General features: G+C 39.8%; 4 protein-coding genes across 4 annotated transcripts; 3 read left to right on the plus strand and 1 right to left on the minus strand.

Moving 5' to 3' along the window:
- The first annotated feature begins 15292 nt into the window (after positions 1 to 15292).
- LOC124258091 lies at positions 15293 to 19351 on the plus strand. Its single transcript, XM_046692159.1, has 3 exons — positions 15293 to 15568; positions 18265 to 18414; positions 18987 to 19351. Exons 1-3 carry the CDS (start codon positions 15319 to 15321, stop codon positions 19187 to 19189), a joined length of 603 nt encoding a protein of 200 aa, XP_046548115.1. The 5' UTR covers positions 15293 to 15318; the 3' UTR covers positions 19190 to 19351.
- Positions 19352 to 28518: 9167 nt separating this feature from the next.
- LOC124258070 (probable glutamate receptor) lies at positions 28519 to 38679 on the minus strand. The gene is made up of 11 exons (XM_046692144.1): positions 38673 to 38679; positions 37789 to 37968; positions 37357 to 37547; positions 36641 to 36796; positions 35416 to 35568; positions 34810 to 34901; positions 34376 to 34463; positions 33380 to 33689; positions 31754 to 31971; positions 30560 to 30819; positions 28519 to 28819 (listed from the first exon to the last, which is right to left on the minus strand). The coding sequence occupies exons 1-11, from the start codon at positions 38677 to 38679 to the stop codon at positions 28591 to 28593; spliced, it is 1884 nt and encodes a 627-aa protein (XP_046548100.1). The 3' UTR covers positions 28519 to 28590.
- Positions 38680 to 66023: 27344 nt separating this feature from the next.
- On the plus strand, positions 66024 to 68205 carry LOC124258078. Its single transcript, XM_046692150.1, has 2 exons — positions 66024 to 66641; positions 67461 to 68205. The coding sequence occupies exons 1-2, from the start codon at positions 66048 to 66050 to the stop codon at positions 67509 to 67511; spliced, it is 645 nt and encodes a 214-aa protein (XP_046548106.1). The 5' UTR covers positions 66024 to 66047; the 3' UTR covers positions 67512 to 68205.
- An 81-nt stretch (positions 68206 to 68286) lies between these two features.
- Positions 68287 to 112183, plus strand: LOC124258071 (glutamate receptor ionotropic, kainate 5-like). Its single transcript, XM_046692145.1, has 14 exons — positions 68287 to 68617; positions 95797 to 95892; positions 96963 to 97147; positions 98708 to 98842; positions 101215 to 101388; positions 103814 to 103833; positions 104872 to 104959; positions 106141 to 106323; positions 107406 to 107540; positions 108098 to 108139; positions 108721 to 108808; positions 109114 to 109328; positions 110334 to 110593; positions 111970 to 112183. The coding sequence occupies exons 1-14, from the start codon at positions 68287 to 68289 to the stop codon at positions 112181 to 112183; spliced, it is 2166 nt and encodes a 721-aa protein (XP_046548101.1).
- The last annotated feature ends 3837 nt before the right edge of the window (positions 112184 to 116020 follow it).

Raw genomic sequence — 116020 nt, forward strand, 5'->3', positions numbered from 1 at the left:
ATATAATATAGTGCCTTGTGTCTCATATGGCCGGATGTTATATTTTATTGAATGGTTTAAAGTTTATGTATGTTTTATATATAACATGTGACACAAAAATAAAAATATTTTCTTCTTCTTCTTCTTCTTCCTATACATATTCCTCGGAAGTAAATTCCGAAGGTATCAGACGATAGGTTGGCCGGTCATATTGAGATTTTACTGCCACTTCGGTGATTTCGAAAATGCATAAACACTGGCATTAACATTGAAGCTTTGTTTGACAGTTAACGTATTTTTGTCCTGACGTGATAAAGTTACCTTGTTCCTACTCGAACGTTTGCCACAGTGAAGGACGACTCTCTCACAAATGTATAGTCAAGATCATTGATACACAATATAAACTCACTCCCGAGCCACACTGGAATAAAGGTAATATGATCTCTAGAGGCTTCAGCTATGCGCCCTTATCGGCCTATTTGTGTCAGTTAATACCTTAGTCTGTCGTACAGACCCTGAAGCAAATATATCCAAGAAAGCCCACACAAGTCTAGAAAATGTGGCAAGTGTAGATTTCCTCAGCTTCAGGCTGAACATGAAGAAAGTCCCAGGGCTCCTTTTCATTATATATATTTTTTTTTACTATGAACTTTTTTCAGTTTATATGTTCATTTCAGAGACTAGTTGTTAGTCTATTAATACCTCTGCACCGCATTTTTACAGTATCACTTCAACCAATACTCAGTTATTGTCTTGGTACAATAGAAATGTAAAATAAAGATCCGACTGAACAAAGTAAGACAAACTCCAAGTAACACAGTGACAGAAATCTAAAGACTTTAATAATAAGTCACATTTGACAATCAACCATCGATCATCAGGTGTTTGCAAACATGATCACCTTGTCACAAAGTAAGATTATTACTAACCATATTGAAACACACGAGTTATCTGGGGAGTTCCTGCGGACATGATTGCAACTGAGCCATGTGTTAATAGAATCTTAACAGTGATGTATAACGCGTAACGGTATCCTCATGTAATTAAAGGATGTACATAATATATACGTGCATAGTAAGCTTAGATATCATTTATACCTTACATTTTTTATTGTGTTAGAGGTGAAGTTGTCTCATGTAACCCAAGAAAAGTAATGCTAATCAAGACATAGTATGCTTAGATATTATTTATATTTAACAATAAGAATTCTGTTAGAGATGCAATTATTACCAACATATAACCACAGATAGGTAATGTTGATATTGACACGTTCCAGTCTGCAGCGATTGGTTCTAATGCAGGGCCACACAGTCATCTCATGTCATCCTTGTGTGAAGTCAACAACCTGCGTAAGATTTGTATTAACTGTTTTAATTCGTTATGGAATAAAGCATTTCGAAGTGGAAGCCGACACGCTGTATATATGTTACAGGGAATGTGTGAAACCAGGGATTTCACGTAATCCCTGAAAGATTCAGTGAATTCGCGAAATCACTGTGATCACCAGGGATTTCATGTATTCCCTAAAATTTCCAGGGATTTCATGAAATTACTGATTTTATTGGTGTTCCATTACACACATTCCCTATTAGCATATCAGTGAATTTGTGAAATTAATGTTTGTAGCTTAAAACTTTGGAGTTCTTTGGAGCTGAAAACTTGGACTATTTACTGATGACACTAAGTCAAGCTAAGAGAGGGAAATTACCGGGTTTCGATAATATTCCAGTTGATGTTTTGACAAATGACATCTGTATAGATTATCTTCATAAACTGTTTTCTACATGGTCATGTACCCTCCAACTGGGCCCAGGGGATCATTACCCCTACCCCTAAGTCTCGAGCTGACAACCTGAGAGACCCAATGTCTTATCGCAGCATCACACTAGTGCATCTTATTGTTATGATTAATTATTTAATCAATATTCCTTTTGTAGTTTCAAAAGTTACAGACGTTGTTTTTAGCGATTTCGTTTATAAATGGAAACAGGACCTTTTACAAGTTGGTAGTTTAACTGGTAGGGGAGGTAATAAGTTACACACGTACTGTACTTTAAAGGTGTTTTTTTGCAGTGATTTTGATGTTAATTGTAATGTCTCGCTCTATGAGAAAAGCAATAGCTTTGTTTTAGATGTGCGGTAGCGCCGCTTAGAATCGAAACTGTAAAGATTTTATTGAAGATGAGTGTCTTGTTTTATTGCATTGTCATTTGTATGCTGATGAGCGATTGCAACTTTTATCTAAATGTACAAGTCTTTTAGATGTTTTTTTGAAAATCTGGGTATGTTGAAAAGTTAGTTTTCTTCTAGCTTGTCCAGGGGTATCGTTTTTATCTGCCAAAACCTGCCTATTGTATATATCTTCTTAATGTAACTTGTACCCTTATTATTGCAATTTTTAATATTCATATATTATACTCTGTATATTGTGGCACACGTGTCTCTCATAATTCCGTACGGAATGGCTCAACATTTTACTGTGATATAAGATATTTATGTCATTATAATGAAAGTTGATTGTATTAAGAGCGGTAAACCACAGTGACATCTCCGCTGACCTTATCATGCGACATAGTGGAAAGCACTTGTTCAACAACGACTGTTTTGAGAAGGCCCCAAAGACATTCGTTTTTTCTAAAGCCTACAATTGACTTTTTCCCTAACGCTTATTCTGTAAATAGTTTTCATGCGCCATGAACATTCATCAGTGGGTGGACATTGGCGCTTTACAAATATCCACTGTTATTACTTGTGACCTCAAGGCCTGTGCCGTTAATTACGGCTAAGTCTAATAATCTGAGGGTGATCTGAAGGAACAACAGACTCCACAAAGCGCGAGCTGTGTCCCTTTGTTGTCAGAATGCGATAACGATGGGTTCGGATCAAAGATCCACCTTGATTAACATGCATATGGTCAAAGTTAGTCAACTGTGCCGAGCTCATGGTTTTCAAAGATAAACGTCTTGGATCTGTACCAGCTCTTTACTGCAACAGTAAGCTAATACGTAATTAGCATGTAGTTATCCTATTGTAACCACTAAAACGAAGGTGAACGAAGTAACTTTTTCGATAATCCTTGATCGCAAGTATTCCAACTGCAAGAAGTCCCATTGCAATGTTGCAATGTTGCGATAAGCAGCATTCAGTCTCAGTAACAATTCGAGACCCGTGACGATCCGGGATAGAATAGGTCTTCAGCAACCCATGCTTGCTACAAAAGGCGACTATGCTTGTCGTAAGAGGCGACTAACGGGATCGGACGGTCAGGCTCGCTGACTTGGTTGACACATGGCATTGGTTCCCACTTGCGCAGATTGATGCTCATGTTGTTGATGACTGGATTGTCTGGTCCAGACTCGATTATTTACAGACCGCCGCCATATAGCTGGGGTATTGCTGAGTGCGGCGTAAAACTAAACTCACTCACTCACTCGAATAATTCGACAAACCTATGACACGATACTGACTGACGTTTGACCATTTTTAGTCATTGTCACCGTAGAAGACACAATGTGTTCTTGCATTCTGCTTATAATTTCCTTTCCATGATATTGTCGCAGTCTTTTATAGTGAGTGAGTGGGTGAGTTGGGGTTTACACCGCTTTTAGCAATATTCCAGCAATATCACGACACCAGAAATGGTCTTCACAGATTGTGCCCATGTGGGGAATCGAACCCGGGTCTTCAGCGTGACGAGTGAACGCCTTGACCACTAGGCTACCCCACCACCCCGCAGTCATTTATAAAAAATTCTATACACAGCTACAAAAGTTTAAAACGGTTGCTTTTGTGAATTACACCAACGACCACGAATCAAACATCGTTCAATAAAACATATTGTATTTGTATTGAATGTGTCATGAATAAACTATCAACAGTCATACCATCTCACATGCGTTACTTTTTACTTGTACTAAGTGAGATTTTACACTATCGGCCTATGTGACATACACTTTAATACAGGGGAGATTATCATGTCGTTAGTGGGTTTTTTCATATAATCTTTAAATAAACATGAAGATACAAATGCACCTTTGCTAGTCCCAACACCACAAAGGCAAAGGAAAGGCTTTCACGGAAAATACTGCAAGGAAACGTAACAAATATATGAAGTTGCAATGCATGGCCATTCAGGACAACTTCTTACAGATATACCGTTGTTTCAGTGTAGAGCCGGGCTACCTGTAGACACTATATTTAGGATATAAATACACCGTTGTTTCAGTGTAGAGCTTGGCTACCTGTAGACACTATATCTAGTATATATATAAATATACCGTTGTTTCAGTGTAGAGCTTGGCTACCTGTAGACACTATATTTAGGATATAAATACTCCGTTGTTTCAGTGTAGAGCTTGGCTACCTGTAGACACTATATTTAGGATATAAATATACCGTTGTTTCAGTGTAGAGCTTGGCTACCTGTAGACACTATATCTAGCATATAAATATACCGTTGTTTCAGTGTAGAGCTTGGCTACCTGTAGACACTATATCTAGCATATAAATACACCGTTGTTTCAGTGTAGAGCTAGGCTACCTGTAGACACTATATCTAGCATATAAATATACCGTTGTTTCAGTGTAGAGCTAGGCTACCTGTAGACACTTTATCTAGCATATAAATATACCGTTGTTTCAGTGTAGAGCTTGGCTACCTGTAGACACTATATCTAGCATATAAATATACCGTTGTTTCAGTGTAGAGCTTGGCTACCTGTAGACACTATATCTAGCATATAAATATACCGTTGTTTCAGTGTAGAGCTAGGCTACCTGTAGACACTATATCTAGCATATAAATATACCGTTGTTTCAGTGTAGAGCTTGGCTACCTGTAGACACTATATCTAGCATATAAATATACCGTTGTTTCAGTGTAGAGCCAGGCTACCTGTAGACACTATATCTAGCATATAAATATACCGTTGTTTCAGTGTAGAGCTTGGCTACCTGTAGACACTATATCTAGCATATAAATATACCGTTGTTTCAGTGTAGAGCCGGGCTACCTGTAGACACTATATCTAGCATATAAATATACCGTTGTTTCAGTGTAGAGCCGGGCTACCTGTAGACACTATACTTAGGATATAAATATACCGTTGTTTCAGTGTAGAGCTTGGCTACCTGTAGACACTATATCTAGCATATAAATATACCGTTGTTTCAGTGTGGAGCCGGGCTACCTGTAGACACTATATCTAGCATATAAATATACCGTTGTTTCAGTGTAGAGCCGGGCTACCTGTAGACACTATATCTAGCATATAAATATACCGTTGTTTCAGTGAAGAGCCGGGCTACCTGTAGAGACTATATCTAGCATATAAATATACCGTTGTTTCAGTGTTGAGCTTGGCTACCTGTAGACACTATATCTAGCATATAAATATACCGTTGTTTCAGTGTAGAGCCGGGCTACCTGTAGACACTATATTTAGGATATAAATACACCGTTGTTTCAGTGTAGAGCCGGGCTACCTGTAGACACTATATTTAGGATATAAATATACCGTTGTTTCAGTGTAGAGCCGGGCTACCTGTAGACACTATATCTAGCATATAAATACACCGTTGTTTCAGTGTAGAGCCAGGTTACCTGTAGACACTATATCTAGCATATAAATACGCCGTTGTTTCAGTGTAGAGCCAGGCTACCTGTAGACACTATATCTAGCATATAAATATACCGTTGTTTCAGTGTAGAGCCGGGCTACCTGTAGACACTATATCTAGCATATAAATACACCGTTGTTTCAGTGTAGAGCTTGGCTACCTGTAGACACTATATCTAGCATATAAATATACCGTTGTTTCAGTGTAGAGCCGGGCTACCTGTAGACACTATATCTAGCATATAAATACACCGTTGTTTCAGTGTAGAGCCAGGCTACCTGTAGACACTATATCTAGCATATAAATATACCGTTGTTTCAGTGTAGAGCCAGGCTACCTGTAGACACTATATTTAGGATATAAATATACCGTTGTTTCAGTGTAAAGCCAGGCTACCTGTAGACACTATATCTAGCATAAAGATATACCGTTGTTTCAGTGTAAAGCCGGGCTACCTGTAGACACTTTATCTAGCATATAAATATACCGTTGTTTCAGTGTAGAGCTTGGCTACCTGTAGACACTATATTTAGCATATAAATATACCGTTGTTTCAGTGTAGAGCCGGGCTACCTGTAGACACTATATCTAGCATATAAATACACCGTTGTTTCAGTGTAGAGCTTGGCTACCTGTAGACACTATATCTAGCATATAAATATACCGTTGTTTCAGTGTAGAGCTTGGCTACCTGTAGACACTATATCTAGCATATAAATACACCGTTGTTTCAGTGTAGAGCCAGGCTACCTGTAGACACTATATCTAGCATATAAATACACCGTTGTTTCAGTGTAGAGCCAGGCTACCTGTAGACACTATATCTAGCATATAAATACACCGTTGTTTCAGTGTAGAGCCGGGCTACCTGTAGACGCTTTATCTAGGATATAAATATACCGTTGTTTCAGTGTAGAGCTTGGCTACCTGTAGACACTATATATTTAGCATATAAATACACCGTTGTTTCAGTGTAGAGCTTGGCTACCTGTAGACATGTATATAGTTAGCCTATAAATACACCGCTGTTTCAGTGTAGAGCTTGGCTACCTGTAGACAATACATTTACCATTTAAAGTTACCTGTTACCTATGTTTAGGACTCTCACATTTTACGTACATGTCGATCGCCTGTAGATATCAGGAGGTAGGAGATGCATACACAGTGGCATCACGGTACGGCTAGATTATCGGAAGTTATTTTATTTAGGAATATTTTTCTTTATCTTCCCTGGTCACATTGCGGCCACCACATACACCAAGGCGATTAGTTTCACGGGATTTCCGAGTCAGCGTACTCAAACAGCTTCGACGTTGCTCATCACATCAATCACTGGTTTGTCTACTTCAGATTCGATTAATTTCCCAGAACTGTTATACTGGTGCAAAAGAACACACTCTCAATATGAAAAAGATGTTGTTTCGGTTAGCCGAGAACAATACTGATTCACCTTAAAAACCATAGATTCTAGATGTGAAACTATTTATGACATCTGTCGGTATTCGGGTGACATTTATAATGTAGTAATCACTGATCACTTGAAACCCTACTAAACGTGCTTTTGGTGAAATGAGTAAGTGGATATGTGGACAAAGTCAGCGATATCCCCTTCAAGGGTAAACACACTTGAGTGAGTGAGTGAGTCAATGAGTTTAGTTTTACGTCACTTTCAGCAATATTCCAGCAACATCACGGCAGGGGACACCAGAAATCGGCTTCATACATTGTACCCATGTGAGGAATCGAACCCGGGTCTTCGGCGTGAAGAGCGAACGCTTTAACCACTAGGCTACCCCACCGCCCCGGTAAACACTAGAAAATAACTTTGAACTTAAGTTGCCATAGAAACTTGACACATATTTGTTTGACAAATACAAAACTATCAAAGGACCGTACCAGTTTACTATTACTAGACCTAACTGCGTCTCTACGTTCTTGCAGGATTTTGTTCCGAAACTAGCACATCTGCCAAATCCAGGGTTGTTGCCATAGAAACTCTCGAAAATACATTTTTCAAAAATCCTAAACTATCAAAACCTCACCAGTTCACCACTAGCGTACCAGGATCGCTGAAGTTATTGCATCGTCACGGACAGCTCCTGTAACGTCATCCTGCACGGACGGACACACGCAAGCACGGTCGGAATCCATTACCTCACACAACTTATGCTTCGTAGGGAATTACCACAAATAGCAAAAACGGTAACAAGCAGCCCACTCCATTCCATCTAAGGTCGACTGTCCACTTATTTCATCTATATGCAGGCGGGTCTGTAAATAAGCAAGTTCATCCAGTTAATTAAGTGGATTGACATTTTCGCAGCAAGTCGACTTGCACAGTTGAACTGTGATAACATTTGTACACTCATGGTCCGCCAGACTGACCACCCCACCATCGCCAGTCTTACGATACGCCTGGATCAGATCTTACCCAGATCTTCACCTGCAAAGCGTCAGGTATGTCTAATCACTGGATATTGTATTTACACTTGTCAAATTGTCCAATCCGATGTACCCGCCTCAGCTAGAAGTCCCGTGAAACAGTCACATTTGCTTCTAGATTCACATAGCCAATCAAACATCGCTGTGTCGTAGCTGATTTTACACTATCGGTCGAGGTGACATACACTTTAATACAGGGAGATTATCATGTCGTTAGTGGTTTTTTTCATATAATCTTTAAATAAACATGAAGATACAAATGCACCTTTGCTAGTCCCAACACCACAAAGGCAAAGGAAAGGCTTTCACGGAAAATACTGCAAGGAAACGTGAAACAAATATATGAAGTTGCAATGCATGGCCATTCAGGACAACTTCTTACAGATATACCGTTGTTGTTTCAGTGTAGAGCCGGGCTACCTGTAGACACTATATTCTAGGATATAAATACACCGTTGTTTCAGTGTAGAGCTTTGGCTACCTGTAGACACTATATCTACCGTTGTTTAGGTGTGGGGCTTAGGGCTACCTGTATATATAAATATACCGTTGTTTCAGTGTAGAGCTTGGCTACCTGTAGACACTATATTTAGGATATAAATACACCGTTGTTTCAGTGTAGAGCTTGGCTACCTGTAGACACTATATCTAGGATATAAATATACCGTTGTTTCAGTGTAGAGGCTTGGCTACCTGTAGACACTATATCTAGCATATAAATATACCGTTGTTTCAGTGTAGAGCTTGGCTACCTGTAGACACTATATCTAGCATATAAATATACCGTTGTTTCAGTGTAGAGCTAGGCTACCTGTAGACACTATATCTAGCATATAAATATACCGTTGTTTCAGTGTAGAGCCGGGCTACCTGTAGACACTATATCTAGCATATAAATATACCGTTGTTTCAGTGTAGAGCTGTAGACACTATCTAGCATAGAAATATAGGCTACCTGTAGACACTATATCTAGCATATAAATATACCGTTGTTTCAGTGTAGAGCTTGGCTACCTGTAGACACTATATCTAGCATATAAATATACCGTTGTTTCAGTGTAGAGCTAGGCTACCTGTAGACACTATATCTAGCATATAAATATACCGTTGTTTCAGTGTAGAGCTTGGCTACCTGTAGACACTATATCTAGCATATAAATATACCGTTGTTTCAGTGTAGAGCCGGGCTACCTGTAGACACTATATCTAGCATATAAATATACCGTTGTTTCAGTGTAGAGCTTGGCTACCTGTAGACACTATATCTAGCATATAAATATACCGTTGTTTCAGTGTAGAGCCGGGCTACCTGTAGACACTATATCTAGCATATAAATATACCGTTGTTTCAGTGTAGAGCTATATCTGGCTACCTGTAGACACTATACTTAGGATATATAAATATACCGTTGTTTCAGTGTAGAGCTTGGCTACCTGTAGACACTATATCTAGCATATAAATATACCGTTGTTTCAGTGTAGAGCCGGGCTACCTGTAGACACTATATCTAGCATATAAATATACCGTTGTTTCAGTGTAGAGCCGGGCTACCTGTAGACACTATATCTAGCATATAAATATACCGTTGTTTCAGTGTAGAGCCGGGCTACCTGTAGACACTATATCTAGCATATAAATATACCGTTGTTTCAGTGTAGAGCTTGGCTACCTGTAGACACTATATCTAGCATATAAATATACCGTTGTTTCAGTGTAGAGCCTTGGCTACCTGTAGACACTATATTTAGCATATAAATACACCGCTGTTTCAGTGTAGAGCCGGGCTACCTGTAGACACTATATTTAGGATATAAATATACCGTTGTTTCAGTGTAGAGCCAGGGCTACCTGTAGACACTATATCTAGCATATAAATACACCGTTGTTTCAGTGTAGAGCCAGGCTACCTGTAGACACTATATCTAGCATATAAATATACCGTTGTTTCAGTGTAGAGCCAGGCTACCTGTAGACACTATATCTAGCATATAAATATACCGTTGTTTCAGTGTAGAGCCGGGCTACCTGTAGACACTATATCTAGCATATAAATACACCGTTGTTTCAGTGTAGAGCTTGGCTACCTGTAGACACTATATCTAGCATATAAATATACCGTTGTTTCAGTGTAGAGCCGGGCTACCTGTAGACACTATATCTAGCATATAAATACACCGTTGTTTCAGTGTAGAGCCAGGCTACCTGTAGACACTATATCTAGCATATAAATATACCGTTGTTTCAGTGTAGAGCCAGGCTACCTGTAGACACTATATTTAGGATATAAATATACCGTTGTTTCAGTGTAAAGCCAGGCTACCTGTAGACACTATATCTAGCATAAAGATATACCGTTGTTTCAGTGTAAAGCCGGGCTACCTGTAGACACTTTATCTAGCATATAAATATACCGTTGTTTCAGTGTAGAGCTTGGCTACCTGTAGACACTATATCTAGCATATAAATATACCGTTGTTTCAGTGTAGAGCCGGGCTACCTGTAGACACTATATCTAGCATATAAATACACCGTTGTTTCAGTGTAGAGCTTGGCTACCTGTAGACACTATATCTAGCATATAAATACACCGTTGTTTCAGTGTAGCGCTTGGCTACCTGTAGACACTATATCTAGCATATAAATACACCGTTGTTTCAGTGTAGAGCTAGGCTACCTGTAGACACTATATCTAGCATATAAATACACCGTTGTTTCAGTGTAGAGCCAGGCTACCTGTAGACACTATATCTAGCATATAAATACACCGTTGTTTCAGTGTAGAGCCGGGCTACCTGTAGACGCTTTATTTAGGATATAAATACACCGTTGTTTCAGTGTAGAGCTTGGCTACCTGTACATGTATATATTTAGCATATAGATACACCGTTGTTTCAGTGTAGAGCTTGGCTACCTGTACATATGTATATAGTTAGCCTATAAATACACCGCTGTTTCAGTGTAGAGCTTGGCTACCTGTAGACAATACATTTACCATTTAAACTCAAAGCAGAGCTAGGTTGCTCGTGGTTTATACATCTAGGGGATAATTATACCGTCGGATCAATGAGGAGCTGGGTTACCTGTTACCTATGTTTAGGACTCTCACATTTTACGTACATGTCGATCGCCTGTAGATATCAGAGGTAGGAGATGCATACACAGTGGCATCACGGTACGGCTAGATTATCGGAAGTTATTTTTATTTAGGAATATTTTTTCTTTATCTTCCCTGGTCACATTGCGGCCACCACATACACCAAGGCGATTAGTTTCACGGGATTTCCGAGTCAGCGTACTCAAACAGCTTCGACGTTGCTCATCACATCAATCACTGGTTTGTCTACTTCAGATTCGATTAATTTCCCAGAACTGTTATACTGGTGCAAAAGAACACACTCTCAATATGAAAAAGATGTTGTTTCGGTTAGCCGAGAACAATACTGATTCACCTTAAAAACCATAGATTCTAGATGTGAAACTATTTATGACATCTGTCGGTATTCGGGTGACATTTATAATGTAGTAATCACTGATCACTTGAAACCCTACTAAACGTGCTTTTGGTGAAATGAGTAAGTGGATATGTGGACAAAGTCAGCGATATCCCCTTCAAGGGTAAACACTTGAGTGAGTGAGTGAGTCAATGAGTTTAGTTTTACGTCACTTTCAGCAATATTCCAGCAACATCACGGCAGGGGACACCAGAAATCGGCTTCATACATTGTACCCATGTGAGGAATCGAACCCGGGTCTTCGGCGTGAAGAGCGAACGCTTTAACCACTAGGCTACCCCACCGCCCCGGTAAACACTAGAAAATAACTTTTGAACTTGTTGCCATAGAAACTTGACACATATTTGTTTGACAAATACAAAACTATCAAAGGACCGTACCAGTTTACTACTAGACCTAACTGCGTTCTACGTTCTTGAGATTTTGTTCCGGAAACTAGCACATCTGCCAAATCCAGGGTTGTTGCCATAGAAACTCGAAAATACATTTTTTCAAAAATCCTAAACTATCAAACCTCACCAGTTCACCACTATGTACCAGGATCGCTGAAGACAGATTGTATTTCACGATGTATTCCTGTAACGTCATCCTGCACGGACGGACACACGCAAACACGGACGGAATCCATTACCTCTCACAACTTATGCTGTAGGGAATTACCAAATATACAAAAACGGTAACAAGCAGCCCACTCATTCCATCTAAATGACTGTCCACTTATTTCATCTATATGCAGGCGGTCTGTAAATAAGTGTCTATCCAGTTAATTAAGTGATTGACATTGCAAGCGTCGACCTACACAGTTGAACTGTGATAACATTTGTTAACCAAGTCAGCGATTCTGACCACCTGACCACGTTAGTCTTACGACAAGCATGGGTCAGATCTTACCCAGATCTTCACCTGCAAAGCGTCAGGTATGTCTAATCACTGATATTGTATTTACACTTGTCAAATTGTCCAATCCCTTCCTCTGATGTACCCGCCTCAGCTAGAAGTCCAGTGAAACAGTCACATTTGTTTCAGATTCACATACAATCAAACATCGCTGTGTCGAAGTTGAGGGGACGCACATAAATACTTCGAGTTTAACCAAATTCGACACAACCGTCAAATTAGCAACAAGGAATACGCTGGGACAAAACTTTTACTTCGATACAATCGTAGTTCGACACAACCGTAGTTCGACACATCGAATTCGACACAACAGTGTTTGACTGATTATACATATTGAGGGGCAACAAATACAATGCACAATATTCTATAACAAGAAAGATTACGTCAACATTCCAATAATCAATTTTCAAATTTATTTCGTGCAATATTGTACCGGCTCCAGCATTTGGTGTCTCACTTTCACGGCTTTGGAGGTACAGTCGAGCTTGCTCTTTCTTGGTAGATTTCAAAAAGCGTCACACGACTCCTTAAAAAAGACATCTAATGCCTCAGTATAGTTTTCAAAAGGCTTTATGGGTAGGACATTTCCTTGTTTAATTGGACCATATGCTTCCGTGTTTGTATCAGGTGAAGAATTACCTTTTATTAGCATGTATGTGTGAATGGTGCCACCGATTGCGAGGCTAATTCATCTTTTCGCGAAAATACTAGGTATCATCTCTATTTGAACGGCACCCATACACACTGTTAATCATATCATAGAAACCGTAAAATGGATTTGATATTTCTTATCATTGGTCACAGTTTTGTCGCTTCTTTTCTCGGTAAGCTTGTGTATTGCAACAACCGACCAAACGCAATAAAGAAAGTTAAAGTCAGCTGTTGTACAAAACATAGTAACTCAATAATGTGATATTTACAAATAATACCAGATTGCTTTATTTTTGCATATGTACAAAATCAGCATTATGGAGTTGCTCTTACTCTGTTCCCTTGATGACTCTGGAATGAAGGATGGAAAGATAAATAACAACACACCATAATTCAACGTAAAAGGGCAAAATGAATGTATTATATCAGCGATGTTGTAGTATATTGGACGTGATGGCTCCATCAAGTAGTTACAAATATCCACTGTTATTACTTGTGACCTCAAGGCCTGTGCCGTTAATTACGGCTAAGTCTAATAATCTGAGGGTGATCTGAAGGAACAACAGACTCCACAAAGCGCGAGCTGTGTCCCTTTGTTGTCAGAATGCGATAACGATGGGTTCGGATCAAAGATCCACCTTGATTAACATGCATATGGTCAAAGTTAGTCAACTGTGCCGAGCTCATGGTTTTCAAAGATAAACGTCTTGGATCTGTACCAGCTCTTTACTGCAACAGTAAGCTAATACGTAATTAGCATGTAGTTATCCTATTGTAACCACTAAAACGAAGGTGAACGAAGCAACTTTTACGATAATCCTTGATCGCAAGTATTCCAACTGCAATAAGCCATAAGCAGCTTTCAGTCTTCGTAACTTCGAATAATTCGACAAACATATGACACAATACTGACTGACGTTTGACCTGTTTTAGTCATTGTCACCGTAGAAGACACAATGTCTTCTTGAATTCTGCTTATAATTTCCTTTTCATGATATTGTCGCAGTCTTTTATATTGAGTGAGTGAGTGAGTTGTTGTTTACACCGCTTTTAGCAATATTCCAGCAATATCACGACACCAGAAATGGTCTTCACACATTGTGCCCATGTGGGGAATCGAACCCGGGTCTTCAGCGTGACGAGTGAACGCCTTGACCAATAGGCTACCCCACCACCCCGCAATCATTTATAAAAAAAATTCTATACACAGCTACAAAAGTTTAAAACGGTTGCTTTTGTGAATTACACCAACGACCACGAATCAAACACCGTTCAATAAAACATATTGTATTTGTATTGAATGTGTCATGAATAAACTATCAACAGTCATACCATCTCACATGCGTTACTTTTTACTTGTATTAAGTGAGATTTTACACTATCGGCCTAGGTGACATACACTTTAATACAGGGGAGATTATCATGTCGTTAGTGGGTTTTTTTCATATAATCTTTAAATAAACATGAAGATACAAATGCACCTTTGCTAGTCCCAACACCACAAAGGCAAAGGAAAGGCTTTCAAGGAAAATACTGCAAGGAAACGTAACAAATATATGAAGTTGCAATGCATGGCCATTCAGGACAACTTCACACTTTGTAATACTGTTCGGATTATCGGGGTTACACTTAATAAACTATAACCCTCGTAGAAGTCTCTTTCACACATGAAGCGATCAGAGAGCAGAGGTGGTTTGGCAGATAACAATGCACGTTATGTCTCTTTTTAAAACTTCCGACTTGTTTATAAGTTTCACTCAGTAACCCTCAGGATTCATTTAGAGCTTTTTTGGCCATAGTTACCTAAATAGTATACGTGTTCCTGCGTGTTTGGACAACAGATTGCAGTAAACATCGTTGTCCTAGACAACAGACTGAAGGTTACCAGACCCTCTCTTCGATCAACAGAAACTTGTATCAGATCAAACAAGTCAATCAGGACAGTCGGCGTGAAAAACTGTTCAAATTTATCACCCACAAATTAATGTTCTGTCTATATCAAAGTTAATGTTGGGGCTGGAGATATGTAAAGACACCACACCCGTGGAGAACCCGAACAACGGGTTCCTTCTCAAGTGGGTACATTTGGCCCACAAGCAACCTTAAAATCGATGTGAACTTTAGTTGTGGCAACCGCTAACACGTATATAAAGAAAACATTAAAATGTATCAACACATTCACGCTGTTTCACTACGTGCATACGTACATATAGCAGTATGGGATTGAAGGACAGTTTCATGAAGAGTTCGATCCTCACTAAAGTCTGCCTGGTTCTTCTGGTGTTGGCTCAGATCTGTAGCTGGATTGCTTTCACTGTTCCTGAGTGGGGGAGGAAATACACTAATCCATTGTTGAGTACTGATGGTGGATACACAGGACTTGGTCTGTGGAGGATTTGTACTCGGGCTGCCTCCAATCTCTACTCAGGCCCTTCGGGCTGTTCTCCTTTAGATGGGACTCTGTTAGGTTAGTGTCACATTATTTCATTGTCACGTCATTATAATTGGGTAAGTTGGGATTAACTCACATTCAATCAGTCCTCATTCTGTTAGTACTCAGTGTGAGTGAGATGAGTTTAACGCCGCTTGGAACAACATTCCGGGTTTACCAGGGCGTTTCAAGAGACATCTACTAGGGTTATTGTGGGAGGAAGGCCTAAAGTGTTGCGCGTCTCAGTTACTGAAACCAAATGATGCTGGCAAACAGGGTTCGATGCGGACAAACCTGACAACATACCCTGGACGAACTGGGATGAGTCACACGCCACACGCACGACTTGGTTTTCTGCTGTTTCCAAGCGATTCTTAGATGACTCAGCCACCCTTGGTTTCATTGTGACAGACTGGCGGAAGCCATAACTATTCAGAGTATCAGCTTCTACAGCTTATGCTGGATATGGAGGCAATACGCTCACGCTTTTGGGAGATAGACATAGAGGAAAAAGTATTGATGTAACTTTTATTTAAAACAATGATGCTGCATTTTGTGACTGTAATCGTTAAAACTGTGTGTAACTATGGAAATGTTTTGTAGTATAGGTTTTCTTATATATTACATAACGCTCATTTGACATTTTTAATATTTTACACCAATATTTAATAGCCCTTTTGATGGTATAAATATACAATGGATATCTTCCACATTCGCCTCGCAAAACATGCGCTGAAACAGAGGATTTAATTCCTAGAAATCGTTTACAAGCTGCTACATGTACAACTTCTATTTCGTTAACAACATTCAGTCCCCATATTTCTGCATCGTATAATAAAGTTGGGCAAACTTTGGTGTTGAAAATCTTAAAGAAAAAGTCAAAAGTAATGGCTTAAACATTTACAGTGATCTAAATATATAAAAAAACTTGTTTGGCCTGCAGACATACATTTTCTATGTGCTTGGTTCATACTAATGACCTACTGAATAAAATACCTAGATATTTGTACTAGGAAACACATTCTATTTGTACACCATTATAGAACCATATTTCATACTTCGATAGTCTTCCACCATTTTTTTTGAAAACTATTACCTTTGTTTTTTCCATATTTACCGTCAAACAATTCATTCTCAGAACATAATATCTTTAGGACATCTAGTCTTTTCTGTGGACCAAACACTGTATCAGAGATAAACACAACATCATCAGCAAATAAAAGAAGAAATAACTGTACAAGTTCAGGAAGAAGCTGAATTCCTGGTACGCAACATGCTTCGATTTCATAAGCTAGTTCATTGATAAGAATGGAAAAAAGAAGAGGGCTTAGGATACACCCTTGTCGCAAACCCAATGGACAATAAGAACATGTTGATAAATTATTATTACATTTGACACACGCTTTAACACTTGAATAGAGGGCTTGGATTGATTTTAGCATTTTACTGCTTACTCCTCTTAGCCGTAAAATATTCCACAGTTTTGCCTTATTCACAAAGTCAAAGGCTTTGGAAAGTCTATGAAACATGCATACAATTTACCTCTCTTTTTTAGAGATAGCGTTCAATAACGGACTGTAGGATAAAAATGTTATCAATAGCACTGTAACCTTTGCGAAACCCCGCTTGCGATTCAACGATTTTTTCATAACAAGAGCACCAGAATGTTAGTCTATTACTTAGAATGTGTATGTACAGCTTGCTGAAAATACTTGTAATTGATATACCTCTGTAATTATTAACTACACTAGTGCCCCCTTTCGTGTGTACAGGTACAATAAGACCCATACACCAGGATTCTGGAAAATATGCTCGATCAAACAGAACATTGAATAGCAACTGAATATAGGGAACTAAAATATCCTGTGAGGACTTAAAATATTCTGCTATGATATGATCAGGCCCAGCACTCTTAGATGATTTTAGTTCAGTAATCGCTGCATAGATCTAATCTCTTGTAAAAGGAGCGTCAAGTATACTAGGGCTGTCTTGATCTATCTTCTCTTCAATATCATGATCATAAGAATGTAATTCGACATCAAATGCATATGTATCTGTATACTGAAATATGTTTTTGAAATGTGTATACCACGAGTCCATCGTTATGTTGGGAATAGAAGTTTAAGATGAAGAAAGCCTGCACAAGGTGTCCCAGATCAATTTTGAGTTATTCAGATTTGCAAGTAATTTATCTTTTGCAGATCTGTATTATTTTCCTTTTCTAGATTTTAAAGTACAGTTATACATGTTTCTGGCAAGTACATACTTTCGTAGCAATGCTACATCGTTAAAATGTCTAAAACACCCCAAAAGTCTGTCTTTCTCATGTCTTAGAAATGTGCACTCTTTGTCAAACCAAGGCAGTTAATTTCGTCAATTCATGCCATGTTTGCGTTTCGTGCACTGTGCAGCTTGGCATATTGCATCTGTAAGAAATGCTGCTGCGTTATTAATATCTGAAAGAAAGTTGTCACAATGCTTTCAAGCAATCTAGATATACCAGCTGAAAGTAAATTCTCCCTGAATTGACAGACCTTGCCCACGTCCCACTTAAATTTAAACTTCACACCCTCGCCACGTGCATCCTGTGTTACGTTACCATCTTCGCGTGAGTGCGGCGTAAAACTAAACTCACTCACTCACTTTCTGGGGTTGCAAATATTACATATATACGTATATCTGATTACAGATACACCTTCATTAAAGTGTCACTATTGTCTCCTCTCTTGCAGATTGGTACACAGCTGTGCAGGCTCTCTCCATTTTTGGCTTCGTCGGCATCAACATTGCCTTCATCATCGTCGTGTTGCAAGTGTTCACGTCCAAGTGTGATGACGTTACCGACATCGGGTTCTGGAACGCTATACAGAGTATTGTCACAGGTGCCGTAACTGATTCCCTGTGTTAATTATTGAAAACTGTATCGATTCCATATTATTGCATGCTTAAATACAAATACTCATATCAGACTCAGGTGTTCACTGTGGCCTGTTCACCCTTTAACATTCAATGCCTTTTCACCGGATCAATGTTTTATATTTTATATCTAATATATTATTATTCAGCTAACGTGTTCAACTCATTTTGCATTCAGTGATTGTAGGTAAAAAACAATTCATGGACATCGCACATCATGTGAATGGTCTTTTCAGACCATAATATCTTAAATTTTTTTCTTTATTACAAAATGTAAGTTAATAGTTGTCTCTATTGCTTGCAAAAGACCGATTCTAATCCGGATCATCACAGGTGTATTGTACAAATGTATGTATATAACCATTCATCCAGTAACGTGCTTAACGTGTTTTTCTTGTGTCAAAAATCAGGTAATATCAGTAGAACATATTTCCGCGTACATGTATTAATCATGCAAGATAAAACATACAGGCTGACAATACGCTCTTACTTATATATAAATGTTATTATTTTATTTTTGTTTTGTTTTGTTTTTCAGCTATATGTTACCTTCTAGCGGTGATCGTGTTTGGAGCTGAGTTTGACAACGGGTATTTCCGTCAACCGATTACCCGAACGGTCAAGATCGGAGAGCTGGGGTTCAGCTTCGGCCTGGCTATCGTGGCTCTGTTACTGGAGGGTGTGGCTGGGGTACTGATGCTGGTGGAGAGCAAGAAGGGGAAAGGAACATCGCCGGTGTAGAGCTGAAGTCGCATATGTCGTATTTATGTTACAGATAATGCTATTTATCTTCATGAGGTTACAAATGGTATACCAGATGTTTAGGTGGCATATCCCGCACACATTGAAGGATCTGTGTTATTCAAGATTTCAGTAAAGCTTAATAAAATAGATATTTTGGAATTTCGCTTCTAAAATGGTCTTTGGTGAATTTGTTAAAGGGGTAGACATCTGTTACATCTGAATAGCATGGGAGTGAGGTTGTGAGTTGGGTTTAATGCTGCTATGACAAATGTTCATAGGATTCCCAGTCTCGATATAGCCAAAGCTATCGTTGCGCTAAGACTGTCGTAGAAACAACAAAAGTATAGGAGGCACGACAGTCGTAGCGCTACGATAGCTTTGGTGAAACAATGCCTATGATATCGATACTGGTTACCTTAAAGAAGGGGGTAAGCCATCCTTGATAATCTCCAGTGTCTATTAGGATGGGGCCTTAACCGATGCAACTTAAAATTACCAGGTTCCGCCGTCTTCGTCGTCGTAGTAGTAGTAGTATGTTGTCATGTTTTTGATCACTGGATTGTCTGGTCCAGACTCGATTATTTAAAGATCGCCGCCATTATATAACTGGAATATTTCTGAGTACGGCGTAAAAGATGTAGTAGAATTAGTAGTAGTAGCGGTAGAAGTAGTGGCGGTGGTGACGAATCACTACAGAGATCAACACGACCATGTTATACATCACTAAAGTGATCAACATGGCAATGTGTTTCGTTGCTGGCTTATGACTGGTGATATCAATGTCACAACGTGTTCCATCGCTGGCTTATCACTAGTGATATCAATGTGACAATGTATTTCGTTGCATGCCTTTCTCTACAGAGATCAACATGACCATGTTATACATCAGTAAAGTGATCAACATGGCAATGTGTTTCGTTGCTGGCTTATGACTGGTGATATCAATGTCACAACGTGTTCCATCGCTGGCTTATCACTAGTGATATCAATGTGACAATGTATTTCGTTGCATGCCTTTCTCTCCAGAGATCAACATACGAGAATGTCCCAACTCTGTCTTATCCCCAAGGATATAAACACTGAATTTTGTAATTCCATCGCCGACTTAATGCATTACCTGTACTGAGGGAACAAAGACAATTGCCTAGTGCTAGAAGTCAAACGAAATGCTTCCGTAATGCTCAGACAACAATGTGCCTCTCCAAACTTGATATGGCAGAAATGGCTTAAACCCAGTTTCCAATTCAGGCACAATATAGTCTTTAACTTGCTGGGCGGTGGGGTAGCCTAGTGGTTAAAGCGTTCGCTCGTCACACCGAAGACCCGGGTTTTATTCCCCACGTGGGTACAATATGTTATCCCATTCCTGGTGTACCCTGCCATAATATTGCTGGAATATTGCTAAATGCGGCGTAAAAGTAAACTCACTCACTCTTTAACTTGTAACTAGCAACTGGTAAATACACGACTGTGAAAGCACAATTAGCATACGAGTAGCTGCCTTCGTCGTCACATTCTACCACCCCGACCTTGGTCCTGCCAACCTTGCGTGTTTACGAAGGTTCAGCCCGACAGATAAGCACATAAAAAGGTTATCGGCTTCGTTACATGAACGACAAGACATCCTCAATATAACTAACAAAAAACTAAAATAAATCACGCAATATAACGTCCCTCCCCTCTCTCCCCGAATATATTAAGGCAGAAAGGATTAAAATACGTTTAAAGTGCAGCATATCTTTATCCCCTGTCTAATCAATTCCTCAACGAGAAAATATGACTGTTTGATACAACACACATGCTAATATTTACCCATAGCTACAGTGCTACACCATGGATTTGGATCAACAGGTGTAGAAGCTTGCTCAGTGGGAATGGCATTGCAGCCTAACGCCTTTCTCAGCCCTATCAATAAAGAGGGTTCTCGGTCATTGTGTTCCTCCGGGTCAGTTGTAACCAACAACACTAGGCCTTGGATACTATAAGCACAATAAGCAGTGTCAACCTCAACACACCGAGGCCGTCAGAATACCACTTGAAACCTTGGTCCTCAATAAAATTATATTTTACGAGTGTAAAACAGACTGAGTAAGTGAACTCCACCTTAAGGTCTTGCGGGGATGTATTGCCTGAATTATTGCTACTAGAAGAATGCCGCTAGTTATTTTCATTTTTAATGCAAAACCTAATCATCGTGGACCAATAACAAACATTCTGTGGGTTATCAAATAAAATTCTACCATGACTTGAGTAAATACTGGATTTTGATTGGTTAATCAAAGTCATTTAGAGGTATATAATCACGTTATATACCTTTGATTTTCCAACACAGTATGTGTTATTTTAAAATCTTAATAATGCGGTTGGAGATAAACGCACTGTGTTGGAAAATCAGAGGTTTTAAATCAAATTTAGAGCTATCATAATTTCGTTATATACCTCTGTTTATCACCTAAATAACCATATTTTTTCTTGATTAATATTTTATATACTCTATACTCCATCCATGCTCTCTTCAAATACAGAAACGCATAGGATATACCGAGAATGCTTATTTTGTTTGTACATGTTTCGTTTTAGTCCACAACTTCATTATTTTTACTGAACCATGTTGGTCCTATATTCGTTAACTAGTGCACTGCACAAACGCAACTTTTGTGACTTTAGACAGCAACTTTTATAAGACACAAAAATGTCATGGGCATGAAATTAAAAGCAGAAGGCACCTGCGCGTTGTTGTGACCCTCTTCCACTGTGACTATGACCTTTAAGAATCAAATGTCAGTAAACGTATTGAAATACATTTGTCCTGTTGTTAGTAGAGGTGGATTGTCGAGAAGTAATACTACTTTCTTTGAATATCCGTTCTGAAGTAATAGAGCATGATTCTCTCATGATGCTATAATGTATAATTATATTATGTGTACATTTATATGATCAATATGGGGGTCGGTGGGGTAGCCTGGTGGTTAAAGCGTTCGCTGGTCACGCCGGAGCGCCGGTTCGATTCCTAACATGGGTACATTGCGTGAAGCCCGTTTCTGGTGTCCCCCCGTGATGTTGCTAGAATATTGCTAAAAGCAGCGTAAAACCCGACTCACTCAGTATGATCGGGTCGGTGGGATAGCCTATATGTTCAAGCGTTGGCTCGTCACTATTTAACCCGGGTTCGAATCCCCAATGGGCACAAACGCAATAAATCGGTGTCCCCCGCGTGATGTTCTGGGCTAAAAGCGGCGTAAAACCAAACTCAGTCAGTCAGTCGGTCACCGATCAATAGCAAATTTAATTGTTAAACGAACGCAATAAATCATTGCTTCCGGAAGAGACTCCCGTCTGTACTGATCAAAGAAACATTGTTAGATTATGAATTGTTGTTATACCTAGGCATAATACCACTGCTTAAACCACTAGGAAAGTTATGTCCACTGTTCTTGGAAGTGTTTTATTAGCATAACTCAATAACTGCCCTAGGGCAATTATTTCTATTTAAAAACAATAAAATTGTACTCATTTTGATCATCTTCATCATGCCTAATACATTACACGCGTATCAAATAAGTATGCCCTCGTGGTGTAAGCCGTTTAATCACCCTCACTGCGGTAGTTATTTAAGTAACTACCTTGTAAGGGTGATTAACCTATACAAAAACAATCGGTAAATTAGGCATTGCTTCAGACCGCGGAAATACTATCCCGTGGGAAGTAACTGAAAATGGTGTCGTGTCTACAGATAAATTGACTGTACTTAACACATGGAAACGTGACTATTGTTCTCTGTTTGAGACTGACATTTCTTCCTGTTTTGACGAGGCTCACTTACAGCGAGTTCGGGATGAAATGGACAACGGTCACGGGGCGAGTGATCGGACGTTTGATACCAGTGACCTAGATAAACCGATAACATTGGCGGAGGTTGAGTACGCGGTTGCCCGTTCTAAACGTGGTAAGGCTGTCGGTCCAGACTGTATACCTGCTGAAGCTCTAAAAAGTAAAACATGTATTGATCTTTTATTTAGACTGTTTACATTTTGTTTTGAAAACAATAAGTGCCCGGATATTTGGCGTACTAGTTTTATAAATCCTATCAAGAAGCCCGAGGGTGACCCACGTGATCCATTGGGTTATCGCGGTATTTCACTGCTTTCAGTCCCATGTAAAATATACTCAGATATCCTTAATACTAGACTTACAAAGTGGTTAGAATTACATGATATATTGGTTGAGGAACAAAATGGCTTCCGATCCAAGCGTAGTACTCAAGAACATATTTACAGTCTATATTCAGTAATCAACAACAGAAAGCTAACTGGGAAACCTACTTTTGTGTGCTTCATCGATGCAATGAAAGCGTTTGATAAGGTAGATAGAAATTGTCTATGGTTTAAACTGTTAAAACTTGGAATCAAAGGGAAATTCCTTTATGCTGTTCAATCTATGTACAATAACTCTAACGCCCGTGTACGTATAAACAACTGTTTCACTGATTTATTTAATGTAAATTCCGGTGTTAGGCAGGGTTGTGTAATGTCACCGACATTGTTTTCTATTTACATTAATGACCTAGCAGAAGAAATCAACACTCTCAATTGTGGTGTAAACATTGACGGAGTTATGTTGAGTACACTACTGTACGCTGATGATATTGCTTTGATAGCAGGAGACGAGTTGTCCCTACAGCGGATGTTAGATTGCGTTGATAATTGGTGTAAACGTTGGCGTTTAACTATTAATAAGAAGAAAACTAATGTCGTTCATTACCGACCCTGTTGTTTCAATAGATCACAAGTTGTATTCAAAATTGGCGATGTTACTATTGACTATAGTTTGGTTGCAGGAAAACATTGATATGAACTTTACAGCTAAAGAAATCGCTAAATCTGCCAGTCGAGCACTTGGTGTTATCATGTGTAAATTCAGATCTTGTGGTGGTTTGGCTTATAATGTCTTTAATACATTATACAATAACCTTGTCCAGCCGATCTTATCCTATGGGTCAGCCATATGGGGTACAAAACAATTCAGTTGTATAAATGCAGTACAAAACAAAGCCTGTAGATTCTTCCTGGGCGTTGGCAGTAAGATTCCAAATCTAGCGGTCCGGGGAGAGATGGGTTGGACAACTTCTGGACAAGTTCTGGAGTAAGCTGTGTTCTACTGAGCAGTCGAGAATACCTAGTGCTGTGTGCAGATGGTCTAATACTTTTCCAAAATCCCGGAATAAAATTCTTGTAAATATTCTTAACAAATTGGATCTCCCCGTGGTTGACCTATATAATATGTCTAAAATGGAATTTTATTACGCCTCACTGTGGATACGATCATTAGATTGTCATGATCAGGACTGGAATAAAGAACTTTGGAACGACCGAGGGAAACCTAACGGGAATAAACTCCGTACTTACAGAAAGTTTAAGAAACTATTAACAGCTGAACCATATGTCACTGAACTTCTGCCTAGATCTCATCGCAGTACTCTTAGCAAGTTACGATGTGGCACCTTACCTCTTGAAATAGAGGTCGGTAGATTTACACGCCCTAAAACACCTTTAGACGATAAAATTTGTAAATGTTGTGATGGCAATACGATTGAGGACGAAGTTCACTTTTTGGTCAGCTGTCCACTATATTCGGATTTACGATATGATTTGTGGGAAAATGTACAAAATATTCACCCTTTTTTTTCTCTCTTGCCACCTTCCGACCAGGCTAAATATATGCTAGGTAATGTTAAATTAATAAAACCCTTAGCTGCATTAGTTACTCAAATGTTTAATAGACGTAAACGCACTTTGTAGTCATGTAATTAAATATACCACACTCCACTGTTGCTTAGAGAATTGTGATATTCTATTCTGTTTTAGGTAGAATGTAGTGGCTTGTCTCACAGGCCAGATGTTATATTAAGGGTCTTAAGGTACAACATGTTAAACACAAATTATAACACTCTTTCTTCTCGGTAACCATTTGTAAACGTAGTTTGTAGTCATGTAATTAAATATCCATTGCTGCTTACAAAGCTGTGATATTTTATTTACTACTATCTGTTTTAGATATAATATAGTGCCTTGTGTCTCATATGGCCGGATGTTATATTTTATTGAATGTTTTAAAGTTTATGTTTGTTTTATATATAACATGTGACACAAAAATAAAAATTCTTCTTCTTATTTATAATAATTCCGAAGGTATCAGACGATAGGTTGGCCGGTCATATTGAGATTTTACTGCCACTTCGGTGATTTCGAAAATGCATAAACACTGGCATTAACATTGAAGCTTTGTTTGACTGTTAACGTATTTTTTTCCTGACGTGATATAGTTACCTTGTTCCTACTCGAACGTTTGCCACAGTGAAGGACGACTCTCTCACAAATGTATAGTCAAGATCATTGATACACAATATAAACTCACTCCCGAGCAACACTGGAATAAAGGTAATATGATCTCTAGAGGCTTCAGCTATGCGCCCTTATCGGCCTATTTGTGTCAGTTAATACCTCTGCAGCGCATTTTTACAGTATCACTTCAACCAATACTCACTTATTGGTCTTGGTACGATAGAAATGTAAAATAAAGATCCGACTGAACAAAGTAAACACAAACTCCAAGTAACACAGTGACAGAAATCTAAGGACTTGACATCGATCATCAGGTGTTTGCAAACATGATCACCTTGTCACAAAGTAAGATTATTACTAACCATATTGAAACACGCGAGTTATCTGGGGAGTTCCTGCGGACATGATTGCAACTGAGCCATGTGTTAATAGAATCTAAACAGTGATGTATAACGCGTAACGGTATCCTCATGTAATTAAAGGATGTACATAATATATACGTGCATAGTAAGCTGAGATTTCATTAATATCATTTATACCTTACATTTTTTATTGTGTTAGAGGTGAAGTTGTCTCATGTAACCCAAGAAAAGTAATGCTGATCAAGACATAGTATGCTTAGATATTATTTATATTTAACAATAAGAATTCTGTTAGAGATGCAGTTATTACCAACATATAACCACAGATAGGTAATGTTGATATTGACACGTTCCAGTCTGCAGCGATTGGTTCTAATGCAGGGCCACACAGTCAACTCACGTCATCCTTGTGTGAAGTCAACAACTTTGTTTAAAATTTGTTTTAAATGTTTTAATTCGTGGATGGAATAAAGCATTTCGAAGTGGAAGCATTAAGCTGACCGGACGCCGACACGCTGTATATATAGACTCAGAACACAATGCTGGTTCAGTGGACAAACAGACAGGAAGACAGGAAGACAGACTGACAGATTTCTCAGTTAGATAAAAAAAATACTTTATTTTAACATCAAACAAACCATCAACGATTCTTACAGGTTTAACATTCGGTTCGAACCAACCGTCAGCAGATACTCAACGCCTCTGCTATACAGGGTCATAAATCAGCGGGACATCCTTACCGCTTATGGAATACATGGACTGGGACCGGTTTCAAAAAACATCCTCAGCTCAGATCACTAATGACAGAATATAGCCCCTAAGTTACTGTATGAGTATGAGGAATCGAAATATTTGGACATTACGCTATTTGTTTTCGAAGAGACTGACAATGATCATTTGAAAATACCATTGGACGGCATTTAGGAATATTCCGTACATAGGAAAATGCCATTCGATGGCATTTAGGAATATTCCGTACATAGGAAAATGCCATTGGATGACATTAAAGAATATTCCGTACATAGGAACATGCCATGAGATTGCATTTAGGAATATTCCTTACATAGGAAAATGCCATTGGATGGCATTTAAAAGTGATACACATAAAATGGAAGATTTATTGATGTCAGCTTCTTTATTATAAGGAACACGAAGTTTCGGTGTATATTCTTACTGCATCATGTGCATGGGAGCTAGAAAACAGAGAGCTTAGTTATGCACGTGTGGTAAGGACAAAGAAAAACTAAGTCAAAGACAGACACTTAAACAAAGGAAGCAGGTAGTTAACTGGTGCAGATTGGTTATAGCAATGGGCAATTGGTAATGATGGGAGTTAATCTGTACTGATAGGTAACAAGCACAGAATGGTTATGGATAAAAGGAAGACAAGGGGAAATAAGCACTGATTTATGTTATTGATGGATGTAAGGAAGTTAGCTGAATGGATAGTAGCACAGTTAATTAAATCATTAAGTTTATCCGCTTAACAGAGATGTTCACTGTTACGGTTCACTGTTGTGATCCTTTAATACCAGTTGTTGTTGTTATGGGTGGACAGGACTTAGAAGCTTCCAAAGTGACGGTATGTTATTGGCTGGGGCAGATGTTTTCGGGAATAACGGATCATTGGTAAAGTTGTTATATCAACAAGGCTCACTTTGTACCAACAGGAAACTAGATAGGCAGGAACAGTACCAATGTTTCAGGCATGACCACCGTATAAGTGTGTATGTGTCATCTGGATCATGGACAACACGAAAAAAACAACCATGACGAATCGGCTGGTTAACTTGTTAGATTGCTGCATGTCTTCACATAAATCATTTTAACAATGACGTAATGGCCTTCGTTAATTCCAGTGACCAATGTGAACATACAGAATATTCCTCTTGAACTAATGTCAGTGTGGAAGTGGTATTGTCCAAACCATACTTTCTGATATACACCATACAGGCTAAAGACATCAATGACTTTGTGAAAGATCTGTAAAAGCTTTCTTCTATTATGACCTGGGGTACAGATTTGAAAACCCATTCATCAAGAATTGAATGTTTGTGTTCTTGTTTCACGTTGCAAAACGGTTTCTCCTAAGTGAGTTTATTACTCCCAAAGATAGCATAGATGAGTCAACTGTTTGGTTCTTAACGTAAATCATCTAACACGCAATATTCCCCATTTACAAACAAATGTTACGAGTTCAAATATAAATGGTACGTTATGCCTATGTATTGATAGCATTTTAAATCTTAACAACCTTTTAGAAATCTGCATCCTTATTTCAGCATTGTTTACATCCGTCGAAATAAAACTGTAAAATATAGCCCATTCTATTCATTCTATTATGACCATTTTATATTGATGCAGTCAATGAAGCTTATCACCTTTGTCCAATTTACAATGATCTACGTAATTATGTTCTTCCTGGATACAGCATTGTAGCTCCCAACAGCACGAAATTTAAACAATTGTTATAAATTCTCTCTCGGGTGGCGGTGGTCAGGCTCGCTGACTTTGTTGACACATGTCATCGGTTCCCAATAGCTCAGATCGATGCTCATGCTGTTGATCACTGATTGTCTGGTGCAGACTCGATTATTTACAGACCGCCGCCATATAGCTGGAATATTTCTGAATGCGGCGTAAAATTAAACTCACTCACTCACTCTCTCTCCAGAATCCACTACATGAATCAGTTTCACGCTTTGAGTATATTCCATGAACACTTCAGTCGTGAATACATGAATTCTAGAATTAGCACCAACCAGCTCACTCCCACTCCAGAGCCGACAATGTACAGTGGTAGGTAAAAGTCAAACATAGAAAACGTCTTCCTTCTCACAGAGAGCTGGCACTGCTGAGGGGTATCTAGTCCCCATTGCGTCTTCAAGCGACCAAGGAGACCCTGAGATGTCATCTCACTGAGACTGAAAATATATCGTTCATTCAGATACGGTTTGCCTCAATATTTCTATGTATCAATTTTCTTGTAAAATGTAAGCATATTACAGTACAACCAGAAATTATTGAGAATTTAAAGATTGTAATTTTTTATATTTTTTTCACTCATTACTCACGTATTAAATGTGAATATTAGCAGAACATAACTCCAGATTCAAAGCAGGTGAACAGTTAGTATTTTGTCAAGTCACCATGGGCAGCAATGCAGGCTTCAATGCGGCGGGGCATACTACTGATCAAAGAAGTTAGAAAGTCGTGGTCCATGCTGTCCCAATATCGGACCACCTCTTCTTTCATTTCAGCAATATTTGTCAGATTTTTCTTATTGACACTTTCCTTCCTAAGTACCCAAACATTTTCTATTGGATTTAGATCAGGGCTATAGCTTGGCCAATCTAATAATGTCATATTTTGGGTCCGAAACCAGGCCTGTGAATGCTTTGAACGATGTTTTGAGTCGTTGTCCTGCTGGAAAATCCAAAATTTCCATAGAACACATGAGCAGATGGAAGTAAATGTCCCTCGAGAATATCTGTGTACCGCTCACTGTTCATATTCCCTTCACATACATAGAGGGGCGTTGCCCCTAACACAGATATGCCACCCAACACGTTAAATTTCGGACTGTACTTTGGGCGCTGATACAAAGGTTTTTCAGTTTGTTTGGTCAATTTCAGTGTATTAGGAAACAGCCACACAGAACTTTCATCTGAGAAAATCACATTGTCCCAGTTACAATTTCTATCCTGTAAGCACCAGTTCCACCTTCGCTCCTTTTGTTCAGGTTTCATGATCGGTGATGGAATTCCTCGACTTTTCTGCCAACCCATTGCATGCAGCTCAGTTCTAATTGTCTCCTTACAGACAGCCACAATTCCTCTATCAATCATATCCAGTCTTAAGTTTTCTAAACTCCTTCATTTGTTTTTAGAAACAAGAATACCAAGCCGCCTCCTGTCACGGACAGTCAATTTTCTGGGCCTACCTGCGCCTCCCTGGTGCTCAAATCAGTCAATGCCATATCCATTTGCAATATTTTTCAAAACACGATAAACAGTGGACAAAGGGATGCCTGTTCACTTTAGCTGATCTGATGTCCTTGTTATAATACTCTAAAATCAACCTCCTCTTCTCTAAATCATCCATACTGAGGATCACTGAAAATGTCGTCTGCTAGCAAGTAAACAAAGGGGGATAACTTTTCACAAACTAATGAAAAAGGATTAACGGAATGAAACCAAGCACTTGATAGCTGGTCAAGGTTGTTTATACTAGAATTCCAATTAAACATATTCCTAAAATTCTTACTAATTTCTGGTCATACTATAGTTACAATGGGAAAATGGGAGAATCCCATGCTAAGATATCAGTTTTGAGAGAGAGAGAGAGAGAGAGAGAGAGAGAGAGAGAGAGAGTAGATCATAAGGGAGAGAGAGAGAGAGAGAGAGAGAGTATGATCATTACAGGTAAACATCGTTGTGTTGAACTTACTGTTGTCAAGAAGTAACAGAGCTTGGTCCCTTCTTTATTCTTTCTCTTTTCATTTATTTTGGAAACACCTTGAGTATTCAAGTTCATTCAACCTTAACACAACGGTGTTAGACTGCATTTGTAATATATCACTATACAGAGAACTATAGTATTTAAAAATATTCTTCTTAAGATTTATTTCGGAGCCTAAATAGATTCTTGGTCCGTTACCTTACCTATAATCTACTAGTGGTTTCAAGTTGGATCCTTCCACAAAGCCAATATGATAGGTGATGGGATATATTTCCCGACCTAAAAAGGTCAGATTGCACCCAGCATCAGAAGGGCGATCAGATCGACCAGCGAGAAATGCATACTTCTCTCTCATGACCTTGGAAATATGCACATCATTCTTTGAACTCAAGACATCCTGGTCAGATTGATTAAAGATCTTAACTTTGCTCCAAAACGATTGAAGGATGGGATCGGACGTCGACTGTGAAAGAAAATTTTCCATATAAGAAATGTATAAAATACAGGACATATTCGAATGAAAAAATGTAACTATACTCAATCCCTAAAGAAAAGCACATCCTAAAGCATGAGCTTCTGCGCCTGACAACCCACGTATTTTATTTGCCGACACGATGCTGTAGTGGTTTCCAAGTGTCCGCTAGTAACTGCTGCTGACGATGTAAGGAACTGGCGCAAGTGAAAACGGCGACAACTCTGTCCTGAGATAACGATTTTGTAAGTGGACGTTCGCTTCTTGGGAGATCCTGAATGCTATTTTCCTGTACATTACATGCCACAAGATGATGGTATGTAATGTAATGAACCAGTACCTCTCGCGTTGCAACAGTACCAGCTTCAATTGTCACCAATTCCCGGTGACGACCGTTTATGTAAAGTCTGATTGTGCAAGGTGCATTCCACGTCATTCAAAGAGCTGCCGTTCATGTTTGTTTTTATGTGTACATTTAACCCTCAATAGTCCGTGTAATACTTTTCGAACGTGCATGTAACATGTAGGACTTTATTACGCCCGTAAAAACAACAAAACAGGCCAAAGCATGTGAACAACTGGTCTCCATTATCCAACGACATTATTACAATGTGCGAAAATTGGTAAGTTATGGCACCAGATGTTCGCAAAACACTTCTGGCAGTTATGACATGTTGATTTGAACAATCTCTGGTAAGTGTTCGAATCCAAAATGAATCTTTCTAGCCATAGGTTTCTTTTTCATTGTCTAAATGTGTTTTTAATTGTCCAAATACATGACCTTTTTTATATTGAGATCGACATTTCGTTTCTTTTGAAACTTATGGTAAGGAGCTATTTCATCTGGTTAAAATACAAAAATACATACTAGGTATGTAGATGAATATTGCCTTTTCATGGAATTCCATATCACATTGTTACTTACACTAAGTTGCATGACGGTAGTTGACCCCCCAAGAACTCCAAACGTATATTCCGTGTTCTGCAGTAGTTCAGCTAGTGTGCTGAAGGGTCTGGTGGCCTTGCTTGAAGTGAGCATGGATACTATATTACCACAGTAGACGGCCATGATGACAATGGAGAACATCCACCAACTGGATGTCAAAATTCGACCTGAGATACTCTGTGGAAGACTGGATGCTCCTGGTAATGTAAAGGTAAAACAACTCAAAGAGAGATGCTTGTGTCGTACACATACACTACTGCCTAAATGTTCATTCCCCTTTCACGCGTGTGCAACGCGTGACGCAACCCGTGTGAGTCGCGTTGGTCACTCATGTGGAACCCGTTGGCCACGCGTGTGACACCCGTAACACACGCATTTCGGAGTGAACAAACTTTTGACCAAAGGAGAACCCATGTTAACCTAAACTTGAAGGTCGTAAAAGAGAGATCAATTTTAAATTATCCCATGAAGTCTTTTTAGATTTGATCTTTTCAGGAAAATAAGAGTGATGTGATCAATCATATATATGTGACCTTTGTTTCTACATGTTTTGACATTGTATATAACGTCATTGTCAGAGAATAATCAGATATAGATTCCACTCGGCGTAAAAGGCACATTAATGGATCACCTGGCCATGACACCAGGTGTTCGTAAAAAAGTAACTAAAGCATGTCCTACGGTGGGCACCCGCAACACATAATTTGTCTCCATTGCACCACAATTCGGTGTTGCTTATATCAACGTTTTAAAAATACATTGTACTTATTACACTATATAATCAGATTCCTATTGCATTTCATCGCATTTAAGTCTAAGTTTTCGGAGACATTGGACATTGCAGGTAGGGATATAGGTCCCAGCGATATATTTTTGCCGTAATTATATTTATCAACAGGTACCGTGACAAAGCAAGAACATTGGTGAGTTTAGTATGAAACAACAAGAAAAAAAACAAGAAGATAACATTATCAGAGGTGGAGTTTGGCTGTATCACCATTACAACGTAATATTTCGAAAGTTCAAATTCAGAAACAAAAACAATAATGTGCAGTTTTTCTTTGAAATAATAAATTAACTGACCCAGGAACTAAAATAAACTCAGTGGTTGTGTGACCAGGACATTTTATTAAACTTATCTCTGAAATGCCCTTTCATACATTCACATTTTTAGCATAATTTTTCTTTCTAAACGTATGTGAACAACAAATGGAGGCGTATGCAGTTTGTGAAACACCTAAACAAAACTTGCCATCCCCAAACGTTTGTTTTGAGCTGAGAATTGTTCTGTTAAAGTTTGACTGACTGACTGAGTTTAGTTTTACGCCGCTTTTAGCAATATTCCAGCAATATCACGGCGGGGGACACCAGAAATGGGCTTCACACATTGTGCCCATGTGGGGAATCGAACCCGGGTCTTCGGCGTGACGAGCCTACGCTTTAACCACTAGGCCACCCCACCGCCCTTGTTAAAGTTTGACACTCACAATAGTGTGTAGGAACTAATATATGACATAGGTTCATCTTTCATCTTAGTTTATCCCTGGAAGCATTAAGCCTAATGGGACACATCCCGCAGTGTTAGATACTGGCTACACGTCCTACCTTGTCTTAGTATCGCACCCCCGGTGAAAATGACACACATGACACATGACGAGAGAGAGGAATCAGCATTGGTGCCTCTAACCAAAGTCTTCTCCATCAGCAAGAGCAGCATCGCCACGACGACAACGGACACCAACAAGCACACGATGACAAGAGGTTGCAGCGGAAAGGATATTGATGTTAAATGAGAAGACTGCTCGAGGAAGTACAGGATGTCTGTGTATTCATAGTAGATCGCCGGCTGGCCAAAGTCGGCAACCTCTTCTCGGAAATAGTCAGAGATTATTGGAGCTACAATCATATCAACTTCCTGAAAGTTAAGAAAGAAAAAATTGAACAGAAAAAGAATTCATAATGTGCATCCTCATGCAAAATTCATCAGATAAAAGTTTCATAATACACAAACGTTTTCCGGATCCAGATTCATGAGATGAAATGCTCAAAATATTCTACATAAGCATTTCTAAATTTACCAGATGAAGTATTCATAATAATCCACATAATAATTCTAGATCCAAATTGATCATTTAAAATATTCATAATATGCACCCTCGTTCCAGATCCAAATTAACCATATGAAATATTCATAATAATCCACATAATACATTTTAATTCTCGGTGTCCGTTGTCGTCACCAGATCCAAATTAACCAGACTAATATTCACAATAATTCACAACATAATTCCTGATCCTAATTGATCAAACGAAATATTCAAAACATGCACTTTCATTATAGCTACAAATTAACCAGATGACATAATTATTCCAAGAATACACGGAGTGGGTGATTTCGTTTCATCCACAATAGCAGTTCCTTTGGGGTTTGTCTGAAGAAGAATGTGTCCAGGGTCAACTGCAACGTGGCGCCGGAAAACAGCACGCTCACATGAATTGCAAATTTGTTTGTAAACGATTCGATTTTAGTTGCTGAACATGTCTACGGTACTACGGTACCACGGCACATTCACAGACGGAAAATACATAGACAGACAATACCTTCCTCTGAAGCTGGCCAACAAGTCCGGTCCAGGTAGTGCCGACGTTATTGCCCCACTCTCCGTCGGCTGGCTCTATAAACGTGTACCTGTAAGGGTGATGTAAATAACTGTAGGGAGATATAATACACCCACATGTACATATTGGTTCATTAAAACTATGTGGGTGATCTTGTCTTGGTCTTGATATGTTCAGTGTGAAGTTTTCGAACGTCATTGTTTTGAGGAACACTGCGTTCCGGAGTATATTCTTACTCTTTCATCGCCGTGTTCCTCAAAATAACGAAGTTGACATCCATAAATTCTTACCTTAATGTACAGTGTGGCTCAGGACCCTGGTAAAGTGTTCTACAGACACAGCATGTTATGACCCCGCGCTCTATACACAAGACGGAGATCATGGTATTGTGAGACAATGGTATATAGACTACTTACGTGAAGTTGAGAAGTCTTGACACCTCCTTCAACACATCGATGCAGTAGCCACGATAGCTTCCATCAGGCACTCTCTCAACGAACGTGTACCACTGCTACCAAAAATGTCATCGTGAACATAACCGCAACTTCTTGATATATACTTTTCAAAAGAATAGAGGTAGGCCGCTTTTAGCAATATTTCATCAACATCTAACACATCTGTCACCAAAATTGATTTCCAGAATGCAGCCATATAAAGAATCAAACCACGGTTTCGACGTGAAGAGAACCCCAGCACAAATACACACACAAGCATGATCATGAAGGAGCATTTTATTTCATATTTTTACAATTGGGTTTGTTCTCTGCAGAAACAGAATTTACTGAACTACTTCGCAATAAACTTGTTTCTCACTTCAGAGTAGAGTGACATACGTGTACATAACAAAATGTTCAATTCGTTTTCAAAAGGAAAATAGCTTTTAGGCTTGCATGACATGCTTTAATTATGAATTGTATGTTCACATCTGCAAGTCTGAATTAAGAGTATGATGTTCTAAAATGTCGAGGAAGATCCCCTATGCTGATAAGATTTCCAGTGTAACAATGACAACGGATACTCACTGGCATGGTTCCCAAAAGAAGCTTTCTTCCATTGAAACCATTTTTTCTGTTTGGAAACAAAACGTGCTCCTGTGACAGAACCGATCCCTCACTTAAGTCCACGTTCTCCCATCTGCGTCCCATTGCGCTGTACATTAGGGTATAAGCAGCGTTCTGTAAGACAATACCACAACAATCATATTTTACGGTTAACACTTCGATGGGACTCGCGGATTGATGGGTCAGTTTAACATCCGCTTGCCAGTGGTCACACTTCGTGAGAATTTCGAAACAGAATAAGACTCCAGAATTCAAAGCTTGACGTAAACCCTAGAAGAAGTAGTAATAGATAGTGTTAAGAGAAAACGCATTGATATACTCAACCAAATCAAAATCTTGACACATATTATTGTGAAACCATCAAAGAAAGTATTTTGTATATTTTTATTAAAATAGATGTGTAGCGTAATGCTCTCATCAAGGAAAGAATAACATATTGCATTTTCCATTTTACTAGGAAAATTAATGGACTTCCATGACCCTTTATGACGAAATGTTTTACGTCGGTCACCACGAGTATGTTCAAAAAGCCTACATGTCATTGCCGTGAAGAATATAACGCTGAAAAGAATTATGGCACTCAAAACTGTTACCAATAATATTGGTGTCAAGTTTTTAACTTGCTGAGTATATTTTGGTTTCTAATTCTAATATAATGAGTTTGTTTTGTTGTTTTGAAGCCCTTTTGAACTTCTTCAAATTGTCGGATCAAATAAAAGGACAGTGTTTAGTCAGATATTAATTAACTAAATATTAGGGCATTTTAAAAATTACTCAAGTGGATTGCAATTAACACAGTACTGTTAAAAGAATAATGATGCCACTTTGGGACATTAACATAAACCGATATTTCAATTATTAGTTTAAGTTTTTTTAAATTTCTAATTTTTCCCTCGTTATATGTGTGTGTGTGTGTGTGTGTCTGTCTGTCTGTCTGTCTGTGTGTCTGTCTGTGTCTGTGTCTGTGTGTGTGTCTGTGTGGTTGTTTCAATCAAAATTAAAAGTTCTTTCTCGTTGCTTGTTGTTTTGTTGTTCGTTTGTTTTTTGGTTTTTGTTTTTTTGGGGGGTCTTTTTTTCATTATTTCAAAATTTCTTTCATAAACTCAAAATTCCTATTTTTCTCCATATTCTGCTCCATTAGGTTTTCGAAAACTCTCACATATACAAATCGAAACACATGAAGCACCTGCGACTGTTCTGAACATGGCGCCTCTACCAGCAACACATTGGCCAGCGTTGTGGTATTCAGTCTGTGTCGGGCAGATACACCAGTTACCATCACCCACATGGAGAAGTGCTGTAGGTAGCCTGGACGACTTTCATGAGGAGACAGGGACGTCACCTATAATACAGATACACCTAGATACACTGTCTTAGCAAATATTGATCATTATTCAGTAAGTGTGTTCGAGGTACTGTCCAAAGAACTGACCTTTAACGAATGCCCCAGAACTGGATATGGAGTTTTTCATTATGATCCCTAATACATGAAAGTGATAAAATGTTTATATAATCATATACATACATAATATGCATATATTTACATGTATAATCTATTTATCCCGAAAGTAATAAATGAACACGGATCATTACACCAGGTGAACCCCAAGGATCATTACAAAGTATTAACACAATGGAGGAATACAATGGATCATTACAAAAGATGAACAAAATGGTGGAATACATCGAATATATACAAGACATTTAGAGGTCTCTGGGTGTTGAAAATAGTCAATTATATTTCTCTGTTTGGGGACTTCGACTCCGTCAGCAATGTTCACTATAGTGTATTTCTGTTCAATAGGTAGTCGTTAAAGTTGTAGAGGTGAAACGTGTATTGATTTATAGATCTACCTCTCTATAACCTCAGTCTAGTGTGTATATGACAGGTGAGTTAATTACCATAGCCAATACACGCGAAATACATGTTTCCCCACAGAACAGGATTATTCGTCTCATGGGATCCGTGTATGCAGCGTCTGTAGAGAGCAGCTTAGTGATGTTCCGGTACCAATGTGAGATGTTCAGGAGTTGGTAGGATATGGACTGTGTCCGGATAGACAGCTGGTCAATCAAACTGTCCAAGCCGGACTCTAGGACATGTCAATAATACAATATTACAATAATCAAAACATTCCTTTCAGATTTGATTTGCTATTGGGGATCGATGGATCGATATAACAGCTACGATTTTGAATGTAATTTACATTAAATGAACCTGGGTACCTGACTCACAATGGCATTGTCCCCGAAACTCATTGTCCATATGTTTTCATTTTGATGGTATTTGAAATGGGTTTGCTGATACTTCCAATATGTCCTTTCTGTACCCACCTGTTGTATTATCGTACAGTATAAACAGTCGCCTCCAATGTAAAACAGATTGAACTTTGCCAAGAGCATTGACTTTGCAGTCCTCTGTGGTGGCATTGTGAAGGACATCATCATCGCAGCTCGAACATATCGTTGTCAAGCACCTGTTTACGGGAACGGACCATCCTTCTTGAGAAGCTCCTGAATAACATAAAGCTCGATCGAATGATGGTTGTGAAATGATATACGTATTCCATTTCATTTTATTTTGGAGGACCTTGGGTCCATTTGCAGATTTGAGTATATATGTTTTTGTAAATCATCATCAGGTATTCTAGGAATCTGAGAACATAGTTCAATTCTTTACATTTCAGACAAGACACATCTGAAGGTGATGTATTTTCTAAATTCTTTTTGGGGGGTCTTTTTTCACTTTTTTTTCTCTTCCTATTTCATAAAAGCAAAACTGAATGGCAGACCTATAATTAAGAATACTTTGGGCAGTACCCCATGGTTCTCACTAAAAAACAAAGTGTAAGGATAGGAAGAGGAAATCCATTGCACGAACATTATCCTTGTATTGATAATTAGAAACAGTTATGAAAGGATAAATAATTATTGGAAAAGAAGAAAAGGAAAGTTGTGTTATATTCATACATACTGTTCCATTTTCATATCAACATTATTATATTTACACAAAGCCATATAGCCGATCGGTTGTAACATCATTCCTTATGTTATATCAATTTTAAAAAATATGTTAACGAATGTAATAAACATCCTGTTCTATCGTTTAGTTCAGTTTCGTAAATAACACCATTAACCCCAACCCCACACCCACACCCACCTCTCACCCCACCCCCACCCACCTCTCACCCCACCCACACCCCCACACCCACACCCACCTCTCATCCCCACACCCACCTCTCACCCCCACCCACACCCACACCCACACCCACCTCTTACCCCAACACCCACCCTCCACCGCTTTACATACATGAAAAACAACATTTTAAAACTAATGTAATAATATAACATCTTGGTCTCACCTTAGGCAAGTGAGTTTGTTCAAAATTGTCTCTGTTCACCCAGCAGGAAAATGGGTACCCTGTGAAAAGTAGTCATATGACTATAACCTTCTAGCGCCTAACAGGCAGCTTGGGTTATCCGGGGTAATAATGTGCTGTGCCTTGATTGTTAGAGCTATGATCATACCTAGTGTGGAGTTTGGCGCTATATAAATGGACACATTATTATTATTATTATTATATATAGGGTGGTAAAGTTTCATGAAGAAAATAGTGAACGGCAGCAAGTGCTACAGTTGGAATCTAAGTACCATGGAAAGCACAGAAATGTCGAAGTGCAAAGACAAATCACCCGGGTCTCTCCAAAGATGTCTTTAAACAAGACCAATATCTTTTCATAACCTTAAGAAATATATTCTAAAAGCTGAGTAGACTGTACGATTCCGAATATACTGTCACTTCAAGTCACTCTGTTTTGACAAAGTATTATCTTTCAAGATTACAGCTTTTCGACTACTTCACTTGTGTAAAGTGCTGAGTTTCTTCTCGTTAGGGTAATTTCAACTGTTTCACAGTGTGTCTTTATTATGACATTAATCATTTTATTGTTTATCCTCACAGCCGTGTCTGCCATTATATCAATTAGTCCTAAGTAGTGTTATTGTTTCTTTATCTGTCCATTGTTGTCTCTTTGTCCATTGATGACTACTCAACATAACAGTTAAGACCCATCCCAATATTCAATATTTAGGTATTATATGGATCATAACTATTAAATACAAAATTGTGGTGGTCCTTAACTTTTTTTGTTGAGTGCCTGACAGGCTATACTATGTTCCGACTGCACCTATAAGTATGATAACCTTCCATCATAGTAATGTTATAATTACTGCTTGAATTATTTCTTAATGTCATATGATTATTTTATAACCAACTAAAGAAGTTTGGAGTGAAAACATTTCTTCAAGGTATAATTCTGAGCTAGTTCCCCTGTCGACATACACGTGCTGAGAAAATTATTCATCATTGCCAATTATATGCTTCTGTTTTATACCGGATGATTGCTTAAAGGTGAGCTTACGCAGCCCCTCTCCAATTCCTTGACTCAACGCCAGTGGACATGACATACAGTGTGTATGTGAAGGGCTTATGGGATGTAACTGTTGTCTTCCATTGGCAAGAGCATGTGTATTTACCTTCAGCTTAAACATGTTTGCTTGTAGAATGCTGTGTTAATGAGAATATGGAACCAATATCATCTGTCTACAACTCTTTTTTTCAACCGTATAAGGTTAGTCAATATTAGAAATAGCGATTACATTACTGTTTTGTTTGAATATGTATTATTCGCTCAAATGTTGGGTTGAGAATACAGTATTCCAAACATGAACACAACAAATCAATAACACTGTTACGTAATTAGAGACACCCGGTGTCATAGCTTTTACCCTTTGGAAGAAAGCCAAGATCACTAGTTGTGTCCTTGTCACCTTGGTTTCTGTCTTTCACAGCTGATAACCAACGACTGTGGACATCAAATACCTCACAAGAGTGTGGGGCATACTTCTATATTTGTGATGCATATTCCAAGCAACTGGTAAGCCAAACATCATGGGGAGGTAAAAATGAAGGGCAAAAAAAAGTATACATAGAAAGTATATAGAGTTTGTTTTGTGTTGTGTAGACATGTTTTAAAGCTGATTAGGTCTAGTTACCATTTTTGATACCTGTATCAGTTTGTACCAGTAATCCATGACTGGGTACTTTGGTGTAAAACCAACGTATTGATTCATTGAATACGGGTAAGAAATGAATTTGCAGCCACATCCTACCATGTTGGAATATAGTAAATTTGTGCCAAAAATAGAATTACTCATTTTATTTCTAACAGGCTGGAATCAAGTTATATTCAAAACATGTAGAAATATTCTTTGAGTGCTGACTATGCACCAGTGCAGTTCATGTTTAGGATATAATATCGCTAATTTTAGATATTAAAATTGTTTTTGTGCTCCTCGATTTAAGCAACTCTACTTAACTTCCATCTACGTATTCATATCAGCACATGAAGGTAATGAGCTGGTATTTATCCTTATTGAGAATCATTTCTAGATATCAAACGACGACGTTTGTAGTGAACACGTTTTCAATGGATATTTTTCATTTCAAGTATAAACGTAATCAATACCCCCATGTATGATTCATCCTCAGGATGATAACCATTATTATACTGATTTCTTCCATGGAATCAGAGGCCACCCAGGCATTAGTCAAATTGATAGGAATGCCGTATGCAGATATTGGATTTATGTGTTCCTGGATTTTTTTAAAATGTCGCATTGATGTTCGGCAAACAAGAAAACATAGAAGTAAATATAAGCCCCAATTACTCGTGATTCATATGGAATTTCACGCTGTCATCAATAGTAGTAAAATATTCACAGGCATTAGCACATACCTGGGTGCAGTACTGGTCACAGACGAATACCTCAGTAAGGACATACATTGTATGAATGGAATTGGTAATTGGAAGTATGGTCCGTTATTCCTGCAACAATGTTCGGTGATGGAACACGTTAAGTGTTCTTAAATGAGTTCTGAAAGCTTCTGAAATGAAACCATGTGACTCCCTTCGTTTGCTTATTTGCAAAGCGTAAGAAGCGACCAACGAGATCGGGTGGTCAGGCTCGCTGACTTGGTTGACACATGTCATCGGTTCCCAATTGCGCATATCGATGCTCATGCTGTTTGTCTGGTCCTGACTCGATTATTTACAGACCGCCGTCATATAGTTGGAATATTGCTAAATGCGGCGTAAAACTAAACTCACTCATTCACTCACTATTTGCAAAGACACGAACAGGTATTGGGCGATTTTTACATCCAGAAAAGACAGTCATGAATTAATTCCTGTCGCAACAGCATATCGTATTAGGATTGTATATATGTTTTATCATTCTTCTTCAGTTCTTGTTGTCGCTTAAAGTGATGCCACGAGTACTAAGCTATGCATAAGTACTACTCTTGATGATCATATAACATAGAAATGTGTATAGTTAGTGTACAGTCTCAGAACTAGAAATGCCTAAATTGGACATAACGTAGATGAGTACTACTCTTGATGATCATATAACAAAGAAATGTGTATAGTTAGTGTACAGTTTAAGAACTAGAAATGCCTAAATTGGACATAACGTAGATAAGTACTACTCTTGATGATCATATAACATAGAAATGTGTATAGTTAGTGTATAGTTTAAGAACTAGAAATGCCTAAATTGGACATAACGTAGATAAGTACTACTCTTGATGATCATATAACATAGAAATGTGTATAGTTAGTGTATAGTTTAAGAACTAGAAATGCCTAAATTGGACATAACGTAGATAAGTACTACTCTTGATGATCATATAACATAGAAATGTGTATAGTTAGTGTATAGTTTAAGAACTAGAAATGCCTAAATTGGACATAACGTAGATAAGTACTACTCTTGATGATCATATAACATAGAAATGTGTATAGTTAGTGTATAGTTTAAGAACTAGAAATGCCTAAATTGGACATAACGTAGATAAGTACTACTCTTGATGATCATATAACATAGAAATGTGTAAAGTTAGTGTATAGTTTAAGAACTAGAAATGCCTAAATTGGACATAACGTAGATAAGTACTATTCTTGATGATCATATAACATATATTAGTTGCCTAAATTAGACATAACGTAGATAAGTACTACAAGTGATGATCGTTAAGAGTGTTAATTATCAAATTATTATGTACGTCTCCAAACAACGCTTCATCTCTGCAAATTGAAATATCAATCGTCAGTCAGTTGCAACATCCACGACAATGCAATTGCAGCACACTTACTGAACATATCACAAGTTTGAAGTATGATATGTAATGATGTATTCAGAGTTAAAAATACTACAATGTTATTACCAACTAATTCATCATAATATGCTTTCAAAACAAAAACAGTCAATAAAGATCAAATCAAAAACAGTCAACAGTTCTGTGATATGAGTTGTGTTACGTTGTGATCACAACACACTATCCTTCACTGAAAAATGCGGAACCGGTATGCCATGTCTTATCTGATTTATCATATCTTTCGGGAAAATGAGTGGTGCCCTGCAAGGATTTCATAATTGCGAAAACCGAGAAGAACCTTTTAATGTACAAAGGAAAGTATCTATAGTTACTACTGGGGTAAGATGTCAGTAAATTCCGATTTGATTGACCTCGAATGTGTCTGGGTGCATAACGTTATCTTTGACACATTATTTGTTTAAACACATATTGCCTTAGAAAGATACGCAAAGCGATTATGATTCACTGGTGGAGTGTATTGCAAAACATATGCCATATATCAAATATGAAAATGCCTCAGAACCAGGGTTTAATGTTGATTATGGTTATTGGTCATCGTAGTACTACCCAACAGATCATATCGACCCTTGGTTTCTGCAACCAAGCTTGAATGTTTTGCAGCAACAAGAATTTATAAATGTTTGATAGCACTATAAACAACATGTTACTCTAATTGCCATTGACATTTATATGTTTCAATCAAATACGTCAACGCACCTGTTAAATATTTATTATCGCAACAAGATTGGATTCCCTTATTATAAATTGACTTACTTGCTCTTAAACACACGGTCTTTTGTAGGCCTACCTTATTCGGAACCAATATTCAATTAATGTCCACGTCCGGACAGAACTATTTGTTCTTGAACCCGCATCGCGAGATTTGAAGACGTGTAATAAACGACGACTTATTGTGGAATGTTGTGAGATTTATCATTAAACATTTTCAAATATATGTTTATTCCTCCCTGGCTTAGAAGCTAAAATGTACATAGTTATATACATGTATATATTTGTATTTGGAAAAACCTTTAATCAGAAACAGGAGACACATTATTTTTAACCCTGTAGATCCCATAATCCACGTCAGAACGTTCTCTAAGCATACAACAGATTGATAAAATCGTATAGGGCCCTACAAAGCTGTAAGAACCTGGTAACATGCATTAATAAAGTAGATTCATCATAGACCATGGCCATAGATTTAAATGGAGAAGGATATGATGATGTGTTCGAGATCATTGCACTTACATAAAACATGAATGCACAAGTGAGTGAGTGTGTGTGCGCGCGTGTGTGCCTGCTTGCACTAGTCCACTAGTCCCAGTTTTATATTGCAACCCCCTGATATGCTAAGCAACAGTGTCTCACAGATACCTACTCAGAAGAAACGTGGTAGGCAGGGTATCAACAAGTACCACCCTTTAACGTCGTTGGTGGAAAGACGTTGACGCGAGCACCTGGCTGACTCTCTCCATTTAGCAATATTCCAGAGATATCGCGGGAGGTGACACCAGAAATAGGCTTCATACATTGTACCCATGTAGGGAATCGAACCCAGGCCTTCGGCGTGGCGAGCAAACGCTTTAACCACTAGGCTATCCCAGCGTACCCATCTTGTTGGAACGTAAATATGAACCGTCAAAACTACAAGAATAGATCACTGAAAAGCATAGTTTCCATGAAATGTGCTTGTTTCCTGACGCTGCAAATCGGATGCGGATCCGGTCCATTTACCAGACAATCGGGCGATGGGCCAGAAAATCCAGAGATACGATATTGTTTGTACCGATCTTTTTGTACTGAAAACGATAATATGTTGATTTGGAACTACATTATTTGTTTACAAGACGTACTTTCTGCTTACATACGTTGTGAGAGTCGATTTATAGGAGATTCGTATTTCTACAAATAAGCGCCCTGGGGCTTAAGTTTCAACGGACTTCCAGACCCGGCGCTTATTTGAGTCACTCCTTAATAAATATATTTCGGATCAAGGGAGAATACATTTATAAAGTACGTACCAAGCGATTATAAGAGGAAATACGATATATCCATTGAAACACAGTGAGGGACGTTTTATTGTCTCCGCATAACTGATGCATGCTACGGAGCTTATTATGAAAAACGGGGAGTTTCAGTCACGACACGATTCAAATAATAATCAACGTCACCGCTAGAGAATAACGTCTTTAGCTTCCTCGTGGTCTGGTAGAATGACAGTTTTAACTGAAGTCATGTCTGTTTGATATCTAAAGACATTTTTAAAAAGGTCCGTATCGGTACCCTGCCTGGCACTAAGCATTAAGGTATAAAGCAGTTCTTGGACTGGACTGGAGTCAGTATACTGTTTGATGGGGTCATCCAAGTTAAACAGTATCTGAATGGGCTATCAGTCCAGTAAAGGCAGCACCACACACATTGGTTCATGCACGTATTCACAGCAGTGAAATATTCTTGCACGCAATATTAAACCCCATTACCTAACCTGTAATGATGCCATAAATAACATAAAGCATTTATATCGCCTGACTGGGCACACACAATATCCTTGATAGTCAACGACTGGTCATTAGTACTGGCGATACCGGATATTAAGCAGAACATCCTCAATCCGACACAAGGCCTCGTCTCATCAGGATGTACTGATTTGAATATAACGACACTCAGTTGTGAACTACGTTATGTGTCGAATGTTTGGGTTTATTGCCCATGTCATGTTTGCCAGTGTCCAAGTTAGCCGAGATGAAACTATTTCGGGTTCAGAAAAACGATATTATTTATACCCGATAATCTGAGTAATTGGAGCAAAACTCTGGATTAGCGATGTTTTGCCCTAAAACTAGGCTAGAAGTATTTAGCACTCAACAAATATGGTGTATAACATCTCTGGATTAGCGTATGTTTTTCGCCCGGGTCTTAGGCGTGACGAGCCAACGCTTTAGCAAGTATTGTACCCCACCGCCCCCTGAAACAAGTAGGAACACATGAAAGGCAATGACCACTCATTACTGACAACAAAAGTTAAATCTATTGTTTTCAAATGAATTAGAAAGCCATTTGAGACTCCACTTAAAGTTAACTGATAAATAGTCAGAAGCAAGCATATTTTTAAAACCTTATGAAATAGCTACATGACGTACATGTCAATCTGGATTTGACAATGTGTTGTTTTGTTTACTACATCGAACTACACCTCTTTGGTTTATTAATGTTTACGCCTAGAGCTGATGTTCCATATTACGTTCTAAACTGACATAACTTGTTTTAATGTTTCAATTCACAAATACTCAGTCACACGCCTTTCCGAGAGTGTTAACAACTCCGCCCTAATTCAGGATACGTTTTCATCGGAGTATATCTTAATTTCTACAGTTTTACTAAAAATATTCTTCAAAATATGTTTATATATCTGACCTGAAACTGCACAACACACGACCAGAAACAGTTTCCATGACAACATACCGGGGGCTCGAATCAGCCCTGTATCAGAGAACGTAAATGTAGCTCCTGTAACTGGGTACAGGTCCGTTTCTCTTATATAGCAAATACGTACTGGAGGTTCAGAGAGAGAGAGAGATATCGATCTAACGAAAATTGATGACTGTAGAGGGAGTTGAGCCTTCAGAGCAGAATGAAAGGCTTGCAATTAATATCAAATATGAATCAAAACATCGGCTTAATAATAGCAACGAACAGTTACAAATCTTGATGAGGTTATAATGAAACACATTCTAACTATCAGGGAGATCATTACGACTTTAGTTGCAAGGTCCTTGATTGCACACACTGACCGTTAAACACGACGAAACTGCACAAGGTGGTTGAACACACACGTGCTCAACGAGTTGATCAAGGAGTCGAAAAACACGTGCAATCATTTATGTGTGCGTTGGCTGGAATGTAATGAACTGGTTATTCATATTTCTAAGTGTCATTTCTAGATATTAAACTAGACTCCTATGGATATTCTCATATGAAGTACCTCTATACTTACATATAAGATTCATCATTGGGATGATAACCATGGTTTTCTTACAAGGAATCAGTGGCCACTTTGGCATTTGTCAAACAGATAAATATGCAGATATTTGTAAGAAAAATGGTCGTATTGATTTTCGGGAAATAAGAAAATATAGAAGTTAAAATAAGGACGATCTACGCAAGATTCATATGAAATTTCACGTGGTCATCAGTGGTGGTAAAATATCCACAGGCACGGCCCAGTACCGGTCACAGAAGAATGCCTCAGTGAGGCCATTATATGAATGGTATTGGCAATTGGAGCTATCATCCGTCATTCTTGCAACAATGCTTGGTGATAGAACACGTTCACGTTCGACGTTATTTATACATCCAGAAAAGACATTCATCATGTTAATTAACTACAGTCATAACTTAACATCGTTTTAGGATTGTGTATATTGTGATTTTTTTGTGTGCGGAAGAAACGTTCTTTTTCATTTCTTGTTTTCGTCACTGTCGTATTGTTGATGATCATATAACATTTATGTTAGAGTATAGTATAGGGACTGCCTAAATTGGACATATATAATACTTGCATTCTATATTTCCTTCCGAATGAAATAACTACACAATATTTAATGCATTAAGAGTGTTAATTATGCTAATTCGTATCTACCATTCCATCACCACTTTATCTTTGAATCGCCATCGCACCAAACCTGTGTGTTTGCCAGCTGCAATAGTTTGCTAACATAGTGTTTACGTCGATATTTCACCAACGTTCGCCCACTCACAAATGTTTGATAGCACAATAAACGCCATGGTACTCGACTTGACATTGTGTTTGTATTCTGTTCAAAATGGATTTGACATTTATATTGTTTTAAGCAAATACGTCATACAATAGGAACGCGTGTTTGGAAGGGACATGTTAAATATTTATATAACTTAATTGCTCTTAAACACACGGTCTTATGTAGGCCTACAGTATCCTGAATCTATATTCAAATAAAGTCAACTTGGAACTGACAGAACTATTTGTTTCAACATATGCCAGAAACACGTGATGGGTTCAATTGTACTATTTTCGACCAAGCCGAATAACAGTGATTTAGATGTCCAAAAGAAAGGTTGAAATAAAATTCTGCTTTGAGATAAGATAAGATAAGATGAAACTTTATCATCCCGGAGGAATATCTTTTTGCATCAAAAACGGCCTCAAAATGAAAATATACAAATTTCACAAATATATACACAATAATTACATGCACAAAATGAATGCTGATGATAATAGAATGCTGCTGACAATTAACCACATAGGTAAAGAGGCTAAGTTAGTAGGTATCGCATGCATGGTGACTATTCCAAAACATTTGTTGCATTAATAACACGAATACTGGATGGTATGAAGGACTGTCGAGCTCTGTTTGTTTTAAGGGAAGGTAATCGAAAGCGGCGTCCAGATGGAAGTAGTTGAAAATGGTGAGATAAAATATGGGTACTATCAAATCTAATTTTACTTGCCTTTTTGACAATCTGGCGCTCATATATAAAGGGAATATACTCGAAAGACACTCTAGTAATCTTGCTGGCAGTATTAACAATTTTGAAAAGTTTGTTTTTGTTGCGAGCAGACAGACCCCCATACCAACGTAAAAAATTGTTGGTCAGCACACTTTGTATAAAGGTTTGATAAAAAACGGTCATAATGGCTTTGTCAATAGAAAAGTTTCTTAAGCAGCGAAGAAAATAAAGTCGCTGTTGGCCTCTTTTGTAAATGTGATCGATGTGTTTTGAAAACGAAAGTTTTGAGTCTAAAATAACACCGAGATATTTGTAATGGTCCACCCTTTCATTTTCTGCATTATCAATTATAAGAGGATGTAAAGGTTCCTTATTTCTCCGAAAATCGACCACCATTTCCTTAGTTTTCTTTACATTCAGAAAAAGAAAATTGTCTTTACACCAAGATAGAAATTTTCCAATCCCTTGACGATAATTATGTTCAGAATCAGAAATTAGGCCAGTAACAGCGGCGTCATCTGCGAATTTCACAGTAAACACGTCATTTAATGCCAAGTAACAGTCATTTGTATACAAAATGAAGAGTAAGGGTGAAAGAACACAGCCCTGTGGAGCTCCATTGATAGCGATTGACACTGACATACTGAGTTCTATGTGCCATGAACTCTTTAACCCATTTGATAATGTTGCTATTAACGCCTAGATTAAACAGTTTAATCATCAAAAGGTGTGGTTGGATGGTGTTGAAGGCAGAAGAAAAGTTACAAGTCTCCAGTTGAGAGTAAATATTTTGCAGGAGGGTTAATGTTGCGTCCTCCGTCCCACGCCCTGGTCTATATGCAAACTGTAAAGGATTTAGCAAATGACTTACATTATCAAGTAACAATTTTTTGATAATCCGTTCTAAAGACTTCATGGCTATCGATGTCAAAGCAACTTGACGATAGTCATTATTTACGACGGGATTATTCATTTTCGGAACAGAATGATATTGGAAGTTTTCCATAGAGTGGGGATTATAGCTGAACTAATTGACCATTGAAACATCTTCTGAAATATGACACATAGTTGCTCTCCACATTCTTTCAAAACAATACCAGGTAAGTTATCAGGGCCGCAAGATTTGCCTACTTTGAGTTGTTTAAATGACAACAGAACATCACTTCTTGATATTACTAAGTCATCAGATGAGGGTAAACCATTTAAAGTCACCATTTTGCAACTATTAAAACAAAAACAACTGTTGTAGAGTGTGTAAAATTGTAAAAGAATCATATTATGATTTCAGTCTATTCAAACAGTCTTTCTGCTGATTTGAATTAATCAAAACAAGTACAACATGTCTTTGATATTGTTAAAAAGTCTTTAGGAACACCTAAAGTAATCTTTGTCAACTTTTTTGCTTGTATTAACACGGTAAAACTGGACAAAGTTTTACCAATATTTATGACAGTATATATTATTGAAAACTGGACATGTACAGATTAACTGACCACGGTTCACAATCTTCAAACTGCCAAGGGTCACATTGATAACGAACATCCGAAACCAGTATCTGGTCCGGGTCTGCAGATAGCAATAAGCTAATCAAATGCACTGTGAACTTCACCCATCAACACCGATGTCTTCAATACGTTTATGAAAATTATCATATAATCCGGTCAAGATAGCGTAGCCTAAGTGCGCTGTTGGCACCGTATCGTCAGTCGAGTTAGGCAATAGGATTTAGATATAGCAACTGAAGTTCACAACAACAACTTTATCGTCAGTGTATCAGTAAATGGGATTATCTATGATAACTGGAATAGGTATAAAACAGGGACAACACACAGTCACAAATCGTTCAGTGACTGCTGTGTAATAAACTCCTTGTTTATTTACTCAGGTGTTGTGTTGTGTTGTGTGTGGGTTGGTATGGGCAGACCTCTTGCCAAGCGAGCTGATTCCCCAAACTCGCGTTTTAATAGGTGGCGGAGAATCAAAAATCGACCTATGGCTACATACCAACCCACAAACTACAACACTAGGAGCCGGACACCGACCTCCGACCCCCGCCGACGAATACAGCGGCCTTGGCGAACCACTGGAGGACTTTACAACCATAGCTTCGGGCCCAAACACAGACAGCGTTAATCCTTCAGTCACTATCAACGAGGACAGGATTGCGTCGGGCCCAAACACTGACGGGTCATCCTTCAGCCGTGCGACAAGACACACAGTCTCCCAATATGGCATACGTGAGTGATCTGGTGCCAAAATTCAACGGTACAGGCAACGCCCGACAATGGCTGAAGAAAATGGATTGTTTTCGACAGTATCAATCACTCACAGATTCTGTCTTCTTGAACCTCCTGCCATTGTACTTAGACGGACCCGCTGCTACCTGGCTGGACTCTCTTCATCCAGCCCCAACAACCGCAGCCCAATTCGAAGCCGTCTTCACTCGTAGGTTCAACGACGTTTCCTCACAGACGGCCTTCCTGTCCGCCCGCCAAAACGACACCGAGTCCGGGTCTGCCTTCATTGAACGTGTGCACGAGATGACAGCTGGCCTCCAGATTCCTGAGACCCTCCTTGTTCAAGTCATTATCAATGGATTGCAGCCTCCTTTGAAGGGATTAGTCATTCCCCATGATCCACAATCACTAGAGACATTATCACATCAGGTAAGACTGGCTGAAGCTGCTCTTCAAGCCAACCAGGATGCCACCCCATGTATATCATCTGTGACATATCCTGTGGTTGACAACGATCAACTGGCCACCATCGCTGCCCTGTTGACAACACAACAGCAGCAACTTGACAAGTTGACTGCTCAGATGGCCCACGATCCCCAGAGGCAGAATGTCAACACATATGTCAACCGTGATCAGTCTCACCAGCCCAGAGTCAACACACGTCGTTCTGCCCAGCCTCTGCAGCAACAACAACGGCAGCAACAACAACGGCAACAACAACAACAACAACAGAGGAACAACTACAGACAAACCTCAGGTAATTGCCGGGGTTGTGGTAACGACTGCAGGTCTAGAGTTTCATGTCCATCCTCCAATCATCAATGTAGCTATTGCAGTGGGTTACATCATTTATCTAGGGTATGTCGCCTACGATTGAATCAGCAATATGGCTTTGCGCCTGTTGGTAGGCCCTGGCCTATGAGCAGGCACACCTTAAGAGCCCCTAGGGGTAGAAAAACGTCCAAATCTTCTCTCAGTAGGCATACCAGTACCCGGATTCTCCACCACCTATTAAAACGCGAGTTTTGGGGAATCAGCTCGCTTGGCAAGAGGTCTGCCCATACCAACCCACACACAACACAACACCTGAGTAAATAAACAAGGAGTTTATTACACAGCAGTCACTGAACGATTTGTGACTGTGTGTTGTCCCTGTTTTATACCTATTCCAGTTATCATAGATAATCCCATTTACTGATACACTGACGATAAAGTTGTTGTTGTGAACTTCAGTTGCTATATCTAAATCCTATTGCCTAACTCGACTGACGATACGGTGCCAACTGCGCACTTAGGCTACGCTATCTTGACCGGATTATATGATAATTTTCATAGTATTGAAGACATCGGTGTTGATGGGTGAAGTTCACAGTGCATTTGATTAGCTTATTGCTATCTGCAGACCCGGACCAGATACTGGTTTCGGATATTCGTTATCAATGTGACCCTTGGCAGCTTGAAGATTGTGAACCGTGGTCAGTTAATCTGTACATGTCCAGTTTTCAATAATATATACTGTCATAAATATTGGTAAAACTTTGTCCAGTTTTACCGTGTTAATACTTGCAAAGTAACATTCTTCCACGTACTGTTTTCACATAACAATAGCAATTGCCAAAACGTAGCAATATTCAAGCAGTATTTGCAACAATTTTACGTGTAGAATTATTCTATAGGGTATAAAGAGAGCCTATAATGCATGATATGATACAAAAGTACGAGACATTTGCCACGATCAACAGTTGAAGAGAATGAAAGAGCCATTGGGATGTTGCAGATGGGGTCGACATACAATGCTGTTGCCAACGCCCTCGGATCACGACTATAAGACTCAGCGCTACAGACAGACTAGGGTCACCGTAGATAGACCAAGAAGTGGACGTCCACGCATCACAATGCAGCAGAAAGGTTCATCCTCACTTGAGTAGATTTTAAGAAATTCATTAAGGAAGGAGGGCAACGTTTCTTTTGGCGTTTAGTGTATTTGTATTTGGAAAACCCTTTAATCAGAAACAGGAAACACTGTTTGGCCTCTGTATAACCCTCGTCAGACTGTTCTTTTAACATAACATACATGTACGTCATATCTGGAATTACACTTAATCCATAAAGTACAGATTCTAGTGCTTTTGTTAGGTTTGGTCACATTTGGGATTCAAACCCTGAATGCAAATGTGGCCACCTTCTAAATGGCATTGTGTATTCATAGTACTCTAAACAGCGTCAGGTGATGTACCAGAAGGTCCCTTTTTAATTAAAATGATATTTTCATTTTGAAATTCCGTCCGTTGTTTACAAGTCGAAAATTCTTCTGCTTATATATATGGTGAGAGTCGATATTTAGGAGATACATCCATTTTGCAACACAGTGAGGGAAGTTTTATTGTTTCCCCATAACTGGTGCATGCTACGGAGCTTATGATGTGTGAGTGAGTGATTGAGTTTTGTTTTACGCCGCATTCAGCAGTATTCCAGCTATGTGTCGGCGGTCTGTAAATAATCGAGTCTGGACCAGACAATCCAGTGATCAACAGCATGAGCATCGATCTGCGCAATTGGGAACCGATGACATGTGTCAACCAAGTCAGCGAGCCTGACCACCCGATCCCGTTAGGTATCTTACGACAAGCATGGGTTACTAAAGATCAATATTCTAACCCAGATCTTCACGGGTGGAGCTTATGATGAAAAACGGTGAGTTTTAGTCTGCCGGTAACAAAGCATCGACTTGAAGAATAACTTCTTTAGCTTACACCCAGACGAATACCATTGAGTGTACCAGACAAAATAGAGGTGTCTACTACACGACTGGATTACTAGAAACAAATGACGACACCAGGTGTTCACTAAAGAGTCAGCGTCTCCTGCTCCATCAGCAAGACCCGCCTCTCACAGGTTTCAGGATAAGGAATTGTTTGTTGCCTACGGCTACACAGCAGTACTGCTGCCACTGTGGCTTGTAAACAAACCAGACAATCAAGCAATGACACAGTAGGAAGTCGAGGCTTAGTAAAGGGACGCCATTGTACATAATAATTACATTTCATATGAATGTTTGGACAGCGATATTGACCGAACAAGATATTGACCACTATTCACAACCATTCAAACCTTTGTGTCCCATGGCATCCATGTATCCATGGCATCTTCAGATGGTGTCATCACAAGAGATCAATATTTCAATGACAAAACAGCCGACGACCTTTAGAAAACATGCCAATTCTCATTTAATATTGTGATTTTTAAAAGAAATAGAATTAATCCATATTTTTTTATGTATACAGTTAAATATTTTATAAAGCGGTAGTATATAATTAATATTAACATTGATTGTCAGGCGCCATGGCCTTAATGGGGGTTGAAGTACTGTAAAATATTGTCCCCCTGAAAGGGTATGTAAGCCCACATTATTCAAAGCATAGTTATATATACATGTTCTACAGTTTTTTTTATCGCTAAAGGTATGGTTCAAAATCCAGCTAGAGCCCATGCAGGTAGCAAAAGCACTGAACCTAACTATGACTCTCTTCAGGTAACCAAATGCCTCGTCATCTAATTAAAGACGCGCATGAAAGGATTAACGGATTCCTACTGTCCCTATCTATTATCTAGCTTCTAGTTACTATCATGCATGGTCTCTAGTATAGTGATCTACCTTCAGTTGTTGGCAATCTATAGCCCGTTTTTATATTGTATTGCTGTTTAGAGTGCTATATGTTTATGGTTACATACTAGTTTAAAAAGAAATTCTATGATGTCTAGTTAATTTACTGTCTTTCGTTGACAGGTTTTATTTTATCTAAATTTGACTGTACTTACAGACATTTTGGGTAGTCACGATACGGCTGAAATATTGCCGATGTGACTTTAAAGGCACAATGTCACGCTCTTACGACAATATTTTGGCCTGTATTTTATACATTGGGGGCATATGCTCTTACTTTAGCTTCCTATTGATGCAATAGAAGAGTTATTATGCCTTACGACTTGCCTGAAATCGATAATTGAAATAAGCGAACAGCTTCCAAACAGATAATACTTGCCATATATAAAACGGCAACAATTGCTCCGTACATCGAAAACTGTCGCACGCGGTGTTGTCGGTGTTTGCCGAACTGGTTTCAATCACAAGTTGTGCGTTGGATATTCGTAAAGAGCGCTCTAAGGGACATAACTCTATGGGGTTATGAAATTATGTTCGGCCGGTAAAGGGCGCGAGAGTCGATTTAATCCAACGTTGCATTAATTCATTCGAACTTTATAATTTAATATTGTATTCTATATACGTACTTTTTTGGAATGAATTATATGGTGGCTTCCTTGAGTGTTGATAGTAAGTATTTTCGAGAGAAATGCATTATGTATTTTTAGAGAAATGTGGTGTGAAATTGTGCCTTTAAATGTTAACTCACTCACTCCGATGTGTGACTGTGAGTCAATCAAAGCAGATTTATTGTCCTCTACTGATGTTTGAATATCACTCATCATTCTCCTGCTTTATGCAATAAAGGGCAATTCCTTTGTCAGTATTAATTGTCATTAAGTGCATCACGTGTTTAGTTTTGCAGCTCTGACAAACACGCCTCATAGATTTATATGCGTTATGAAAACAAACCTGCTTTGCAAATGCTAACTCATCTCGTAGCCAGCTGTACATTGTACGTTCTGTTTGTCTTTTGATTGTTTATATACATGATTCAATATGTCCAATGATAATTGGCCCTTGAAATCTTTGCTTGTCGACAGAGGATCGGGTAGTGACTGCCTTTGATACTTGGTTATACAGTATAACACGTGTTTAGCTCCTGAACATAAACATAGATATGTTCCTTGAAGAATAATTATGACATGATCAGGATATTTGGGTCAAAAGACATGTGCGCCCCTTGAGATTCATTGTCGGCAATAGAAAACTGGGGAGACGCTTCTATGGTGGTTTTCAGTTTTTAAGTAACAGGGGTTGGGAGTGATAAGGGACAATCATTGTATCAGGTATACCTTCATTGACAGTTTCCGTTTCCAGTATGTTAGGACACAGTTTGTCCTAAAGCCCCATCACATATACGAACACAACTCGGAAAACTTTGAAAACTCGGAGGGATACGAAACTCCTTATCTCATCCACGTGTACAAGGGAGATTGATCTTACAAGTGACAATTTCCTAGTCTTAAATGACTTAGATTGGACAAATTTATGTTTATACTGTACCAAACTTTGTTGTAAGTCCTGGTGGCAAGTGCAGGCGAAGCTGCTTTGCATTTCTATATTTCAATAAATGTGTCTGTGTGTGTGTGCGCGCGCGTTGGTGGGTAGGTGTTTCACATTTAACTTGATGCCCAACGTGCACTTTATGTTAACATTCTAAAATATTAAACATGTTTAAATTACTACGGTAATAAATAGTGACATGCATTTTGACGTAACAATGTTCAGATCGTATCAACATTAAAATTCTAAATGTGAAACATTTCATATGTTACATTTCCATGTTTGAATTATTGGGAATGTTGTGTTTACGTTGTGACAATAGTTCACCACAGTTCACTTCATGTGTTTGGACCCTAAACGTGCCGAGGCTGAACATACTAAATGTGTATTCCGAATGGGATGTTTAGTTCTAAACTATAAGTGTTTAAATTCTATTCTCCTTGTCACACAGTTCTATTGCCTGATGATGGACATCACAGAACATGACGTCAATTTTACTACGATGTCATGGATGTCCTTTCATCGTGTTCTTTGTTCTTGTTTCCTTGAGATTAGCTATTTTTCTTAGCCACTTGGTACCCGTTAATGGTAACCACACATACCTTAAGGTCAACCGTTACGATTTGGGTAGCTGATACACTAAATACGGTGGTGGTGATGTCGTGGCAAGACCTACCTCAGAGAGTCATATTAAGTGGACAGAGCGTCTACACAGACAGCGGAAGTCCGGTGGTTGGATACCCAGGCCATGTCACACCAAACGAAGTTAACAGAGTGTACTTGTTGATACCCTGCCTGACGTGCAGCATGAAGGGACAAAACATGGACCACCTCTATGGAAAGTGGAAGGTTGATGGTTCGATTCTGTCTGTTTGATAGCAAAGGACATTGAAATATGTACTTTTTGTCACCCTGCCTGGCGTCAAACAGTAGGGGATAAAGCAGTTCTTGGACTGGACTGTTAGGAGTCAGTATACTGTCTGATTGCACCATCCATGTTAAATAGTATCTGAGTGGCTATCATTAGGAAAACAGGTTCAGACTGGTTCAGGCAGCCACGCACATTGGTTCATGCACGTATTCACAGCAGTGAAACATTCTTGCACGCAATATTAAACACCATTACCTAACCTGTAATGATGTCATAAATAACATAAAGCATTTATATCGCCTGACTGGGCACACACAACATCCTTGATAGTCAACGATTGGTCATTAGTACTGGCGATACCGGATATTAAGCAGAACATCCTCAATCCGGCACAAGGCCTCGTCTCATCAGGATGTACTGATTTGAATATAACGACACTCAGTTGTGAACCACGTTGTGTGTCGAATGTTTGGGTTTATTGCCCATGTCATGTTTGTCAGTGTCCTAGTTAGCCGAGATGAAACTATTTCGGGTTCAGAAAAAACGATACTTATACCCGATAATCTGAGTAATTGGAGCAAAACTCTCCTTTTTTAAGTCTTTTCTCAACAATATGGTGTATAACATCTCTAGATTAGCGATGTTTTTGCCCTAAACCTAGGCTAGAAGTATTGTACCACTGAAACAAGTAGGAACACATGAAAGGCAATGACCATTAATGTCATGTCATGAATAATTTATATTTGCAAGTGGAACATTTCCAAGTAAGCCGAGATGAAACTGAATTCGGGTACATTAATATGATAATTATAAAATCTAATATAATTATAATCTAAAACTCTCTTTGAATCCTGTCTTAATCATATGACGTATAAAATGTCCAGCTAATCTGTAATCACGAAAAGTCACAGAAGCTGTTTTAATTCACAAATCCTCAGTCACACGCCGTTCTGAGGCTGTTAAAACTCCCTTCTCACCACGAATTCCGGGTGCGTTTTCATCGTAACATTTCTTAATGTCTACAGTTTTACAAATTTAAACATAATCCTGTTCCCATATCTTACCTGAAACCGCACAACACCCGACCAGAAACAATTTCCATGACAACATTCCGGGCGCTTGAGTCCGCCCTGTACAAGGGAACGTAAATGTAGCTCCTGTAACTGGGCACAGGTGCGTTCTCTTATATAGCAAATACGTACTGGAGGCATGTGTTCTCCCATAGCGAGATATCGATCTAACGAGAAATTGATGACAGTGTATAGGGAGTTGAGCCTTCAGAGCAGAATGAACCGCTTGCAATTAATATGAAATATATATAAAATCAGCGTTATAATTATATATTCAAACGACCAGTAATAAACTGGATTATTATCCATATGGTGAAACATAAGCAGTGTGATATATGTCATATGTGCACATGTGCACATATCACCTTTGCCTAGTAACCATTGTTTCTGTATTTCGTCGTCTGTGACGTCACTTAAACAATTGAACGTGTCAATGAACAGGGCAGTCAAACTTGATTACCGTATTTTACTGCACAAATGTCCATGAATAAAATGGATAATAAAGAAATTATTACATTCGCAAGTGTGTCATACGACTTATACGAAAGTCGTGCAAAATTGTGTATTGTCCTCGCTCTCGCTTGGGCAATACAAAATTTCACACTCGTTTCGTATAAGTCATATGACACACTTGCTCGTGTAAAAATCTCTATTTAGGTCATGGTGAATATCAGGGAGATCATTACGACCTCTACTGCACAGGGTTCTTGATAGCACAGCAGTTGAGTGCCGTGTAACACACGTGCTCAAATCGTTGATCAAGGAGTTGCAAACGAGGTGCAATCTTTTATGTGTGCTGGTCGGCTTAATGGTTTAAGCGTCTGTTCGTCACGCTGAAGACCCGGGTTCGATTCCCCACATGGGTATAATGTGTGAAGTCCATTTCTGGTGGCCCCAGCCGTGGAATATTGCTGTAAGCAGCGTTGAATCATACTTACTCACTCACTATGTGTGCTTGGCTGCTGGTACTCGTGTAGACTTCCGGTTTTGTCGTGCCAGCCCAGTCAATGTAGGACATTTCCCCATACTCCACGTTCTACATTTTGAAATAGAGAATATATTAAAGAATAGTGATAACCATAAGGCAGAGATTTAAAGCCAAATGGTAAAACATATCTGCTCAACAAAAGCTACTTGATTTCGTGGCTAGATGATTTAGTGATTTAACTGAACATGCACAATGTCACTTTTCTAATACATATATACTACTGGAATTAAGTAATTGTGCATTATTTGATGTTATGCCATTTTTTATTCAAAGCTCAATTCCTGGCTCAAGAAATCTGTCACAATACGGGCAACATGTGGACGGGCATTATCTTGCTGACGCGTGAAGTTACGTCTCTGTCCTTGAATTTACGGCTGATCCCATCCCTGTGGCGCAGACCTGTCACTTTGCCATTGGCAATGACAAGTTGTGTCTGACCATGGGATGCTTTCCCATGCTATGACGCTCTCGCCACCAACGCACGCGTCAGCAAACCATTCAATTCGCCGACTGTACACTCTTGCCCTGCCATCTGATCTGTCCAGAAGAAATCTCGACTTATCAGTGAACAAAACACCATCCCAATCTTGTCTCACCATCAAGTACCCTGGATTCTGACTGCAGCAGGCTAAACGTGGCTGTCTGTGACGCTGGATCAATTCCAGTCATTAAAGAATCTATAAGTTGGATTTGATTTGCTTCTCCGGCGTTTACTTTATCTTGCTCATCATTGTATATGTGGGGTCTTTTAAGAACTCAAAATGAATTGGATTCAGCAGGGCCCGCCGGCCACGTCAAATGCATTAGTCCTTGGGGCTTCGGTAAAGTGTCGAGTCTTTGGACTATATACCATCTGTGGGCAATCTCCAACAATGTCAGACAAAGAAAGTAGGTCTACATGGTGTTAAACTGATCTTTATGACTCGATGTTGACAATAATGGCTGGCCATTACTCTCACATATGATCGATCCGCTGTTGTTTGTCCAAGTTTCTGCGATCTTTTGTTTTTTACGTGGATGTCGCTTTTCACTTTAGGCAAATTCTTTGTGTTTACTGAGATGTTACAAGTATCGTTACTTGTATATTTTATAAACAAGATAAGTGGGAACAGGCGACCTCTTTAGCCGTAGCCAGGATCCCGTCCGACCTGGACTGAACAATGACCCAACACAAGTAATTGCGTATTTGGAACCATTGATTGCTATATATTCCAGACACACTTAGAGGCCGGGATGCGTCATGATGTTGAGATCAGGATCAAATGAGGACTTTATTGTGCGGTTTATTTATCTCAATCTTAGTCACAATCAAAACATTTGTCAAAGTGTTTACGTTCTTTTTAGGAAAATATTTCCAACACACACAGAAATGGGACCGTAATAGCTTCCAGTCATGTTTCCATCCCCGCAATATAAATTTCGAAAACGCTTTCAGTATCACTCTTTAACTACCAGGGTTATTTCCAAATAACGGCATGCGATGAACTTAAGGATATTTCGGCATATTTATTTAGGATGAAGAAATTAAAAAGTATACGTCTTTTGGTTTAAGATAACCGATTAGAAATGCCTAAAGATATTGCCTCAAAGTGTGTTTGTGCTAATAATTACAGACGGTAGCCCAGTATGACAACCTCAGAAACAGAAATGGTCGACTGGTTCTCTTGTCTCAAACAATCGCGTGTGGACTGGCAAGGTGAGTACCTTGACATCGGCACTACTGAACAATCCCTGTTAGACTAAATGTCTCGCGACAATAAGCCCCGTATACGTGACGTACAACCCCATTACTTCAACTTGTCACTTCCTGTGGTACGGTGAACATACAAAATCCTCTCCCTCAAATGGATCCCCCATGCTTTAACCCCTTCTCATTGATTAAATGCTGCTTTTTCCACAGGTTCATGAATACTAATTTGAGACAAACAAACCCATGCTTTCCTAAAGTGATTAGGATCTAATAAAATTAATAAGCTGCCAAATCCCATTAATATTATCACTGCAGGTCTTTGTCAATAGACTATAGATGTCAAATCACACGGAATTTTCACTGACAATAAGATTTTACTTGAATAAAACATCGCAAAATATCATGTAGACAGAAATGGTCTAACAAATAAGATGGATCATTATGATCGCAACGGTAATTATATTTTACCACAAAATCAGTCTTTAGAAACAGCACATCAACAGGAAATCAGACCTATGTCGTCCTTATTACTTTGTTCAATTACCTGTGAAGATCCGGGTTCGAATTGGTCTTCAGCAACCCATGCTTGTCTTAAGGGTCAATTAATAGGATCGGGTGGTCAGGATCGCTGGATTGGTTGACACATGTCATCGTATCCCAATTCCGTAGATGGATGCTTGTGCTGTTGATCACTGGATTATCTGGTCCAGACTTTGATTAGGTTTTATGTCAGTGAGCAATTCATCGGTCTAAAATGAAATCAAACGGACTATAGTAGTAACTACGGATGTGCGGGGGGCGTATTGTGTTTAACAACATTCAGATAAGTAATCCTGTTATACTACATTTGGACAACCTAATGGAAACTTTCGAAGTGATGCAGATCAACCAAATGTGTGCACCCGTGAAGATCCAGGTTAGAACTGATCTTCAGCATACTAAACTGAGGGGCAAAAGAAACGTCCCCAAAGTAAAATTGTAAAAAACATTTCTTCTGTTTTCGTTATGACGGAAATTTATTTAGGAACACATCTCCCGAACGCATCCCCACGTCTCACAGAAAGGAAATCCACGTGGAGTTTTTTGTAAGCATGAAAATTGCTTTTATTCACGTTTTGTGCATGCTTCTGTGGAAACATACCCGTATGAAAGTACAGTATAAAAATTATGCTCGACTGTTCGAATTCATCACTTCAATACGTTGGACACAAAGAACATGCCTCGACTCACGGCAGGACAGAGAGAACGAGCTATTGGGATGTTGCAGCTGGGTGCTTCTCACAGTCACGTTGCAAGAATCATGGGTTGCAGCAAGAAAACCATCACCAGACTGATGACACGCTTCAGAACAACAGGTCGGACTGCAGAGAGGCCTAGGACAGGGAGACCACCCGTAACCACCCCTCAGGAAGACCGCCATTTACGGGTGCTTCACTTGCGCAACAGATTCCTGACTGTGACGTCATCAGCAACAACCAGCCTTACCCATCCAGTCAGTAGAAGGACCATATCCAGACGACTCCGCCGATTCGGTATCAGAGCCTACAGACCATTCCGGGGCGTGACGTTAACATCGAGGTCGTCGATTGGCTTGGGCACGTAGAGTTCGGCAGTGGCAGCCGCGGAACTGGCGCCGGGTACTCTTCAGTGACGAGAGCCGCTTCCAGTTGAACAAAGCTGATGGTCGGGTACGAGTCTACAGACGTCGGAACGAACGCACAGCACGTTGTTGCGTTCAGGAAGTTGAGACGTTTGGCGGCGTTAGTGTGATGGTGTGGGGAGGAATTTGTGGCGAGAGGAAGACTGACTTGTTGGTGATAGAGGGAAACCTGAATGCCCGTCGATACATTGATGTTGTTTTACGACCTGTCGTGTTACCCTTCCTCCAGCAGAATCGAGGCGTGTTGTTTCAGCAGGATAACGCTACTCCCCACACTGCTGTTGTTACCCGGAACTTCCTGAACAACAACAACGTAAACGTCATTCCTTGGCCAGCAAGATCCCCCGATTTATCACCTATTGAGCACCTATGAGATCATCTCGGCCGTCAGGTTAAGCAACGTCAACATCCCCCACAGACAAGAAACGCTTTGGCTCAAGCTCTACAGGAAGAATGGCGTCGCATCCCAGATCACGTGATCAGACGTCTTGTGCACTCTGCACGACGTCGTGTGGCAGCATGTATCGCTGCAAGAGGTGGACACACTCGCTACTGAGGAGTTGGACACTCAAAGACACTCTGTCAGTACTGATGTGCATGTGTTGTCATGATCGAACACCGGACATTTGAACCTCCTGTGAAAAACGTCACAAAAACTCTACTTACAGCAAATTGTTTCAATTGTTCTGTAATGACAGTCTGCATAATATGTTCAACAATTATATCAAACATTTCAACATTGAATTGCACGTGTTTGTATCATTTTATGATAAAAAAAATGATCGGGGACGTTTCTTTTGCCCCTCAGTTTATGTTTGTAAGAGGTGACCAACGGGATCGTGTGGTCAGGTTCACTGACTTGGTTGACACATGTCATCGTATCCCAGTTGCGTAGATCGATGCTCATGCTGTTGATCACTGGATTGTCTGACCTAAACCCGATTATATACAGACCGCTGCCATATAGATGGAATGTTGCAGAGTGCGGCGTTAAACAACACACGAACAACACAAACGTTGTTCAATTGCAGCACAACACGGGAATGGAGCCCACCTTCGCGTGGTGAACAGGATGCAAACCAGTGTCCAACGCGCTGTACACAGGTGTTACACGGGTATTACACGCGGGGCTGACGGTCCCACACGCTTGGCGAACGGGTAACCCATGTGTGTCATCGGATAGGGCAGTAGTGTCTTTGATAGATATTATATGATTTGAATAATAAACCAATGCTAAAAATAATGGGAACTGTACAATGAACTTTGCTTTCAGCAGAGATGTGTTAGGACAATGGAACGTGTTTAGTTGCTTGTATTTACATTAATAATTGAAAAAACTTCAAATGACTAATTGGTTGTTTTGTTTGATGCAGCGTTTGTTTAGATTGTTGACAGTACTTGCCAATTAGGGGATCAAGCAGAGTAGAAATGTTTACCCCTAACAGCTGCACGTAGTCCGATCATTATCAACGTAAAGACGTATATTGTCAACAAACCCCACTAACAAGGTCACAAGGAAATAATGATGGCGTTTTGTAAGCAGTGGCAATTGTAACCACTCTGTTCATACCAAGATGGTCCAGCTTTGATCTCTTTTGAGATATTATCCTTTTTTCAATAATTACCATTATTAATGAAATTATATATATTGTTATGAAATATTAGTTTGAGATTTCAAACTTGAACACTCCTTGTTACAGTTGACTGTACTATAAAGGGAGACTGCTAGGACCAATTACGGACAGGTGTTTTTAAAAAGTGTTACCAGATATTGTTTAAAAAATTATTATACTTCATCAAGCTGTTGAAATATTTTCTTTGTAAACCACAAAGTAGTGTTTGTCCAAAAGATGTTTTATAATTACATAATATGGGGTTTCGCAGGTATAGCTGATACCACCCAGTCTGCACTCGATCATCCGACTAATGGATATCATTGGGCGTACGGTAAAACATCCAAAAGACTGCGAAAGTAACGTCAGACAAAACATCCTTTGTCCATAACCTGCAATCGTGGTATGTACAGTGCACCCTGGTTATAATGCCACCCTGGATATAATGCCATGTCTTTGCCAGAACGGATTTCCTGCCTTAATAATACGCTGGTTATGATGTCAAACTAAATATAATGTCATTTGCCAGTGGGTTTTGGCGCAAAGTAATTTTTACCCTGGTTATAATGACCAAAACTCATTAACGCTGTAAGTTGTCATGTTCGCCCCCAGCTTACCATGAAATCAGTGCTACCAAGCGCAAACGTTGCGTCTTAGATATTGAAAACAAGAGAGATATCACCCACTACTCTGCATCCAATCCCAAAACATGTTCTGAAATTCTGCAAGCCATGCATTGTCGTACTGAGCAGACATCAGTTACAGATTTCTTTAAACCATTGAAGATCAATGTGGATCAAAGTTTCATTTGAATGATGTGTGTATTCATTACAGCAAAATGTATTTGCATGTATGTGCGAGTGTACGTGTGCCATGTAGCTATGTGCGATGTAACTGAGAAATAAACAATGATCAACAAAGTAATGACTTGTTTTCTTTGAAGCCAAAGGGCCTCCAACTGTCTTGCCTGGTTACAATGCCACCCTGGATATAATGTCATATTTTCTCCTAAACAAACAGTGGCATTATAACCAGGGTATACTGTATGTCAGTTTAGCAGATGAATTACTGTCATTACCCTCATTGCACACACACTCTCGTTACACACACACTCTCGTTACACACTCTCGTTACATACCCATAATGGCTCTTTACCCAGACAGGAAGTGCGCAATCTGGAGCATTGACCTGATGTATTACATGTATAATCTCACTCAATGCTGAACATTCTAATTACTGTAGATCGACATCATGATCATCCTCTACTATTTGTCAAACGGGCACATCATAACAGTGCAAACATATGTGCAAACACACCACCCGGTAAGGGGATGTCATATCCTTTGTCCTTAGCCGTTATAGCATTGAACAACACATCGTTAAAATGAAAGATTTAAGCCGTGGAGTGGAATGTATATATGTATGGACATCTCGGAATAATAGTATGTAATTATTTATTACCTAGTTTAACAGTAACTGTAGTTCAGCTGAAGTTCTTATCAATAAACGTGAAAATATGAACTGAGTGAATGCTTTCGTGATATTTGGGCCTATATTACATATATTAGGGTATATGCATTCACTTTAGCTTCCTATTGATGCAATAAAAGACCTATCATCTTTTACGACTTCGAATCGAACCGCTTCCAAACAGAAAACACTTGCCATATATGGAATGTAAACAATTGCTCCGTACATCAAAAACTGTTGCACGCGGTGTTGTCGGTGTCTGCCGAACTAGTTTCAATTACAAGTTGTGCGTAGGATATTCGTAAAGAAGGGACATGACTCTATGGGGTTCGCTTAAATAATGTTTGACCGGTAGAGGGCGCAAGAGTCGATTTAATGCAACGTTGCTTTAATTCATTCGAACTTTCTAATTTAATATTGTAATCTAAATACCTAGTTTTTGCGGGAATAAATTATATGGTAGCTTCCCTGAGGATTGATAGTTATTATTATTGAGATAAATGCAGTATCTATTGTTAGAGAAGTGTGATGTGATATAGTCCCTTTAAGCACGAGGGTGCCTTGTCTAAAATGAAATTTTGTATCATATGATTGTACATGGGCCGATGGCCTACTTACAGAAATAAACTCATTCACAGATATTTACCTATACAGCAGATTGTCACATAAGTTTAGGGCCCTTGAATACCCGGATTACAATTGTTCTTCATCGATGCTCATGACGTCGATCACTGGATTTGCTGGTCCAGACTCGAGTATATACGGACAGCCGTCATATAGCTGGAATAACGCTAAGTATGACGTTAAACAACAAACAAACAGCGTGATAAGTTTATAACTATTTAACCGTAAATCGTCCAACATAGTCAAATGGCAATCAGCGGAAACCTGATTTTGTTGTGGACATTATTGAAATGTTTTCCTTTGACATCGGCCACAGTGATGAGGTCAAGGGCAGTTGTGAATGATCACGTTTCCGACCCTGAGTGTCTATGCTGACAAGGAAACAACTACTTGAGTCTAGCTACAGCACTAGAAACGTAGACTCACACACGTATATCTCCCATGCGAGGAGATGATGAATACACACAGAAGAACAGAGAGGTTACGAAAATCTGTATTTTTCTTCACGATCGGATTAATATGTGGTGTGCTCATATTCCATACTTACTTAAAACAATATGGTTGCCTTGTGGATTTAACAGCTGCTGGTATTCAAATGACACCAACAATATTCGTTGGAATCATAAGACATAAACATGATGTGAATGAAACATTGCTGAAGATGCTGAAGATGCTGCAGAATGACAAGGTAGATGTCACAGCTCTAGTCTGCCAGGAGGATGGTGAGGTAGAACGTTCTTCAGACCTTTCAGGATGCACACAGCAGCTGTACCAGCATCAGAATATGTATGAATGGTTCGTGTTGACACCTGATGTCGTCAACGTCGACGTTCTGTCGTCACTACTGTTGTCGCTTCCTCATCAGGTCCCGGTATCCATCGTCCATCCGCAGTGTCCGAGCCTGTTTAACCTACCTCACCAGTCCCATGTCCTTATATTGAACCAGGCAGCACTTACCCTACTACTGAGGCACCGTATGGGGATCGACAGTACTGCCATGTGTGATGCGTTGATGCAAGAAACAGTTAACCTAACTTTGGAAAAGGTGACGCATTTTCTTTATTCTGTTCCCTAATTATAATATCTTGCCGTGGTACGGGTTGTTTAATAGTTTATAAAAATCAAACAATCAATAATTAGAAATCTCTGCAATATGTGGTATCAAATTCTGTCTATAAGGTTATCCATTCTGTTGCGCAAAGGAAACTGTTTATTCTGTGGATGGAACCAAGACACATCGTGACTATGATGCTGCTTTCTCAACACCATACTCGTGCTCATCATTTCCACAATTGTGGTGTGTTTGCATGTTGTTTTACGCCGCACTCGGCAATATTCCCGCTATGTCCAAAATTATAATACAAATCATCAGAGTTGGTCTGTCGATTTCATGGGACTGTACAAAATTTGGTTTTGTTGCAATTATTTAATTTTGTGTTAGTGAGCAATTCATCGGTCTAAATGAAATCAAACGGACTATAATATAATCATTATCATTGCAAGTATCCGCCTCTCGAACAAGACGTATGTAATTAACGTTATTACAATTGGCCCGATTATTCCTTAGTTATGTGGACACCGAGAACGCTTTCACTGCAAATGATTTATTTCCGTGAACGTTAAACTGTGTAAAGGATTATCGGGGAATCTATTATTTTAGCTTAGTGGTAAAAGCCATCGCTCGTCACGCCGAAAACCCAGGTCACTCATTATTATTTTGTAATAATTGAAACACATTGTCAAAATTGTCCGATTTTCAAATTCGAATATTTGTTGAATCAAATAAGTGTAATACTATGATATACGAACCGACATGCCATTTGACAAATTTCAATCGCTGAGATGCTGTTTTCCCAATTACCAGGTTGCAGCTCTGTATGGAGGGGAGCCGAGGAGATTCAACGAATGTTTTTGACAAAATACTTCCTACATTGCTAGAAGAGAACATCTATGCTGTGGCGATAAGACATCTCCAAGCGAGACTCCGACAACTTCAATTTCGAACTGTTTTCCTAACACAAGCCATCAGCTTTATTGACATAACCCAGTCATCAGATCAACCATTGTTACCCATCGATCCAAGGCATATACGAGAAGGCGGATATCAACTGAAAGAATGGGATTTTATAAACGCATCCCGAGTTCATTCTCTCTCAAACAGCAATGCGCAGCCCACAGAATCTGTCTACAATAGAGGACGAAGGCTCATTCTAAACAAATCGCTAAACGTTGTTATCAACGTCTTTTCCGGTACCCAACCTGCCTGCATCTATCAAAGAGTAGTTGTCGGGAGAGCAGTAGAACATATAATGATCCACAGCCAGAGAGAAAGCACTTTTCCACGCAACTACAAAACCGTTCAACGTTTCAATACACCAAGATTCCAAGAAATAAAACCACAAAGAGACATCGATCTGGTTATAGTGCTCCCCTTGTTTAAAAGGTCTGCAGATTTTATCCGTTTTATCAAACGGTTAAGGTCAGTAGCTTTGGATTTCAAAGGGTTTCTTATGTTAAATATCGTGTTATTCCGAGACAAAAAGGGGGAACACATACGAACTTTAGACGCTGCTGTCCCATCGACTGATAGCCTTGTCGTCAAGGTTATCCAAGGAAGGGGGAAATTCACCCGTGCTGGAGGAATAGCTCAGGGGATAGCCGAACTCGAAGAAGATACACGTGTTCTCATCATGGATGTTGACATAATGTTCACTATTGGCTTTCTGAATCGAGTTGTCTGGAACACCAGACAAGGCAAGCCATTCTTCCCCATCTACTTCAGCAGGTACGACCCACGATCAATTCAAACCAGGGACGAAGAATCAACCCAACGTTTTGCATTCGATGAGCTTTTCGGAACGTGGCGATATTTTAGTTATGGTATCGTTGGAATATATACAAGTGATATATTAGATGCGGGAAATTTTGACAGGTCGCTGCAGGGCTGGGGGATGGAAGATGTGGAGTTTTATCATCAGTGCCTAAAGTCGAAGCTGCAGGTGTTCAGGTCTGTTGACCTAGGTTTGTGGCACATCTATCATACAAGACACTGCAATCGCCATCTCCGGCCAGAACGGCTCGAGATGTGCCACAAGTCGAGGCAAGAGTTACAAAGCTCACACAGCGCACTTGCTGCGATTGTTCTCAATCTCACTAGATCAGATCTGATGCGGTAAACATCATGCCGCCTTCTATTTTGTTTGTTGTATGTTATATTCATCATTTTTTCGATAGTAGTCCTGGGCCTAGATTTTCGAAGCTCTCTTAGCGCTAAGATAGCCGTAAGTGCCATACATTAACATTAACTTACGACTATCTTTGCGCTAAGAGAGCTTCGAAAATCTAGGCCCTGGCTGTTTGACTGGCATTCGAGTGAGTGAGTGGGTTTATTTTTACGCCACTTTTAGCAATATTCCAGCAAAATCTCGGCGGGGGACACCAGAAATGAGCTTCACACATTGTGCCCATCTGGGGAATCGAACCCGAGTCTTCAGCATGACGAGCGAACGCCTTAACCACTAGACTACCCCACCGCCCCGATTGGCATTCGAGAAGTTCGTGAGTAAATGTGCCAATGTACAATTTTAAGCATGTAGATAACAAAGTCTGGGCCCCGTTCCTCAAAGCGATCGTAGCGCTAAGATGATCGTAACTCCCATACTTTAACATAGACTTACGACTGCCGTAGCGCTACGATCATTCTGGGGAACGGGGCCCTGGGCCCCGTTCAAAGCGATCGTAGCGCGTAGTTGATCGCGCTAACATAGAGTTACGACAGTCGTAGCGGTACGATCGCTTTGAGGAACGGGGCCCAGGTCCATTACTATTATACACGTCTTTATCTACAACATGTCCAAGTACTTGCAATAAACAAGAAGTTGTTATGCCTAAAATTATGCGTTGTCATATTCATTTTAGCATCGCCTTTCTTTTTTAGATTCATTATAATTAATGTGTAACTTCATTTCTAAGTCATTGTGTTACTGCAACTATCATCTACTTCAATAGTCATATTTGCATTGATTCACAGACACAAAATGTTATTTCTGTTCAATAAAATCAAACATTTATCGTCAATAATGATGAAACACTCATTCCAAAATACTGTTTCAAAACATTTTAGAATCGATGCCCCTAAGATTTTACCCACATGTGTTTGTGCGAAAACAATCCACAACGATCCGTGCTGTTAGAATCCACATCAACCTGTTTTACGTGTATGAGTGAGCGAGTTCACACATTGTACCCCTATTGGGAATCGAACCCGGGTCTTGGCGTAAAGAGAGAACGATTTAACCACTAAGGTACACAACCGCCCCATTACGTGTTATAAGCAGCCCACCCTCAAAGACAAATGTAAATCCAAATCTGTCGACCTGTCGAACGCAGTTCGGTGCAAAACGTTCATTTGCTCGTCTCATAGACGTTGTCTACCGTCACGTCGTTGAAGAAGAAAGCGAGACTCGTCACTAAACCAGACTCTTCTCCAGTTTCTGAGGTCCATCTCCTTACGTTGAGTACACCACCTGAGACGTTGGCGTCGATGTTGGCGTTTCAAGACGGGCCCAACAACTGGTCTTCTTGCACGTAAATTTGCCTCATGTAAGCGGTTCCTGATGGTTTGGGCCGATACTCTCCTCAAATCCTGGCACCTGTGTTGCAGTGATGGTGGGTGTGGCATGCCGATTACGTAGGTGGCTGAGTCGAATAAAGCGATCCTGAGCCGGTGTGGTGATCCTAGGTCTACCGCTCCTGGGACGATCTTCAATTGCATGGAACTGTGTGTAACGATTCCAAAGTCGTGAGAGATTGTTGTTTTGTGTACGTTTAGATGACGGGCAACTGTTCCAAAGCTTTCTAGAATAGAATAATACTATTAAATAAATTAATAAAATAATAAATTATAAATTAATATTAAACAATATAATGTAACAATGTAATGTATTAAGCCGTGTAATAATGTAGCGTAATATCGGTATAACAAAACGTAACATTTTCAAAGTATTGTAATGAAATTGACTGTAGTATATACCAGTGATGTAGAACTATTCCTGTATATGAAAGTGAACATTATGTCAACATCCATGATGAGAACACTTGTATCTTCTATAATTAATTGTTTATATTAATAATACTATTAATGTTAAATAGAATAAAGAATGGATAAAGACAAGTAGGAAGGGAACTGCATATCATCCAGGGAAACATAGACGATGAACGTCTTACAATACGATAATACAACACAACTGAGTGAGTGAGTATGGTTTTACGCCGCTTTTAGCAATATCCCACAATATCAAGGCGGGGAACACCAGAAATGGGCTTAATACATTGTACCCATGTGGGGAATCGAACCAGAGCGAACACTTTAACCCTAGGCTACCCCACCGACCCAATACAACGCAAACATATTTCTATTACTATTCATTTCATATAGAGGAACAGTTCTCCATCACTGGTATAGGCTACCCTCAATTCCATTACAATACTTTGAAAATGTTACGTTTCGTTATATGGATATTACGCTACATTATTACACGGCTTAATACATTACATTGTTACATTATTGCGTTACAGTATTACATGTGTAATGTTACATCATTACGAGCATTATATTACATTGTAATGGGTAGTGTTTGACATTGTTACAGATGTTACATTACATCATTACAGATATTACATTACATAATGAGAAATGTTACATTGTTGCATTATATAGTACACTATAACATTATCATAGAGGCCACATTACTATATCATAAATGTTACATAATATCATAATATCGTTACAGATGACACATTACATTATTGCAGAGGCAGTGGCGGATCCAGAGGGGGGGTTCAGGGGCTTCGAACACCTCCCCCCTTTTGAAAATGACTAAAGACCACATTGAAGTTAATGTTTTGCAATGGCGGAGTCAAGGTGGGGTTCGAACCCCCTCACACACACACACACACACACACACACACACACACACACACCCTTGAAAATTTCTGGATCCGCCTATTAAAGGGTACATTAAATTGATACAGAGGTTACATTACATTATTACAGAGGTTACATTGTTACGGTCATTAACCCGTGAAGGTCCGGGTTAGAATGTTGGCCTTCAGTAACCCATGCTTGTCGTAAGAGGCGACTAACGGGATCGGGTGGTCAGGCTCGCTGACTTGGTTGACACATGTCATCGGTTCCCAGTTGCGCAGATCGATGCTCATGCTGTTGATTACTGGATTGTCTAGTCCAGACTTGATTATTTATAGAACGCCACCATATTGCTGAAATACTGCTGAGTGCGGCGTAAACGTAACTCACTCACTCACTGTTACAGTCATTGCATTTCATTTTTATAGATGTTACATTATGTTATTGCATATAACGTTATTGTGTTACAGATGTTATAAAACATTACATTACGATAATACTGATATTACATTATATTGTCACATATGTTGCTTTACACGTTATACACTATAACTCGACCCGTGAAGATCCGGGCTAGAATTGGTCTTCAGCAACCCAGGCTTGTCGTAAGAGACGACTAACGGGGCCGGGTGGTCAGGCTCGCTGACTTGGTTGACACTTGTCATCGCATCCCAGTTGCACGGATCCATGCTCATGCTGTTGATCACTGGATCGTCTGGTCCAGACTCGATTATTTACAGACCGCCGCCATGTAGCTGCAATATTGCTGAGAGCGGAATTAAACAACAAACCAAACCAACCAACACTGTTGATTCAAAACGTCAGCGCCATCAAATATTCTTTTACGAATAACTACCGATGCATATTTCACAGGGTGTGAAGGCAAATAATGAACGGAATACTCAAACTCGGGGATGACACCAGATACTCGTGAAAAAGGTAGACGTGTACTGATCTACCGGAAACATCCTATTTTCATAAACAAAGAAACGTAACATTTGTTTCTTGCCTAACGTCGCGGCCAGCAATGGCAGCCTGTAAACAATAAAGTACCCTCTATCTGGCATTAATGTGCTACTCGTCATTCATAATCGAATGGGTTGGACTGACTGACTGAGTTTAGTTTTACGCCGCTTTTAGCAATATTCCAGCAATATCACGGCGGGGGACACCAGAAATGGGCTTAACACATTGTGCCCATGTGGGGAATCGAACCCGGGTCTTCGGCGTGACGAGCCAACGCTTTAACCACTAGGCTACCCCACCGCCCCGAATGGGTTGGAGCAAGGGGTAGTTATTATAAAATGACAGAGAGGTGTCGGCAACATTTATCACAACCCTGGGGAAAGGGGAGGGATGGAAAGTGACAGTTCTGCTTGCCTTCCACTAAAAGGACAAACCGAAACATGAGACCTCAATAACCAATTCAGACAATGACCTACTTTTCAGCCGATCCGAATTTTCTCACTTAAAAGTGAAAAGAGACATTGCGAACAACTATGGTTACATTAAAGTCCAATTCCTTGGTTAAAAAGAAAATGGTATTTGCAAATTAATTTTAATTTTAAACTTTAAAGCAATCGTATTTCTATATTTTATGTCGAGGTTTAGGCAGCACGCCGTTAACTAAGACGTCACAGACCTCTGTTTCAAGAGGTACAAAAATTCACAATTCATATGGCACACTGGTTACACCTGTTATGTGTTCTTTGCACTTATTAAGTGTATTTTCGTAACGTACAATGCGATTGATTTAATATCAAGTTCGTACCAGACGGCCAAGCTTTTCTAGCGTCCGAGCCTCGTTTTGAGATTTCATAAAATTCCAGATTTCTGTTTGTCAGAGCAGACTGTACGACAGAGCACGCTGCACGACGTGTTTGCAAGGATTAGAAGGAGCGTAGTTTTGCAATGTACAAGTGATTAGATGCATCAAATAATACTGATTAATATTTATATATCCAGGTGAATGAATGAATTGGTGTCAAAATTCTGGCCTGGTTATTGTACTAAGTTGCGCAATAGGACGGAACCCAGTCAGTAGAAAACGAGACTGTTGTGTAATCAATGTTTTGACTTGCCCTGAAGATGGGGGTTAGAATTGGTCTTCAGCAACCCATGCTTGTCGCAAGAGGCGACTGACTAACAGGATCGGGTGGTCAGGCTCGCTGCCTTGGTTGACACATGTCGTCGGAACCCAGTTGCGTAGATCGATGCTCATGATATTGATCACTGGAGTGTAAATATTGTGTTCCTGCATTTACCAAGTCTATCGACCTAGCCAAAAAAGCACTTACAATATTCTGTCGTTACGGGTTTGTTTGTGTTTTAACAAATATACTCGCCAAAATAAGAAACGGATCATGAAATATACATAGTAAGAAAGGGTCAACTCTAAAACTTTTTATCCAGAGATATTTCAAAGCTAAATTCAAACCTAACGCCCACCATTCTCAAAACATTGCGCGTGGACCAAGCACTTGCTCCGTGCACGTGAGTAGGGGATTATTCTTATTTTGTCACTTTAACGAATCATCGTCACTTCGCTCTGAGTCCGTAGTATTATCGGTTTTCATTATCTACAGTAACTCATAAGGTCTCTTCTCTGGCTTTAATGCTTTTGAGGCATGATTTGGAATACGTGATGCAATAGCACCTTATATACTCATGCCAATAATGGTTGTCACCCTCCCCTCCCACCCCACCCCAACCCCACATCCCACCCCACCCCTCTCCAATAAAAACTTTGAAGGGGTGACAACCATTATTGGCATGAGTATAATATGGACTTTACTCGTGAGTTATTTATAACCTAGATGAAAGCCCTTTCAAACCGAGGCTTTGGCCCTTCTCCAAACTCGTAAACCAAAGTCAGTATGAAACGAGTCAGTATGTGGATCACTATGAAAGTAGGCGTAATTAGTTTGGTTCCACTCAAGATACATAATATTTTTTTTCAATTCTAAGAGGGTTTTTTCTAAGGCAATCAACTATCTGTCAGTGGTCACTCTTCTAAAAGTCGCTGTTGCCATTCGAGGGAAAGAAGGATTAGAATGAACTGAATGGAACAGTCTGTTTCTGTGGAGATTGTCGGGCTTTTCTACCTTTTTTCCGGAGCAGTTGAGTTCCTAAAATTTCCAAAATTATTTTCTTGGGTGGTTGTGGTTTGAACGAAACCCGAACGGTTGGCCGACATGATTTGTCTTTGCCGCCATGCTGTACTCAAGATGGAAACATGCTATGGCAGCAAGAGGTCACAGCCTGGATTTGGATTCGGGAATTCCGTTTTTGCGTGAAAGGCTTTTGGTATATTTCAAATTGGTAGAACTCAAACAAGCACTCATCCATCACCATCACTCGATGCTGCATTGTCATTCTGGAATCACCTCTTGTTTTCCAATATCCCCTTCTGTTTGGAGAGTCTTAACAAGTTTACCAAACTATAATTCTGCTCAAACTTAGTTGCACTGTGTCCATATGAGAAACACATATTCAAACGGCCAAGTCATTTATAGCAGTTTAATCTACATAGAGGGTTTTCTATAGCAGATTTTGCCCTAACCGTCGACGTGATATTCTTCGCATTGTACAAACACACTGGATCCTGAAGTAAAGAAATCTTGCATGATGTCTGAAAAAGACTACAATTCTATTTCAGACAATTGTAGGTCATCCAGTATGGTCGCAAATCCAAATATTCTGTATATTCAGAACCTTGTATTTATTTAACAAATAACTTGAATATAGAAGGAGATAAAATACGTAGATATGCCCACAGTAAGTTTTTTTTTAAAATCTATGACCATAGATTTGATGATAGGGCTGCACGTATTTGTTTTTTTAACGATTTTCAGAAACTTATCAAACACAAAGGTTCTTCCAAGTTATTGGTTTTCCATCGATCATGACTCCCAGGAAAGTTTACAGTTTGCAAATATTCGCTATTATCAATGTGCATGAGTGACAACGATCAATACCTACAGCAGAGAATCAACTTCAACTTGCGGCCAGTTGTCATGTCAGAATGCTTTGGTTGATGAACAGGGGACTGTCGATAGATCGCTTTTCAGGAACGCTGACTGTCTTGCTTGGATGACGTCCGTGATGCTGGCTACAAAACTAGTTATCTGTGTAATGTTTGCAACTTGTGGCTTCTCCATCTGCAACCCTGACATATTTAATCAGACGGGTGAGTAAATATCCCAGTATGTTTTGAAATATCGTTTTGTTTACATGGGTTGTTTGTTTTCTTGTCATACCTAGATATACAACACTTATGTTGCATGTATTTAATCTTGTTTTCTTGTCATACCTAGATATACAACAATTATGTTCGTTATATGGATATTACGCTACATTATTACACGGCTTAATACATTACATTGTTACATTATTGCGTTACAGTATTACATGTGTAATGTTACATCATTACGAGCATTATATTACATTGTAATGGGTAGTGTTTGACATTGTTACAGATGTTACATTACATCATTACAGATATTACATTACATAATGAGAAATGTTACATTGTTGCATTATATAGTACACTATAACATTATCATAGAGGCCACATTACTATATCATAAATGTTACATAATATCATAATATCAATACAGATGACACATTACATTATTGCAGAGGCAGTGGCGGATCCAGAGGGGGGGTTCAGGGGCTTCGAACACCTCCCCCCTTTTGAAAATGACTAAAGACCACATTGAAGTTAATGTTTTGCAATGGCGGAGTCAAGGTGGGGTTCGAACCCCCACACACACACACACACACACACACACACACACACCCTTGAAAATTTCTGGATCCGCCTATTAAAGGGTACATTAGATTGATACAGAGGTTACATTACATTATTACAGAGGTTACATTGTTACGGTCATTAACCCGTGACGGTCCGGGTTAGAATGTTGGCCTTCAGTAACCCATGCTTGTCGTAAGAGGCGACTAACGGGATCGGGTGGTCAGGCTCGCTGACTTGGTTGACACATGTCATCGGTTCCCAGTTGCGCAGATCGATGCTCATGCTGTTGATTACTGGATTGTCTAGTCCAGACTTGATTATTTATAGAACGCCACCATATTGCTGAAATACTGCTGAGTGCGGCGTAAACGTAACTCACTCACTCACTGTTACAGTCATTGCATTTCATTTTTATAGATGTTACATTATGTTATTGCATATAACGTTATTGTGTTACAGATGTTATAAAACATTACATTACGATAATACTGATATTACATTATATTGTCACATATGTTGCTTTACACGTTATACACTATAACCCGACCCGTGAAGATCCGGGCTAGAATTGGTCTTCAGCAACCCAGGCTTGTCGTAAGAGACGACTAACGGGGCCGGGTGGTCAGGGCTCGCTGACTTGGTTGACACTTGTCATCGCATCCCAGTTGCACGGATCCATGCTCATGCTGTTGATCACTGGATCGTCTGGTCCAGACTCGATTATTTACAGACCGCCGCCATGTAGCTGCAATATTGCTGAGAGCGGAATTAAACAACAAACCAAACCAACCAACACTGTTGATTCAAAACGTCAGCGCCATCAAATATTCTTTTACGAATAACTACCGATGCATATTTCACAGGGTGTGAAGGCAAATAATGAACGGAATACTCAAACTCGGGGATGACACCAGATACTCGTGAAAAAGGTAGACGTGTACTGATCTACCGGAAACATCCTATTTTCATAAACAAAGAAACGTAACATTTGTTTCTTGCCTAACGTCGCGGCCAGCAATGGCAGCCTGTAAACAATAAAGTACCCTCTATCTGGCATTAATGTGCTACTCGTCATTCATAATCGAATGGGTTGGACTGACTGACTGAGTTTAGTTTTACGCCGCTTTTAGCAATATTCCAGCAATATCACGGCGGGGGACACCAGAAATGGGCTTAACACATTGTGCCCATGTGGGGAATCGAACCTGGTCTTCGGCGTGACGAGCCAACGCTTTAACCACTAGGCTACCCCACTACCCCCCGAATGGGTTGGAGCAAGGGGTAGTTATTATAAAATGACAGAGAGGTGTCGGCAACATTTATCACAACCCTGGGAAAGGGGAGGGATGGAAAGTGACAGTTCTGCTTGCCTTCCACTAAAAGGACAAACCGAAACATGAGACCTCAATAACCAATTCAGACAATGACCTACTTTTCAGCCGATCCGAATTTTCTCACTTAAAAGTGAAAAGAGACATTGCGAACAACTATGGTTACATTAAAGTCCAATTCCTTGGTTAAAAGAAAATGGTATTTGCAAATTAATTTTAATTTTAAACTTTAAAGCAATCGTATTTCTATATTTTATGTCGAGGTTTAGGCAGCACGCCGTTAACTAAGACGTCACAGACCTCTGTTTCAAGAGATACAAAAATTCACAATTCATATGGCACACTGGTTACACCTGTTATGTGTTCTTTGCACTTATTAAGTGTATTTTCGTAACGTACAATGCGATTGATTTAATATCAAGTTCGTACCAGACGGCCAAGCTTTTCTAGCGTCCGAGCCTCGTTTTGAGATTTCATAAAATTCCAGATTTCTGTTTGTCAGAGCAGACTGTACGACAGAGCACGCTGCACGACGTGTTTGCAAGGATTAGAAGGAGCGTAGTTTTGCAATGTACAAGTGATTAGATGCATCAAATAATACTGATTAATATTTATATATCCAGGTGAATGAATGAATTGGTGTCAAAATTCTGGCCTGGTTATTGTACTAAGTTGCGCAATAGGACGGAACCCAGTCAGTAGAAAACGAGACTGTTGTGTAATCAATGTTTTGACTTGCCCTGAAGATGGGGGTTAGAATTGGTCTTCAGCAACCCATGCTTGTCGCAAGAGGCGACTGACTAACAGGATCGGGTGGTCAGGCTCGCTGCCTTGGTTGACACATGTCGTCGGAACCCAGTTGCGTAGATCGATGCTCATGATATTGATCACTGGAGTGTAAATATTGTGTTCCTGCATTTACCAAGTCTATCGACCTAGCCAAAAAAGCACTTACAATATTCTGTCGTTACGGGTTTGTTTGTGTTTTAACAAATATACTCGCCAAAATAAGAAACGGATCATGAAATATACATAGTAAGAAAGGGTCAACTCTAAAACTTTTTATCCAGAGATATTTCAAAGCTAAATTCAAACCTAACGCCCACCATTCTCAAAACATTGCGCGTGGACCAAGCACTTGCTCCGTGCACGTGAGTAGGGGATTATTCTTATTTTGTCACTTTAACGAATCATCGTCACTTCGCTCTGAGTCCGTAGTATTATCGGTTTTCATTATCTACAGTAACTCATAAGGTCTCTTCTCTGGCTTTAATGCTTTTGAGGCATGATTTGGAATACGTGATGCAATAGCACCTTATATACTCATGCCAATAATGGTTGTCACCCCTCCCCACCCCACCCCAACCCCACATCTCACACCACCCCTCTCCAATAAAAACTTTGAAAGGGTGACAACCATTATTGGCATGAGTATAATATGGACTTTACTCGTGAGTTATTTATAACCTAGATGAAAGCCCTTTCAAACCGAGGCTTTGGCCCTTCTCCAAACTCGTAAACCAAAGTCAGTATGAAACGAGTCAGTATGTGGATCACTATGAAAGTAGGCGTAATTAGTTTGGTTCCACTCAAGATACATAATATTTTTTCAATTCTAAGAGGGTTTTTTTCTAAGGCAATCAACTATCTGTCAGTGGTCACTCTTCTAAAAGTCGCTGTTGCCATTCGAGGGAAAGAAGGATTAGAATGAACTGAATGGAACAGTCTGTTTCTGTGGAGATTGTCGGGCTTTTCTACCTTTTTTCCGGAGCAGTTGAGTTCCTAAAATTTCCAAAATTATTTTCTTGGGTGGTTGTGGTTTGAACGAAACCCGAACGGTTGGCCGACATGATTTGTCTTTGCCGCCATGCTGTACTCAAGATGGAAACATGCTATGGCAGCAAGAGGTCACAGCCTGGATTTGGATTCGGGAATTCCGTTTTTGCGTGAAAGGCTTTTGGTATATTTCAAATTGGTAGAACTCAAACAAGCACTCATCCATCACCATCACTCGATGCTGCATTGTCATTCTGGAATCACCTCTTGTTTTCCAATATCCCCTTCTGTTTGGAGAGTCTTAACAAGTTTACCAAACTATAATTCTGCTCAAACTTAGTTGCACTGTGTCCATATGAGAAACACATATTCAAACGGCCAAGTCATTTATAGCAGTTTAATCTACATAGAGGGTTTTCTATAGCAGATTTTGCCCTAACCGTCGACGTGATATTCTTCGCATTGTACAAACACACTGGATCCTGAAGTAAAGAAATCTTGCATGATGTCTGAAAAAAGACTACAATTCTATTTCAGACAATTGTAGGTCATCCAGTATGGTCGCAAATCCAAATATTCTGTATATTCAGAACCTTGTATTTATTTAACAAATAACTTGAATATAGAAGGAGATAAAATACGTAGATATGCCCACAGTAAGTTTTTTTTAAAATCTATGACCATAGATTTGATGATAGGGCTGCACGTATTTGTTTTTTTAACGATTTTCAGAAACTTATCAAACACAAAGGTTCTTCCAAGTTATTGGTTTTCCATCGATCATGACTCCCAGGAAAGTTTACAGTTTGCAAATATTCGCTATTATCAATGTGCATGAGTGACAACGATCAATACCTACAGCAGAGAATCAACTTCAACTTGCGGCCAGTTGTCATGTCAGAATGCTTTGGTTGATGAACAGGGGACTGTCGATAGATCGCTTTTCAGGAACGCTGACTGTCTTGCTTGGATGACGTCCGTGATGCTGGCTACAAAACTAGTTATCTGTGTAATGTTTGCAACTTGTGGCTTCTCCATCTGCAACCCTGACATATTTAATCAGACGGGTGAGTAAATATCCCAGTATGTTTTGAAATATCGTTTTGTTTACATGGGTTGTTTGTTTTCTTGTCATACCTAGATATACAACACTTATGTTGCATGTATTTAATCTTGTTTTCTTGTCATACCTAGATATACAACAATTATGTTCGTTATATGGATATTACGCTACATTATTACACGGCTTAATACATTACATTGTTACATTATTGCGTTACAGTATTACATGTGTAATGTTACATCATTACGAGCATTATATTACATTGTAATGGGTAGTGTTTGACATTGTTACAGATGTTACATTACATCATTACAGATATTACATTACATAATGAGAAATGTTACATTGTTGCATTATATAGTACACTATAACATTATCATAGAGGCCACATTACTATATCATAAATGTTACATAATATCATAATATCAATACAGATGACACATTACATTATTGCAGAGGCAGTGGCGGATCCAGAGGGGGGGTTCAGGGGCTTCGAACACCTCCCCCCTTTTGAAAATGACTAAAGACCACATTGAAGTTAATGTTTTGCAATGGCGGAGTCAAGGTGGGGTTCGAACCCCCTCACACACACACACACACACACACACACACACACACACACACACACCCTTGAAAATTTCTGGATCCGCCTATTAAAGGGTACATTAGATTGATACAGAGGTTACATTACATTATTACAGAGGTTACATTGTTACGGTCATTAACCCGTGACGGTCCGGGTTAGAATGTTGGCCTTCAGTAACCCATGCTTGTCGTAAGAGGCGACTAACGGGATCGGGTGGTCAGGCTCGCTGACTTGGTTGACACATGTCATCGGTTCCCAGTTGCGCAGATCGATGCTCATGCTGTTGATTACTGGATTGTCTAGTCCAGACTTGATTATTTATAGAACGCCACCATATTGCTGAAATACTGCTGAGTGCGGCGTAAACGTAACTCACTCACTCACTGTTACAGTCATTGCATTTCATTTTATAGATGTTACATTATGTTATTGCATATAACGTTATTGTGTTACAGATGTTATAAAACATTACATTACGATAATACTGATATTACATTATATTGTCACATATGTTGCTTTACACGTTATACACTATAACCCGACCCGTGAAGATCCGGGCTAGAATTGGTCTTCAGCAACCCAGGCTTGTCGTAAGAGACGACTAACGGGGCCGGGTGGTCAGGCTCGCTGACTTGGTTGACACTTGTCATCGCATCCCAGTTGCACGGATCCATGCTCATGCTGTTGATCACTGGATCGTCTGGTCCAGACTCGATTATTTACAGACCGCCGCCATGTAGCTGCAATATTGCTGAGAGCGGAATTAAACAACAAACCAAACCAACCAACACTGTTGATTCAAAACGTCAGCGCCATCAAATATTCTTTTACGAATAACTACCGATGCATATTTCACAGGGTGTGAAGGCAAATAATGAACGGAATACTCAAACTCGGGGATGACACCAGATACTCGTGAAAAAGGTAGACGTGTACTGATCTACCGGAAACATCCTATTTTCATAAACAAAGAAACGTAACATTTGTTTCTTGCCTAACGTCGCGGCCAGCAATGGCAGCCTGTAAACAATAAAGTACCCTCTATCTGGCATTAATGTGCTACTCGTCATTCATAATCGAATGGGTTGGACTGACTGACTGAGTTTAGTTTTACGCCGCTTTTAGCAATATTCCAGCAATATCACGGCGGGGGGACACCAGAAATGGGCTTAACACATTGTGCCCATGTGGGGAATCGAACCCGGGTCTTCGGCGTGACGAGCCAACGCTTTAACCACTAGGCTACCCCACCGCCCCGAATGGGTTGGAGCAAGGGGGTAGTTATTATAAAATGACAGAGAGGTGTCGGCAACATTTATCACAACCCTGGGGAAAGGGGAGGGATGGAAAGTGACAGTTCTGCTTGCCTTCCACTAAAAGGACAAACCGAAACATGAGACCTCAATAACCAATTCAGACAATGACCTACTTTTCAGCCGATCCGAATTTTCTCACTTAAAAGTGAAAAGAGACATTGCGAACAACTATGGTTACATTAAAGTCCAATTCCTTGGTTAAAAAGAAAATGGTATTTGCAAATTAATTTTAATTTTAAACTTTAAAGCAATCGTATTTCTATATTTTATGTCGAGGTTTAGGCAGCACGCCGTTAACTAAGACGTCACAGACCTCTGTTTCAAGAGGTACAAAAATTCACAATTCATATGGCACACTGGTTACACCTGTTATGTGTTCTTTGCACTTATTAAGTGTATTTTCGTAACGTACAATGCGATTGATTTAATATCAAGTTCGTACCAGACGGCCAAGCTTTTCTAGCGTCCGAGCCTCGTTTTGAGATTTCATAAAATTCCAGATTTCTGTTTGTCAGAGCAGACTGTACGACAGAGCACGCTGCACGACGTGTTTGCAAGGATTAGAAGGAGCGTAGTTTTGCAATGTACAAGTGATTAGATGCATCAAATAATACTGATTAATATTTATATATCCAGGTGAATGAATGAATTGGTGTCAAAATTCTGGCCTGGTTATTGTACTAAGTTGCGCAATAGGACGGAACCCAGTCAGTAGAAAACGAGACTGTTGTGTAATCAATGTTTTGACTTGCCCTGAAGATGGGGTTAGAATTGGTCTTCAGCAACCCATGCTTGTCGCAAGAGGCGACTGACTAACAGGATCGGGTGGTCAGGCTCGCTGCCTTGGTTGACACATGTCGTCGGAACCCAGTTGCGTAGATCGATGCTCATGATATTGATCACTGGAGTGTAAATATTGTGTTCCTGCATTTACCAAGTCTATCGACCTAGCCAAAAGCACTTACAATATTCTGTCGTTACGGGTTTGTTTGTGTTTTAACAAATATACTCGCCAAAATAAGAAACGGATCATGAAATATACATAGTAAGAAAGGGTCAACTCTAAAACTTTTTATCCAGAGATATTTCAAAGCTAAATTCAAACCTAACGCCCACCATTCTCAAAACATTGCGCGTGGACCAAGCACTTGCTCCGTGCACGTGAGTAGGGGATTATTCTTATTTTGTCACTTTAACGAATCATCGTCACTTCGCTCTGAGTCCGTAGTATTATCGGTTTTCATTATCTACAGTAACTCATAAGGTCTCTTCTCTGGCTTTAATGCTTTTGAGGCATGATTTGGAATACGTGATGCAATAGCACCTTATATACTCATGCCAATAATGGTTGTCACCCCCTCCCCACCCCACCCCAACCCCACATCCTCACCCCACACCCCTCTCCAATAAAAAACTTTGAAGGGGGTGACAACCATTATTGGCATGAGTATAATATGGACTTTACTCGTGAGTTATTTATAACCTAGATGAAAGCCCTTTCAAACCGAGGCTTTGGCCCTTCTCCAAACTCGTAAACCAAAGTCAGTATGAAACGAGTCAGTATGTGGATCACTATGAAAGTAGGCGTAATTAGTTTGGTTCCACTCAAGATACATAATATTTTTTCAATTCTAAGAGGGTTTTTTTCTAAGGCAATCAACTATCTGTCAGTGGTCACTCTTCTAAAAGTCGCTGTTGCCATTCGAGGGAAAGAAGGATTAGAATGAACTGAATGGAACAGTCTGTTTCTGTGGAGATTGTCGGGCTTTTCTACCTTTTTTCCGGAGCAGTTGAGTTCCTAAAATTTCCAAAATTATTTTCTTGGGTGGTTGTGGTTTGAACGAAACCCGAACGGTTGGCCGACATGATTTGTCTTTGCCGCCATGCTGTACTCAAGATGGAAACATGCTATGGCAGCAAGAGGTCACAGCCTGGATTTGGATTCGGGAATTCCGTTTTGCGTGAAAGGCTTTTGGTATATTTCAAATTGGTAGAACTCAAACAAGCACTCATCCATCACCATCACTCGATGCTGCATTGTCATTCTGGAATCACCTCTTGTTTTCCAATATCCCCTTCTGTTTGGAGAGTCTTAACAAGTTTACCAAACTATAATTCTGCTCAAACTTAGTTGCACTGTGTCCATATGAGAAACACATATTCAAACGGCCAAGTCATTTATAGCAGTTTAATCTACATAGAGGGTTTTCTATAGCAGATTTTGCCCTAACCGTCGACGTGATATTCTTCGCATTGTACAAACACACTGGATCCTGAAGTAAAGAAATCTTGCATGATGTCTGAAAAAGACTACAATACTATTTCAGACAATTGTAGGTCATCCAGTATGGTCGCAAATCCAAATATTCTGTATATTCAGAACCTTGTATTTATTTAACAAATAACTTGAATATAGAAGGAGATAAAATACGTAGATATGCCCACAGTAAGTTTTTTTTTTTAAAATCTATGACCATAGATTTGATGATAGGGCTGCACGTATTTGTTTTTAACGATTTTCAGAAACTTATCAAACACAAAGGTTCTTCCAAGTTATTGGTTTTCCATCGATCATGACTCCCAGGAAAGTTTACAGTTTGCAAATATTCGCTATTATCAATGTGCATGAGTGACAACGATCAATACCTACAGCAGAGAATCAACTTCAACTTGCGGCCAGTTGTCATGTCAGAATGCTTTGGTTGATGAACAGGGGACTGTCGATAGATCGCTTTTCAGGAACGCTGACTGTCTTGCTTGGATGACGTCCGTGATGCTGGCTACAAAACTAGTTATCTGTGTAATGTTTGCAACTTGTGGCTTCTCCATCTGCAACCCTGACATATTTAATCAGACGGGTGAGTAAATATCCCAGTATGTTTTGAAATATCGTTTTGTTTACATGGGTTGTTTGTTTTCTTGTCATACCTAGATATACAACACTTATGTTGCATGTATTTAATCTTGTTTTCTTGTCATACCTAGATATACAACAATTATGTTGCATGTATTTAATCTTGTTTTCTTGTCATACCTAGATATACAACAATTATGTCGCATGTATTTAATCTTGTGTTCTTGTCATACCTAGATATACAACAATTATATCGCATGTATTTAATCTTGTTTTCTTGAAGGTAACATATTTTACTAACGATTACCAATTGTGTGGATAGCAACAGTTTCATTTAATTAAATTGTAAACATATTGTATTCACATAAGCCTGAAAAGAGTTATCACAACTCACAATTCAAAAAACATTTACAAACATAACCATGGGATCACTAAAATGTCAATGGCAACGAAAACCCGTCTTGACATCCGTTTGGCGCAAATGTCAAAATAGCTATCAAGAATATTTGAATGGACCACATAAAATACGTAATGACACCAGGTGTTCAAAATGAAGATATCCAGACTCTGAACAATCACCTGCATGGGGTTCTTGAAAATCATTTAGAAGTTGGACAAACATGAATACATGACACGTAACATGAATACATGACACGTAACATGAATACATGACACGTAACATGAATACATGACACGTAACTTCTTTAGATTCTTATACGACATTTCAGAGCTAATTCTTGCTAATTCGAATTAGCTCTGAAACGTGGTATAAAGACGTTGTTCTGCCCGTCAGTTCGTTATAGGATTTGTTGCACCAGACACAGTAACTGACAAACTATCAAAGTTGTACATTGCACAAATAAAACCTACCGACTTTGTTACAACAACTTAGGTACATGCATGTTGGGGCGGTGAGGTAGCCAAGTGGTTGAAGCGTGATGGAATGATATCTGGTAGGCTTACGATTAAGGAGCATAGAAGATTACCCAGAAAGAGTACTCCAGTGCAGCCACCAATGATGATCATTCATGTCTACATGACATGTTGTTCCATGGATAACAGCTTCTTATATTCGACTTAATAGAGCTACTTGATCAGGTGAAAACTAAGATGGATGGATGGACCAGACAGATGAAAGGGCAGTCGAGTACATGCTGGATAGATGGATGTCTTGATTTTTGTTAATGGCTCCATGTTTTCCTTTGGAATTCAAAGGTTTCTTGAAGTTTCCTCTTTTTACGAGATGTTCCTGAAGAGCAGATTTCATGTCAGATTTTTCAACAGATGACTTGCCTTCCTTCATTCTGGCGGTTATGGAACGTGAAATCTCTCCAAAATGTTTTCTCAACGATTGAATGAGATCACATACACAGTCCGCTAGGGTCTGGTGTGAGCTGGATGGTAAGTTTACTTTTACTGTTTATATGTTGGAGGTAAATGTCACATTTGTCTTGACTGTTTTTATCTGCTGACCCCTTGACGGGTTGGACCTTGGTCTGGGATGGTGGTGAGGACAGCTGGTGTCGACTTCGGGATCTGTTTACCAACAGTCTCCTCTCCCAGATCATTTGGCGTATCATAAGAGGGCGATCAAGGTGTTTTTACATGGTTTTACATTTCACATGATCTTCTTTAAGAAGTCACTGAAATATGTAGTTTATTGGACGTTTGCAGAAAGCGTTTCTAGAAGATGCAATATATGCACTATCAAATTTGATAAATAGAAATATTCTATTTATATTTTTTCATTGTAATGCTGAAACCATTTGTTTGGCCATTGTATTGTCAGTGTTACTGCTGGATGCCACAGTCGCCCACTCTGTTGACAGACAGACAGACAGACAGACAGACAGAGTTTATTTTGTAATGTCGGCCTAATGGCCCATAATACAGTTACATAATATAAAGTACAGATGGACAGTGGTCATCTCATTAACTACATTGTACGTAGCTTTATACCTGCAAGAGAGTATTTGGTGTATAAATAAAACAGTAATGTATATAATACGTGGATGTTTAGAGCTTAAAATATTATGGAGTGAGAGTGGGCCCTTATATATATTTCTAAGTTGGATGAGATATTTTTCACGGAAGTGTTGGTACTGTTTACAAGAAAAGAAAATATGTTTTTCGTCTTTTTCGGGAATTGCAGAATGTACAGTAGAGCCACTCTGCTGTGACATTATGACTGCCAAAAAGCACTGGGAATGTGTCATGTGGTTTATAACACAAACATATATCTGCAGTGGCCAAGTTGCACGTAATAACTTCCCCGTATCATATACTATTCACACTTTGCTAAGGATCAAATCATGGATTCAACAGAAAACTATTATGTTTTGGGTTAAAATGTTTGGTTTAAGTATCTAAGCTTATTGTAAGCATGGCTCCTAGGTTTCAGCATGTCATTTGATCTTGTGGAACCCATACCTGCTATTGACAGGTGTACTTGTCAAAGACTCGTTCCATGATTTGCAAAATGGTTGACTGGTGCCACGAAAACCATTTCTATGGTTACTCATGTATCAAGTGCACGAGGTTAGATTAAAGTGACTGTTTGCCTAAAGAGGGGTTACCATATTATTAGTTATCCAGTTTTAAATGGAAACAATTTCAAATTATGAATCTACATCTAAGTGAATTTTTGTGATCCTTAGCAAAGTGTGAGTAGTATATATCATATAATCGGCCGTTACGTATACGCAAGGCAAGGGTACAGGGGATGTATGCTACACCGATATCCCACATCAGTTTTCAAAATGAATATGTCCTGTGGTGCTTTTCCAAGATGAGGAAAGCCGGCAAATAGTCTTGTAATAATTCAGGTCATCAACAATATCGTTGATATTTTATTACTGGTAGCAAGCAATTGGGACAGGCAGCATGGCTGTATGGTCCCTAGGGAGTTGAAAAAGTATCGGAAAGTACGATAGTGTCCTATGACCGGGGATAGTAATAATGTACGTAGCGCTGTGAGCAGGCAATGTGCCTGGATATGAGCGCCATATAAGCGGACTATTACTATTACTATTCACTGGATTTAATGGACCCGTGCATCACGTGATGTCTCATCAGTTGTCCATTACAATCTGTAGATCAATAGACTAATGTAGCAACTCAGTGTGTTACAGACTTAGTTATGCGAACACGTAGCATGCATTGTCAAAGTAAACTCTGCAGATCAATTTACTTATAAAATGTACTATACTTGGAGCAAACTCTAATGTCCATACCACACACTGACATGAAAAGTATATACACGAATGAAACATTGAGATTAACAGATTGTCATTTCAAGGCTTATGCGGATTTTATATTATATACTTCGCATAGGGAAATTAATTATACACAAAACAAGCTGCACAGTTTGGGAGAAGATAGTAAAATCTGGCAAATGAATTGTCTATTTAATGACTTTCTATTATGAACATTTCCCGCTTCTCGTTGTAAAATATAGCTTGACGTGGAAGGCATGTTCCTCCTGACTTCCTGACCTCATAACCTCATAGAATTACCTACCTCTTTAATATGTATGCAATCTAAACTTATATAGTCTTTAAAAAAGTAGGGGAACTTCATTCTTAATTTACGATTTTAAAAAATGGGAGATATATCGAAGTCAATCAATGTTGATATGATAATAATGAATGTTTTGAGAGTGCATCACCACTTGCTCTTCCTTATGACCAAAGGTGTGTGTACAGTAATTGCTCTTGAAAGATGATTGGTGTATGACGTGAAATTTGCATGTGTGCGATTTTCATTTTAAAACAGAAAAACGGCAAGAAACAAACGCTAACAACTGTGTGATGAAAGATGATTGTCAAAATGAATGGTCTTTAGTGATTATTCAAAAAATAAATAGTTGCTGTGAAAAAGGTGCTCTCTTGGAACGCGAAATTACACGTAGGTAAAATAGGTTCTATCTTCGCGTCCAAAGATGAACGCTTTAACTTCATCGCAACCTGTTGCGCTGTTCTAACTCATTACATAAAAGGGTGTTGTCGCTAACGGAAACTACATATAACAAAAGAGATGACATAAATGCTGAACGTATATAATTCTCCAACAAATTTACTAATAAAATACAAAATTGTACTTGGTTTGTTTTTGGTTTTGTCTTACTATACTAGGCGTCATGAAATAAAAGGTCAAATGCTATATAGTACATGTAAAGATAAGTTTCTCAGAAATAATAGAACTAAGAGACAGCACTAGGAGACAACAGTTGTATAGACCAACCCCCAAAATGAACATGAAGCACTTGGTCATTCAATATCTTGTGTACCGCGTCCAAGACACAGGTGCACCTTGTTCTCATGCTCCTTACCAAGTTCATGAAGAAAGCTTGCGGAATCGCATTCCATTCCTCGACTAGAGCTCCGCGGAGTCCTGGGAGATCCACTGGTGCTGGGTGACGTGTGTACACATGTCGACCGAGTTCATCCCAAGCACGCTCGATTCGGTTGAGGTCTGGCGAGCATGCTGGCCACTCCAAATTGAATCTGCTTTCATCTGTGAAGAGCACATGAGACCATTGACGTTGATTCCAGCAGCAGGTCTACTCCATCTCAAACGCGCCTGCCTATGACGTGGTGTTAGTGGTGGACGAACTGCAGGTCGCCTACAGCGGAGTCCGGCTGATCTTAAACGTGGACGAATGGTGCTCCTGGATATCCTTTCATTGTTAACATTGAAGTGTGCTGTCTGAAGATCTGCTGTTTTAAGGAATCTGTTACGTAACGCAGTACTAGTGTTAATTATGTGCCTATCATCTCGGAATGTTGTGACTCTGGGGCGACCTGGTCGACGTGCATATTCCACGGACCCATTGGCTTGAAATCTCTGCCACAGTCTACCAATAGCACTCTGACTCACATTAAAGCGAACAGCAAACTGCTGCTCAGTTTGACCAGATTCCAAAGGCCTTTAGCCTGACCCCGTTTAGCAAGTGTCAAAAACATCTCATTTTAAGCTTCATTTCAAACAGAGTACCTGAACAGTCAACGACAGTGAAAAAGCACCAGTACATGTGTATTGTCCTCCACTTTCCTTTGATAGAACGACTTGCACGTGCAAATCATTGACATTAACTGGAAGGTGGATTTCCATATTGACAATTTGAATTAAAATGTGTCATTTGTAACAGAATGTATCGGACGTTAAAGAACGTAATAATGACATTTCAACGGCCTGATGTGTTTTTCCATACTGTTAAGAAAGTTTGTAAAACGTTCAGTTGTATATATTTCAAACAAAAACGAAGATTTTACAACTTTTAATTTTGGCTGGATGGTAATCCGGGGCTTAGTTTATCGATTTTCTGACTCGCAGTGGGGGCCTATGGGCAGATAATAATGCCCTCGATACTTTGATTTTGAACCGAGAAACGCTAATATCATCCTTTCAAAACTACGTTACATGTGTAGTCAATTGAATTATGATGTATTCCGTGTTGGTATAAAAGATAGCCAAAGTTGTTCTTGTGGAAATGTTTGTGAAAATTCATATCATTACCTATTTGAGTGTCAATTATAAACTGTACAGAGAACTGCAATGATGACTAATTTACGCAGTGGTACCAATGTGAATATAAAATATGAGTTACTATTACACGGTAAAGCAGATCTGACTGTTCGCATAAATCAAAACATATTTAAAATTGTTCAAACAATCAATCAAAAAGATGTATATAATTATTGCAATTTTTCCGTCTTTCTCATCCTGTCTGTCGATCTTATATAATGAATGTAACTAACATTATGTAAATACTACGTAGAGGGTGTTCTAAGTTATACAACTTGTGCCCAATCCTTTTCTCATGAATAAAATATGTTTATAACAATACTGTTGACATTCTCTGTTTTTGGGACTATTTATGAAGTTACATATCAGTCCCGATCTATGACGTGGTTCAACATCACTTGTAGATTTACTGTGAATGAGCCTGATAGTACAATGAGGTCACCAATGGATCCACTATATACGTACATTTCTAAGGCTTAGCTGAAGACGAGGCGGCATTGTTAGGCAGGAAGGATTCTTCCTTTTTGTGACAACAACGCAATGTGAAAGAACTGTCACAGTACTACATGTGACCCTGATACCAATATTTTGTGTGTTTTACTAAATTGTGAGTGTGTGGATTCTCCAAACCTCAAAGGATTTGCTAACATTTTTACAATCTCAGAAACGGACCGGAGTGAAGAAGAATAAGCAGAAATTAAAAAGAAATATCATATTGCCTAATTTTACCATTAAACTGTTGGAGATTATTTATCTTATCTGCCATCGTTATTGTTACAATTTTCGTAACATTTATTCTACAAAAGAAAACACTTCTGCCGTAACGGGTGAATGAAAGCAAGGTAGGTAACTCCGCAAGTATTCAACTATATTCAACAAGTATATTGAGTATTAACTCCCCTGTTCCTTCACTCCGTTGAACCGGAAGTTGGCAGGGGTAATGGAGGTGAAGGACGATTTGATATGTCACGTGTGGCTCTTAAAATATTGAATTAAATATACTTTACGTTAGTAATTATTAAATATAAGGTTTGAAATCTGAGAGCACAACCCTATGAGGAAATGAGTGTCTACCTTTGATGATATTATATTTTGATATTAAAAATATTTTTTGAACCAAAGCGAGGGAAGTACGTTGCAAACGTTTGCTCGCATATGAGTGAGTGAGTGACTGAGTTTAGTTTTACGCCGCAATCAGCAATATTCCAGCTATATGGCGGCGGTCTGTAAATAATCGAGTCTGGACCAAACAATCAAGTGATCAACAGCATGAGCATCGATCTGCGCAATTGGGAACCGATGACATCTGTCAACCAAGTCCACCCGATCCCGTTAGTCGCCTCTTACGACATGCATGGGTTACTGAAGGTTCAATCTGACCAAGACCATCACGGGTTATTGCTCGCATATAGGAAGACTGGTCATTTTCTCTTTGTTGCGCAACCCTATTTGCTACAGAATGCCTGTGACTAGACTTTGCATATGTTTATGCTCACCTTTTCGCGAACACCTGGTGTCATCACTATTTCATAGTGATTCATAAACACATGCTTTGACATCGTATGGCATGGTGACAATCACTGGATTGTCTGGTCCAGACTCGATTTGCTTACAAATGACTGAACGACCAGAAATGGGCTTCGTAATGGGGACTCGAACGCTGCTGACGAAACAAATATATGCTCATGATAGTACAATCGATTCTGCCTTTAGCGGAGATTTCTTATGAGTGTTGAAAAGGTTTTGACGCTTCTATTGAAAAAAATTGCTTCCACCATGTTCGATAAACTGTTGTGTACAAAGTGCTTCTGCTGTGATCATGTAATCTCGGAATACTTGTTTCATGATTTTTATGATAGACTTTCAAATCAGCTCCGCCCAAATTCTATGGAAGCATATTATTGCCACAGACTATAATATATCATCATCCACGTACATGGTGCTTACTTCTAACGCAGAAGATACTAGCATCTACGTAGATACTTATATCTCCATATATGATATCATATTCGTTACTCGACCCGTGAAGATCCGGGTTAGAATATTGATCTTCAGTAACCCATGCTTGTCGTAAGAGGCGACTAACGGGATCGGGTGGTCAGGCTCGCTGACTTGGTTGACGCACGTCATCGGTTCCCAATTGCACAGATCGATGCTCATGCTGTTGATCACTGGTATGTTTGGTCCAGACTCGATTATTTACAGACCGCCGCCATATAGCTCACTTACTCACTCATATTCGTTACTCAGACTGTAATATTGCATTGTGAATTTGCGACCCTTGCTGGATATAGTTTACACAGTTAATGTATGATTTATTTACATGATCAGGTAGTCGTATATTTTCATTTGGCCATTTCTGTATTCACACAAGTTCATTTCAAACTGTCAGACTATCAGAGTAACAATAGCAAGCAAGCCTCAGATTTCCTTTTGTCCAATGTTCTGATAGTACCTCAATAGAGACATAAGGAGGTTGGATGTTATTGACAAAGCCAACAGACCAGGAACTACTGTCGATTACCAAAGTTGCTAGTTCGATAGTACATGAAAGTAATTTCAACTGGATGATATGTGTATATACTGTGGCGCGAATACGCTTCCATAAAAGCACAGGATGGTTTGTAAACTCCTTTTATTATAAGAGTTTTTTAAAACACTTTTATAATGATTTATTTTAATTCCATTATCCTTTGTTTAAAAGAGGAAATTACCGAACATTTCCCTGAGTGTTTTATAAACATTAACATGTATGTACAAACAATACGCTTTCAATCAGTGTTGTCATATAATCTTCAAGCCAGCCATGGTTACTACACGATACGTCATAATTGTCGACAAACACATCCTAAACAAACGGTATTTCTTTTATCAGATCCTCGGGTATCATCATTTCCAGCGATGTAGTTGACTCAATTTGTAAAGGGCGGTGTGTCTTAGAAACCAAGCGTGTAATCAAGGAAATATAGTATATACTTCTGATGGGTTATTGTTTACCATTCTTATCGATCGATATGTGGTCTATCGATGTATTCATATGGAAATGTTTTATTCAAAAAAGGTTTCTGTAGGAAGAAAGATACATTTTTACCCATCAAAATAAAGCATTCGTCAAGGGCATGGTAGAACGTTCTTTCAGCGTCATGATATTGTTAGAAGCTACGGAAATGTCTGTTGACAAACGACCCCGCACGGGTTTCTCTTTCAATGTCACTTTCCGTTTCAAGACTAATAATTTACACTTTGTACTTAGTACTTCAAACATATTCACAATTTGGTTTTGTAGGTAGGGTAATACACTTCTTGTCACGAAACGCGCTTGACCTATTTCCTTCTTTCATTCAGCATTCTCTGTGTGGAGGAAGCTTGTGTAAGACATTAAAGTGAGTGGGTTTTTACACCAGAAATGGGCTTCACACATTGTACTCAAATGGGGAATCGAACCCGGGTCTTCGTCGTGACGAGCGACCGTTTTAACCACTTGGCTATCCCACCGCCAGAAATTACAGTGATTTGTCATTATCGCGACACAGGTAAAATCTAGCGACGGTCAGGTTATCAGTTAAATAAACTACCGGTCAAAATAACGTTATCACCTACTTCACTTGACCCAAAAATAAAAACAAAGACCTATGTGAGATTTATGATAACTAGTCTACAAACATTTTTCAATAATGTGATTGAAAATTACACAAATCAGAATTCATTCAAAAAGTGCATAAAGAGTTCACAATGAAGCAGGTGTCAGGGACACGCCATCAATAGCTGGTGTGACCACCCTAGGCATCCATACACGCCAATAGACATCTCCTCATTGACGTCGTCAGTCGGAATCCTGTAAGTCCAAGAGAGTCTGTTCAAGTTCCAATCGGTTCACTGGAAGTGGTACACGCTGTGTCAGCTGACGATCAAGATGATCCCAGAGATTTTCAATTGGGTTCATGTCTGTAGAATGTGCTGGCCATGGCAATACGTTGCCGTTGACGTTGTGCAGGTGTTCTCGAACAATTCTGACGTTGTGAAGTCCCCGTCTTGGCCATAACTTTCTTTAACCCGGAAAATTTACTTGTTAAAGATAGTACGAGTTTCTACTAATAGAGCTTCCCGGCAAGTGGGTTGTTAGAATTAGAATGGAGGCGGTTTATTTATAAATAGATATTAAGTATGTTTATATTATTAGACAAATCAGTTGATTAAATGAAAGATCATCGATAAACAGTCCTATATCAGAACTACTGCGCAAAACGGCTTTCGGGAATTTGGAAGGATTCCAATGAATCATTAATGGCTCTCCAACATCTTCAATAGACTGAGGAATTATGTTTCCATCAGCTCCATCAAAGCAGGCATTGACAGTTAGACTCATATCCCTTCAGCCATCCCTCGTTCCATTAGTGATGATGAAAGCTTAGAGTAAGAAAGCAGAACCTGCAGTTGCCCACAAGGATATGGCACATTTTAGGGGGTTTTCTTATGTTATCGATAAACTTGTTCTGAAGAAACAATAACACTTAATGTAACTTTTCAGTTTCTATTTCGACTGTTTTTCCACTTCTACTCCTGTACAAATGGTCACTGAACATTTCCAGCCTTAATGCTAAAAGACTAATTATCGTTTAGTGCGGCATTAATGGCACATTATCAGTCATAACTGCTCTGCATGTCATCTGATTATGAGCATAAAACGTTTCAAAAGCTATCCAGTACACACGGATTCTATGTCAGCATTATCGGCAAATGGCATTGTGTGTCCAAAATGATCCCCTTCAAAAGTGGACGATAAAAGAACAACATGACACACAAAATGTCACCGGGTGGTGGGACGATGGGGTAGCCTAGTGGTTAAGGCGTTCACTCGTCACGCCGAAGACCAGGGTTCGATTCCCCACATGGGTACAATGTGTAAAGTCCATCTCTGGTGTCCCCCGCCGGGATAATGCTGGAGTATTGCTAAAAGCAGCGTAAAACGAAACTCACTCGCTCACTGATATGATGCTGAGTGCTGCGTGAAACAATAAACAAACAAATGCACAAACACAAACACACCAAATGTGTATTTTTTTCAGAACCAGTACACTATACCTGGCCGACTGCTGTTGGTTCCGGAATAATCAAGATGCTGGGCTGGACATCCGTAACCATTATCACTAATCATGAAACAGGTACGTGAGATACGTATACCCAGGGAGAATCTACAGCAGGGATAGGTAACTCGCTTGCTTTCTTTACCATTTGTACAAATTAGTGTGCTTCGTCATGCTCCAACGCACACAGTGACTTGGTTCGTTCCCAGCGCATCTTCGGTTGCGTTTGACAGTACTTCAGCAATTTTATTATACCAGTTAGAAACTATCGGCATACTTTTTGCAAGCAGAAGCTATACTGTCAATATGATCATGCATGTTTCCTTAAATATTTACGTCTTCTATTCTCCCTGGTATACCCTACAAGTTACGTATTTTTAACTCCGTAATTATGATCGTTACATTTACAGGTCGTGGTTTTCGACAGCCGTAGCTTGTTCGCTGCTGTGTTACGTGACAGAATAACTCACAGCTGATTGGCTGGTGTATATGACGGCAACAATCAATAAATGGACAGTCGAAAGTTTCTTTTCTATTGAAGTTATTTCAGCCTCATTGAATATCGAAAGTTTGAGGATTAGATTTATTCTATTTTCAATAAGTAGCGGTCGGTATCTTTTGTTATATTATGGAAATAGCTTCCGACATTAGTTCGAAAATAACAATTTGTTTATTCAGACATAATCTTTATACTGACAATGAAGTGTTTAAGACGATGAGTTAAAGATGCAACTGCAAAGAAACATGCTCCTTTCCGCTTAAGAACGTTTCTGATGGTGGTGTTACCACAGAGGGAAAACCAACTCAGACGAAGTGGTGAGATTAAAATAAACTAACGGGCAAAAGAAACGATACCAAGTCGAAATCACTGATATTACAAAACGACAAACCACCATTGTGAAAAAGGACAGTGAATTTTAATAACAGGTGTATGGGCAACATGCACTCCAGTCATTTCATTGGAGTGGCGACAATAACAAGACGATTGAGTCACTGTATAAATGAAGAAATGAAGTCCAAATTATCAAATTAAATTTTGGCATCGTTTCTTTTGCCCGTTAGTTTAAAAATCTGTCTGAGTCAGGAAATCGTGTTTTGGACACATAAGATATAACCTATAATCACTTTTGTCTATGTGTATATCGCAGAAACAGAGGTGTCACTACTGGTGGAATCCACTGACGCCATGCCGCACACCATTCTACGTGTTGGTCCCACTACAAATCGGACGTTCCTCCAAGACTATTTGATGAGAGTGCAGCTGATGCAATCACGGCATCACAACTACCTCGTCGTCTGTGGGCGGACCTGCATCGCCGATGTCCTCGATGTGGTTAGTGTACTGGTTGATTCGACACACACCATAGAACCCCGTGAAGAGTCCTTGTTACAATAGGTCCTGAGTGAGTGAGTGTACTGGTTGATTCAACCCACACCATAGAACCCCGTGAAGAGTCCTTGTTACAATAGGTCCTGGTGAGTGAGTGTACTGGTTGATTCAACACACACCATAGAACCCCGTGAAGAGTCCTTGTTACAATAGGTCCTGAGTGAGTGAGTGTACTGGTTGATTCAACACACACCATAGAACCCCGTGAAGAGTCCTTGTTACAATAGGTCCTGAGTGAGTGAGTGTACTGGTTGATTCAACACACCATAGAACCCCGTGAAGAGTCCTTGTTACAATAGGTCCTGAGTGAGTGAGTGTACTGGTTGATTCAACACACACCATAGAACCCCGTGAAGAGTCCTTGTTACAATAGGTCCTGGGTGAGTGAGTGAGTGTACTGGTTGATTCAACACACACCATAGAACCCCGTGAAGAGTCCTTGTTACAATAGGTCCTGAGTGTGTGAGTGTACTGGTTGATTCAACACACACCATAGAACCCCGTGAAGAGTCCTTGTTACAATAGGTCCTGAGTGAGTGAGTGTACTGGTTGATTCAACACACACCATAGAATCCCGTGAAGAGTCCTTGTTACAATATAGAGTCCTGAGTGAGGTGAGTGTACTGGTTGATTCAACACACCATAGAACCCCGTGAAGAGTCCTTGTTACAATAGGTCCTGAGTGAGTGAGTGTACTGGTTGATTCAACACACACCATAGAACCCCGTGAAGAGTCCTCGTTACAATAGGTCCTGAGTGAGTGAGTATACTGGTTGATTCGACACACACCATAGATCCCCGTAAAGAGTCCTTGTTACAATAGGTCCTGAGTGAGTGAGTGTATTTTTTAGACGCTTTTAGCAATATTCAGCAATATCATGGCGGGGACACTAGAGATAGGTTTCATAAATTGTACCATATGGGTAATCGAACCCGCTACTTCGCCATGACGATTAAAACCAATAAGCTACCCCGTGAAGATCCGGGTTCAGTCTTCAGTAACCCATTCTTGTCGTAAGAGGCGCCTAATGGGATCGGATGGTCAGGCTCGCTGACTTGGTGAACACATGCCATCGTATCCCAAATGCTCATGCTGTTGATCAATGGATCGTCTGGTCTAGACTCGATTATTTACAGGCCGCCACCATATAGCTGTAATATTGCTGAGTGCGGCCTTAAAATATACTCTCACCCTCACCCACGTTTCCAAGTAACTTCAATTGTTTTGTAAGTGGCACCTTAATAGATCGGGGGGTCAGGCTAGATGACTTGGTTGATTGCGTGTCAACGTACGGCGTTGATAGTTGTTCATAATATCAACCACTTGGTGAGATTTCATCATTTGCAGACAGCGTGTTACATGGCTGGAATATTGCTAAATGCGGCATAAAAAAAACATACCTTTGATACAAGCTCCAAAACACAGTGAAACAGGGTACCCATTCCGGGTAGGGTCGACTGGATCAGTAGGTATACAACCCTCTATTTGAGATTATGTTACAGGTTAACAATCTTGACGCCGAGTCCGGCTACAGAACATTTACCCGCAGCCAGTCACGATGGGTAGTGTTGGAGCCACCTGGTGGATTTCCAAATCTGACGTTACTGGGTGATCAACTGGATAACCTGGTTACGGTGGTGGGTATAGATTGGATCATGTTACAGTGAGTGAGTTTAGTTTTACCCCGCACTCAGCAATATTCCAGCTATATGGCGGCGGTCTGTAAATAATCGAGTCTGGACCAGACAATCCAGTGATCAACAGCATGAGCATCGATCTAAGCGATTGGGATACGATGACATGTGTCAACCAAGTCAGCGAGCCTGACCACCCAATCCCGTTAGTCGCCTGTTACGACAAGCATGGGTTACTGAAGATCAATATTCTAACCCGGACCTTCACGGGTCCGCTCATGTTACAGTAACACCCAGCATGCTCTAAGACACAAACACAAATGGACCTATTCCTGTCTGTAATGACCTCGTGTTGATCATTGTTACTGGAGAGAGTTTACTTCAAAGCAGCTACATATTATGTCATCATTGTACCACGATACCTTGTCAGCCAGCTATCACTTATCCACTTTTTGTGTCCTTGTATCGCACCGTTTTCACTACCTTGTTTGTTTTCATGATTTACCAATGGTGTTCATTTGTCAGTCAATTGTGTTTTCAGTACCAATATTGTGTTCACTTGATTTTTTCAGTACCATGACTGTGTACGCTTGGTTTTCTGTACCATTATTGTGTTCACTGAATTGTCACTAAAGTTATTGTCTTCCTCAGATTTTCAATACCAGTATTGTGTTCATTTTATTCAAAGTACCGAGATTTTGTTCACTATATTGCCCGTCAGTAGTGTTCACTGAATTGCCAATAGAACTATTCTGTTCGGTGGATTTCCAATACCGTTAGTGTGTTCACTTTATTGTCAGTGGAGCTATTTGTGGTAACTGGATTGTCAACTGGATTGTCATTAGATCTATAATTGTGTTTACTGGATTGTCAGTAGATCTATAATTGTGTTTACTGGATTGTTAGTAGATCCATAATTGTGTTCACTTTATTCATAATTGTGGTACTGGATTGTCAGTAGATCTATAAGATCTACTGGATTGTCAATAGATCTATAATTGTGTTCACTGGATTGTCAGTAGATCTATTGTAGAGCGATAACTTTGTTCACTGGATTGTCAGTACATCTATAATTGTGGTCACTGGATTGTCAATAGATCTATAATGTGTTCACCGATTTCTCAGCTGTGGAGATTCACTGAATGTGCTCACTGGATTCTCAATTGTGTTCACTGGATTGTCAGTAGAGATTGTCAATGGAGCTATTGTGTTCACTGGAATTGTCAGTGAGAGTGGATTCTCACTGAATTGTGTTCACTATTGGATTGTCAGTGGAGCGATAAGTGTGTTACTTGATTGTTCAGTGGATTCTCAGTTCACCGTTAATTGTGCTCACTGGATTGTTAATTGTCAGTGGAGCTATTAATGTGTTCACTGGATAGAGCGATAATTGTGTTCACTGGATTTTCAGTGGAGGTATTGTGTTCACTGGATTGTCAGTGGAGTGTTTGTGTTCACTGGATTCAATCAGTGGAGCTATTGTGTTCACTGGATTCTCACTGTAATTGTGTTAATGTGCTCTGGATTCTCAATACTGTTAATGTGATTCTCAGTGGAGCTGTTAATGTGTTCACTGGATTCTCAATACTGTTAATGTGTTCACTGGATTGTCAATAGAGTTGATGTGTGTTCACTGAGATTCTCAATACTGTTAATGTAATCCGAGATTCTCAATACTGTTAATGTCTCACTGGATTTCTCAATACTGTTAATGTGCTCCGAGATTCTCAATACTGTTAATGTGCTCCGAGATTCTCAATACTGTTAATGTGCTCACGAGATTTTCAATACCGTTAATGTGCTCCGAGATTCTCAATACCGTTAATGTGCTCACGAGATTCTCAATACTGTTAATGTGCTCACTGGATTTCCAAGAAATGGTGAATGCCTACGACATGCATCTCCTCAGATTTTCCATCCTCATTCAGCTGACATGATGTCATATAACGGAAATCAATTCTGTTTTGAAAATCAACGGACTCGTTTCCTCAAAATATTTGACATGTACCAAAATTTTCAGATTCAACTTTTTTGTATATTATTCTGTGACAATAGATTGTTGAGAAATATGCTCAAAATGAAAAGTCTGTTTTGTAAAAAAATACCTGGACAAAGCTTAAGTCTTCACGTGTTTGAATATTGTTTTACACAGGAATCGACAATGAATCAAAATGGCCAGTAGATGGTGGCTAAAGACCAGAACAATGCAAAATCCTACGTGAACAATTTTAGCAGCGAAAGGCAAACAGTAACACAAAACGTAATCATTATTTGAATTTACACAGGATTTTCCTGGTAAATTATATCAACACAAATTCACCTAAACAAATAGATGGAAATTATTATAATATTATTTGTTGTTTTTGTTTTTCCAGAACCAGACGGGGGGTGATATTGACTTGTACACGCTGATGTGGGCCCCCGGGGGCCGGGAGTGGCGCCAGATCAACATGGACGCATGCAGGCAAAACTGTTCCCTAGCATCTCAAATATTTCCTAACAGCTTTATTGGTTATAATGGGAAACGCCTAACTGTTGCTCTGATGGAGGTAAGTACAAATGTATATAAACGTTTTTAATGGATATGTTCATTTCGTATGGAAGGTTGTACTTTTAAAGAGCAGGATAGAAAAATCAAAACCCATAGGTTTGACATGGCTGTTTTTGTTTTGAGAGCAGTAATTTCTTTTCTAAGAACTTTTATAAGATTGGAATTTAATTAGGGCAGGATACTGGTCTGTTAATATGCTTCAGAAACATGATGTTTTAAGGTCACATGCAACCAAAAAATCAAGCATAATTAAAACACAATTATCGCTTATTCATGACATATAATACATGTATACATTGTTGATTATTAAGAAACATATAAACAAAATTATAAGCGTACAATCGCAATTCAAAAGTGCAATATTTTGTACTTGGTTTACTTCCCTCGAAACGAAGCACCCGGGATACCGAACCCAGTCAGAGAGGGTGGGTGTGCACTCAAGTGTAACGAAGGCTTTCATTGGCTGGTTCATTTGCCGATGCCCTCACGGTTCATTGTGTGTGTGTATGTATGTGTGTGTGTGTGTGTGTGTGTATATATGTATATTCTTGCTAATGGTTTTTGTATAAAAAATTGTGTACTCGGTTTTATCATCAACATGGATTTTACTCAATCACTATACAACGCCTAGGTGCGTTTTCTTCACATGTCGACATGGTCAAACCTGACTGTCCTAATTTATACAGACAACGGCTCAATTCATTCTTGGAACGAAATGCGCCATATCGTATCAAACCATGAGTGCCATATCCTCTTTAATCCAGAATAGTAAATAACACAATTAATGGCACCACGCCTATCCCAACAGCCGTTATATGCCTTTACAGTCAAACACTGTTGTGTCGATGTGTCGAACATACTATTGTCTCGAAGTTTGTTCCCACCGTATTCCTTATTATTACCTACGAGGGCGAAATATCGGGGTTCATATTTTTCATACGATGCCAAAGGGCAAAATATCACTTTGTCATAGTGACGTGCTATGACGTCGCGTTTCTTCTGTGACGTTGCGTTCTACATGCGGCGACGGCGGGTAGCCAGCCTATGTTTGAATGTAGATTTGGGTTTGTTTCCTCAATTTGAAGACTTCGGAAAGAAACAGAATATTATATTCGTGGCCATATCATACTATGTTTACGACACTCGTGCCTAAATATCGGCATATCCCTCGCTCTAGCACGGGAAATACCAACATTTAGGCACTCATGTCGTAAACATAGTATGACATGGGCACTCATATAATATCCTCTATTTAATCATCGTTTATCGGTTGTATCGAACCTCGGATAACTCGAATAATTTACTTAGGTCATTCAACTTCGACACAAAGGTTTCTGGCTGTATCGGGGTATTAAGAGTGAGTTTAGCAGTATTCGTGACATTGGGGCAGTACAGAACTTTGGTTCACTCCAGTGGCCACGAGACTATACCACCGACCCTCTTATAAGACGAAACGTCTCTTTATAGTGAATGAGTTAAAATTTATCACGTCGGCAATAATTCAGCCATATCATGTAGTAGTCCTATTACGTCACATATTGGCACATTTGGGCTTTTGGGTAATTGTATAGGAAATTCGTGAATTTCAAAATTTGACTGTGATAAATCAGGTTGGTTTATGTGTTGTACATAACGAGGAAGAATCTGAAACAGTGCGGGATACACCCCGGCCTGCAGGGCGCCTGAAACAGACTGGCAAAACACGCTTTTCTGTTGAATGTGTCTCTGTTGATATAACATCCTAAATATTGTTGTGTGTCTTTAAATTTAAATGTGAAGTTACAATGTAGTTTTCCGGTATATTTGTGACAGTATTCTTAAAAGTCCCTGTGACGTGTGAGTAATAGAATACAATGCACGTGAATTTCTGTATCTTTTAACAAGATGTCAACATAAGATCTCAGTTGTAAAGTTGTTTAAATACGTGCCTTGTTAGAAAAAAACAACGTTTACCACAATCACGATGTTGCCTGCGTGTCATGTTTTGACAATAACGACAACGACGCATGAATATACTTCAGCGCTTATTAACTGTGGCGACAACGTGTTTCAGCAGTGAGTGAGTTTAGTGTTGTATCGCTTTTAGCAATACTCCAGCAACATCACGGCAGGGGGACACCAGAAATGGGCTTCACACATTGTACCAATTTGGGGAATCGAACCTGGGTCTTCGGCGTGACGAGCGAACGCCTTAACCACTAGGCTACCCCACCGTCCCCTGTTTCAGGATGTAAAAGGTGTAACTGCATAATTCCTATAACAGGGTGAAGGTGTAAGACAGGGAATGCACTGAATCCAGCATTGTTCGTATAGTTTAAAACATTGGTGAATTAATTAAACATTGTTTTAAAAATTGTTTTCTATATTTCATTATTGAGACATGACGCTGCATTGAGGTTATTAGTGTTTCCATGTGTTTTCAGTGGAGACAGTTCATCATAAGGTCAGAGACTAACGGGTCAACCACCTACAAAGGCTACTGTATAGAACTTCTGGAAATAATGGCTTCCGTGCTAAATTTCACGTACGTCTTTGCTTGTCGTTACAAAATATAAATCCTTTGAAATACGGGGTTTCTTTACGGATATTTTGTTTTCTTACTAATGTATCCATTTGAAAAAGCATGTTCAAATGTAAGGTTTGTTAATACCTATCAACATTTTTTATAGCGAGGACAAAAGGGTTTCGAAAACAGATGTGTTTTATTCTTCACATTTGAGCAATTAACTCCATGTACACTCCGACCTACACTAGAACCCGTGAAGATCCGGGAAAGACTTGGTCTTCTGCAACCCATGCTTGTCGTAAGAGGCGACTAACGGGATCGGGTGACTTGGTTGACACATGTCATCGTATCCTAATTGCGTAGCTCAATGCTAATGCTGTTGATCACTGGACTGTCTGGTCGAGACTCGATAAGTTACAGACCGCCAGCATAAAGATGGATTTTTGCTGAGTGCGGCGTTAAACAACAAACCAACGAACCAACCTACACTAACAGTTCTGACGTAGATAATCACTTAATCTCCTGTACCAGAAAGCCAGATTGAAGTTTTATAACATACGAACATAAAAACAAAGCAAAAGATATGCGTATAATGAAGACTGCATTTATTCAAAATGGGATTCACTTCTTCATGACTGAGATGCTAGCATCTTGTCGTCCTTTCGTCCTGTGCAAGATCATACTCTGGCTCGAGACACTGATTCCAGGACATCACCTCAGGGCATTCCACATTGTCTCAGTTCACCCAGCTGTAAAATGGGTACCCGTGAGGATGGTCTGGCAATGTGAGTGATTAGTTCTTTGCGCCTAACAGGCAGCATGACTGTATGATCCCCAGTAAGTTGAAAAAGCATCGGATAGTTTGATGGTGTTCTATGACCGGGGATAGTAATGTACGTGGCGCCGTGAGCAGGCAATATGCCTAGATATGAGTGCCATATAAGCGCCATATATTACCTCAACATCTCTCTTTAGATACGTCTTAGTGGAACCTCCTGACCGACGCTGGGGTGTTGAGATAAACGGCCACTGGGACGGCATCGTACGTCAACTCATAGACAGGGTACGTGTCGGAACTAGTATTAATATTTGTGTAAAAAGTGACTCATGAAAAAACACTAAACTATTAAAATTTTGTGATAAGGTAGTCAGACCGTTGTATGAAGTTGTTTCTCATAATAGAATCTCGGATTTGTTTTGCGTAGTCGGAGCCATTGGTAAATGAAAGAAGAAATACTTGATACAAGCTCTGAATATTGTTTCAGAATTGTCCTTCAGGATTGGTGAAATATTTAACTCTGGTAGAGTTTGTTCCAAGATACATATTCAGCACGTACTTTGTCTCATCATTTGACATAGTTTGTAGTCACATACAAACTGCTTAATGGTCACGCCATATCTGAGTTGTGATATCGTACAGGTTGTTCAGCTTGACCTGATCAAGTGAATACTAATGCATTGCGTGACCGTGTCACAACTGGTTGGGTCCATTATTGTGAAGGGGTGCAGCTTTGTCAGTTCATTGTCAACAGCCGAGACAAGGTCGCCGTTTGACATCTCAGTGTCGAGAAATCGTCAGCAATGTCCTAACTTTCTTTAAAAGGAAGCTAGAGATGGTTTAATGTTTCCGATTCGGGCTTTTAGGCATTAATAACCTTCTCTGCTCCCCTTTTTAATGAAGTTAACTTGACCTGCCGTTTGTGCCTTTTGACCTCCCGGGTCATGCATATGTAGAGTAGCTCAGGTCAAGCTGAACAAGCTGTACATCTATAGCAGTAGTATATGTAGTAGTATATGTATTCTAGCAGCAGAGTGACAAGATTACCACACCATCTACCACAATCTCAAGTGCATTGATTCACTGGGAACTCTGTGACAAAATATGTACCATGAATCACTAATGCAAAATTTAGTTTAAACTGAAATCTGGTTCAATGCTGCAATAAATCCAATCACTTCTCAAATTACAAAAAAATCACCCTTATCATATCCAAGAAAACAGTAAAAAGCATTCTAAGACTACATGAAACAAAACAATGATGTAACCGGGGCCTTTTGGAATCTGTTTAAGCGAATATTCGAGAATAGTTATGGTTTCATGGTTACTGGATGTTCAATATATATCGAAGATGAAAGTTGTTATACCATAAAGGGTCACCTTTCTATGTATATTACACCTGTAGTGTGGGCAAAACAGGGTCGTTATTATACCTAGTCATTTAATTTATTTTGTTTTAACTGCAGGAGGTGGATTTTACGATTGCTCCCCTAGCAATGTCATCAGAACGCCAGCGAGTGATCGACTTCCTTTCCACGCCTATCTCATACGAGTACTCTGACATAGCATTTAGGCGGCTCGACAAGCGAGTGTCAAAATGGCGTCTTTTACTGGACTTGTTTCATCCTAAAGTCTACCTATGTCTGTCGGTAGCGCTGTTCACAGTTACCTGTATCTTGGCCTACATCGTGCACTGGATGGAAGGAAGGTCACATGGCATTGTGAAGTCATTTGCTGTTTCCTTTTGGCATGCGTTTGCATGCATGTGTCAGAAAGGTAATCAACATTGGCGTGTAATATTACATTTGATAGCATAGATATAGCCACTTCCTTTTAAATGCAAAGTGTGTGAGTGAAATATACCTTCAGTCAGGACACTTTAGCCTTTTCGCGAACACCGGGTGTCCACCCTTTTTCCGTGATCCATTTCTATGATTGCCACAGCTACTTTACTTCTAATGCCAAAGTGGAATCTGTTTCCGAGTTAAGTCTCTGTCGGGATTGCAATAAAGTCAAACAAACATAGTCAGGAAGACAGAAAAAGAGATAACTTTGTTATCCCATTAGCAGCTCGTCTTTCTCCTCCTGTAGATGAATGTTGTTATCCCAATAGAAGCTTGCCTTTTCTCCTGTAGATGAATGTTGTTATCCCAATAGAAGCTTGCTTTTCTCCTGTAGGTGAACGTTGGTATCCCAATAGAAGTTCACCTTTCTCCTCCTGCAGGTGAACGTTGCTTTCCCAATAGAAGTTCACCTTCTTCCTCCTGCAGGCGAACGTTGCTTTCCCAATAGAAGTTCACCTTTCTCCTCCTGTAGGTGAACGTTGCAATCCCAATAGAAGTTCACCTTTCTCCTCCTGTAGGTGAACGTTGCTATCCCAATATATGTTAACCTTTCTCCTCCTTCTGTAGGTGAACATTGTTCCCAATAGAAGTTCACCTTTCTCCTCCTGCAGGTGAACGTTGCTTTCCCAATAGAAGTTCACCTTCTTCCTCCTGCAGGCGAACGTTGCTTTCCCAATAGAAGTTCACCTTGTTCCTCCTGCAGGTGAACGTTGCTTTCCCAATAGAAGTTCACCTTCTTCCTCCTGCAGGCGAACGTTGCTTTCCCAATAGAAGCTCACCTTCCTCCTCCTGTAGGTGAACGTTGCTTTCCCAATAGAAGTTCACCTTCTTCCTCCTGCAGGCGAACGTTGCTATCCCAATAGAAGCTCACCTTCTTCCTCCTGCAGGTGAACGTTGCTTTCCCAATAGAAGCTCACCTTCTCCTCCTGCAGGTGAACGTTGCTTTCCCAATAGAAGTTCACCTTCTCCTCCTCCTGCAGGTGAACGTTGCTATCCCAATAGAAGCTCACCTTCCTCCTTCTGTAGGTGAACGTTGCTGCCCCAATATAAGATCACCTTCCTCCTCCTGCAGGTGAATATTGTTGTCCCAATAGAAGCTCACCTTTCTCCTCCTGCAGGTGAACGTTGCAATCCCAATAGAAGCTCACCTTTCTCCTCCTGCAGGTGAATATTGTTGATCTCAACAGAAGCTCACCTTTCTCCTCCTGCAGGTGAATATTGTTGTCCCAATAGCAGCTCACCTTTCTCCTCCTGCAGGTGAACGTTGCTGTCCCAATAGAAGCTCACCTTTCTCCTCCTGCAGGTGAACGTTGTTGTCCCAATAGAAGCTCACCTTTCTCCTCCTGCAGGTGAACGTTGTTATCCCAATAGAAGCTCACCTTTCTCCTCCTGCAGGTGAATATTGTTGTCCCAATAGAAGCTCACCTTTCTCCTCCTGTAGGTGAATATTGTTGTCCCAATAGAAGCTCGCCTTTCTCCTCCTGCAGGTGAACGTTGTTATCCCAATAGAAGCTCGCCTTTCTCCTCCTGCAGGTGAACGTTGTTGTCCCAATAGAAGCTCACCTTTCTCCTCCTGTAGGTGAACGTTGCTATCCCAATAGAAGCTCAGCTCCTCCTGCAGGTGAGCGTTGCTTCCCAATAGCAGCTCGCCTCCCTGCAGGTGAGCAGCTCACCTTTCTCCTCCTGCAGGTGAACGTTGTTATCCCAATAGAAGCTCACCTTTCTCCTCCTGTGAGGTTGAGCGTTCCTTTCTCCCAATAGCAGCTCAACAGAAGCTCACCTTCTCTCCTCCTGCAGGTGAATATTGTTATCCCAATAGCAGCTCACCTTTCTCCTCCTGCAGTCTCAATAGAGCTCACCTTTCTCCTCCTGCTTTCCCAATAGAAGCTCACCTTTCTCCTCCTGCAGGTGAACGTTGCTGTCCCAATAGAATCACCTTTCTCCTCCCAATAGGTGAGCGTTGCTATCCCAATAGAAGCTCACCTTTCTCCTCCTGCAGGTGAATATTGTTGTCCCAATAGAAGCTCACCTTTCTCCTCCTGTAGGTGAACGTTGCTATCCCAATAGAAGCTCACCTTTCTCCTCCTGTAGGTGAACGTTGCTATCCCAATAGAAGCTCACCTTTCTCCTCCTGTAGTGTGCTATCCCAATAGAACGTGAACGTTGCTATCCCAATAGAAGTCCACCTTGCTCCTCCTGTAGGTGAACGTTGCTATCCCAATAGAAGCTCACCTTTCTCCTCCTGCAGAGGAATATTGTTGTCTCAACAGAAGCTCACCTTTCTCCTCCTGTAGGTGAACATTGCTATCCCAATAGCAGCTCGACTTTCTCTTCTTGTAGGTGAATGTTGTCCCAATTGAAGCTTGCCTTTCTTCTGTAGGTGAATATTGTTATCCCAAAAGAAGCTCACTCACTTTCTACTCTTCTACGTTAACGTTGCTCTCCTTAAAATGTTTCTCCTCTTGTTTGTGAACGTTGTTATCCCATTTAGAGTTCAAGTTTCCTTTCTTGACTGTGAAGGTTGTTTTCCCCATACGTATTCGCGTTTGTCCTCTTGTATGTGAACGTTGTTAGGTTCATCTTTTCCTCCCGTAGGTGGACTTATTCCTCAGTCAGGGTCCGGACGGATGCTCATTTCATCGTGGTGCTTGTTCTCTGTGATAATGGCGTCCATCTTCAGCGGTAAACTCATAGCAACCCTCGCTGTCCCTAAGACACCAGCTCCCTTCCTCTCCCTGACAGAGATGTTGAACACTGACTGGTACACGTGGGGGATCGTCGGGGGAGAGGCCCATCAGCAGTTTATATCGGTAACCTTCACATCAATATAGGCACTGGGGTAACTTAGTCATCAGAGATACCCGTGAAGGTCCGGGTTAGAATGTACCTTCAGTAACCCATGCTTGTCGTAAGAGGCGACTAACGGGATCGGGTGGTCAGGCTCGCTGGCTTGGTTGACAGATGTCATCGGTTCCCAATTGCGCAGATCGATGCTTATGCTGTTGATCACTGGAATGTCTTGTCCAGACTCGATTATTTACAGACCGCTGCCATATAGTGGGATTATTGCTGAGTGCAGCGTAAAACTAAACTCACTCTTCACTAGTCATCATCAAAGCATATGGTCGACTCGGGTTCAATTCCACTACTTGTGTAATTTGGAAGCATATTTCTGCACACTTCAGTAAGTGGTCACCTTTTGACAGTCCCCAATGTTATACCCAGGTAAAGCCGACAAGGAGACGGGTGGGGTGAACGACCCATGTCTGGATGGGTAGTGAACCCGTGCAGATCCAGGTTAGAATTGATTTTCAGCAACCCATGCTTGTCGTAAGAGGCGACTAACGGCCAGGCTCGCTGACTTGGTTGACACATCATCGTATCCCAATTGCGTAGATCGATGTTCATACTGTTGTTCCCTGGATTGTCTGGTCCAGACTCGATTATTTACAGACCGCCGCCATATAGCTGGAATATTGCTGAGTGCGGCGTTAAACAACAAACCAACTGGTTGATTTGTGAGTTTATATTTTACGTCGCATCCCCATTATTTCAGCTACATAGCGACTCTGTTTGAGTAACCGGTTCACCTGTCTTGACTAACCGGTTCACCTGTTTTGACTAACCGGTTGGCCTTTATGCACGGGAAGTCGGGTTTTAAGCTTGAAGATGGATCAGCAACCAGTGACGACTTCATACTTTATAACGTGAAAATCCAATCCAATAACCACTTGCAGAAAATGTTTCCCATAAGATATCGGGACACATATATACACTCCGTTGTGAAAAATATAACACATGCTTATGTTTCTCAGGAATCAACAGATGATGTTCTCATGAGGTTGTGGCAGGCTATCACCGAGTCCAACAAGACCAGTTCTTCTGTAACAAGCAGTAATGTTTCCAAGCACATGGATCATGTGTTACGGGGCGAATACGCTTTGGTTTATACACGCTATAAACAGGAGACCCCTTGGAGCTGTGACGTGGATTTCCTGGGACAAAAAATAGCCGTCTTCACTGCAAGCCTGGCGATGCCGAAAAACTCGCCGATTGCTCCAGATTTTAATAAGGTGTAAGTAAAATGGCATTCGAGCAAACGTGCAAAAATATGTTTCTTTATCCGTTTTCTGTTGTTTCCTATTTATTTTGCTCTGAGCAGAATCACTTCAATCAGGTACAGCAGACGTTATTAAAAATTCATAAATCGTTTCAACAAAATCAGTTGTCTGGTCCATCACTTGATTGTTTGGTCAATCACTTGATTGTCTGGTCCATCACTTGATTGTCTGGTCCATCACTTGATTGTCTGGTCCATCACTTGATTGTCTGGTCCATCACTTGATTGTCTGGTCCATCACTTGATTGTCTGGTCAATCACTTGATTGTCTGGTCCATCACTTGATTGTCTGGTCCATCACTTGATTGTTTGGTCCATCACTTGATTGTCTGGTCCATCACTTGATTGTCTGGTCCATCACTTGATTGTTAGGCCAAACATCAATTGTTTGTAGGCCGCCGTCGCATGACTAGCACTGGAGTCCGGTAACATACAAGTCTATTTAATGAAAGTTGCAGTGTGAATTTTGAGTAGCGAACACTTTGTGACATCACTAATATAATAATTGTATCTATTCGTACACCGAATTGTATCTTTTACACCGAGTCCGTTTTTGGTGGATGCTTGAAGTTGTTTCTTCTCAGGCGTCGACGTATTATATTACACTGAAATTATTCAAAAAGTGTTTATTTGGTTGGGGGTGGGGGTGGGGATCGCATTTCCATTCCACTTCAGCCATGTATTCTAACAGTACAAACAGATAAAAATTAGGAATTGAGAGGACCGCACAAAACTATGCCCATGGACCCCTCAGTTTACGTTGCAGAGTTGTGTCCCCTTGCCATGCTTGGGCCTACTGGTTCGAATTTGTTTGTTTGGTTGGTTGGTTGGTTGGTTCTTAACACCTCTTTCAGCAATATTCTAATTATATGAAGGCGGTCTCCAAGTCTCCAAGCAACCGAGTTCCGACCAGACAATCAAGCTACTGACACCAGAAGTATCAATCCATGCAATAAGGTAGAATGTCAAACTTCAGCGACGGTGTCCTCCGGCTCCTGTAAATCGCCTCTCACGGCAAACATTGGTTTCTGAAGAACAATTCTAAGCCGGATTTTCAAAGGAATTACACAATCAAATCCTATATTATTAGCACTATGAAATCATATCATGCCCGCAACCAGTGAACGTCTTCGTATATTGCTCCAATACTGTTATAAGAAGGTTTATGCAAATCTGTAACACTCAGTTGTTTTCTGTTCATTGTCAAGATGTATTTCATATAAATTAAATATATACAATATTAAAGGATGAATTGTTATTGAAGTGATGTGACATTTTAACTTAAATCACTTTAAAGGATCGGAAAAACTCACCCCACTCATTCGTTTCAGGTTGATGGCTCTTACAGACCGAGGCATCCTACAGAGGTTAGAGCGTAGATGGTTGTCAGCAAGTAGCACATGTGGCACAACCACATCACGCACTCGAGAAGTGACGGAACAGGACCTTCAGAGCGCGTTCTATACTCTCATAATAGGCATCGTGTCAGCATCTTTCGTTCTGGGCACCGAGGTACTATACGTACGTATTGTCAAGGCGTCCTAGAGCCCATCCATCAAGAAACTCGTACGTCAGTAGGGATTATTCAAATGTCGACACTTGAGGTTTGAATGTGTGTGTGTAAATACATATTTCGATCGATGCGAAAGGTGAGGCTGTTGTTGTTTGTCCATACTGTAATGGTCGTCACAAGTGGGGTTTTTAAATGTCTTTTTTGCCAGGAAGGAACTTTATGATCATCCTTTATACATCGTTTCGTTAAGTTTATCGTTTTATTCAGGTTCTGAAAGCTAATAGTATTACCGAAAGCCGCGTTTCGCGAAGCGATCTTTATACAACAAAGTCCATGTTGCAGACATGATAGCAAGTAGTTCGAGCACTCCTCAGGACAAGAGAAATAACAGACCCCATTATACTGTAGCGTTGTGGATATTAGCGATAGTATACCTATCTCTGACAGGTGAAAAATAACAGGAGACAGTTAAAATCTAGTTGGGCATTCATCCAAATTCAAATAATTACTCCGCGTAATCAAATACTCTTGAAGGTGTCAGAGACGTGAAGTGTATACGCACGGAAAAAGTATCGCAACACCCCATATTTTTCGTAGTATCAATATGTTACCAGTGACAATAGCAAAGGAGCGTATCAAAGCCTCAATTTAACTTACTTTCTGGATAAACTGACGTTCAACAAAATGGCAAATGTAAATGCAAGAAGAATGAAAAACTGAAGAGCTGATAACTATGCGCGGTCATTGTCAAGATTAACAATCAGTAGATTTGTTACGCGCATATACCCATGCTTACAATAAGCATAATAATAATAATAGTAGCTTGAACACGTGTGCTTTTAGATTGGATTTAAAGGTATGAAAGTCACAACAGTCTCTGAGACTCCAGACCATTGATCCTGCATGGACAAAGGACCTGTTTCCATACTGCACTGTCTTTACTTTGGGAACATCAAGCAAGTTCTTATCCAGTGAGCGGAGAGATCGGGAAGGCGTGTACACGTTTAGAAGATTGGATAGAAGGGAAGGCACAAGATATCACAAAAGTATCAATACCCGAGCACCATGCCAACAATCTCCGCCAACTACAATAACGTCCCTGACACTCCTACCCATTAACTGTATCAGATGTTGAATTTGGCTTTGAGGTATTGTGTTCCATTCCTGATGGAGGGCCTGTTCCCATACAGCTAAATATTGTATTGGAGGATCTCTCTGGTGTATTCTGTGAACCAGTAATGTAATGTCCCAAATGTCCCAAATATAGTCTGAGGGAGGATCTCTCTGGTGTATTCTGTGAACCAGTAATGTCCCAAATATAGTCTGAGGGAGGATCTCTCTGGGGTATTCTGTGAACCAGTAATGTCCCAAATAAATAGTCTGAGGGAGGATCTCTGTAGGGTATTCTGTGAACCAGTAATGTCCCAAAATATAGTCTGAGGGAGGATCTCTCTGGACTTGTATTCTGTGAACCAGTAATGTCCCAAATATAGTCTGAGGGAGGATCTCTCTGTATTCTGTGAACCAGTAATGTCCCAAATATAGTCTGAGGGGAGGGTCTCTCTGGTGTATTCTGTGAACCCATAATGTCCCAAATATAGTCTGAGGGAGGGTCTCTCTGGTGTATTCTGTGAACCCATAATGTCCCAAATATAGTCTGAGGGAGGGGTCTCTCTGGTGTATTCTGTGAACCCATAATGTCCCAAATATAGTCTGAGGGAGGATCTCTCTGGTGTATTCTGTGAACCAGTAATGTCCCAAATATAGTCTGAGGGAGGATCTCTCTGGTGTATTCTGTGAACCAGTAATGTCCCAAATATAGTCTGAGGGAGGAGGGAGGATGTCTAGTCTGGAGTATTCTGTGAACCCATAATGTCCCAAATATAGTCTGAGGGAGGGGTCTCTCTGGTGTATTCTGTGAACCCATAATGTCCCAAATATAGTCTGAGGGAGGGGTCTCTCTGGTGTATTCTGTGAACCCATAATGTCCCAAATATAGTCTGAGGGAGGATCTCTCTGGTGTATTCTGTGAACCAGTAATGTCCCAAATATAGTCTGAGGAGGAGGATTCTCTCTCTGAGGGAGGATCTCTCTGGTGTATTCTGTGAACCAGTAATGTCCCAAATATAGTCTGAGGGAGGATCTCTCTGGGGTATTCTGTGAACCAGTAATGTCCCAAAATATAGTCTGAGGGTCTGAGGGACTGCGATCTGAACTCATCGCGGGCCAAGGTTGAGTTCAGAAAACATCAACGGTCTAGCGTTGTCGTCCATAAAGAGCGGTACTGTGTGCAGAGGATAGTCATCGGAAGGTGGTACAACAACTCTGTCTAGGATGTCAGTGATGTACCAGTGTCCATGTCAGAGATTTTATGTGATCGTCAGACATGTAAGAGGTACCCCCACACCATCAATGAACAGTACTTGCTCCAAGACATTACGTTGTGCATATGATGTGTTACTGCGTCATGACCAAAACAAATTGTCTTTCGTCCGACAAGTGGACCCTTCAGCTTGACGTCAAATACGAGTGACGTCCTGCTTGACACCAAGGTCGTCGTACTTCTTTGTGCTCTTGGGATAACATAGGACGTCTGATAGGTCATCTGGCTCTATCGATTTGGGACCGTTTAGTTTGACAAACGACGATGTGGAAGCCACTGTTTTTAACACTTCACGAAAACGGGTGAAGTCTTGTCATTCTGAGAAGGGCTGTATCCTCCTGAGGAGTGGTCGATCTGAACACTAACAGTGCTTAACGTGATGTTTACTAGCCAGTCGGCTGATAGTCGACAGATGACAACCAACATCTCTTGCAATAGCCCTCAAAGCCTCGCCAGCTTTCTGCATACCAATAACTTGCCATCTTTGAGCAGCTGTCAGTTAAGAAGGCCCCACATTTGCTTATCAACAACGAAATCAATTGATTTTCCAAGTTATCGAGCTGTAGGAACAGTTCACTGAAACATGATGTTTGCTGATGTATGCGTAATGACGGGTACATGTATAGCACGTGATACTTGCCTTTAATCGTAGCACGCGCATATCTAAACTCAATGAACTGTGCAGACGAAGGTCAAAATATTCACACAAGCAAACATAATCATGATATGTATGTAAATGGTTATTAAGGTTTCTGGCTGTAAAAAATATTATTTCCCACAGAGAAAGATCATTGATCGTTTCATAGAGCATGCCATCCAGCTAATATAATCGACAAGGTGCTCACGCCATTAGACGTCATATTTGTTGCAGTCATAGTCAAACAGAAACGGCACTACCGCTCTGTGTATGATCAACTGCCCTTGACAAGAAAAGGTCATGGTTATTAACTTTGTATGCAAACATGCTGCTAGTGTTTCTCTTATGGACATAAGTCAGCATCGGTATTTGCGATATTTGTGGCGGGTTTCTGGCATCTGAAGTTTGTGTTTCGATAGTGCAAGAGTGAGTATGGTTTAACGCCGCTTTTAGCAATGTCCCAGCAATATCACGGCGGGTGACGCCAGAAATGGGTTCCACACATTGTACCCATGTGGGAAATCGAACCCGGGTCATCGGCGTGACGAGCGAACGCTTTAACCACTAGGCTACCCCATCGCCCCTGATGGGAGGGAAAGTGCAAGAGGAAAGCACTCGGACACATCAGTTCAGCAGACCCTAAAGTGGGATTGTTACTTTAGATCACCATTTAGTGCCTTAGACTAATCGCCGGTAGGTATTACATTTGACATCTTTCAAAAGAAATGCTGCGTCCTCGTGCTTTAATATGATAGGTCAGGGAAAAAACATACTTTGTACACTATACATGGGGGTAGATCGAACTATATTTCTTAAACACAATGCATATGTGACGCCATTGTACCAGGG

This window comes from Haliotis rubra, unplaced genomic scaffold (genome assembly GCF_003918875.1).
Source record: "Haliotis rubra isolate DU_JTF1 unplaced genomic scaffold, ASM391887v1 Scf681, whole genome shotgun sequence".
Lineage (NCBI taxonomy): Eukaryota > Metazoa > Mollusca > Gastropoda > Lepetellida > Haliotidae > Haliotis > Haliotis rubra.

Coding starts and splice junctions, on each gene's coding strand:
- LOC124258091 (XM_046692159.1), top strand. CDS start 15,319: ATGGGATTGAAGGACAGTTTCATGAAGAGTTCGATCCTCACTAAAGTC. Junction 15,569..18,264: donor TTTAGATGGGACTCTGTTAG/GTTAGTGTCACA, acceptor CCTCTCTTGCAG/ATTGGTACACAGCTGTGCAG. Junction 18,415..18,986: donor TATACAGAGTATTGTCACAG/GTGCCGTAACTG, acceptor TTTGTTTTTCAG/CTATATGTTACCTTCTAGCG.
- LOC124258078 (XM_046692150.1), top strand. CDS start 66,048: ATGATGAATACACACAGAAGAACAGAGAGGTTACGAAAATCTGTATTT. Junction 66,642..67,460: donor TTAACCTAACTTTGGAAAAG/GTGACGCATTTT, acceptor CCCAATTACCAG/GTTGCAGCTCTGTATGGAGG.
- LOC124258071 (XM_046692145.1), top strand. CDS start 68,287: ATGGATGTTGACATAATGTTCACTATTGGCTTTCTGAATCGAGTTGTC. Junction 106,324..107,405: donor AAGTCTACCTATGTCTGTCG/GTAGCGCTGTTC, acceptor TTCCTCCTGCAG/GTGAACGTTGCTTTCCCAAT. Junction 107,541..108,097: donor AAGCTCACCTTCCTCCTTCT/GTAGGTGAACGT, acceptor CTCCTCCTGTAG/GTGAACGTTGCTATCCCAAT.
- LOC124258070 (XM_046692144.1), bottom strand. Junction 33,690..34,375: donor TTGGCCAGCTTCAGAGGAAG/GTATTGTCTGTC, acceptor CTTAACTTTCAG/GAAGTTGATATGATTGTAGC. Junction 31,972..33,379: donor GGGTGCGATACTAAGACAAG/GTAGGACGTGTA, acceptor TTACATTACCAG/GAGCATCCAGTCTTCCACAG.